This window comes from Artemia franciscana, chromosome 5 (genome assembly GCF_032884065.1).
Source record: "Artemia franciscana chromosome 5, ASM3288406v1, whole genome shotgun sequence".
NCBI lineage: Eukaryota > Metazoa > Arthropoda > Branchiopoda > Anostraca > Artemiidae > Artemia > Artemia franciscana.
In genome coordinates, this window is record NC_088867.1 from 16,658,957 (window position 1) to 16,802,467 (window position 143,511).

Sequence of the window (143,511 nt, forward strand, 5' to 3'; positions counted from 1 at the left end):
CATTTTAACACGTTAGGAAAATCAAACAGTTCGTGGCAACAAACTGTAGTAAGGAGCGACCCGGCTCAAAAGTAACCAAAACTCTAAAAAATGGAATTTTGATACCAATAGCTACATCAAAAGAATTGCATTTTAATGTTGATTTAAAATATATAAGTTTCATCAAGTTTAGTCTTTTCCATCAAAAGTTACGAGCCTGAGAGAATTTCCGCTTTTTAGAAAGTAGGGGGAAACACCCCATAAAAGTCATAGAATCACAACGAAAATCACACCATCAGATTCAACGTATCAGAGAACCATACTGTAGAAGTTTCAAGCTCCTATCTACAAAAATGTGGAATTTTGTATTTTTTGCCAGAAGGCAGATCACGGATGCGTGTTTATTTGTTTGTTTGTTTTTTTGTTTAGTTTTTTTTTCCAGGGGTGATCGTATCGACCCAGTTGTCCTAGAATGTTGCAAGAGGGCTCATTCTAATGGAAATGAAAAGTTCGAGTGCCATTTTTAAGTGACCAAAAAAATTGGAGGGCACCTAGGCCCCCTCCCACGCTAATTATTTTCCCAAAATCAACGGATCAAAATTCTGAGATAGCCATTTTATTCAACGTAGTCGAAAAACCTTATAACTAAGTCATTAGGGACGACTTACTCCCCCACAGTCCCCGTGGGAGGGGCAACAAGTTATAAACTTTGACCAGTGCTTACATATAGCAATGGCTATTGGGAAGTGTACAGGCGTTTCCAGGAGGATTTTTTTGGTTGGGAGGACAGGTTGAGAAGAGGGGGATATTCTGGGGGAACTTTCAATCGAGAATTTGTCATGGGGGAAGAAAATTTCCGTGAAGGGAGCACAGGATTTACTAGCATTATTTAAAAAAAAACAATGAAAAAATAAACATGAAAAAGTTTTTTTAAACTTGAAGTAAGGAGCAGCATTAAAACTTAAAACAAACAGAAATTATTACCCATATGAGGGTCTCACCTCCTCCTAATACCTCGCTCTTTACGCTAAAGCATTTTTAGAAATTTCAACTATTTATTCTACGGCTTTTGTGATTCAGGGATCATTCTTAATGAATTGGGACAAAATTTAAGCTTTAGTGTAAAGAGCGAGGTACTGACGAGGGGACGAACCACCTCACATATGTAATAAAAACATGAGAATATAAAAGTTCTTTACGTAAGCTAATTTATAAGTTACGTAAATCTTTTACTAACACAATGATTCGTAAAAAATTAAAAGTTCTAGTTGCCTTTTTAATTAACAAAAAATTGGTGGGCAACTAGGCCTCCTCCCCCGCTCTTTTTTTCTCAAAATCATTCGATCAAAATTATGAGAAAGCCATTTAGCCAAAAAAAATATGCAAATTTCGTGTTAATTATTTCTCTGTGGAGAGCCAAAATCAAAACATGCATTGATTCAAAAAAGTTCAGAAATTAAATAAAAAAAAACAAGTTTTAATAACTAAAAGTAAGGAGCGACATTAAAACTTAAAACGAACAGAAATTATTTCGTATATGAAAGGGGCTGCTTCCTCATCAACGCCCCCTTCTTTACGCTAAAGTCTTTTACTGTTTTAAAAAGAAGAATTGAGAGAAAGAGTCAAATCTTAGCGTAAAGAGCGGGGCGTTGATGAGGAAGCAGCCCCTTTCATATACAAAGTAATTTCTGTTCGTTTTAAGTGTTAATGTCGCTCCTTATTTAAGTTAAAAAGAAACTTGTTTTTTTTTAAATTTAATTACATAAAGAGCCTTTTATGTTGATTCCGAATGATTAATTTCAAACATGATATGTAGCATCATAAAGCAAAATTCCTATGTACGGAGAATCAGATTTTTTTTTTTGGTGCTTCCGTACAACCCAAAACACACCCGAGAAGTGAAGCGAGAAGCTAGAAGTGAGTATACCAAAATATGATGAAAATACAATACTTTAGTTTGTATAACAATATAATTTGGGCTTTATATTTGCAAATTAGGAGAGGGGAGGTAAAGTAACCTGATATAACATTACGCCTAGCGTCCCCCTAATGAACAAAAATATAGCCAATAATATACAAATCCAATACATTCTGTCATCATTTGACTTTATTTCGTCATTTGTCATCATTTGGTTATTTCAGATCTTACATTAAGCAAACTTCTCGAGAGTGTTCTGGATTGTACGGAGTCCCTTTTTTGTGGAGGCGTTGCCTATACTTAGCAAATGTGTCAACTTGGTCGCTTGTTGGTGCAGATGGCTTAAGGACCAGAAATTCAAAAGAAAATATCTGGCAATAATAAAGGCCATAAGGCTCCAGTGTTTTTTTTTTCAGAAACGCGTCGACAAAACCCCCTGTTTTGTCGGGTCAACACAACCCCCGGTTGTGTCGGATCAACTCAACCAACAGGGGACAGGCGTTATAAGTTATTCCTTGGGGGTATATTTGTTTTTTATGGAAGTGGTGCTACCATAAACTTTAGAGGTGGCTCATTGGAGTGGAAATTGAAAGTGCTAATTTTAGTTACCTTTTTAGGAGTCATCAACTCCTCTTTTTACCTCTTCCACCCACACCCTCTTTTCCCAAAATACATCCGATGAAAATTTTTAGATACCCATTTTGGGTAATTGTATGATCTACATCCTACCACTATAGTTGTTCATTCATTAACGCATTGCAGAATTGTTATTTACTTTTTCTTTCAGCTTAGCTTGAGACCAGACAAATAGAAGTGACAGAATGGATGCAAAATATATAATTTGGGCTATATATTTGCACATTAGGGGGGTTGGGGCAAAGTATTGGACAGTGAGAAATTAGAAAACCATTTTAACTATATAATATACAGAATAATTGTACCTAACACACTGCAGACTTGATTTACTTTACCCGCCCACCCCCTTAATGTCCAAATATATAGCCCAATGTTGTTTCTAAACTATTATATTTTCATCATATTTTAGGTATGTTTCACGAGGATTGAGCGTCAGAAAAAAAGGTCGTATAACTAGTCCCGACGCCTTTTTCCCCTAAATGCATTGGAGAAAAAAAAAATCTAAAAATAGTTCAAAGAACAGATGACAAAACTCCGGTGTCAACCCCCTCCACGCCCTTTTATCTCCGATCCCATCCAATAAGAATTTTGAGATAGCCATTTTGTTATAATAGTTAAACATGAGATAACAAAACCTACTTGGTTGACACCACCCCACAAAGTCCAGGGGGTAATGTCTTAAGTTATAACCCGGGCCATACAACGTTTTTATGTAAGGGGTGGTCGTATAAACTTCAGAGGTAGTTCATTTGATTGGAAATTGAAATTTCTAATTACTTTTTAAGAGTCAAAAGTGGTCAGAGGGCATCTATCCCCCCACACCATCTTTTCTTTAAACGGATCCAATTAGAGATAGGCATTTTCTTTAAATAGTCCAACGATCAGATAACAAAACTTCAGGGCCAACAAACCCCTTGAGACTCCAGGAAAAGGCTTGTAACATATACCCCGGGGCATATAAGCTTTTTAAGGAAAAGGTGGCCGTATGAACTTTAGAGGGGACTCAAATCATTAGAAAATCAAAGCTCTAGTTCTCTTTTTAAGAGTCTAAAGTGATCTGATGGAAACTAGCCCCCCTCCCACCAACCTTCCTTTTCTCAATTGCGTCCAATCGAATTTCTTATGTAGCTAGTTTGTTCAAAATACACTGGAATCATATAACAAAAACTCTAGGGATAACACAGCCCCCAAGAACCTGGGGACAAATATTGTAAATAATGCCCCGGGGGCATATAAGGTCTTTTATGGAAGCTATAGTCTTATAAACTTCGGAGGGGGCTCATTCGATTGTAAATCGGTATTTCTAGTGTCCTTTTTAAGAGTCAAAAGTCATCAAAGGGCAACTAACCCCCCTCCAAAGAACCTATTTCCGCAAATGCATCCGAGCAAACTTTTGGTATATCTATTTTTTTAATAATCCAACGATCAGATAACAAAACTTAGGGGTTAAACTTACCCCCCCCCCAAGTGCCCAGAAGAAAGGTTGTAATGTATGCCCAGGGGCGTATAAGGTTTATTAGAGAAGAAATAAACTTCCGAAGGGACTCAAATGACTAAAAATTAAGAGTTCTAGTTCCCCTTATGACAGTCAAAAGTGACCCGATGTCAACTAGATCCCCCCAAGTCTCTTTTTCCCCAATGTGTCTGGTAGAATTTTCGAGATTCTCATTTTGTCCAAAATAGACCAATAACCGTGCAATGCAGCCCCCCAGAGCCTTGAGCGAGTGTTATAAGTAATGCCCCGGGGCACATACGGTTTTTGTGTAAGAAATGGTGGTATAAACTTAAGTGGGGGCTCATTCTATTAAAAATTTAAATTTTTAGTTCCCTTTTTAAGAATAAAAGGGACAAGAGGAAAACTAGCCCCCTGCTCGGTTTACCCCAAATCCATCGATCGATTTTTTTAGATAGGCATTTTATTAAAATGAGTCAAAACATGAGATGACAAAACTCCAGGGTCAACAAAACCCTCCAAAGCATGGGGGAAATGTATTATGTTATGCCCTAAAGGCATATAAGGTGCTTATACGAGAGTTTTTAAAATAGCTCAAAGATTAGATAAAAAGATTAGACCCCCATCCCCACTCATATAATATTTTTGGCAATATTTTATTCTAAAACTTAAGAAAGTTGACCTCTGGCCCTTCCTGCATAGCCCAGCCCCTCCCCTATCCCCCCACAAAAATTATTAAAGATATTTTATTCCAAATCTTTTGGAAGCTGACCCTGATCTTCCATCGCCTGATACCCCCCAAAGAAAAAAACTATAAATAATAAATCTTGGGAGCTCACCCCTGGTCCTCCTTCCATGGCCAATCCCCCGGCCAAATAATACTTAGTAGCCATATTTTATTCCCAAAATCATGAGAATTCAGTTCGATTTTATTAGCTGTCTCCAAACTGTTCAAGACACCTGTGTTCTTCACTACAAAAAAGAGTTCGGCTACTGCCCGTTTCCTTAGCGGTAAAAATATAATTTCCCAAAAATCTTGCAAAAATGGAGCGACAAAGCACTTGGGCCCTGAGGCGTCAAAGCTTTAAATTCAACCCTGCACGGGGGTTTGGACAGAAGGTTTTGCCACCTTGAATGGAAATTTATTTTACATTTAGACAAGACTTTGAATGAACTTTGTCATTAAAAACACTCTAATCTAGGGAATAATTAGTAAATCTAGTTCAATTTAATACTTTAATTTCAATTTCAATGCTTCAATATTTTTACTGATGACGATCGCTGTATATGTTATCAAAATATCTAAACTTTTGTACCTGTTCTCACTGCCTAAATAAATGGATAGATCCCCATTTGGACTTTTATAAGCATAATACTAAGCGAATTAAAAGATTTGAAGGAAGGGAAGGTAAGCTGTGATTTAAAAGAGAAATCATTAGCAAGATTTAGACATTCATATTATCTAAACATAAAATAGAGGGTTCTTTCTCGTCAGGGGCATCACCAAAACATTTATGTACAAGCTTTTTATCCTGTAAAATAAAGATCCCTAGATATACTACCTGGTGATGGATATTTCGACTGCCGTGGTGGAATTTGGGTTGAGTTTAATTTGAAAAAGAATCTACGAATAAGTTCAAACTCTTTTGAAATTACTATCGTAAAAGCAAAAGTTTCGAAGGGTATGAGTCTGAAGACTCTCTTGTGTAAAATGTTTCATCTCGACAAATAATAAAACGTTGTCATTATCTAAAACAGTTCAGTACCTTCCTAAAAAGTTAGCTTCATACATTAATTTACTTTTAATCACTAATTGTGACAGAATTTTTTAATTATATAATTTGAAAACTTACTTCAAATTCGATATTATAACAACAGTATATTTTGAAATGCACAACAAATCAGTTCAATTAATGCACCACATTTTAAAAAAGCATTTCAAGAAAAAACTTAATATCTTAATTTTTAAATAAATTAACATAAACTACGTCAATTAACGATGCTTAAGAGAAAAGCTTTGAAATGACATACAAAGGAAATCCATACTTGAATTATAATGAAGATTTTCAATAAATGATATGGCGTGGTCATTTTTCCTTAGTAAGTGATTTCTATGTCATAAATTTACTTTCAGTCGTCTGTGTAATTGATATAAATCTGGTGTTTTTTTCTTCTTTTTTTGATGGTTGCTTGAAACTCAATATCTGCTATCCATGCGCTCGCTGAAAATGATACCTAAAACTTGAGGAGCTATGCCAAAGTTTTAGTATTACGAAACATTAAGTTTTTCTACAAAACGTGTTAACTACTGCAAGCTTTGCACTGTTGCCATCCGCCCTCAGATTGTGTCACCAACAGTTTAAGGAAAAACAAGACAAATTGTAATGTGGAAATGAATCTAAAAATACGGTAGCATTTCCGTGTAAATGGGTACATTCTAAATCAATTCACAACTTTCAGGGGATAAATCAGATTCACTCTCCCCTTGAATAATTTTAATTACTCTAGGGGAGTGGGCACATTTAAATGCTGATTCCAAATGGTGGTACATTTTTTTCGATAGCTCTAATCTTCAGAAAATACCTTCATTTCTCTAATAGATGTTAGTATCATAAATAGCGCATAGAGGCGATCTTAGGGGAGGGACAGAAGGGCAATTGCCCAGGGCGGCAAAATATTGATTGTATAAAATCACAAATAAAGAATCTAACTGTTATAATCATTTTATAATTCTATTTGATTAAAATATGAAAGAGGACACAGTTAATAAAGCAAACATAGTTAGTAAGTTAATAATTGATTAGTAAATAACTTTAAAAGTAAATAATTATAATTATAATAATTAGTAATAACTAAATCAATCGGTACATCTTGAAGAAGCGTAGTTGGGCTAATCGTAATAAAATATACCTAAATATGACGAAAATATAATGCCTAACTAACAATATTATGGAAACTACAAAAAAGAATTAGGGAAAGCAGGCCACCCAGAACTCATTAGATTAAATACCTAACCTAACCACCTCTTTATATTAAATGTCTAATTAAAATTTGCCTGCATCGTAGCTTTTTCTAACTGAGACTAAGCTAATTATAAGCGAATGCAAACAGGTAAATAAAACCAGTTTTACTCACATCTAACAGATCAAGGACGTAAGCGTTTTCGGAATATTTAACAAGTACGAGTTACTTAAAAAATAAATCCAAAATATTTAAAATTAAATTATTTTTTGCAAGTTTAATAGCAAAAAAAATTATAAATAAAGTTTTTGTCAAAATTTGGCCAGAAAATTCTGTAGGAGATAGGGGGTGCTCATCAAAGTTTTGCATTGGGCACAAGAAATGCCAGAACCACCACTGGTAGTGCAATAGCATTGCCCAAGCAATGTGTGATTGGGGTTATTTGCATCATGTATTATTTTACATTTTCACCAGGGCACTTCGCATGAGATGATTTGTTGTAGAATATTTCGAAGAGCTCATTCAATTGGAAATTGAAAGTTCTAGCATCTTTTTTAAGAGTAAAAAATGATCAATAGGCAACCATGTGCCTAAGTAGCTTATCTTTTAAGGTGGCGGCAAATTCTGTGATGAAGGGTGGGGGGTGAGCTGAAGTTATATTGGTAGCTCACAAAACCTTTATATTTACAGCGAACAAGTTATATCATACCTACGAAATCTTTATTAATAAATCACCAAATTTATTTGTCACCAAATTTATTATCACCAAATTTATTTTGCCGGTGGCAAAGCCGCCAAATTTTTATTTATTAATAAAATCACCAAAAATCATAAATCATCAATGAGCTTCGGCATTAATTTTCTTGGATTAGAGCCAAATCTTTCCAAGACACTATGGATAATTGCTTCTTGTTAGTCTTCTATTCTGTCATTCACCTTTTATCAACTTCATTTTTAGCCACCTCCCTTTTTAACTGTTTTTTTTTCACCATCTGCTTTTTCAGCCTTATCTAGCGTAAATTTGAAGTTAATAATAACGAAGACCACACTGCCTTTTAATAATACAACTACAGAAGAGAGAATAATGAGGACTTTTTTCCCAAGACAGTGAACCAACAAAAACTATTTGAATATTTCGGCCCTATATCTAAGGGCCGTCTTCAGCAAAGAAAATAATAAACAATGGAACACTTACAATAAAAGTTTTCGGTTAAAAATCCATTCTTTATTTTTAAATAGCCTTGGCATCATTACTTCTTAACGAAAAGTTCAGCGAAGACTGTGTGATAAAAGCTAACATTTTACAAGCTAAAAAGATTCATTCACTGAACTAACTGTATTTATTGAAATAGGAATAATTTCTTATTGCGATATTTGCCTTCTCTGCAGTTAATCTTGTAGTTCTTTTGGGATTGGGCTGGTTTTTATTCGTTCCTATTTTTGTTTTATTTTGAATTAGATTATTTTCTGTAATTAATTTTGTGTACATAGGATTGAGTGTGTATTCACCCAGAATTGTTTCATCAAATAGAACATAATGGTTTGGATTTCTAAAAATATGATTGCTTAAAGCTAAATCGAAAGATATGGAGTTACTTCTAGATTTTAATGCTAGAAATAACTCCATATCTTTCAATTCAGCTTTAAGAAATCATGTTTTTGAAAATCCAAACCATTATGTTCTATCTGTGTTAAAAAAAATTGTGTTAAATGAAACTGTGTTAAATGAAATGAATAAAATTGTGTTAAAAAAAAACACAATATAAAATAACTATCTAATGATATTTTGGGTATGAGTCAATCTGAAATATTTTTAAGAACTACCCCAGTTTAAGCCACTTTCATATTTTCATATTATAGAGCTGTGGTTATGAAAGTATTGTTTAGACCCAACAGACTAGTAACACTCACCTTGGAACTGTCAAAAGTCCTGCTCCGAGCATTTTGGGATAGTAATTTTCTTCTGTCATTGTTTCAAGGACCTGAAACTTACCAGGATTTAAACTATATTTTGCTTGGATCCAACCGTTCAAAAGGAGTTTCAGCCTTATGGCTTGGAATTCCAGATTGCTAGAAAATTGGATAATGAATCAATTACAAGCATAAGACTCTTCAGGGACTCAAAACTGTTGCTACATCAAACAGAAGAATTATTCTAACTGATTCTTCGATATCCAGAATCTATTTATATGAAAGCATATTTTATGCTTCTGGGGGATATAGAATTGATCACAAGCAACACTATACGATTGTAAAGGACTATGTACCTTCTTCCGTGACTGAAGTTCAACCTCCCATCCCAAAAAATACCCCACGGAAAATATATATAGGAAAAATACCTCCTCCCGTGGAAAGTTCACTCGTGGAAACTATCCCCATTGAAAATACAACTCCCCCCCCGAGCTAGTTGGTCTCTGTTCAGTCTTGACTTATAAAAAAGGAACTTGAACTCTCAAATTCTGATCTAATGAGCATCCTCCGAAGTTTCTACGACCATGAGGTGGAAGTGTGAATGAGGAAGGGGCAGTTCCTTCCTATACAAAATAAATTCCGCTCATTTTTAGGTTTAATGTAAAATCTGCTCATTTGACCGTGAAGACAAGAATTATTCCCAGAAGTTATAAGAAAGTATAAATCAATTTCAAATTTTTAATGCGTTTTTAAAAGTTTATTTCGCACATAAACCCCCTCCCAAAACCATCCCCATCCAACAAAATTCTGGTGCCCTGGGGACTATACATCAATTTATGCCTCCGCCCTCCCCTCGTCTCTCCCTTAGAACTATTTCTTTATTTATCTGATGGCTCAGTGAGGGGTGGGAAGTTGTGGCATTAACATGCACCCTTTAAGGCATTTTCCTCTCTCCCAAACTACAAACAATCAGAGAACCTCCATTGATGAAGTTTAAGTGCCTTTTTATGTTTTGAAATTTGTTCATTGCTTACATAAAGTATTTGATGGAAACACACGGAAATTTTTCTTGGTGGGGTTTTTTGCAGAGAGGGGAATTGTCAGGGGGATATTTTATAGTGGGGAGTAAGTTTTTGGGAATAACTTCCTTTCGGCGCGGATTAATTTTCTAAGACGGGCATTTTCTGGGGGGATATTTTCCGTGGGGTATTTCCAGAGGGGTGTATATTTGTCACGGGGTATTATCTGGATGGAGGGTAAATGCCTAGAACCATTTCTTTCTTCCTTCTTTCATTCTGGCCACTCCGTATGGAAGGAATGGTTACAATAATTTCAAAAGGGTTTCGTAAAATGGGAAATTGAATTTTCTAGTTCTCTTTTTATTTAATAATAATAACAGGGAGTATTCATGAAAACAAACAACAACAACAAAAAAGAAACACAAAGAAAACACTCAAAAAAATGCAATAGAACAATTAACTCTCTTTAAACTTTGGTTTGCCTGGAGTAGTCCCACAAACAGAGGAGTAATATTTAAGAAAGTGAGAAGAATAATCTGCATTTTCTCAGCTCCTAGTCGCAAAAACCCTTCCAAACAACAACAATTTTGCCTTTTCGTTCAACCTACCAATACACCCATAAAAAACTATGTTTCCATCCTACAAAAATTACACATTTTATTTTCATTATTTATGTTATTTATGTCTCATTTTATTTATTTTCATTATTTGTAATATAAAATGTGATTGGAGAACAGCAAGATATTCTCTCCATACAATTTTTTCAACCCCACCTCATGTAAACTCATTGGAGATATCCATTTTGTCTGAAATAGATGGGAAACCCAATAAATATGCGTCAGGAATGATAGCAGCTTTCCTGATCAGTTTTAAAGTTGCAGCTACAAGTACTAGGGGCAAGAGGAGTCTATTTTGCAAAAAAAAAAAAAAAATATAGGATGGCGTGGACCCACCGCAAAAATGAGATTTGAAAAAGAGCAAAAACATTTTTTAACTGGATTGAAACTTTTATCCTCAAGTGCTTTTACCAATAAGATCGTAACACAGGAGAAAAAAAAAAAAAAAAAAAACACTTAGTTTCCAAAATAGGTTCTAACAAATGGCCACAGACAGGCGTAATTTTTTTTCTGTTTGGAAATTTGTTTTGTACAACAACAACTCATTGAGCCACGTAGACTCAAATGTCCTTTTTTCATAAAAAAAAAACTCAGTTGAATCAATTTGACACCTGAAACTGGGCAAAAAATTTGTTTTCCCAACTCGCTAGAACCTACGGGACATTTAGATAGGGATGCAGACACCTCAATAAAGATAACCTTAATTGAAAACATGCCAACTTTCTGGTTAACGATGCCCAAAATAGGCCTTACTTTGTTTTGTCTCTAATAAGCTAGTGATGAAACGGATATCCAGAAATTTTTTGAGGTTGGGGGAGTTGCAAAAACCATTAAAAACTCATCAACAATTTGGTTATATGCATCATTGTGAAAAAAATTTCGCGGTGGGGGGAGGTTAACCTCCTGGATACAGCCTTGCTTGTAACTCACACACTCAACATGATCAACAAACAAATCTTTCAAACTTGTTGCCTCTCCTATCGACTTGAAACCCTTTGTGGTAACTAAACTGAACCAAGAAGATCTTAAGGTACATGTTGACTCCGAAACAAGTGATGGGCTTGTCTTTTAAACGGAACACACTCAAGAATTACGCTATATAATATTTGCGAGAAACCGGTTTGCCTCTCTGGGCTCGGTTATAATTTGGTTATTTTGAATGAGAAAAATTATGATGTATGTATATTCCTATTAAATCTTTAATATATAGAGGCCTTTAGGGGTTAGTATACGTTCTTTGCGGCCTGCTTTCCATAATTCTTTGTCGTAAGTTCTATAATTTTGTTTCTAAAGGATTGTTTTATCATTATATTCTTTTATGTTTCATTAGAATTAACCTAATATACTTCTTGTGTGTGTTCCGTTTAACAGACAAGCAGCCGAATAATTTTGCGACAATCTTGCAACTGTAACTTACACCAAATTGACAGGACCCTCACATCATTGGATTTATTAGTCAAAACTATTCATTCACTGAGCCAGAGGTATAAAACTACAAAAACTATTCATTAGAGAAGGATTCAAGTTTGGTTAAAGAACAGAAAATTGTCATTTTTCATCAATTTCCAGCAAATAATCAAAATATTTTTCAATATTGAAAATATTTCAAAATTTATCTACGAAAACCACTCACACGGAATTCAAGAAAGTAGATAGATATAGTTTAATTTAGATATGGAATGATAGCTAAATTTTCGTCTTCCATTCACATATTAAAATATAGGATAGCAGCAAGATAAGAAGCAAAGAGAAGATAATGTTAATGAAGAGAAACAAATTTTTGAAGAAATTTGTCAATTTAGAAACAAATAGAATTAAACTGAAAAGGTTTTCCCAAGAGAATTAGAGCAGAGAGAAATTATAAACCAAAAACAAGCGAGAATTGCTGTGAATGAAACCAGTGAAATAAATTCAAAATGCGCAATTAAATAAATCACAATGATAAAAATAATGCAATGGATAAGTAGATGAAGTAAAAAAACAAACCATGACTAAAACAAATAATAAAAAGAGAGGTCATGCTCGAGGGAAGAGGCAATTTATGCCCTTTTTTTCCCATCAAACACCAATTTTTGCACAAAAACGGTCATGATACAAATTTTTATAATCTATATCCCTAGAGGCAGTTTGAGCCCCTATATTGCCAAACTAGAGCAAAGATGGTTTTCCTACCATTGTTTACCATAAAACATTAATTGCTGCTCAAAGAAGAACAACATATCAGAAAATAGAGATTCTAAAATAGATAATCAATTTATATGGCTTAAAATGCTGAACAGATGGTTTAGAGAGCCTCTCATCGCCAAACCCCCTCTATCTTTACAAGCCTCAGCAAAGCGACATTTCTCTCATTTTTGCAAAACACCAAATACAGGAGAATACAAATTTTACCAGATTCAACTGACTCTTCCATGGCCTAAAGCCATAAATTAGGAGATTTTAGCCTCATTCGTTATTGAAAAAAAGAAAAGAATATGCACTGTTTCTCACTGTAAACTGTTACCACCAATTTGAGATTAGATACCCTCTAATGGTCTAACGCCTTTAGATGGCTGGAGTTTAAAAAAAAATGAGTAGTCTTGCTTTAGATAGAAGTAGATGAAGTAGGACTACCAATGAGACTGACAAGCAGCTTTGGCAATTAATCGTAAAGGAAAAAAAATATTTTGCTATAATTGTTGGAATTATAATAATAATTGTTTGTCATGCTTGTTTTTGGTTTTGTTCATTACGAGGGTTATTTGAAATAGCCTACTGTAAGATCTCGGAGAAATATTTGATGGCTTAATTAAATTATTCGGTTTCATTTCTCCTTCCTAAAATGGCATGCTGCCAAATGACACTTTTTGGTGGCAGTCCTGGAGTTGAAAGGCTGTTAAGCATAATTAAGATAGTATTGTAATCTCCATGGTCAAACATCGTCAACCAGAGGCTTAAAATTCTTTCTTTTGTAAGCTCCCCCCCCCCTTTGCACTACAAAATAAAAACAAATGTATTAAAGAAGAACTACATTTTGAATAAAATCTCATTTATGTGTTTCCCATTTTATGTGATTGTATTTTTTAATGTACAAATACTTCACGATAACATTGATAGCATACCCCCCAAACTCACAGCAAACCCACATTTAGTGGCTTTAAAAATAGTTGTTTTCATGTTTTATAAAATGTTGTTGGTGTAAGAAATGTTTAGTTGGTACATTGCCTAAGTGAAGTATTATATTTTCATCATACTTAATCTTATTTCATTAGCATCGACCGAACCCTATTTCTCAACAGAACTTGAGTATAGTGGCTATTAGACACAAGTACCAACAAAAAACAATTACTGATCGATTACGTAAGATATATCTACAAAACTAACTCAAATATGCTGAATCGAGATGTTCTCTGATATTTAGAATTCCAAAAATTAGCACTTCACTTTTGACTAAGCCTGCTTGAGTATATTTTATTTCCTTAGACACAACTACCATTTTATAAGACACAACTACCAACAAATAACTATTACCTCATCGATTACGTAATTAACGATTACAAAATTAACTCGAATATGCTGACTTGAGATGTTCTCCAATATCTAGAATTCTAAAAGCTAGCACTTCACTTTTAACTAAGCCTGCTTGAGTTTATTAGAGCTGTATAATTACATACAAATATTTCTCCATATAATAGTCACCGAAAGAATATTGAGTCTTTTAAATTATTCTTTTTTATAGTGGCTATTCATAAAATCTTCTTCTCCTATTAAAGTATAGTTTTTTTTCCGGAGGGGAGGGGGAGATTATTTATTTTCAGTTATAATTTTGAAATTCTACAGATATTCCAAAATGTCACGAGTTAGTTTATTTTTTCAACTTTTATATACATACCTTCCAAAATTGATGGAAGAATATTATCTATTCGCCTCAAGCTTCAACTTTGGTCTTTAACAAGATTAAACAAAAAAAACTAAAATTTACTGCAAGTTAGGAGCGACATTACAACTTAAAACGAAAAGAAATTATTTCGTATATGAAAGGGGTTGTCCCCTCCTAGACGTATCGGTCTTTACGGTAAAGTTTGACTCTTTCTCACAATTGCTTAAAAAACAAAATAGCGCAAAGAGCGAGGCGTTGAGGAGGGGACAACCCTTTTCATATACGGAATAATTTCTGTTCGTTTTAAGTTTTAATGTCGCTCCTTTCTTGCAGTTAAAAAAAAAAACTTTTTTTATTTAATTTCTGAACGTTTTTTATTTTGGCTAACTGCACATGAATAATTAAAACGAACTTGCACATTAATTTTTTTTGCTAAATGGCTTTCTCATAGTTTTGCTTGGACAATTTTGATAAAAATGGGGTTGTGGAACAGGCCTAGCTGCCCTCCACTTTTTAGTTACTTAAAAGTGCAACTAGATTTATTTTTTTTTTATGAACGTTTTTGTTAGTAATAAATATATACACCTTACGAATTACCTGACATAACGAACTTCTATATTTGTGTATTTTATTATGTATATGAGGGGTTTCGCCCCCTCGTTAATACCTCGCTCTTTACATTAAAGCTTGAATTTTGTCCCAAATCCTTAAGAATAATCCCTGAATCACAAAGGCCGTAGAATAAATACTTGAAATTACTAAAAATGCTTTAGCGTAAAGAGCAAGGTATTGTGGAGGAGACGGAGCCTCTTATATACGTAATATTTTATGCTTGTTTTATGTTTTAAGGCTGCTCATTACTTCCAGTTGAAAAACCAATTAGTTATTTTCTCATTGTTTTTTGTTTTGTTTTTAATAATGCTAGGAAATCCTGCGCCCCCTTCATGGAAATTCTTTTCCCTCATGATAAATTCCTCCATGGAAAGATCCTCCCACATAGCCCCCTCCCCCCGACCCACTCCCACCCCAAAGCAAAAAGTCCCCCTAAAACGTCTGTACTCTTCATAATAACCATTACTATACGTAAACAATGGTCAAAGTGTTGTAACTTGCAGCCCTCCCCTGGGGACTCTGGGGGATTAAGTCGTCCCCAAAGAAATAGTCAGTAGGTTTTTGACTATGCTAAACAGAATGGATATCTCAAATTTTGATCCGGTGACTTTGGGAAAAAATGAGCGTGGGAGGGGGCCAAGGTGCCCTCCCATTTTTTTGGTCACTTAAAAAGGGCACTAGTACTTTCAATTTCTTTTAGAATGAGCTCTTTCACGACATTCTAGGGCCACTGGGTCGATACGATCACCCCTGGAAAAAAAAACAAATAAACAAATAAACACGCATCCATAATCTGTCTTCTGCCAAAAAGAAAAAAAAATAAAAATCCGCATTTTTGTAGATAGGAGCTTGAAACTTCCACAGTACTGTTCTCTGATACGTTGAATTTGATGGTGTGATTTTCATTAAGATTTTATTACTTTTAGTGGGTATTACCCCCTATTTTCTAAAATAAGGCAAATTTTCTCAGACTCCTAACTTTTGATGGGCAAGACTAAACTTGATGAAACTAATATATTTAAAATCAACATGCGATTCTTTGGATGTAACTATTGATATCAGAGTTCTGTTTACTATTGAGCCGGGTCGCTCCTTACTACAGTTCGTTACCACGAACTTTTTGAAAAGCTTAGCATTTCAGAATTGATTCAGTAATGCGCTAGTTTATATGAGTCCAGTTAATAGAACCAGTTTGTAAGATATAAGTTGTATATACTTCCCATGAACTGGGAAGCAACAATTTTCATTTGTCTATGTTTCTACTGAACTCACTGCTTTCATTAAAAAAAAAAAACATCTTTTTTTTAATTTCCCATAATTTGAAGCAAACAAAAGAACGAATTGAAATTCATGAGCACCTGATTAATAGATAATTTATACGTATTACTAAATAATGAGTAATAACAAAGGTAATAAATTGTTATATATATATATATATATATATATATATATATATATATATATATATATATATATATATATATATATATATATATATATATATATATATATATATATATATATACTAGCTGTTGGTGGGGGCGCCTACACCAACACCTAGTTGGTGGGACATTGTCTTCGAATGGGACATCTTCGATGTCCCATTGTCTGTGCATATAAATAGATTGTCAGGTTTACCGACTCTTGAGCATGCAACATAAAATTGTCCATGGGAAAAACATTCCGTATTCAGATCTATACCTCACTGTTCTAATGATTGCCCTTGAGCTTTGTTGATGGTAATTGCTAATCAAACATTCCCTGTGTCCCCAACGTCATTTATATATCCCCCCTGTGCCCCCCCGGCGTCCCCGTTGTAGTTGTGTCCCAGTCGTCATTTATAGTCGACAAACATGACGTCAGTCGACACAAACGTCCCAGTTGTCATTTGTGTCCCGGTGTCCCAGTCTGTAATTTCTCTTTGAGTGTCCCCGGTCGTCATTTATATTCCCTGTGTCCCGGTCTGTATATACATTCGTTATTTAATTGGTATTTGATGGAACAAATTTTTAATTTTTTTTATTTTTTCTTTTTTTTACCTTTTTTAGTTTTTTTATTTTTGTTTTTGTTTAGTTTTCTTTTTCTCCTTTATTTTTCATTTTTTTCTTTTTTTTAGTTTTTTTTTCTTTTTCAGTTTTTAGTTTTTTTAGTTTTTTTTATTAGTTTTTAGTTTTTCTTTCTTTTTAGTTTTGTAGTTTTTACATTTTTTTTAGTTTTTTTTCTTTTTTAGTTTTTTAACTTTTTTTAGTTTTTTAGCTTTTTTAGTATTTTCTTTTCAGTTTTTTGTAGTTTTTACCTTTTTTAGTTTTTTTTTTCTTCGTTTGTATTCAAGGTTCGAAGCTGGAACCTCTCGGACCTACAACCTGAAACATAACGCTACAAACATGACGTCAGTCGACAAACACGTCCCAGTCGTCATTTGTGTCCCAGTATGTAATTTCTTTTTGAGTGTCCCCGGTTGTCATTTATATTCCCTGTGCCCCGGTCTGTATATACATTCGTTTTTGAATTGGTATATGATGAAACAAATTTTCTATATTTTTCTTTTTTTTTCTTTTTAGTTTTATTTTTGGTTTTTACCTTTTTTTAGCTTTCTTAGTTTTTTTCTTTTTTCTTTTTAGTTTTTTTATTTTTGTTTTTATTCTTTTAGTTTTCTTTTTCTCCTTTATTTTTCAATTTTTTTTTCCTTTTTTTAGTTTTTTTTCTATTTCAGTTTTTAGTTTTTTTATTAGTTTTTAGTTTTTCTTTCTTTTTAGTTTTTTTGTAGTTTTTACCTTTTTTTTAGTTTTTTTCAGCTTTTAGTTTTGTAGTTTTTACCTTTTTTTTAGTTTTTTTTCTTTTTTAGTTTTTTACCTTTTTTTTAGTTTTTTTTTTAGTTTTTTAGCTTTTTTAGTTTTTTTAGTATTTTCTTTTTAGTTTTTTTGTAGTTTTTACCTTTTTTAGTTTTTTTTTCTTCTTTTGTATTCAAGGTTCGAACCTGGAACCTCTCGGACCTACAACCTGAAACATAACGCTCTACCAAATCAGCTACTTCGGCTTGAATACATTCGTTTTTGAATTGGTATATGATGAAATGAATTCAGCCGTCATATGCGGACTTATAATGACGTCTCTCGACAGACAGACAGAAAACTTATCTATCTATCTTCTACTAGCTGTTGGGGTAGCCCAACACCTAGTTGGTGGGGGCGCGTAGCGCCCCCCAAGCCACCCCACGCGCGTAAGTCGTTACGCGCCATATTAGTTACGCGCCATTGTAGTTGTGTCCCTGTGTACCACCTATGAATATAGATAGATTTATATATATGTTTTGAACTACGTAAAACTTGCGAATATACAACATTCTTGGCTTTCCCATTGTCTGTACATATACAAAGCCTTATGTACTTATAATGGCGTCATATGCAAACGCTCTTTTTACAAACAAACAAACATGCATACGCACAACTCGTTTTTATATAGATAGATAGATACAATACAAATTAACTGCGTAAAACTTGCGAATATACAACATTCTTCGCTGTCCAATTGTCGCTGCATATAAATAGATTGTCAGGTTTACCGACCCTCGAACATGCAACGTACAATTGTCCATGGGAAAAACAATCAGTATTAAGATCTATACCACATTTTTCTAATGATTGACCTTGAGCTTTATTGATGGTGATCGCAAATGCTAATCGAATTGGGAATTGCAATCTTTTAAATTGAAAAGGCAGTTCCGTTGGAATTACGGGAATGCGAGGAATGAGAACAGCCTCACCCTCAAAAGGCCCTAGCAAGATTGTGGCCTCTATTACGTTTTCCATTGTTTTTTTTTTTTTACGGCAAGTCGTGTGCCATTGCAAAGCTTTGGTTGGTTGATATTTATTAACAGTATTATTGGTACGCCTATTTTTAGTTGTAGCACGTGTGGTGGAAACCCTGAAAGATCCACGGAATTTAAAAATTCAGATGGATAATTAACCACCTCATTTGGTTCCAAAACTGTGTCGACTGACTTGTAAAGGACTACCTGGTGTCGAATCTGGGTCAAAACAATATTGTTGATTTCGTGGACGTCTATATTTTTGGGTGCAAGAATCGCTCTTTCACTTAGCCATTTATTATTTTCTATAATTGTTTAGAATATTCGGAAATAATTTTTCAATCAATTCAATTTGGACGTCACTAAATTACAGAATTCAGCAGGTAGTTGTATACGTCTTGAAATTGAGTCTACTGGGAGCTTTCCGTTTCCAATTGCCAGCAATTCATCTGAAAATGTTTGACCAGAGTCATCGTTTTGCAATCGGACACGCATATTTGTAGTTAATTTTAATGTTTTTACGTGTGCCCATAAATTAGAATTTTTCAGGCAAGCATTCATTTCGTCTGCAGGGGTTGATCTAGGTATTATAGGTAATGTTTGCCTGAAATCTCCCGCAAGCAATATTAATGTGCTGCCAAAGCAAATATTTCAACATTGATCCAGAGCCTCGAGCGATTTTTTGTGTGCCATTGTGCACTCGTCCCAAATAATAAGTTTGCATTGCTGCAATACTTTACCCATCCCAGATGATTTGGAAATATTGCACGTGGGAATTTCTGTAGAATGCAAATTCAGAGGCAATTTCAAAGCGGAATGAGCAGTTCTTCCACCAGGCAGCAACGTTGCGGCTATTCCGGACGACGCAATTGCCAACACTATATCATTTTTAGATCGAATTGATGCCAGAATCAGTTTTATCACAAACGTATTACCAGTACCTCCTGGCGCCTCCAAAAAGAAAATTTCTCCAACGTTGTTATCGACACAATGCATTATCGTATCATAAATGTCTTTTTTTTCCGACGTTAACTTGGAAATGTTATTTTGTACATACGACAATAGATCACTCGTACTGTAACTTAGTTCACGATCCAATTCTACACATGTCGAAACAGCAGCGGTACGATTAGATGAAGGCATTCCCAAATCCTGAAGAGGTTTGTTTGCCATACATACACACAAATCTTCTATAATAACTAAAGTGTAGTTATAAATTTCTGATGTAAAATAAAAAGTCATATCTGACGTCTCTAGCCGTTTTCAATGGAGTATATCTTCGGACATTTTTGATTTATATTTTTCCCATAGCTCTGTAGGAGCTGATGGAGAGCAAGTTGTTAGTATGATGCCAAACAATGCACGAATTTGACTTGGAGTTGACGTTTCGCACGCGTCATTGATGCAGTTATCCAAGTGTTGGTCATTCTCCAATAAATTCAGAGCTTGGCATGCACTACGGTAAGTGTCATGTATAGTACCGTTTACAGTTCTCAAATACTCAAAGGACGTCGGACCGGGTACTTTCACCAAAAGCAGGTGTAGAAAGAAGCATTCATGTTGATTGGGGTGAACGGTGTAGAGTCTTCCTATCGTGGTATATTTGAAGATGGTAGGTTGGCCGTCGACTGACTTGCCCTGTTTTCGACGCTAAAATACTTTATTTTTAGTATTCCACGTGTAATACGAAGGCACTTCAGTATACAGCAGTTTTTTTGCAAAAGAATCATTTTTGCATAGCGAAAAGAAAGCAGTTAATTTTGTATCCGGTGGATTCAGGGCTCTTTGTTGCACGTTGGATTCCGAAAAATAAACACGTTGACCATTCTGTAAATGTACCGCTAAGTGAACCACAGCTGGACTACGTTCATGTATCGGAAATGAAAGAATTCGCCAAACAGCTTCATTACTGCTTATGTATCTTCCAGCCTGATATTGTACGATTTCGTCGATATCTTTGATTTCGGACTGCAAGCCGAAAACTGCCATTTCACTGCCTTTGTTGACGTATTTACATATGTACTTGATTGCCTTTACGAAGTTACAGTATTCAACGTTTATGTGTTCATTAAATGTTTTTGATAATAATGGGGAATATGGAACAACCCACTGGTTATCTACTTCGATGGTGGTACCGTTACGCTTCTTTATTATTGCTGTTTTACCGATATCTTCAGTAGATCTTCTTCTATATTGTGGGTAACCATCATTGCCAGGAATTGTGTTGGATACTAAAAGTCGAGGATATTGCTTTGTGCACCTTCCTTTGGCCATGCATGGTGAATTTTCGTTCAGTGCACCGCAAGGTCCATGTATCATATTTTTTACAACAATATCAAACCCCTTATCGAAATTTTCATCAGGTATTTCAGCGGAAATCACATCATAAATTTCGTTAGAAGTAATTTTATAATGTAGCCAGATTAGTATATGTGCGTGTGGCAAACCTCGTTTTTGCCATTCCACTGAGTACATCCAGCATCGCACTGACCCAAACACTTCAAGTTTTACTATGTAGTTTATCAGTGATTTCAACTTTTGCCGGAAGACACGGGCCGTAATGTCATGTCTATGAACCGCCGATTGTCCTTGAAGTAAAAGCTGCTGTATCTCGTCCCAAGATTGATTACATGTAAATGTGATAAATAAATCTGGAAGACCATAGAGACAAACATACGCAATAGCATCTAGAGCATATTCATGCATATGACGGGGACTGCCAGCATATGACGAAGGTAAAATCGTTACTCTTCCAACGTTTGTGGAATTACCGTCAATTACAACTGCATCTCGCAAATGAATGTATTGTTCGGAGCGGAGCTTGGTCTGATTCAGACGGATAAATAGCAAAAGTTCTGATTCAATTTTTGCATACATATCAACGACGTATTGGTGAAACATTTGACGGCATTTTAAAATATAATTGTCATCATCCTGCCGAATCATTAGTCTATAGGAATAATAATGCATTGCACTGTATTTCTTATTCATTTCTTTGTTAGTGGCTGGATTCATCAAAGAGTCTATGCCAAAAACTTGCGGCTGATAGAGAAAGTAAGAAAAGAAAGCCTGCTGAGGAATCACAAGAGCAACGCGAAACCAGACTTGCTGCTAAAAGAGAAAGTGAAAAAAGAAGGCGTGCCGAGGAATCACAAGAACAGCAAGAAAGCAGGCTTGCGGCTGATAGAGAAAGTAGGAACAGAAAGCGTGCCGAGGAGTCACAAGAGCAACACGAAACCAGACTTGATGCTAAAAGAGAAAGTGAAAAAAGAAGGCGTGCCGGGGAATCACAAAAACAGCAAGAAAACAGGCTTGCGACTGATAGAGAAAGTAAGAAAAGAAAGTGTGCCGAGGAATCACAAGAGCAACCTGAAAATTATCGCCTGGCATTCAGGTACAGCCCAGTTGATGATTATAGCTTGAGTAGATGTGTTCAAATCGGGACTATGTCTAAAATTTGTCCCCATTGCAAGGTCTTGAAATTCAATGGTGAAACAATGGGAATGTGTTGCGCCTCAGGAAAAGTTAAACTTCCTCTATTGGCTGCACCACCAGAGCCATTGAAGACTTTGCTTACTGGAACTACGTCAGAATCTAAGCGTTTTTTATCACAGATCAGAAAATATAAATCATGTTTCCAAATGAAGTCGTTTGGTGCCCAAATCGAAAATCCAAATCAATTTATGCCTACTTTCAAAGTAAAAGGGCAAATTTATCATAGAGCAGGGTCCCTTCTACCATTCTCAGGCGAGAATCATAAATTTTTACAATTGTACTTCATCAGTGATAGAAATTCTGAATTGAATGCACGTTGCGAAATTTCTCCCGACGTTGAAAGGACAATCGTTTCCCAATTGCAACATCTTTTCCACGAAAATAATAATTTAGTGCGTTTGTTCAAAACAGCCATCGATTTGATGCCTACTGATACGAATAAAATTGTTATTTCCGCTGACAAAACGCCTCCTGGCCAACATGTGCGTAGATACAATGCTCCAACTATCGACGAAGTGGCAATCGTTATGGTCGGTGATCAGTTTTTACCTCGAGATATTATTCTTCATAAGCGAAACGCTCAGTTGGTAAGAATTGTTGAAACTCATCGATGCTACGATGCCCTACAATATCCTATAATTTTTTGGGATGGAGCCGACGGCTATCACTTTAATGTTAAATTGATGAATCCAGCCACTAACAAAGAAATGAATAAGAAATGCAGTGCAATGCATTATTATTCCTATAGATTAATGATTCAGCAGGATGAAGACAATTATATTTTAAAATGCCGCCAATTGTTTCACCAATACGTCGTTTATTTCTATGCAAAAATTGAATCAGAACGTTTGCTATTTATCCGTCTGAATCAGACCAAGATCCGCTCTGAACAATACATTGATTTGCGAGATGCAGTTGTAAATGACGGTAATACCACAAACGTTGGAAGATTAACGATTTTATCTTCGTCATATGCTGGCAGTCCCCGTCATATGCACGAATATGTTCAAGATGCTATTGCGTATGTTGGTCTCTATGGTCGTCCAGATTTATTTATTACATTTACATGTAATCAATCTTGGGACGAGATACAGCAGCTTTTACTTCACGGACAATCGGCGGTTCATAGACATGACATTACGGCCCGTGTCTTCCGGCAAAAGTTGAAATCACTGATAAACTACATAGTAAAACTTGAAGTGTTTGGGTCAGTGCGATGCTGGATGTACTCAGTAGAATGGCAAAAACGAGGTTTGCCACACGCACATATACTAATCTGGCTACATTATAAAATTACTTCTAACGAAATTGATGATGTGATTTCCGCTGAAATACCTGATGAAAATGTCGATAAGGGGTTATATGATATTGTTGTAAAAAATCTGATACATGGATCTTGCGGTGCACTGAACGAAAATTTACTATGCATGGCCAAAGGAAGGTGCACAAAGCAATATCCTCGACTTTTATTATCCAACACAATTACTGGCAATGATGGTTACCCACAATATAGAAGAAGATCCACTGAAGATGGCGGTAAAATAGCAATAATAAAGAAGCGTAACGGTACCACCATCGAAGTAGATAACCAGTGGGTTGTTCCATATTACCCATTATTATCAAAAACATTTAATGCACACATAAATGTTGAATACTGTAACTCCGTAAAGGCAATCAAATACATATGAAAATACGTCAATAAAGGCAGTGACATGGCAGTTTTTGGCTTGCAGTCCGAAATCAAAGATATCGACTAAATCGTACAATATCAGGCTGGAAGATACATAAGCAGTAATGAAGCTGTTTGGTGAATTCTTTCATTTCCGATACATGAACGTAGTCCAGCTGTTGTTCACTTAGCGGTACATTTACAGAATGGTCAACGTGTTTATTTTTCGGAATCCAACGTGCAACAAAGAGCCCAGAATCCACCGGATACAAAGTTAACTGCTTTCTTTTCGCTGTGCAAAAATGATTCTTTTGCAAAAAAAACTGCTGTATACTGAAGTGCCTTCGTATTACACGTGGAATACTAAAAATAAAGTATTTGAGCGTCGAAAACAGGGTAAGTCAGTCGACGGCCAACCTACCATCTTCAAAGATACCACGATAGGAAGACTCTACAACATTCTCCCCAATCAACATGAATGCTTCTTTCTACGCCTGCTTTTGGTGAATGTACCCGGTCCGACGTCCTTTGAGTATTTTAGAACTGTAAACGGTACTATACATGACACTTACCGTAGTGCATGCCAAGCTCTGAATTTATTGGAGAATGACCAAGACTGGGATAACTGCATCAATGACGCGTGCGAAACGTCAACTCCAAGTCAAATTCGTGCATTGTTTGGCATCATACTAACAACTTGCTCTCCATCAGCTCCTATAGAGCTATGGGAAAAATATAAATCAAAAATGTCCGAATATATACTCCATCGAAAACGGTTAGAGACGTCAGATATGACTTTTGATTTTACATCAGAAATTTATAACTACACTTTAGTTATTATAGAAGATTTGTGCGTATGTATGGCAAACAAACCTCTTCAGGATTTGGGAATGCCTTCACCTAATCGTACCGCTGCTGTTTCGACATGTGTAGAATTGGATCGTGAATAAAGTTACAGTACGAGTGATCTATTGTCGTATGTACAAAATAACATTTCCAAGTTAACGTCGGAACAAAAAGACATTTATGATACGATAATGCATTGTGTCGATAACAACGTTGGAGAAATTTTCTTTTTGGATGCACCAGGAGGTACTGGTAAAACGTTTGTGATAAAACTGATTCTGGCATCAATTCGATCATGATATAGCGTTGGCTTTTGACGGTGAGGCTGTTCTTATTCCTCGCATTCCCATGATTCCAAAGAATCTGCCTTTTCAATTTAAAAGATTGCAATTCCCAATTCGATTAGCATTTGCATATCACCATCAACAAAGCTCAAGGTCAATCATTAGAAAAATGTGCTATAGATCTTAATACTGATTGTTTTTCCCATGGACAATTGTACGTTGCATGTTCGAGGGTCGGTAAACCTGACAATCTATTTATATGCAGCGACAATTGGACAGCGAAAAATGTTGTATATTCCCAAGTTTTACGCAGTTAATTTGTATTGTATCTATCGATCTATCTATCTTTATAAAAACGAGTTGTTTGTATGCATTTTTGTTTGTTTGTAAAAAGAGCGTTTGCATATGACGTCATTATAAGTACATAAGGCTTTGTATATGCACAGACAATGGGAAAGCCAAGAATGTTGTATATTCGCAAGTTTTCCGTAGTCCAAAACACATATATAAATCTATCTATATTCATAGGTGGTACACAGGGACACAACTACAATGGTGCGTAACTAATATGGCGCGTAACTACTTACGCGCGCGGGGAGGGGCGAAGCGCCCCCACCAACCAGTTGTTGGGGTGGCGCGAAGCGCCACCCCAACAGCTATTATACTATATATATACTATACTAGCTGTTGGGGTGGCGCTTCGCGCCACCCCAACACCTAGTTGATGGGGGCGCGCCCCCCCCAAGCCCCCCCGCGCGCGTAAGTCGTTACGCGCCATATTAGTTACGCGCCATTGTAGTTGTGTCCCTGTGTCCCACCTGTGAATATATATATATATATATATATATATATATATATATATATATATATATATATATATATATATATATATATATATATGTATTTTTTTAACTACGTAAAACTTGCGAATATACAACATTCTTTGCTGTCCCATCGTCTGTGCATATAAATAGATTGTCAGGTTTACCGACTCTTGAACATGCAACGCATAATGGTCCATGGGAAAACAATCCGTATTCAGATCTGTACCTAATGATTCTATTGATTGCCCTTGAGCTTTGTTGATGGTGATTGCTAATCGACCATTTCCTTTGTTGCCGTCGTCATTTATATATCCCCCTGTGCCCCCCGGCGTCCCCGTTGTAGTTGTGTCCCTGTGTCCGGGTCGTCATTTATATTCCCTGTGTCCCCGTCGTCATTTGTGTCGCGGTGTCCCAGTCTGTGATTTCTATTTGAGTGTCCCGGGCGTCATTTATATTCGTCAGGATATTGTAGGGCATCGTAGAATCGATGAGTTTAAGCAATTCTTGTCAACTGATTGTTTCGCCTATAAAGAATATTATCTCGAGGTAAGAACTGATCACCGACCACAACGATTGCCACTTTGTTGATAGTTGCGTATCAGGAGGCATCAATTCGATTGCTGTTTTTAAGCAGAAGCACTAAATTATTATTTTTGTGGAAAAGATGATATATATAAATATATATATATATATATTTTCTTTTTAGTTTTTTTGTAGTTCTTACCTTTTTTAGTTTTTTTCTTCTTTTGTATTAATGCTAAAGCCAAGGTTCAAACCTGGAGCCTCTCGGACCTAGAACCTGAAACATAACGCTTTACCAACTCAGCTACTTCGGCGTGAATACATTCGTTTTGAGCAGCTTCCTCGGGTGTTGCCATTGTAGGTTCTTCAGTCATTTTACAATTAGAAATTTCTCTTTCAACGGTCTTCTTACAATTAAAAATTTGTCTTTGAACGATATTCTTAAACACCTGTGTCCTGGTCGTCATTTATATTGCCTGTGTCCCGGTCGTCATTTGTGTCCCGGTATCCCAGTCTGTAATTTCTCCTTGAGTGTCCCGGTCGTTATTTATATTCCCTCTGTCCCGGTCGTCATTTGTGTCCCGGTCTGTAATTTCTCTTTGAGTGTTTTTTAGTTTTAGTATTTTTTAGTTTTTTACATTTTTTCTTTTTTCAGTTTTCTTTTTCTTCTTTATTTTTCAGCTTCACTATGAAATACATATCGCCGAACCTTTGTTTTTTTTACTAAAATCTGGTAGGCATTGATGACCTTATCCAAGTCAAGATCCCAAACCCAATCATCATCGCTATCATTTTCAGTTTTGATATGTTTTGACTCTCGCTGTCCAGGTGGATCTTCATCTAACTGCGCGGTTTAGCGTTCTTTAGCCTCAAGCCTGTTTCCTTGCTGTTCTTTTGATTCCTCGGCACGCTTTCTTTTCTAACTTTCTCTATCAGCAGCAAGTTTTTTTGGCATAGACTCTTTGAGCATCTTCATTGGATATATATATATATATATATATATATATATATATATATATATATATATATATATATATATATATATATATATATATATATATATATATGTTTTTAACTACGTAAAACTTGCGAATATACAACATTCTTTGCTGTCCCATCGTCTGTGCATATAAATAGATTGTCAGGTTTACCGACTCTTACAATCCGTATTCAGATCTATACCTCATGATTCTATTGATTGCCCTTGAGCTTTGTTGATGGTGATTGCTAATCGACCATTTCCTTTGTTGCCGTCGTCATTTATATATCCCCCTGTACCCCCCGGCGTCCCCGTTGTAGTTGTGTCCCTATGTCCGGGTCGTCATTTATATTCCCTGTGTCCCCGTCGTCATTTGTGTCCCGGTGTCCCAGTCTGTGATTTCTATTTTGAGTGTCCCGGGCGTCATTTATATTCGTCAGGATATTGTAGGGCATCGTAGCATCGATGAGTTTAAGCAATTCTTGTCAACTGATTGTTTCGCCTATAAAGAATATTATCTCGAGGTAAGAACTGAACACCGACCATAACGATTGCCACTTTGTTGATAGTTGCGTATCAGGAGGCATCAATTCGATTGCTGTTTTTAAGCAGAAGCACTAAATTATTATTTTTGTGGAAAAGATGATATATATAAATATATATATATATTTTCTTTTTAGTTTTTTTGTAGTTTTTACCTTTTTTAGTTTTTTTCTTCTTTTGTATTAATGCTAAAGCCAAGGTTCAAACCTGGAGCCTCTCGGACCAAGAACCTGAAACATAACGCTTTACCAACTCAGCTACTTCGGCGTGAATACATTCGTTTTGAGCAGCTTCCTCGGGTGTTGCCATTGTAGGTTCTTCAGTCATTTTACAATTAGAAATTTCTCTTTCAACGGTCTTCTTACAATTAAAAATTTGTCTTTGAACGATATTCTTAAATACCTGTGTCCTGGTCGTCATTTATATTGCATGTGTCCCGGTCATCATTTGTGTCCCGGTATCCCAGTCTGTAATTTCTCCTTGAGTGTCCCGGTCGTTATTTATATTCCCTCTGTCCCGGTCGTCATTTGTGTCCCGGTCTGTAATTTCTCTTTGAGTGTTTTTTCTTTTTAGTATTTTTTAGTTTTTTACATTTTTTCTTTTTTCAGTTTTCTTTTTCTTCTTTATTTTTCAGCTTCACTATGAAATACATATCGCCGAACCTTTGTTTTTTAAACTAAAATCTGGTAGGCATTGATGACCTTATCCAAGTCAAGATCCCAAACCCAATCATCATCGCTATCATTTTCAGTTTTGATATGTTTTGACTCTCGCTGTCCAGGTGGATCTTTATCTAACTGCGCGGTTTTGCGTTCTTTAGCCTCAAGCCTGTTTCCTTGCTGTTCTTTTGATTCCTCGGCACGCTTTCTTTTCTGACTTTCTCTATCAGCAGAAGTTTTTTGGCATAGACTCTTTGAGCATCTTCATCGGCTTTTGCCATTGTAAGTTCATCAGTCATTTTAAACTTAAACATTAATAGATTTCTACGTGAACATATACGTCTTAAATATCTTTAATGACGTCACCGTCATAGCAAAAATGACGACAACTAACTTCATGACGCCAGTCGACACAGAAACATGACGTCACCTGATCCACAGACAGACAACTTATTTTTATATATATAGATAGATATAATTCTAAAATTGTCAGGTAATTTTCTATTTTGAAATAAAAACTAAAAATTATTGCTCAGGCAACATAAATATTTTTGATATTTACATAATAGCTTTAGTGGTTCTGGACTGAAAACTAAATATGCTAATCAAATTCGGAATTGCAATCTTTTAGGTTGAAAAGGCAGATCCATTGGAATCATGAGAATGCGTGGAATAAGAAAAGCCTCACCCTCAAAAGGCCCTGTCAAGATTGTTGCCTCTATTACGTTATAACAGACATAACACGTCATTTGTGTCCCGGTGTCCCGGTCTGTAGTTTCGTTAGTCGACAAACATGACGTCAGACGACAAACAACTTCATGACGACATACAGCTCAATCCTTATAATGACGTCAGTCGACAAACATGATGTCAGTCGACACACAAACATGACGTCAGTCGACAGACAGACAAACAACTTATTTTTATATACAGACCGGGACACCGGGACACAAATGACGACCGGGACACCGGGACACAGGGCATATAAATGACGACCGGGACAAAGGGAATATAAATGACGACCGGGACACAGGGACACAACTACAACGGGGACGCCGGGGGGCACAGGGGGATATATAAATGACGACGGCGACACAGGGAATCTTCGATTAGCAATCACCATCAACAAAGCTCAAGGGCAATCATTAGAATTACGAGGTATAGATCTGAATACGAATTGTTTTTCCCATGGACAATTATATGTTGCATGTTCAAGAGTTGGTAAACCTGACAATCTAATTATATGCACAGACAATGGGACAGCGAAGAATGTTGTATATTCGCAAGTTTTACGTAGTTAAAAACGTAGTTATATATATATATATATATATATATATATATATATATATATATATATATATATATATATATATATATATATATATATATATATATATATATATATATATATATATATATATATATATATATATATATATATATATATTACAGGTGGGACACAGGGACACAACTACAAAGGCGCGTAACTAATATGGCGCGTAACAACTTACGTGCGGGGGGGGGGGGCTTGGGGGGCTACACCAACTACCACAACACCAACTAGGTGTTGGGGTAGCGCGACGCTCCACCCCAACAGCTAGTTTTTATATATATAGATATATATATATACATATATATATATATATATATATATATATATATATATATATATATATATATATATATATATATGTATATATATATATATATATATATATATATATATATATATATATATATATATATATTATATATATATATATATATATGTATATATATATATATATATATATGTATATATATATATATATATATATATATATATATATATATATGTATATATATATATATATATATATATATATATATATATATATATATATATATATATATATATATATATATATATATATATATATATATATATATATATATATATATGTGCCTATTCAACTGTTTATTAGTTTTTTGGTACTTGTACAATATATCCCCTACCACTCAAGAAGTAAAGTTAGGTTAATCTTAATAAACATGTATCTAAGTTTGATAAAAAAAAAACACAATACTTTAAAAACGAATTTGGGCTATATATTTGCAAATAAGGGTAGGAGGGTTTTTAAGTACAGCAGGTCTGCGTGCAAAATGTGTTAGCTACAATTATTTTGATATTATGGAGTAGTAATAGTTTTCTGACTTCAAACTGTCCAAATTCTTTACCCTGCATTCTCCTAATGTGCAAATATATACCCAAGTTATATATTTCCCATTTATTTGGTCACTTCTCTTTATCTTTTCTCACGCTAAGTTGCAAGAAACTAGCGAAAGAAACTGGTTTGCAGTACGTCAATGCATTAACAACTTGAGCGGTAGGGGGTGTATCATACAAGTGCCATTTTTCATCAATTAATTTGCTCGCAAGAAAAAGCATGTGAATATTACTGAATACACTTTTCGATGATTTGTCCAAATAAACCAATTATTGTATTCTGATAATCAACTAAAGTAGATTATTCCCCTTACCTTCATTGAGAAAAAAACCCTCCTTTGTATTAAACGTAGCAGAATTTAATTCAAAAGCAATACAACTCCCCCCCCCCCCCAGGGTTGCCACTCCTAGTGATTTATCAGTGAGTTTTATTCTGCCAAAGCTGAACTAAAAAATCACTAAGTTTGCACATAAATCTCTAGATTATAGAAGAAAATTACTGAATCCACAAAAAAAAATCATTAAAATCTAATGAATTTTCGTCACCGGTTGGCAACCTTGGTTTCCACAATGCAAATTCAACATAAAATGCATCAATTGTAAATAACATTAGGATCTAAGATTCTAAAGCACTACTAGTGAAACTAGTAAAAATATTGAACAAATTTTCGTGCCCACAGGGGAGGGTTATGTTCCCTTCTCAGAGGTAATCTTAATGCAGGATTATCCTCGACAGTTATTGAAACCCAACATATCAGTATAGTATAGTTGCTGTCAGATGCGTTGCTAGGATTTTCAACGCCTGGAGATAGTTATGGCCCCCCTCTCGTATTCAAAATGTAAGTAAGATCAAAACGTGATTAAAACGTTAGTTTCGAAACCCTGTCCGTCTCCCCAGCTACGCCACTGGTTACTTTAGAATGCGAACGTTCGCCAATTTTCCTTCGTTTAAATATTCCTCCTGATTTATTAAGTGTAGATACAAGCAGAATTTTTCGGTTATTACTTACACAACTTAAAATTAAACAGCCATTAAACTCCGATGCGTAAACTAAAAATATAATTACTGAACTAGAAAGAAAAAAGTCACGGCAAATAACAAAGGTAACCACTGCAGCGTAGCAGGTAATAAATTCAGGAAACCCGCATCATTATTGCGAAACTCAATAACACTCACGTGATTCATTACTCAGGAAAAGGTAGAATCGCCGTGACGGTTATCGAAGTCATAACTAGCCAGAATTTCTAACTCAGCACAATCAAACTGGTTTGGGTACAATTAAGAGACTGTGACACAATACAGTGAAGTGGGAAATTTTATGGCAGGTCTGCCATTAGCCTATCTGTTATGAACTTTTTCAAAACTCCAATCGAGTAGCAGTAAAAATTATAAAAAAAAACTTTACACGCCAAGAGATTTCCCTTTAAAATTGCCCCTGTCCATTTTTTTTTTTTTTTGCAAACGGTTCACACATTTGTTATTTAATTAAGCTTTGATAGTAGGTAACTAGATAACAGTGGTTCCAGATGGTTTACAGGATTGATAGATGGCGATTAAGCAGCATATAGTCTGTCTTGAGTAACCCCTTGCCTAAAATGACGCTTGTTTCACCTACTTCTCTACCCCCCCCCACAACAGACTGGTTTTGTTTGAGCCTTTTTAACTTTTAAAAATGATTGTGTTTCATCCTTGAAAATTTTCCAAAAATTTCTTCTTATCACTTCTTTGCAAGATATTAATAAAAAAACCGAAAAATTGGTTGAACTCAAGCAGACACTGTTTCAATTCAAAATGACTATTTCCTTTAAAACAGACAAATACTTCAAAGGATGTGCCTTCAGGAGGCAATCATCAAAACAGCCGCAAAGGTAACGGACCAAAACTGTGCAAATGAAACATTCAAGCAAAAATGGTCAAGGACTCTTATCCTCGGTTGCGTGGTGCAGCTTAATTAAACGAGAAGTATTTAATTTTATAATAAAATGGTTGTGCATAATTTTCGTTCTCTATTTTAATGAAAAAATAGCAGAATGGGTCAAATAACTCTCTTAAATCTTGCCCCCTCCCCTCCAATTACAACCTTTAGCAGAAAACACAGCTATATCCAGCCTTGCTTATGTCAAAAGCGTGCTATTTATTTTGCTTGAGGCACATAATGGATCGGTTACCCCTTCAGTATAACCTGCCCATCTTACTACCTGTTTTTTTTTTTTTTTATAAAGTCTTGACCATGTTATACTTTGTTTGAAGTGCAGCCATACGAGAATGAGCATGATTAACGGCACAAAAGCGTGTGTCCAGAAGTTTTAGGGGTAATTTTGTGTGCCTGGCACAATGGCTATTGCTTGAGGCACAAAATGGCTCTGTGCACCCTCCATCAACTCCCTTTCATCCTCCCGCCTCCTTTTTTTAAAGAGCACTGGGCGTGTTATTTTTTGTTTGAAGGACAAAAATACAAGAAAATACAGTGAGCATGACTAGAGGCACAAAAGCTTTCCTTAAGAATGACCAGGCGACATTTTATGTGCCTAGCTAGAATAGCCATGAGCCGTTTTATGGGCCTAGCAAAAGGAGCCAGGGGCCAAGAGGCAAAACCAAAATGGCCTAGAAGCTTACACCATAACCAATCTGATTTTTAAAACAAAGATGTAACAATCGTATTTCAGCTGAGTATATAACAATCATCCAAAATTAATATCTTCAGTCAAAATGATTAGAATTCAAAAGGATACCTCAGACCTCTCTTAAATCTCCGCCTCCGTCTAGCACAAACCTTAGTAGAAAGACGGCCATGTCTAATTTCTCGTATATTGAAAACCCAGTGATTTTCAATATGTATTGCTTGAGTAATGACAAGGATCTGTGGCTAACCCTGCACCCTCTTTTCCGCTTCCCATCTGCTTTCTTAGAAAGTCCTGGGCATGTTTTTCCTTGCATGGAAGATAAATATACAAGCGTTTGTAGTGAGCATGACCAGAGTCACCAAAGTAAGCCCCAGGAATGATTATTGTTCATTCTTGGTGCCTAGCTAGAAGTTCCAGGGGCATTACCAAAGAAGCCCAGAAGAACCAAAGCTTTTTAAAAGCTTTTGTTTTAAAAGCTTTTTAAAACAAAGACGGGCGTCTTCTAACTAATTTATACCAGAAACATGTATTAATTATTGTAAAACCCATACAAAATTATCGGTCCCAATCTTTGTTACTACAGTGAAAAAGCATGCCTCAGATCTCCCTGTTCGTCGATCAGCTTAAAATTTGAGAAATAAACAATATGAGGATAAAAGATTATAATCCTGACTTTCATCATCCTGTTTCTGACCTTTCCACGAAAGTAGTTAGAAGTAGTGAAGGTCCTATACCTTTAAGCGCAGCCATATGGGATATAGGGTTGAAGCTACAAAACCTCAAGATACTATTACGCATACCTGGGTCTTAGGTAATACTACAGTGCACCTGTTGTTACGTAATAGGGATTCCTGGACACACATATCCCACAATTCCACGATACATATATCCTACCATTCCACGACACATATATACCTTGATTCCAACGATAGCCAGCAGGTATTATTAATTATGCGCACCTATGTCACGTAATACTCTACCAAACCTGTATGTTATGTAATATGACATTGTTTACCTATGTCAAGGATGATACATCCTCGCGTGACTTGTTAGAGGTCAGGACCCACAAGTCAAGTGGAGAACCCCTGGCTGTAACTGGGAACGTCACACACGTGAGTGTGACGTAACCTGACGTTGTACAAGCGGGGTGTTACGCCATGACGGCGCACATGTGAGATGTTACATAACACTTTAAGAAATATTTTTCCTTCAAGATTTAATTTTTCTTTATGATTTTTCGTTCTTTCTTTTTTCTTTCAAGGCGTTTTTTTTCTCAGGGAGCCTTTATACTCCAACAATTTTTGTCCGGTTTAGAATTCGAAAGAGATTTCCCCCAATATATATATGCACTAGACAGATGGACCAAGAGAGTCTTCCTAATATTTTGATTCGGGAATGTTTTCAAATGGAAACGTTTCGAGAAATCTAATCGTCGCTTGTGGATCGCGTTTTTCCTTTATCTGGACGAATTGACAGGCGGGAGAGAAAAATCGGTGACTGGAAATTGGTTACATTTGACGTGCACCTGCTTGTTACAATGTTATTAATTTTCTGACGTGACCTAGACAGGTTAAGTTAGTTATTGAATCAGTGAGATATTACACACCATTGTTCAAGTTCAAAGTTCAAGTTCCTTTCATTATCAATATCCATCCATTTATAAACAAAAATATCCCAAAGGGCACAATGGCCCGTTATTTGGGAAAAAACAACAACAAAACAAAATATAAATAACTATTAAATACATTCAAACTTAAAATATATTTAGAGTCTACTCACCAATCCTCACCCGAGTACAACCGGTCTCCACACCACCTACTTAATAAATTAAAAAAATATATATATACATCGAGGATCCAACACTCACACCACCCAAATCTAAACAATTAAATTCAATCCAAGTAATTAATAAAATAAATTAAATCTAAATAAATAAATAATATAAATAGCTGATCAATATTACAATTTAATTTATGTTTTTTTAATTAAAAACTTCTTCAGCCGTTTCTTGAAGGAGCCTATGGTACAGGACCGTCGAATCCCAACAGGAATGGAATTTCAGGCACGTCCAACAGCAACTATCAGACCAAAGTCCAACTGCACTGTAGGGATGGATGGCACTAGCACATCATCCTGGCTCCTAGTCAAAAAGTTCCTGGTAACGAACTTTAGTAAGGAGCGACCCGGCTCAATAGTAACCAAAACTCTAAAAAATGGAATTTTGATACCAATAGCTACATCAAAAGAATCGCATTTTAATGCTGATTTTAAATATATAAGTTTCATCAAGTTTAGTCTTACCCATCAAAAGTTACGAGCCTGAGAATATTTGCGTTATTTTAGAAGATAGGGGAAAACGCCCCCTAGAAGTAATAGAATCTTGACAAAAATCACACCATCAGATTCAGCGTATCAGAGAACTCTACCGTAGAAGTTTCAAGCTCCTATCTACAAAAATGTGGAATTTTGTATCTCATCCGATCACTCATCATCCGATCACGGATGCGTGCTTATTTGTTTTTTTGTTTTTTTTTTTCCAGGGGTGATTGTATCGACCCAGTTATCCTAGAATGTTGCAAGAAGGCTCAGTCTAACGGAAATAAAAAGTTCTAGTGCCCTTTTTAAGTGACCAAAAAATTGGAGGGCACCTAGGCCCCCTCCCACGCTAATTATTTTACCAAAGTCAACGGATCAAAATTCTGAGATAGCCATTTTATTCAGCGTAGTCGAAAAACCTTATAACTATGTCTTTGGGGACGACTTACTCCCCCACAGTCCCCGTGGGAGGGGTAACAAGTTACAAACTTTGACCAGTGTTTGCATATAGCAATGGTTATTGGGAAGTGTACAGGCGTTTTCAGGAGGATTTTTTTTGTTGGGGGGAGGGGTTGAGAAGAGAGGGATAAACTGGGGGAACTTCCCGTCGATAATTTGTCATGGGGGAAGAAAATTTCCATGAAGGGAGTGCAGGATTTACTAGCATTATTTAAAAAAAAAAAACAATGAAAAAATAAATATGAAAAAGTTCTTTCAGCTGGAAGTAAGGAACAGCATTAAAACTTAAAACAAACAGAAATTATTACCCATAAGAGGGGCTCACCTCCTCCTAATACCTCGCTCTTTACGCTAAAGTATTTTTTGTAATTTCAACTATTTATTCTACGGCTTTTGTAATTCAGGGGTCATTCTTAATGAATTGGGACAAAATTTAAGCTTTAGTATAAAGAGCGAGGTACTGACGAGGGGGCGAACCCCCTCATATATGTAATAAAAATATGAGAATACAAAAGTTCTTTACGTAAGCTAATTTATAAGTTACGTAAATCTTTTACTAATAAAAAGATTCGTAAAAAATTATAAGTTCTAGTTGCCTTTTTAATTAGCCAAAAAATCGGAGGGCAACTAGGCATCCTCCCCCGCTATTTTTTTCTCGAAATCATTCGATCAAAATTATGAGAAAGCCATTTAGCCAAAAAAAAAAAAAAAAATGCAAATTTCGTTTTAATAATTCCTCTGCGGAGAGCCAAAATCGAAACATGCATTGATTCAAAAACGTTCAGAAATTAAATAAAAAAAACAAATTTTTCTAACTGAAAGTAAGAAGCGACATTAAAACTTAAAAGGAACAGAAATTACTTCGTATATGAAAGAGGCTGCTTCCTCATCAACGCCCCACTCTTTACGCAAAAGTTTTTTACTGTTTTAAAAAGAAGAATTGAGAGAAAGAGTCAAACTTTAGCGTAAAGAGCGGGGCGTTGATGAGGAAGCAGCCTCTTTCATATGCGAAGTAATTTCTGTTCGTTTCAAGTTTTAATGTCGCTCCTTACTTTCAGTTAAAAAAACTTGTTTTTTTTTATTTAATTTCAAAAAGAACTGACATTTCTAACAATCTCAAGAAGCCCGGAAAAACTTGATGGAAGATCTCCACGGAAATATTGAAATGCAATGAGAGAGAGGTGTAATGTATGAATATCTTTAATCTTCCAAAGTTCAACAGAAATATGGGTGGTAGACTGAATGACTTTTGCTGATTTCAGTTGGAGATTATGTAAAGGTGTAAGTAAAGATGGAAATGTAGACATCCACACTGACAAGCAGTAACATAAATAAGGGTAAATAAGAGAGAAGTATAATAGACGAGGGATAGAGAAAGGAAAGACTCGCTTCAGCTTCCGAATAATTCCAAAGCCTCGAGAAACCTTTAATCTCATTGACTCAATATGCCGCTTGAAAGATAGATTTTCATCCAGAAGTACCCCAAGGAATCGAACAAACCGGTCAGCTGGGCAGGATATGGATCCCTTAGATGTTTAAAGCTCTGTCGCTGTAGGGCAGCTTTTGCCTATGCGGGAGAATATAAGAAGAAACGATTTTTTTTACATTCAAAGCTAATAAATTTGCATCAAACCAATGAAATATGTTTTCTGTCATCAATTGCAGCTTGAGGATAAGGGATGATTGACCAGGTGCTGCATCCCCCAGGGTGCTGTCGTCGGCGAATGCAAAGAGTTCTTTATGTTGACCAGCCGTATCCAAAGCTCCAACCACAGCATCTCCTTTCTGGCACAAATGACAACAGAAATCAGATCGTGGGTTGCTAAATAGTCGATAGAGGTCGTTGACATATATGAGGAAAAGGGACGGCCCAAGAACTGAGCCTTGTGGCACTCCATATTCAACTGGAACATGCTTATCAGAAGCTTCAACTGCAATGGATCGGCCAGTTAGGAATGAAGAGAACCAGGACAGAGCTTCTCCACGAACACCTTGATGCGACAACTTACCAATAAGTATCTCGTGTGTAAGGCTGTCAAAAGCATTTCCTTATCGCAGGGATAAGGCCGAAGTCTAAAGACTGTCGTACAAAAGGAAGAAGCATATTACATGCGTGTTCTCTTGAGCATTTCTCTCGAAAACCAAACTGGTGCCGATGAAAAAACTTCTTCGCGTCCAGGAAACAAATTGTTTTCCTGGACGAAAAATGACGAAATTTGTTTATTTAAAATTGATTTAAATATTTCACTCCTTAAAGGATTACGTATTGAATATTCATCCTGGAACAGGGAATCTAAAAGACACAGAGTTTTGAGAGGGGGAGGATTGTTGTTAGAGGTAAATTTCAGCCATATAAGAGATATTTTTGAGAGGTTTTAATGAAAATTCCTCGTTCCTATTGCTCTTTCAGACACATCTGCATGCTCTATTGTATTAATTTAAATCTTGGTATTAGCAAAATCATATTTTGAATGACTCTTAAGTATTATGCTTTATGGAGTAGAAGCCTCGTTACTTGCAATAGTAATAATAAGAAAAAAGTTAACTTTACAGTAAGTCTTATCGCTAGTAAATGAAACACGTAAACGAAAAAAATAGACACTTTATTGCATTCGGTTTTTCCGAGAGGTCTCAAGAGAAGTGCGACGTTAAAATGTTAACGTTGTCCCAAGCCTTTAAGAACGTCTTATGAAACACAGGGCTCGGTTAATTAGAACAATAATGAGCTATCTTAAAATTACTAAAACACTTCTTCGTAAAGAGCGATGTGTTGAGGAGGGTGCAATCTCCTTCATGTATGCAATCATTTTTATTGGTTTTAACTTTTAATGTTGCTCCTTACTCTCAGTTGAAAAAACTTGTTTTTTACATCTAATATTGTAAGCAAGAACAGTAAAGCACGTTTATTTTCAGCGGTTAAGAATTGCACAGATTAGCCAATTTATCTACCCTTTATTTCGTTTATGCTCCGTAAATTCAATTTAGTGCATTTATGCCGATCACTCAAAGAAAGAAAAGAATCAGCTTTTTTTCCTTTTTACATCGGTTACTTCAGCAACAAATTGTAAAAAGTATTCTTTGATTTAAATTAGCATAGTTTTATCTTGCACATGTGGCATTACTGGAAATCACAACAAAGATTGTGTAAGGTTTCATGCTTTCATGCTTTGGGGAAAAGTAATCAGGCTTTAGTATAAAACATGGAGCGTCCTAGAAGTAGCAGCATCGACCTAGTGTCGGCAAACGAATACGTCATTAGTTTTTAGCAGCCAAAGGCTTCTCGAAGATATTTTTGAGCCATAGAGTAAAACCTTTTTATTAAGTTTTGGACAGCAACCGAGGAAGTACAAAAACAAACAAACGAAAAGCAATAAAACGCTAAAGAGATTGACAGTAGTGAGGTAGTTATATTGTATCCAATCAGACAACGTCAAGGTGTAGTGGCCCCTGAGCAAATCTGGTAACATAAAACATGCAAAAGCTGAATTCTTAGTCCATTTCCTTCAAAATTCTGATTGAAGGATGGAAAAAGAATATTCTCACGGCATATAATGATGATAACTGAATACCAGCCAAAATTCTACAAGATGATTGCATAACTTTTGGTCTCAAATTTAACACTGAAAAGTGTAAATTTTCTGTTTTCAACTGGCTTGAAAGCAGGCCTGTCTCATTTTTGGCTCTTGGCTCCTCCGTGGTTCTGCCAGCGTAAAATATCAAAAATTTTGACCTCCAAATTGACTTCTCATCTCTCACATCCAACAACTTCTAATAAGCCGTAATTCTGGTTTAATTGCCACTTCTTATACATCCATAATTTTTGCGATGTTACACTTTAGCCACTACATTCTTGCATCTGTTTTTGTTGAATTTGCCATGCTCTGTATTTTGTTCTCTTTTGAATGATTTTTTTGGCAAAGCTGAAAAAAGAATAATTTGTTCCAGTATCTTCAGGTTCGTAAAATACTTGCTGAAATTCCATCCACGGTTATACTATTCTTGGATAGTTCAGAGGTTCAGAGCAGCTGGTCACAAAGAAGCTGTATCTTAAAGGAACAAAAAAAATAATGCAAAGGTAGCTAGACCTCCTTGGTTCCAGCTACTAATCTCACATTTGTAGTTGAGAGTTCTATGTTTGACTATATGGTATTTATGATTTAGTCATTATTCATTTCTTATGTTAGTTCAGTGTATAGGTATTTGATGGTTTTGGTATTGGCTACTAGTGCGTCATTTGTAGTTGAGAGCCAACATTTGTATGTATAACATACATTACTTCTGCGTGTCTATTAAAATATGTCGATCCATAAATCTCAAAATGTGCTATTGAACAGTCCCAAAATCCTTAATACCTTAGAAAAACTTCATATTGAGTGTTATTTCAATCACAGATCAACACTTGGCATTAAATTTCAAAGGAAAAAAAGAGAACACACCTTAAAGAAAAGAAAGCTGATTCTTCTGATATATGAGAGGATTTCCAATAAATTTGAAAATAGGTAAAGTTTCATAAGTAATTTTTATTTGCTACAATCTCGGGAACCTTTGTACACGATTATAATGCAAAGCCAACCTACAGAGATCAAAAAGTCTGGTTGCTCAGCAAAAAGACTGGTATCAGAGAAACAAATGTGCTTGTAGTTCTGCAGCTTCGTAAAAATCTTGGCTAATACAGTATAAACAATAAAACGATGGAGTAGAAGTTGTATTTGAAATGCTGTAGTTCGGTAGTCAGAAAATCTCACTTCAGATTCTTCACCTAGCTACTGGAGGTATGGGGAAAAGACAAGGTCTTTAAAAAATATAATAAAAGTGTCTAAAAAACCGTATGACTTCGATGGCATCTTGGTAGGTGGGTGAGTGTCCCTTCAGCTTCCTCCAATCACTTTTGACTGTTAAAAAGGGCACTAGTGCTTTCAATTTCCAATCAAATAACCCATTTTTGGAGTTTCTATGACAACTCGTTCTATCTGAAATACCATTGTCAAAAAAATAAATAATACTTTATTGAATTGAATTATTTTCGCCTTTGGATTCACATCATCCCAGCCAATATTGAGGGTAATAACCTATTATATTTTGACCAGGCAAATGCCCGGTTCTTGGTTCCAAAGTACAGGGCTGTGATAACAAGTCTGAAAAATAAATCTGAAGAAAGATATAATGGTGCAAACAATGCTATTCTTGATTCCAGATCTCCTTGATTTTATTGAATACATCTGCAAAACCAGGTCGGAGTAAAAGTTTCAAGAAAAAGAACACGCCATTAGCTACTTTACCCTTTATTTCAGATCTCCATGATCACACTGAATAGGCTATCTGTGAAAGCAATTCCAAAGAAAACGTTTGAAGAAATGCACACAGCACAAACCTTGATTTCAGGTCTCCATATTTTCACTGAATACGTCTTTGAAACCAAGTCTGAGTAAAAAGTTTCAAGAATAGGAGCAAACACAAATAATTTTATTCTTGATTTTATATTTTCTTAATTCCACTAAATGTGTTTGAAAACAAAATTTGAACAAAGAGTTTGAAGAAAAAACACCATGCGAAAATATTATCCACGATTTCAGATTATTACGATTCTACAGAATACATCTGCGAAACCAAGTCTGAGTCACTCAATCGTAAGTTAAAAATTCCACATTTTTCTAATTTTTTTTCTCCCTTCAGCCCCCCACCCAGATGGTCGAATCGGGAAAAACGATTATATCGAGTCAACTTCTGCAGGTCCCTGACACGCCTACCAATTTTCATCGTCCAAACACGTCCAGAAGCACCGAACACGCCAAAGCACTTGACCCCCCTACCTAGCTCCCCCAAAGAGAGTGGATCCAGTCCAGCTATGTGAATCACGTATCTACGACGTTTTCTTATTCTACCCACCAAGTTTCATCCCGATCTCTCCACTCTATGCGTTTCCCAAGATTTCCGATTCCCCCCAACTCCCCCAATGACACAAGGACCAGTCGGGATTTAAACTAAGAGATCTGAGTTACGAGGTCCTTCTAAATATGAAATTTCATTAAGATCTGATCACTCCTTTGTAAGTTAAAAATACCTAATTTTTTCTAATTTTTCAGAAGTAACCCTCCCCCAACTCCGCCAAAGAGAGCGAATCCATTTCGATTATGTAAATAACGCATCTAGGACCTGTGCTCTTTCCCCCACCAATTTTCATCCTGATCCCTCCACTCTAAGCGTTTTCCAAGATTTTAGGATCCCCCTCCAACTCCCCCCAAGGTTACCAGATCTAGTCGGCATTTAAAATAAGAGCTCTGAGACACAATATCCTTCCATATTTCAAATTTCGTTAAGATCTGATCACCCGTTCGTAAGTTAAAAATACCTCAATTTTTCAAATTTTTCCTAACTAACACCCCTCCAACTCCCCCAAAGAGGGCGAATTCAGTTTGGTTATGTCAATCACGTATCTAGGACTTGATACCCACCTACAGACCTCAGGGCAAGGGTTTTAAGTTATACCCTGGGGGCATATAAGGTTTATATAGGAAGGGTGATAGTATAAACATCTAATCCGAATTGCTAATCCGGAGTTTTAGTGCCCTTTATGAGAATCAGAGGGATGGAAGGGTGGATACATCCCCACACCTCGTATTTTCCCGACATGTATCTGATAGAAATTTTGAGATGGCCATTTGTTGACGTAGAAACTTTAAAGAAGGCTCATTCGATTGGATAGAAGTTAATCTTCAAGTGAAAACGCTTTGAAGGGGCTAGTGCCCTTTTTAATAGTCAAGTGATTGGAGGGCAACTAACCCCCCTCCCACGCCGACCATTTTCGCAAATATACTAATCAAAATTTTGACATAGCCATTTTGTTCAACGAAAATGAAAGGTAACCCCGACTAACCCCTCTCCCACGCCCACCATTTTCCCAAATACATCCAATCAAAATTTTGACATTGCCATTTTGTTCAACGTAAGTGAAAGGTCTGGAAATTACGTCTTTGAAGATGACCCCACCCCCTCCCCACAGCTCTCAGGACCAGGGTTGTAAATTATGCCCGAGGGGCATAAAAGGTATATATATATATATATATATATATACTAACTGTTGGGGTGGCGCTTCGCGCCACCCCAACACCAAGTTGGTGAGGCGCTTCGAGCCCCCCCCCCCAAGCCCCCCGCGCGCGTAAGTCGTTACGCGCCATATTAGTTACGCGCCATTGTAGTTGTGTCCCTGTGTCCCACCTGTGAATAGAGATAGATATATATATATATATATATATATATATATATGTATATATATATATATATATATATATATATATATATATATATATATATATATATATATATATATATATATATATATATATATATATATATATATATATATATATATATATATATATATATATATATATATATATATATATATATATATATATATATATATATGCTTTTAACTACGTAAAACATGCGAATATACAACATTCTTCGCTGTCCCATTGTCTGTGCATATAAATAGATTGTCAGGTTTGCTGACTCTTGAACATGCAACATATAATTGTCCATGGGAAAAACAATCCGTAATCAGATCTATACCTCATTATTCTAATGATGTGTCCCTGTGTCCCGGCGTCATTTATATTCCCTGTGTCCCGGTCGTCATTTGTGTCCCGGTATCCCAGTTTGTAATTTCTCTTTGAGTGTCCCGGTCGTCATTTATATTCCCTGTGTCCCGGTGTCCCGGTCGTCATTTGTGTCCCGGTCTGTAATTTCTATTCGAGCAATCTCTGTGTCCCGGTCGTCATTTATATATCCCGCCTGTGCCCCCGGCGTCCCCGTTGTAGTTGTGTCCCTATGTCCCGGTCGTCATTTATATTCCCTGTGTCCCGGTCGTGATTTGTGTCCGGGTGTCCCAGTCTGTAATTTCTCTTTGAGGTTCCCGGTCGTCATTTATATTCCCTGTGTCCCGGTCGTCATTTGTGTCCCGGTGTCCCGGTATGTAATTTCATCAGTTGCTAAACATGCCGTCAGTCGACAAACAACTTCATGACGCATACAGCTCAATCCTTATAATGACGTCAGTCGACAAACATGACGTCACTCGACACACACACACACACAATTTATTTATATATACTAGCTGTTGGGGTGGCGCTTCGCGCCACCCCAACACCTAGTTGGTGGGGCGCTTCGCGCCCCCCAAGCCCCCCCGCGCGCGTAAGTCGTTACGCGCCATATTAGTTATGCGCCATTGTAATTGTGTCCCTGTGTCCCACCTGTGAATATAGATAGATTTATATATGTGTTTCAAACTACGTAAAAATTGCGAATAAACAACATTCTTGGCTTTCCCATTGTCTGTGCATATACAAAGCCGTATGTACTAATAATGACGTCATATGCAAACGCTCTTTTTACAAACAAACAAACATGCATCCACACAACTCGTTTTTATATAGATAGATAGATAAAATACAAATTAACTGCGTAAAACTTGCAAATATACAACATTCTTCGCTGTCCAATTGTCGCTGCATATAAATACATCGTCAGGTTTACCGACCCTCGAACATGCAACGTACAATTGTCCATGGGAAAAACAATCAGTATTAAGATCTATACCACATTTTTCTAATGATTGACCTTGAGCTTTGTTAATGGTGATTGCAAATACTAATCGAATTGGGAATTGCAATCTTTTAAATTGAAAAAGCAGATCCGTTGGAATCATGGGAATGCGAGGAATAAGAACAGCCTCACCCTCATAAGACCCTGTCAAGATTGTGGCCTCTATTAGGTTTTCCATTGTTTTTTTTACGGCAAGTCGCGTGCCATTGCAAAGCTTTGGTGGGTTGATATTTCTTAAAAGTATTATTGGTACGCCTATTTTTAGTTGTAGCACGTGTGGTGGAAACCCTGAAGGATCTATGGAATTTAAAAATTCAGATGGATAATTAACCGCTTCATTTGGTTCCAAAACTGTGTCGACTGACTTGTAAAGGACTGCCTGGTCTCGAATCTTGGTCAAAACAATATTGTTGATTTCGTGGACGTCTATATTTTTGGGTGCGAGAATCGCTCTTTCACCTAGCCATTTATTATTTTTATAATTTTTTAGAATTTTCGGAAATACTTTTTCAATCAATTCATTTTTGGACGTCACTAAATTACAGAAATCAGCAGGTAGTTGTATACGTCCTGAAATTGAGTCTACTGTTTGACCAGAGTCATCGTTTTGCAATCGGACACGCATATTTGTAGTTAATTTTAATATTTTTACGTGTGCCCATAAATTAGAATTTTTTAGGCAAGCATTCATTTCGTCTGCAGGAGTTAAACTACGTAAAAATTGCGAATATACAACATTCTTGGCTTTCCCATTGTCTCTGCATATACAAAGCCGTATGTACTAATAATGACATCATATGCAAACGCTCTTTTTACAAACAAACAAACATGCATACACACAACTCGTTTTTATATAGATAGATAGATAGATAGATACAATACAAATTAACTGCGTAAAACTTGCGAATATACAACATTCTTCGCTGTCCAATTGTCGCTGCATATAAATAGATTGTCAGGTTTACCGACCCTCGAACATGCAACGTACAATTGTCCATGGGAAAAACAATCAGTATTAAGATCTATACCACATTTTTCTAATGATTGACCTTGAGCTTTGTTAATGGTGATTGCAAATGCTATTCGAATTGGGAATTGCAATCTTTTAAATTGAAAAGGCAGATCCGTTGGAATCATGGGAATGCGAGGAATAAGAACAGCCTCACCCTCATAAGACCCTGTCAAGATTGTGGCCTCTATTAGGTTTTCCATTGTTTTTTTTACGGCAAGTCGCGTGCCATTGCAAAGCTTTGGTGGGTTGATATTTCTTAAAAGTATTATTGGTACGCCTATTTTTAGTTGTAGCACGTGTGGTGGAAACCCTGAAGGATCTATGGAATTTAAAAATTCAGATGGATAATTAACCGCTTCATTTGGTTCCAAAACTGTGTCGACTGACTTGTAAAGGACTGCCTGGTCTCGAATCTTGGTCAAAACAATATTGTTGATTTCGTGGACGTCTATATTTTTGGGTGCGAGAATCGCTCTTTCACTTAGCCATTTATTATTTTTATAATTTTTTAGAATATTCGGAAATACTTTTTCAATCAATTCATTTTTGGACGTCACTAAATTACAGAAATCAGCAGGTAGTTGTATACGTCCTGAAATTGAGTCTACTGGGAGCTTTCCGTTTCCAATTGTCAGCAATTGATCTGAAAATGTTTGACCAGAGTCATCGTTTTGCAATCGGACACGCATATTTGTAGTTAATTTTAATATTTTTACGTGTGCCCATAAATTAGAATTTTTCAGGCAAGCATTCATTCGTCTTCAATGGCTCTGGTGGTGCAGCCAATAGAGGAAGTTTAACTTTTCCTGAGGCGCAACACATTCCCATTGTTTCACCATTGAATTTCAAGGCCTTGCAATAGGGACAAATTTTAGACATTGTCCCGATTTGAACACATCTACTCAAGCTATAATCATCGACTGGGTTGTACCTGAATGCAAGGCGATAACTTTCAGGTTGCTCTGATTCCTCGGCACGCTTTCTTTTCTTACTTTCTCTATCAGCAGCAAGCCTGATTTCTTGCTGTTCTTGTGATTCCTCGGCACGCTTTCTTTTCTTACTTTCTCTATCAGCAGCAAGCCTGATTTCTTGCTGTTCTTGTAATTCCTCGGCACGCCTTCTTTTTTCACTTTCTCTTTTAGCAGAAAGTCTGCTTCCGCGTTGCTCTGGTAGTTCCTCGGCACGCTTTCTGTTCTTTTTTTCTCTATCAGCCTCAAGCCTGTTTCCTTGCTATTCTTTTGATTCCTCGGCACGCTTTCTGTTCTTTCTTTCTCTATCAGCCTCAAGCCTGTTTCCTTGCTGTTCTTTTGATTCCTCGGCACGCTTTCTGTTCTTTCTTTCTCTATCAGCCTCAAGCCTGTTTCCTTGCTGTTCTTTTGATTCCTCGGCACGCTTTCTTTTCTGACTTTCTCTATCAGCAGCAAGTTTTTTGGCATAGACTCTTTGAGCATCTTCATCGGCTTTTGCCATGGTAAGTTCATCAGTCATTGTAAACTTAAACATTAATAGATTTCTACGTGAACATATGTCTTAAATATCTTGAATGACGTCACCGTCAAAGCAAAAATGACGACAACTAATTTCATGACGTCAGTCAACACAGAAAAATGACGTCACCTGATCCACAGACAGACACACAGACAGACAACTTATTTTTATATATATAGATATATATATATATATATATATATATATATATATATATATATATATATATATATATATATAAATATATATATATATATATATATATATATATATACTAGATGCTGGGGTGGCGCTTCGCGCCACCCCAACACCTAGTTGGTGGGGGCGCTTCGCACAACCCCCAAGCCCCCCCGCGCGCGTAAGTCGTTACGCGCCATATTAGTTACGCGCCATTGTAGTTGTGTCCCTGTGTCCCACCTGTGAATATAGATAAAAGAGAAAAGATTTCTCTTTTCGTTATAGATATATATATATGTTTTTAACTACGTAAAACTTGCGAATATACAACATTCTTCGATGTCCCATTGTCTGTGCATATAAATGGATTGTCAGGTTTTACCGACTCTTGAACATGCAACATAAAATTGTCCATGGGAAAAACAATCCGTATTCAGATCTATGCCTCATTATTCTAATGATTGCCCTTGAGCTTTGTTGATGGTGATTGCTAATCGAACATTCCCTATGTCCCGGTCGTCATTTATATTCCCAGTATCCCGGTCGTCATTTGTGTCCCAGTGTCCCAGTCTGTAATTTCTCTTTGAGCGTCCCGTTCTTCATTTATATTCCCTGTGTCCCGGTCGTCATTTGTGTCCCGGTCTGTAATTTATCTTTGAGTGTCCCGGTCGTCATTTATATCTTCCGGTCGTTATTTGTGTCCTAGTCTGTAATTTCTCTTCGAGTGTCCTGGTCGTCATTTATATTCCCTGTGTCCCGGCTTTTAGTTTTCTTTTTCTCCTTTATTTTTCAGTTTTTTTCCTTTTTTCAGTTTTTTTTTCTTTTTCAGTTTCTAGTTTTTTTTATTAGTTTTAAGTTTTTTTTTCTTTCTAGTTTTTTTGTAGTTTTTACCTTTTTTTAGTTTTTTTAGTTTTTTTAGTTTTTTTTAGTTTTTTTTCTTTTTTAGTTTTCAGTTTTTTACCTTTATTTTTTTTTTAGTTTTTTAGCTTTTTTAGTTTTTTTAGTATTTTCTTTTTAGTTTTTTTTTGTAGTTTTTTCCCTTTTTAGTTTTTTTCTTATTTTTATTAATGCTAAACCCAAGGTTCAGACCTGGAGCCTCTTGGACCTAGAACCTGAAACATAAAACACTTTACCAACTCAGCTACTTCGGCTTGAATACATTCGTTTAGAGCAGCTTCCTCGGGTGTTGCCATTGTAGGTTCTTCAGTCATTTTACAATTAGAAATTTCTCTTTCAACGATCTTCTTACAATTAAAAATTTGTCTTTTAACGATATTCTTAAATACCTGTGTCCTGGTCATCATTTATATTCCCTGTGTCCCGGTCGTTATCTGTGTCCCGGTATCCCAGTCTGTAATTTCTCTTGGAGTGTCCCGGTCGTCATTTATATTCCCTCTGTCCCGGTCGTCATTTGTGTCCCGGTCTGTAATTTCTCTTCGAGTGTTTTTTCTTTTTAGTTTTTTTTTTAGTTTTTTACCTTTTTTCTTTTTTCAGTTTTCTTTTTCTTCTTTATTTTTCAGCGTCACTATGAAATACATATCGCCGAACCTTTGTTTTTTTTAACTAAAATCTGGTAGGCATTGATGACCTTATCCAAGTCAAAATCCCAAACCCAATCATCATCGCTATCATTTTCAGTTTTGATATGTTTTGACTCTCGCTGTCCAGGCGGATTTCATCTAACTGCGCGGTTTTGCGTTCTTTAGCCGTAAGCCTGTTTTCTTGCTGTTCTTGTGATTCCTCGTCACGCTTTCTTTTCTTACTTTCTCTATCAGCCACAAGTTTTTTGGCATAGACTCTTTGAGCAGCTTCCTCGGCTGTTGCCATTGTAGGTTCTTCAGTCATTTTACAATTAAACATTTTTCCGTCCACGATCTTCTTACAATTAAAAATTTGTCTTTGAACGATTTTCGTAAATACCTTTAATGACGTCATCGTCATAACAAACATGACGACAACTATCTTCATGACGACACGATGACATGATGTCACTCGACAGACTCACAGACAAACAACTTATTTTTATAAATATAGATAGAAGATATACAGAAAAGAAGATCATTTAAACTTCGGAGGGGGCTCATTGGATTGGTAATCAGAAGGTCTAGCGCCCCTATTAAGATTCAGAGTGATTGAAGGGTGGACCCCCCCCCCCTACATCTCGCATTTTTCCAAAATACGTCTGATAGAAATTTTGAGATGGCCATTTGTTGTCGAAGAAACTTTGAAAAGAGATCCTTCGCTAGGAAAGTGAAAGGCATAGAGCCCTTTTTAATAGTCGAAAGTGATTGGAGGGCCTCCAACGCCCAGAATTTCCCCAAACACATCCAATTATAATCTTGAGGTAGACATTTTGTTCAATGTAATTGAAAGGTCTAGAAATTCTATCTTTGAGGATGACAGCCTCCCTCCCCATATTCCTCAGGGCAAAGGTTGTAATTTATGCCCCTGGAGCATATAAGGTTTATGTAGGAAGGGTGATAGTACAAACTATGGAGGGCTCATTGGATTGATAATCAGAAGTTATAATGTTCTTTTTAACATTAAAAGTGATCGAGGGCTGGATACCATCCCCCAATGCATGTTTTGTTGAGACGCATCTGATAGATTTTTTGAGATAGCCATTTGTTGTCGTAGAAACTAAAAAGAAAGCTCATTCGATAGGAAATTGAAAGGACTAGTGTCCTTTTTATTGTTCATCAACAATTAAAGGCAACAAGCCCCCTCCCCACGCCCATAAATTTTAAAAACAAAACAAATCAAAATTTTGAGATAGCCATTTTGTTCAGCGTAGTAGAAATGTCTGGAAATTATGTCTTTGACAACCCCCATACCTTCTAAAGACAAGAACATAATTTGCACTTTACTGAAAAAAAAATGGCTGTGGATTGTCAGTTTAGCATACATATACTGATTTTTATTCCTTAAAGTTTAAATATTTTTTATTTATTAAAGTTAAAAAAGTTAAAAACAACAATTATTACACAATGGTTGGCGTTATTGCGATAGGCATATCAATGTGTCGTCATTCACATCAAAAGGGTTTTTTTTTTTTAATAAGGCTCTAAAGTACAGCCAGCCAAAGGGTGGGTGCAAGTCTAGCCCATGAACTACCAAACTGCTGCCGTGCTTCATCGATGGGGCCTGCACCCCACATTGGGGATTACACGTCTAATAGGTCAAGAATTTCTCCTCTATTATGTAGAGCAATTGATAAGCAAGAAAAACGCAGCATGTTCATATTCAAGGGTGAAGCATTGCATTGATGTGCTATTTGATCTACTTTGTAGTTCTTTCATAATCGGAAAATTTACTTAAGTGTTTACACGTCAATCACTTGGTGAAAAATAGAATCATTTGTTTTCTGAACGTCAGTTACTTCGGACACAAGTATTAATAGTCAGTGATTTAAATTAGCACAGCATTATCTTGCACATGTTGCATTTCTTGAAATAACAACAAAAGTTGAGTTTGGTTTTAGGTTTTGGGGCAAAGTAATCGAGCTTTGATTTATAAATAAATGCTCTTAGAATCAAGAGCATCAATCTAATGTCGGAAAATGAATGTATCATCACTTTTTAGCAGTCAAAGGATTCTCCAAGATATCTTTCACTATATAGCTAAACTTTTTTCTTAAGGGCTGGACACCTGCCGTGCAGTTACAAAAAAAAAACTAATAACAATGACATTAAAAAACTTAATAAACTAAAAAACAAACTAAAAGATAAAAAATAAACTAACAAAACTAAAAAAAAAAAAGTTAAAAGCTAAGGAGATTGACAGTAGTGAGGTAGTTATATTGTATCCAATGAGACAGTCTGATGGCACCAGAGCAAATCCAGGAATACAAACCACATGAGGTCTGTGTTTTTCAGCATTCAGTCCAAGATTCAGATTTAGGGGCGGACAGGCAACAAAATACTTTAGCCAATAGCCATGGAAAACAAGACGCCTTTTTGTAAGAAAAAGTGAGATAATCTCAGTGCTATCAGTATATATATACTGATATCCGTATAGTGCTATCAGTAATAGTGCTATCAGTGCTATCAAGAGTGAGATAATCCAAGTACTATCAGTATATATATACTGATATCAGTATAAAAGTGCAAGCATATATATACAATACTAGCTGTTGGGGTGGCGCTTCGCGCCACCCCAACACCTAGTTGGTGGGGCGCTTCGCGCCCCCCCAAGCCCCCCCGCGCGCGTAAGTCGTTACGTGCCATATTAGTTATGCGCCATTGTAGTTGTGTCCCTGTGTCCCACCTGTGAATATAGATAGATTTATATATGTGTTTCAAACTACGTAAAAATTGCGAATAAACAACATTCTTGGCTTTCCCATTGTCTGTGCATATACAAAGCCGTATGTACTAATAATGACGTCATATGCAAACGCTCTTTTTACAAACAAACAAACATGCATCCACACAACTCGTTTTTATATAGATAGATAGATAGATAGATACAATACAAATTAACTGCGTAAAACTTGCGAATATACAACATTCTTCGCTGTCCAATTGTCGCTGCATATAAATACATTGTCAGGTTTACCGACCCTCGAACATGCAACGTACAATTGTCCATGGGAAAAACAATCAGTATTAAGACCTATACCACATTTTTCTAATGATTGACCTTGAGCTTTGTTAATGGTGATTGCAAATGCTAATCGAATTGGGAATTGCAATCTTTTAAATTGAAAAGGCAGATCCGTTGGAATCATGGGAATGCGAGGAATAAGAACAGCCTCACCCTCAAAAGGCCCTGTCAAGATTGTGGCCTCTATTAGGTTTTCCATTGTTTTTTTTTACGGCAAGTCGAGTGCCATTGCAAAGCTTTGGTGGGTTTATATTTCTTAAAAGTATTATTGGTACGCCTATTTTTAGTTGTAGCACGTGTGGTGGAAACCCTGAAGGATCTATGGAATTTAAAAATTCAGATGGATAATTAACCGCTTCATTTGGTTCCAAAACTGTGTCGACTGACTTGTAAAGGACTGCCTGGTCTCGAATCTTGGTCAAAACAATATTGTTGATTTCGTGGACGTCTATACTTTTGGGTGCGAGAATCGCTCTTTCACTTAGCCATTTATTATTTTTATAATTTTTTAGAATATTCGGAAATACTTTTTCAATCAATTCATTTTTGGACGTCACTAAATTACAGAAATCAGCAGGTAGTTGTATACGTCCTGAAATTGAGTCTACTGTTTGACCAGAGTCATCGTTTTGCAATCGGACACGCATATTTGTAGTTAATTTTAATATTTTTACGTGTGCCCATAAATTAGAATTTTTTAGGCAAGCATTCATTTCGTCTGCAGGAGTTAAACTACGTAAAAATTGCGAATATACAACATTCTTGGCTCTCCCATTGTCTCTGCATATACAAAGCCGTATGTACTAATAATGACATCATATGCAAACGCTCTTTTTACAAACAAACAAACATGCATACACACAACTCGTTTTTATATAGATAGATAGATAGATAGATACAATACAAAATTAACTGCGTAAAACTTGCGAATATACAACATTCTTCGCTGTCCAATTGTCGCTGCATATAAATAGATTGTCAGGTTTACCGACCCTCGAACATGCAACGTACAATTGTCCATGGGAAAAACAATCAGTATTAAGATCTATACCACATTTCTCTAATGATTGACCTTGAGCATTGTTAATGGTGATTGCAAATGCTAATCGAATTGGGAATTGCAATCTTTTAAATTGAAAAGGCAGATCCGTTGGAATCATGGGAATGCGAGGAATAAGAACAGCCTCACCCTCAAAAGGCCCTGTCAAGATTGTGGCCTCTACTAGGTTTTCCATTGTTTTTTTTTACGGCAAGTCGAGTGCCATTGCAAAGCTTTGGTGGGTTTATATTTCTTAAAAGTATTATTGGTACGCCTATTTTTAGTTGTAGCACGTGTGGTGGAAACCCTGAAAGATCTATGGAATTTAAAAATTCAGATGGATAAATAACCGCTTCATTTGGTTCCAAAACTGTGTCGACTGACTTGTAAAGGACTGCCTGGTCTCGAATCTTGGTCAAAACAATATTGTTGATTTCGTGGACGTCTATATTTTTGGGTGCGAGAATCGCTCTTTCACTTAGCCATTTATTATTTTTATAATTTTTTAGAATATTCGGAAATACTTTTTCAATCAATTCATTTTTGGATGTCACTAAATTACAGAAATCAGCAGGTAGTTGTATACGTCCTGAAATTGAGTCTACTGGGAGCTTTCCGTTTCCAATTGTCAGCAATTGATCTGAAAATGTTTGACCAGAGTCATTGTTTTGCAATCGGACACGCATATTTGTAGTTAATTTTAATATTTTTACGTGTGCCCATAAATTAGAATTTTTCAGGCAAGCATTCATTCGTCTTCAATGGCTCTGGTGGTGCAGCCAATAGAGGAAGTTTAACTTTTCCTGAGGCGCAACACATTCCCATTGTTTCACCATTGAATTTCAAGGCCTTGCAATAGGGACAAATTTTAGACATTGTCCCGATTTGAACACATCTACTCAAGCTATAATCATCGACTGGGTTGTACCTGAATGCCAGGCGATAACTTTCAGGTTGCTCTGATTCCTCGGCCCGCTTTCTTTTCTTACTTTCTCTATCAGCAGCAAGCCTGATTTCTTGCTGTTCTTGTGATTCCTCGGCACGCTTTCTTTTCTTACTTTCTCTATCAGCAGCAAGCCTGATTTCTTGCTGTTCTTGTAATTCCTCGGCACGCCTTCTTTTTTCACTTTCTCTTTTAGCAGCAAGTCTGCTTCCGCGTTGCTCTGGTAGTTCCTCGGCACGCTTTCTGTTCTTTTTTTCTCTATCAGCCTCAAGCCTGTTTCCTTGCTGTTCTTTTGATTCCTCGGCACGCTTTCTGTTCTTTCTTTCTCTATCAGCCTCAAGCCTGTTTCCTTGCTGTTCTTTTGATTCCTCGGCACGCTTTCTGTTCTTTCTTTCTCTATCAGCCTCAAGCCTGTTTCCTTGCTGTTCTTTTGATTCCTCGGCACGCTTTCTTTTCTGACTTTCTCTATCAGCAGCAAGTTTTTTGGCATAGACTCTTTGAGCATCTTCATCGGCTTTTGCCATGGTAAGTTCATCAGTCATTGTAAACTTAAACATTAATAGATTTCTACGTGAACATATGTCTTAAATATCTTGAATGACGTCACCGTCAAAGCAAAAATGACGACAACTAATTTCATGACGTCAGTCAACACAGAAACATGACGTCACCTGATCCACAGACAGACACACAGACAGACAACTTATTTTTATATATATAGATAGATTGAGGTGACGTGATGCCAGTGCAATTTTTTTTCGGAAAACGAAATGCAACATTTAGTTAAAAACTGTTCGGTTTCGTTACCAAGGGGAGTTGTTGCCACGTTAACATGGATGTTACCCCTGGTATCCCAGTGCTGCTGTGAGTTTTTAGCGGCAATAGTATTAGCATCCCATTATTTTGTCCCAGGGTTTCCTTCAAACAAGGTAATTTTAATCTTTTTGGAAAAGGTTCAAACAGCTAATTAGGTTATTATGGCGCTCGGTATTTACCAAGTGACATATAGCGATCGCAATTTCTATCGGTCAGTCTGTCCCGGTTTTGCTAGTTTGGGCACTTCCAGATAAGCTAGGACGATGAAATTTGGCAGGCGTATCAGGGACCAGACCAGATTAAATTAAAAAAGTCATTTCTCCGATTCGACCATCTGGGGGGAGTGGGGGTACGGTCAATTCGGAAAGATTAGAAAAAATGAAGTATTTTAGCTTACGAAAGGGTAACCAGATCTTAATGAAATTTTATATTTAGAAGGATACCGTGTTTCAGAACTATTATTTTAAATCCTGGCCGTATCCAGTGATATTGGGGGAAGTTGGAGGGGGATACGGGAAAAATGAGGTATTTTTAACTTACGAACGTTTGATCAGATCTTAATGAAATTTCATATTTAGAAGGACTTCGTAACCCAGACCTTTTATTTTAACTTCCAACCGGATCCAATGCCATTGGGGAGGAGTTGGGGGGGGGGCGGAAATCTTGGAAAACGCTTAGAGTGGAGATATCGGGATGAAACTTGGTGGGAAGGATAAGCACAAGTCCTAGATACAGATTGACATAATCGGACCAGATTCGCTCTATTTGGGGGAATTTGGGGGGGGACCTAATTCGGAAATTCGGAAAAATTAGAAAAAATAAGGTATTTTCAACTTACTGAACAGGTGATTGAATCCTAATGAACTTTGATGTTTAGAAGGACCTCGTATCTTAGAGCTCTTATTTTAAATCCTGACTAGATCCAGTGACATTGGGGGGAGTTGGAGAAGGAAACTGGAAATCTTGGAAAACGCTTTTAGTAGAGATCGTGATGATACTTGGTGGGAAGAATAAGCACAAGTCCTAGATACGTGATTGACAAAACCAGACCGGATTGGCTCTCTTCGGGGAGTTGAGAGGGGGGGCTTGATTCGGAAAAATTAGAAAAAACGAGGTATTTTTAATTTACGAACGGGTGATCAGATCTTAATGAAATTAGATATTTAGAAGGACCTCGTGTTTCAGAGCTCTTATTTTAAATCTTGACTGGATATCGTGACATTGGGGGGGGGGAGGGGGAAACAGGAAATCTTGGAAAACGCCTAGAGTGTAGAGATCGGGATGAAACTTGATGGGAAGAATAAGTAAATGTCCTAGATACGTTATTGACATAACTAGACCGGATCCGATCTTTTTGGGGGAGCTGGGAGTTTTGCTAGTTTGGGTCCTTCCAGATAAGCTCAAACGATGAAAGTTGGCAGGCGTATCAGGGACCAGGCTAGATTAAATCAGAAATAGTCTTTGCCCCGATTCGACCATCGGGGGGGGGGGGGTTGAGCGAACAAGATAGGTGAGATGAATTTTATTTGCCGACAAATCAAATGATTGTTCTTCTTAGGTATGGCTTGTGGTCTAGGGGTATGATTCCCACTTAGGGTGCGAGTGATTTCAGGTTTGAATCCCCGATCACCCCAATTTTTACAAAAGGAAGATCCGAAACTAGATATATGATCAATATATCGATCACTGAAAGTTAGTAGGCGTATCAGGGACCCGAACAGATTATATTAGAAATAGTCGCTTCCCCGATTTGACCATCTGGTGATATCGGTTAATTCAGAAAAATTTGAAAAAATGAAGTATTTTTCAACTTACGAACGGGTTATCAGATCTTAAGGAAATTTTATATTTAGAAGGATCTCGTGTCTCAGAGCTCTTATTTTAAATCCCGACCGGATCTGGTGACGCTGGGGGGAGTTGGAGGGGGAAACAGGAAATCTTGGAAAACTCTTAGAGTGAAAAGATCGTAATGAAATTTGGTGGGAAGAAGCCCTTGGCTCTTCCGACCTCGTCACAAGTGCCATATGAGTTCTTGGCTATTGTTATTTTGGGTCATTCCTTTACCGTAAGCGGCCTTAGGGATGGAATAAAAGGAATTGGGTTGTAACTTATACAACTTAGGTCAGTGTTTCCAGCCTTTTTGTGCCGGCACCCATCTTAAAAAAAAATTAGTGTGCCCCCTTTAAAAAAACAAATTTTTGCGTCCCGTTAATTTATCTAAAAATCAATTTCATAAATACTCAACCGATATTATAATTTATTTAATGGGCTACAAAAATAATATACAATATTACGTACGAATATAATATATTTATTATAAGAAATATAATAACAAAACAAAAAAGAATATTTAATTAATACTACTACAGCATACAAATTTAATGCGACGGTTGAGCTTGTTTTTCCCCACAAATTTTCTCAAACCGTAGTATCAATGAAGAAATAGTGGTTCTCAGTTCCTTTTCAATCATTAAGCGAGATCGATACTTTGTTTTTAAGACAGCTACTGTAGAAAAAACAGTTTCACATAGGTAGGATGTTACAAATGGCAATAAAATTTCTAAAGCTTTGTTTGTCATAGTAGGTAAAATTGTCCTTTACTCGTATCCAAAACGTGTGGATTACGTATACTGCTGATTCATTTTAGACACCTATTCGACTTTTTTGGTTTGTATTCGAAAATAATATTTTGGAAACAGCTGCATGCCCCCCTTGCCACAGTCTCGCGCCCCCCCGGGGGGTGCACCCCAAAGGTTGGAAACCACTGACTTGGGTGTTATCTCCATGTTTTTGGTCGTTTTCTTCTTTTTTAAAACTATTCCTTATTTTTCCAAAGTCAACAAGTTAAAACAAATAGCTAACACAGTTTTATTTCAAAGATTTTCATAAATCAACTTTGGGTTTTTTAATGGTAACAAAACAAGCACCATTCCTAGATGGTTCACCACGTCTTGATCCACCAAAAATAACAACCAACATCCCCCTTTCCGCCATGTATTTATAGACCTTCGCTATACTTTTGTCTACCAATTCCAAAAACGAGGGAAAACTTGCCTCGTCATCTCTGTCCAAGGACTCGGCTTTCAAAATATGAGTCAGCGTGAGAAAATAGTTAAGCGATTCCTGCTTTGTTAATCTCAAAGATGTCTGAATGTCGTCGGATTCTATAAACGTATTGGCACTTTTAGTTTGGTTTTTCAATAGGTAGGCTTTGGCAGAAACTTTGTCGGTGATGAGACAGCCTGAAAAAAAACGAAATCAGATTGGAAGCATATAGCACGACACAAAGAGAGGGGATTAACTTATAAGAGTGGAAACTAGCGCTAGTGTCAACAAAAACCATCAACGCCATCTAAAATTTGGCGTCTTGGTATTTCTCAAGCCTTTTATTTGTTTTTCTGTCACAAACTGAGATTAAACACTTATTATTAAACAATTTTTCACACTATTATACAGAAAAAAATGCCAAAAAAAGCCAAACACTAGATGGGGCTGATGTTTTTTTTTTGTCCACACTGGCGCCTGTTCCCGCTCTTATACGTTACCCATTGACAATTATTATCCAGTTTGTCACAAATCAGATGGGAACAATTCAATAAAGACCTTTGATGATAATATCTAATGTTATCTTATGCCATCTACCTTTATGGTCTACTATAAATATAATTAATTTATAATCAAGCAATAATATTTTTTAAGCTTCGTATTGTTTAATTTATTAACATTAGAGCGAGAGTCTTCGTAGATTTGCCATATCCACGTTTATAGCATGTTAAGTAGTATTAAGTAGTAAGTAAGACGGCACTAGGCGTCTTACTTAGACGGCACTAGATGTTTAAGGTTCTAACCGGCAGTGCTGATCACCGTTTCAAGGCCCTTCAGCCAGGAAGTGCAATAGGGGGTAGGGGGCAAGCCATGCTGTGATTTCGCACACCCTTCCTGTTCACCTTCCCCAGACTTCTCCAGATACCCATCTACAGCTGGGTCGATTCTAGCTGAGATTACAGTCACGCCACTGTCCCCCGTCTCAAACCAAACAACTGGCTACGTCTGGGATCAAACCCTGCCCCTTGGACAAGGAATTCTTGTCAAAGAATTCTAATTGCAAATCATTTTTTGACAATTTGGATGGTAATTTTGGGTCAATACTACCCTTCTACCCTTCAACGGCACTATCCTTCTACGGTAACAATTAAAATTCCAATTACAATGAAAATAACGAGTTATTAACAGCGAACAGTATTTATAAAAAACTAATTGTAAATGTAAGAATAATTATAAGGCATTGTTCATAACTACTAAAACTAATCAATAAGAAGTCTAAATTCAAATATCGATAAATCCCGATGATAATAAGATTATATTATAATTAGATGATACTTTTTATAGTAATCTTGCGCCAAGACAATTCTTCAAAAGCAGGTACAATAACAACAAAATATTACTTCATTTCCCGGCCATGGAGTCTTATGGGGGAGATTGCCTTGAAGTAGTTTTTTGTTTATAAAATTTATTGTTAAATAAAGAACTCAGAACTATTTTATAAATGAGACTAAATAAGGAAAACAAGTTTTTTCTTTAATTGCGAGTAAGAAGAAACAGTAGAACCCAAAACGAAAAGAAACTAGACCTGCGTTGCCTGAGCAACGTGAAGTGTTGCGGCAACCTTTCTCCGGCTTCGCCGAATAAAGTGTTGCGAGAGCAACACTTTGGTTTTGTTTCTTTGCTATCGGTTAAATGCTGAAGTTGTCAGCCTATCGATGCTTTTAAAACGTTATGTTCAGATAAGAACGTGATCAGTAATCACATGATCAAAGGCTATTCCTCAGCGTTGAAAAAACAACAATAACAAAAGAATATCGAAAGAAGGGACTAAATTGACTTTGCAGCCAGTTGAACTTTATCCTTTTCAATCGTAGACATCGTGACGGATGAAAACTTGGAACAATATCTTATATTATTTAGTTGGTATTATGAAGCTATCCGTAACTTTTCAGGATTACTAATTATTACGAAACTTCCTCATTGTTTTACGTTATCGTTTGTACCCGTTGCGTAAACACTTAATTCTAGGTTACAGTGAGTAAGGGTTACACTAACTAGCAAAAGCTACAAACCCCTCTTCACTGAAGATGATTGTAGCCTAAAAGACGATTATTACTTACAAGTCCCCTGCATGTCTTACCACTGGAACCAAATTGGTCTTACCATCAAATACACCAGAAACAAATAATAAGTACACCAGCTAGCCAAAGTTGCAAACCCCTTATTGCCGAAGATGATTATGGTCTAACAGCCGACTGTTGCTTACAAGTCCTCTACTTGTCTCATAATTGGTATCGGCCAAAATAAATTCTATCTGTCTTAGTTCAAAAGTTGATTTTTTTTTTGCCGTAGGCCAACTTTTTAGCGTCACCACTTAAAATGGAGCAAAGGATAAGCTCCAATTTCTTTAGCAATGACAGAACTTTTAAAGTTTAAGAGGTACATCTGATAACATTTCTCTACCTCAATCCCAAGTCCGAAAAAACAAATGATAAACCCAGCCGAAATCACGGCAGCACTTTCGGACCCGTGGGAAAATGCCGCTTTTTTGCTTCTGTAAATTTTTCTATTTATCACTCAAAGCACATATATTGGCTGTGGAGCCGGGTAACTGCCGTATATATTTAATTAAATTAAAAAAAACAAGTTTTTTGAAATGAAAGTAAGGAGCGACATTAAAAATTAAAACGGACAGAAATTACTCCGTATATGAAATGGGTCGTCCCCTCTGCAATCCCTCGCTCTTTACGCTAAAGTTTGACTCTTTGCCACAATTCTACTTTTCAAAATAATTAAAAGCTTTAGCGTAAAGTGCGAGGGATTGCGGAGGGGACAACCCATTTCATATACGGAGTAATTTCTGTTCGTTTTAAGTTTTAATGTCGCTCCTTACTTTCATTTCAAAAAACTTGTTTTTTTTATTTAATTTCTGAAAGTTTTTGAATTAATGCATGTCTGATTTTGGCTCTCCGTACATAAATTATTAAAATGAAATTTGCATATTAATTCTTTTTTTGGCTAAATGGCTTTCTCTTAGTTTTGATCAGACGATTTTGAGAAATAAGGGGTGGGGAAGGAGGCCTAGTTGCTCTCCAATTTTTTGGTTACTTAAAAAGGCAACTAGAACTTTTAATTTGTAACGAACGTTTTTATTAGTAAAGAATATACGTAACTTAAGAATTAATTTAAGTAACAAACTTTTATATTCTTATATTTTTGATTATATATATGAGGGGGTTTGTCCCCTCGTTAATACCTCGCTCTTCACACTAAATCTTAAGTTTTGTCCCAATTCTTTAAGAATGACCCCTGAATCAGAAGGGCCGTAGAATAAATAGTTGAAATTACTAAAAATAATTTAGCATAAAGAGCGAAGTATTCATCTCCTCCTAAATACCTCGCTCTTTATGCTAAAGTATTTTTAGAACCCCTCATATGAGTAATAATCTCTGTTAGTTTTAAGTTTTAATGCTTCGCCTTACTTTCAATTGAAAAACCTTTTTCATGTTTATATTTTCATTGTTTTTTTTTGTTTTTTTAATAGTAATGCTAGAAAATCCTGCGCCCTTTTTATTGAATTTTTCTTCCCTCATGAAATGTTCCTCCAAGGAAAGATCCTTGCAAATAGCCCCCTCCCCTGAACCCCACACCCAAACCAAAAAAGAATCCCCCTGAAAACGTCGGTGCACCCGTGATTGGTCTTCCGGCAAAAAATACGAAATCCCACATTTTTGTAGACTGGACCTTAAAATTTTTTCTATAAGGTTGTCTGATCCGCTGAATGCGATGGTGTGATTTTCGTTAAGATCCTATGACTTTTAGGGGGTGTTTCCCCCTATTTTCCAAAATAAGGCAAATTTTCTCAGGCTCGTAAATTTTGATGACAACGACTAAATTTGATGAAACTTATATATTCAATCTCAGCATAAAAATCCGATTCTTTTGATATATATTTTAGCATCGAAATTCCGTTTTTTAGAGTTTCGTTTACTATTGAGCCGGGTTGCTCCTTACTACAGTTCGTTACCACGAATTGTTTGACATATATAGATTTTAGTCCATCTTCAATTTGAAAGTGGTGCCTGCCTCCTTGCCTGCAAGAAAGGAGCTTTCCACTCGAAAGCAGAAACATGGTTTGATGAAACGAGAGCTTGGCTGCACAACTTCAGATACTCCTCTCTGACAAAGGCTATATAACTCCACTTCACTTCGCACACCATAGGCTCTGGCTCGTGGACAAGCAAAATCTATCCTTTTTGGCCCCAAGCAAGAGTTCTGTGGAGCTTTCCAAAATGTAATGTCATATTCATCAATCCGACCCGAGGTCCACACTTTCCGTAAAAACCGCACAGGTTAGACCCTTACCAGTTTCCAGGAATAAGCCGAGATCGGCGGCATAGGAAAAAAAAAAAAAAAACCGGACAAAATCAAAGTGTTGCTCTCGCAACACAATTATTCCACATATGAGGGGGACTACTCCTTCCTCAATCCCCGCCTTTACGCAAAAGTCATCAAGTAATTTAAAAACACTTCTAGTCAAAGTCGACAGGCTTAGTGTTTGAGCAGTCTTTCTTAAAGGATTGTGACAAAAAGCCAAACACAAGTTGAACCTTCAACCCCCAGATACCCAAGATATAAAATCATGTGATAAAATAAACCGTTAGAAGTTATGCTAGCTATGCCTCACAAGTTTCTTCAACCTATCTTTACGTGTTCTTTGTATTTACGCTTTCTAATCATTTTCTACTGCATTACTCAGCAAAACATTTTTGTTAAAACTCAAATGCCTAATCCAAGACAGTGAGTCATTAATTCCGTACCACCATGGGTATTTATATGTAGTTCAAAATGGCTCCCTCAATTTATAGAGGTCAAATACTAGCGGTTTGTACAAGCCTCTCTAATACCATCTTTTTATTAGGAGTGAAGGTAGTCTTTTACTGTGGGGATAAAAAAAGAAGTAAAGTCGTAATTCCTAAGGGTGGCATAGAAAACGGGAGTTTTGTAAAAGAAAAACAGACTCTATAGAATAGAACGAATTGCAACATGGGTATTTTATACAGTTATTGCGAGCTGTAACGTTTGAACATAAGTCGGGTCTTCATTGTGGCTTTTTAGGCGAAGTGGCCCGCGCTTTTTGACTTATCTGGCAGCTTCTGTCCCCATTGGTGTTTTTAAAATGAGGTACGTTTAGGTACTTTTTTGTTGTTGTTGTTTTTTTTTTTTCAGAGAAGACAATTGCTTGAAAAAAAGGCTATTTCCACTTTGAAGGTAGGGTTATGCACGCTCAGGGGCAGTGTCTCTGAACATAAAAGGTATTCAGACAAAGCCCATTCCACTATTTTATATTTTAAAATATATATATATATATATATGTATATATATATATATATATATATATATATATATATATATATATATATATATATATATATATATATATATATATATATATATATATATATATATATATATATTTATACTGTTACAAAGCAAATTTCTTTTCAAAAAATACATTTTTTACAATACTTTAAAAAGAGTATCATTTCTCAGTTAAGTTACATTAGTTAAATCTAATCAATTTAAATTCGATTAATTTAGTGACAGTTCAATTTTTTATAACATAGACTTCTTAGATTCTTGTCACGCAACTAGAGACTACACAGAAGAGAATATCGTCTGCCCAAAACAACAACTGATTTTTCTTAAACGATTGTTTTTGTTACTTTTTTTAATTAAGTGATTTAATTATCATAAATAATCACTAAAAATCACTGCTAACTAGTCATTAGTCACCGACAGCTGGTTAACTGATCACATTAATCAGAAATAGTAAATAAAAAACCACTAATAATAATCTACATAATTAATAATAAATCTTCGGGGATGGTGTCTGAGGCTGGGAGTACTCAACTAGGGTGTTTTTATGTTTTTGACCCCCTCTCCATTCCACAAATAAATCTAATGACAACAGGAAAATTCCTATAATCTTATATATGGGCCTACAGGCAATTTCTTCGAGGATAGTGCCTGAGGCTAAGAGTACTCAACTAGGATGTTTTTATGTTTTTGACCCCCTCTCTATTCCACAAATAAATCTAATGACAACAGGAAAATTCCTATAATTTTATATATGGACCTAAAGGCAATTTCTTCGAGGATAGTGTTTGAGGCTCGGAGTGCTCTACGCGGATCTCTATTTCCACGTTTTACAGGACCACAGTTCGTCTGCTGAAAGCAGTTTTACCGAATATAAAAGTTTTTGTCGAAACTGAGCTACAAACGCTATGGTGTAAAAAGAAATTCTCTTTCGAATGATATAATTAAAATTGCTGTAAGACGTCAGCGCTCTAGCTACAGCCGATTCTGAAATATAAATGTTAAAATCTTCAAACTCATTTTTCTCAGAATTTTGGAAAAACAGATTCGGCAAAACCGCTCTCAGCAGACGAGTTGTGGAATTCTCTCCTAGAGGTCATAAGGGTAGCAGATAATGTTAACCAGTTCAAGAGTAGGTTGAAAGGTTACCCTCTGGGAATTCCTGAAATATTTAGAATAGAATTTGTTTATTTTAATTATTTTTTTCCTTTTTTTCTTTCTTTTTGTAATTTGTTTTTATCGTTTTGTGATTTTTAATTTATAGGTGAATTATGAATATATAGGTTATATGGATGGAAACAACCACCATATAGAACAGCCATCATATACAGCCCATATCCGGGTTTCTCTGATGACTGTTAAAAGATCATGGAAGCGTTGTTTTTACTAATAAATTCATCTTTATCGCTTGACATAAATTTAACGAGCTTGTTTAACGTTTAAAATTAACTATTTTTTTAAATACGAGTTAAAAAGAGAGAAAGACGCTTTTCAACTGCAAATTTCGTAAAAGGTCAAAAATATGCCACGTTATTCTTCTAAGCACAGCAGTCGGCAACCTGCGGCTGGTGAGCCACGTGCAACTTTTTGGTCCTCAAAGTGCTGCTCTTGAGAAACTCTTCGCCAATCTCATTATGTCTCTTCAATACTAGAGCGAGGCAAAAAAAAAAAGTTAAAACCTCTCTTACGAACCCATCATCATGAATCATTGGAAATCGTAGGTCACACAGTTCATATCCGAATTTTCACCCCGACGTATTTATGTTTTGTTATTGGCTTATTTCCAGGAGAATTTGGTATACAGCACGTGGACAATACAGCAGCTCCATTCTCCCACGCATCACACCCCGTCGTGTTATCAAAGTACTTATGAAAGAATATGTGCTTGTAGTTAGGCACCGGCTAACTACAGAAGACAACAACGGCTTAACTAACAAAAAGACATTTCATTTACCATTAATCGATCTCTATCGGATCTAACTGGTTGGTGCGAGGTTGAAAATACACAGATTTGCGTTTAACACTTGGGTTTTTTTTTACAAAAGGCTGTGAGCTGTTGAACACAGGAGTCGGTACCCCCCCCCCCCCCCCTCGAAAAATTGCCTCCTAGGAAATTCTCACTCCCCAGATAAAATTCCCCCGCAAACCAAATTGAGCAGCCATAGAAAGTTAAAAATAAGGGCCTCAAAATGTCGATCAGATGTCCTAAGGGGTAACGAAATGACCAGATATCACAAAAAGTTCTAGGACAGGGGCTGGTTGGTCTCCTATTACTTTGACTTAGAAAAAAAAGACTCAAATATCGATTATACGAGCATCCTCCGAAGTTTCTACGATTACGAGAGAGAGGTAGGCCTCTCTTTACGGAATAAATTCTGCTGTCTTTGGCATTAATTGTTACTCTTTATTTTCATAACACAAGCATGGACCGGGAATGTTCCCGGAAATTCAGAGAGATTAAGTATCAATTTCTTCTCCCCCATCCTCTTCCTTCGAACAAGTTTTGTACTTATCTGAAGACTCAATGAGAGATAACATGGTTTGGCATTGATATTTGGCAACGAGAGTTAAAATACACCCTTTGAGGCATCTGCCCCCCCCCCCACAACTACATAACGATTAGAGAACCTTACTGTGAAGGTTTTAAGCTCTCACATCAACAAAAAATTTGAATGTTTTATTTTTTTACAAACCTCCCACCACCACCACCCCCCCGAAAAAATCACCGATACATTTTTGTAGGTTCTCCCCCCCCCCAAGATCATTAGAGCTCGGAGGTGGAGATACTTTGGCTATGTTCTCCGAAAGCAGGACACTCAGATCTCAAAAGCCACTTTACATTGGCACCCAAATGGAAGTCGAAGGTGGGGAAAACCTCGGAACACTTCGCGTCGAACATACCAATCTGATCTGCACAGTATCGCAGCTTCTCTTCGACCCGATTGGGAAGACATATACGCAGCTGCCCAATGCAGAAAAGATTGGCGAAGTCGCATGGATGCCCTCAGGCGGCACATGCCGGGTCTAAGGTAAGGTTTTTCACCCAGGGATGATCGCATTGAAGCAAGAATCGTACAAGATCGGCAGAGGGCTTGTTCGAACAAAATTTAACATCTTAATGCCCTTTTAAGTGAACAAATATATTGGAGTGCAACTAGCCCCCTTCCCATGCCCATTTTCCCCCATAGAAATCAGACTGAAATTTCGATATAGACATTTCGTTCAGCATTGTTGGAAGGTCAGGTTCTATAAATATGCCTTTGAGGATGACTTAACCCTCCACAGTTCCTAGGGAAAGGCTATAAGTTTTGCAATTTATCCATTGTTTACATCTAGTATTTTTTGTTGAGATACGGACATTTTTTACAGGGGAATTTCCATGGGGATAATTCTCAATGGGGACGGAATTTTCTGGGAGGACTATCCTTGAATTCATAAACAGAATTCTTAGTATTTGTCTTTCTTTCTCTTTAGTTGCAAAATTTTACATATGGAGAGAATGCTAATGATCTTCATACATTTTTCTCGGCAGGTCTCAATCCGAATAGGCTGAAAAAATTAAGCCTTAGACAGATTATCTATATGATTAAATATTTGAAAAACTATCTTACATTTGACTAGACATTTTTAGCTGGAAGTTTGGGTTACAAAGTCGACAATAGGTACAGTTTTATGGATAATATTTTACACCCTTATAGCGGCTTTTTATTGTATATTTTCTGGCGTTAAAAGGTTATTTGGTTCAGAAGGTTTTTTCCTGATATACTGATTTTTTATCATCTTTTTTTTTTATCAGTTAAGTTGTATTTTTTTCTATATTTCTATAGTACTTTCCCTTTTCCTTTTGATTATGTGTGTCCAATTGGTATGACTGATATCAAATCGGTCACTCTCAAGCATTTTTTTGGATTTAGTGCGACTGTTACATTGATTTTGTACGACTATTTGTTAGATTGAGTTTTGTTAATAAAATTGCTTGAATTGAGTTGAATTTAACTAAAAATGTATAAGCCATCTAGTTCCACTACCAGTTTATGGAGTTGCTTCAAGTAGATAAATATGAAAAACATACTGATAAAAGAAATAAAAAAAATAAACTGTCCATAATCAGAAGGCATGGGGGGGGGGGGGGTATTTTCAAAATCAAGTATCTTGGCATTTTTATTCAAAATTTTCAAAAAAAAGTTCCCCTCCCCTAGATTTTAAAAAATACAACTTTTTGTATCTGACTTTTTTTTTAATTCTTCATCCATTTTCAAGAATTGGCGCCCTCGCAGTTGAAGTTCAAAAACTCCAACAACTGTTGCAGGGTACGGATCTCTTAGAATTAAAAAGTTAAAATCAAATTTTTAGAATATCTGGGTAGGAGAATTCGAGGAAATGTAGACACGATACAGAACAATTCTTGCATTATTACCTATGCTTTAGTGCGTTAAAACTTGTGATTTCTGAGATAGGTAATTTTGTATATTTAGGTTCTTAATTCAACTTTTGGTTCAAACTAATATTAATTATTCAAAATTAAGGAACTTACAAGATTTATCACAGCTTTCATAAAATGATAAAAGCTTCGAGTAAAGACAGGTTAAATTCAGTGAATCGTCGGGCAGAGGCGGCCTAGAGACGTTGTCCTGCCCGGCCTGTTGTAACGGAATAGGGAGCTCTCTCCTTTGAAACACCGGTTCACGATCCCTGTAAGTTTTTGGTACATATCCACCAAGAACCACATCACCATAGCTATAATCTAAAATTAAAAAAGAGTTTAATTTCATACATCGTAACACAGAAAAAAGCAAAGAAAAGAAAGCCTGAAATAAAAAAAAAAGGCAAAGAAATCCTGAAATCCACAAAAAGGCAAAGAAATCATGAAATCCACAAAAAGGCAAAGAAATCATGAAATCCAAAAAAAAAACAAAGAAAAGAAATTCTGAGATCCACAAAAAGGTCAAGAAAATCCTGAAACCAAAAATAAGGCAAAGAAATCGTGAAAACCAAAAAAAAAGCAAAGAATAGAAATATTCAAATTCAAAAATAGCAAAAAAATCCTGAAATGAATTCCTGAAAATCCAATAAAAATCAAAGAAAAGAAATCCTTAAATGCAAATAAAGCCAAAGAAAAGAAATCATGAAATCCACAAGAATGACAAGGAAATCATGAAATCTAAAATAAGGCAAAGAAATCCTGAAAACCAAAAACAGGCACAGAAAAGAAATCCTTAAATCCAAAAAAAGCAAAGAAATCCTGAAAAGCAAAAAAAAAGCAAAGAAAAGAAATCCCAAAAAAAGGCAAAGAAAAAAAAATCCTGAAATCCCAGAAAGCGAAGAACTGAAATTCGAAAAAGGGCAAAGAAACCTGAAATCCAAAAATGGACTGAAATATCTTGTTTCTTGGATAGATGAATAATATATATCAAAACAAATTTTTGAGTTAATATATGCCAACCAAATAACTATTTTCTAAAATTTGCTTAGCGTCATCATTTGCCCTGTATCTAAGAATTCCAAATATTGTCCTATCCTCTTTTTTCTTGATTTAAATAAACGAACACGCTTTTCAAATGAGAGTAAAGAGTGACATTAAAAATCAAAAAGAAAAGAATTATCCTGTCCCTGAAGGGAGCTTCACCACCTTTACCCCCCCCCCCCCCCAACATCCCATCCCTCTTTGTACACCAAAGGTTTACTTGAGCTTGACTGAAAAAATTCAATGGGAAAAAAACAGCTGGCGATCGGAAGTCTTTATTAAGGATTGCCTTTCGAAATGTTTCAACTGAATTTTTTTTTATTATATGCCAATACATAAATCTTCCTTTCTCAAGGTATTAAGAAAAAAAATCTTTTAATCATTATTGCTTTTGAGTTTTTATTTGAGCATTCTTTCTCAAAATATTTCAAACTTAAGCCATGGGAATTTCAACAGAATGGCAGCCAAGGGCACAACTGGGAAGGGGGTGGTAGGGGGTTTGTCCAACTTGTAAAAACATAACAAAATGCACATAAACAAATTTTTGAAGTGTTTTTAATTTTATTTTGTACCCCCCCCTCCCAAACAAAATCTTGGATACGGCCCTGATGGCAGCCTCTTCTCTCATATACAGAGTAACTTTAGACCGTATTGTGCTGCATTGTCGCTCTTTATTTTACAATAGATTTTCCTTCAGTTTCTTCAACTCGACAGTAAATTTTCAAAGAATAAGCTACTTCTCCTTTTCTGAACATGTCCAAATCTCTTGTTCCGTCAAAATATTTTAACTTTTCTTGAAATGCTCCCAATTTCTATGTCAAAATCTTCATCCTCCTTCCAAATCTCAGCCAGTCAACAATTGGGCATAATTTTCTCATTTTTGATAGCTAAAGAGTATGAAGCCAAATTCTTAATTGACGCTAGATACGCTGAGTTTACCAGCCACCTTAGTGGTAACTTTCGACAAAACATCACCATATTTACTAACCAGGCACATTTCAAAGCAAATAGTCTTAAATCTCTCTTAATTGGTAAGCTATAAAACAGTACACTAACCCAAAAAAGTTTCTTAAGGTGCCCCAACATTAACTGCTCCCATTTCTCAGTCTATTCCGATCGCTATAACTCTGAAATATTAGAACTACCTTAATTCTTTTCTATGGATTTTAACATATTGCATAACACCTCATGTAGCTTCTCATAATCAAATTGCTGCAAACCTGACATCAAGTAACAATCTTCAATATGCTTACTAAAAAGTTTACGTTTTGCCTTAAGTTTACAACCTATATAATTCCATTCATCTTAATCTGGATTATTAACCTAAAATTTACAAAACTTTTTCCTTGTGAGTTTCCCAAAGTTGTCCCCTCGTAAAAGTTGTTCAAACCGTTGTCCCAAAGTTGTCCACGGTCCGATTTACTTCCTTTCTTGAAAAGCAGTATAACTATCCGAAGACATATTTCAATGACTAGGCTACCTGGCAAATCGAATCAAACATGGATACTATAACTGGCAAGAAATCAGTACGTCCCCATTTCCATACAGGAGTGGGTGTACCACCAAGGCCTAGGGCTGATCTGCCTATCATTCTGTATATGCAACTCCAAACCTCTTACGAGCTTACAGTTTGCAGAAGATCATGTCTACTTTACTAATTGGATACGAAGCCTCAATTTGGATCATTAAGGGAGGCTTTTTAAGTTCTTTTTCGCTCGTCCATCTCTTACCTGTGGTGTATCTAACCATATCTTTGCAAAGAAATATCTTCGGTTTGAATTTTCAGCAAAATTTATCTGGGGTCATTTGCGACTCACTAATATATGCTATGATTTTGCAAACAGAGGGCCGGAGGCAAGAGAAAAGTCAGTGCCACGGGATAGAACTGCCTCTCGAGGAAAGTGAGGGCTATCCAAAAGCCAACTATGCGGGCGCTTTGCTCGACAAAGAACCCGTAATTGTCTATTGGTTTAATGTATACATCAAACAGGGAAAAACATTTAGTTTTTTCTTATTAGATCTAATAAAAAACGAACTACAGTAATTCAGGCAGTAGAGTCATTCAAATATGACATCATACCCCAGAGAAGCAACTGTTCAAAAGATAAACATGTTTTATATTATCTTGTCAAAAGATAAGTGTGCTACATCATCTTATATAAGCAGACTGTGTAAAGTTATATTTTATTTTCATATTATGTTTTGTTACTTATAAAAGGCACTATTTACTTTCAAATAATACCTTTAGCATAAACGTAATTTTCTTTACGATTTAAACAAAAGTTTTTCTCATTTAATTTCTGTTTGTTTTTAATATAATATTCAGGTTAGTTCAAGGACGTCTTATATAAGCAGACTGTGTAAAGTTATATTTTATTTTCATATTATGTTTTGTTACTTATAAAAGGCACTAGATATGGGAATTTACTTTCAAATAATACCTTTAGCATAAATGTAATTTTCTTTACGATTTAAACAAAAGTTTTTGTCATTTAATTTCTGTTTGTTTTTAATATAATATTCAGGTTAGTTCAAGGAAGTTAGCTCCAGGAACAAACAGCTTTTGTAAATTCCAATCTTTCTCATTGGGAACACCATTTAGACACTGAATTCTATGTTCTGCTTCATCGCAATGGCACCCTAGGCCAAAAAAGGTAAGGACGGGTCCTTTTTACCCTCCAAATGACCTCTAACTCACAAAAAAGGCACTGCAGCTCGCAGTTCTATTCATAGTTTTAGGTGGGATGAGAAGGGCCTATACTTCGTCGGGCATGCAGAACTACGTCTGCTATCAATGTTCAATTCAAAATGTTACAACATATCTTTCCTCTAAAGTTTATAAATTAGTCTTTATACCCTAGAATATGACACTGCATACTGTACTGCACTAGAACGGCACTGCATGAATAGAACAAGGAAGGTTTTTAAAACCCTAAATTTTTTCTAAATAAAATTTCCATGCTATTCAAATTCAAAAAAATTATGGCATTTTCCGCTTTTTAATGCAATCCAGTGAGAAATGTTGATTTGAAATCAGTCTTTCTGCAGAAGCCGGGGTCGTTTCTCCGAAATATCTTTCGAAAAACCAAAAATACTCTTAACCAAGATATTCTTACTTAACTGCATACTCCTAATTATTTTTCCCACTTTACATTTATTGCTAGCCTTTCAAGTTGGGAAGGAGACAAACGGGAGACAGACAGCCTTTCTTTAGTTCTGGGCTAGCCTTGGTTTCGTTGCAGATAATCACTTATCTAATACACATAACTAAAAGCTATTTTATCTTCAAAACGTTAGGATACATATTATTTTCCTTGTGCAATGATTTTCGTGTTTTTATGGTTTTTTCGTCTTTTTTATGAAATTTTTTCATATGTTACACTTTTTGAACTGTTTGACAGCCAATTAAGTCAGTAAAAAGGAGAAAGAATACCATATTCCCAAGATTGAATATCACTTACTCATTTGAAGCTTAAGCAAAACAAGCTTCATCGCTGCAATACTGTCCTCAATTGGATCGTGGCCAGAAGTGTGACATTGAATTTTTTCACCAAGAAAAATCTGTGACATGAGAGAAAGCTTAGATTTCCTTTGTCGTTGTCCAGTCAGGTTGAAAATTACGCTCGTGTCAATTACATAAGGATGCATCAACTAGAAAAAAGTTGGCTACGATTCACACGTTCAAAGACTAGAAGCATATATATTTATAGACAAGGAATGGTTGGAGTATTGAGTGACAGATTTGCTTCCTTCCCCCCCCCCCTCTCCAATTGTTTGAGTGCTTCCACGATGTCTTCAATTCCTATATTGCAGCCATCACATCCACAGCTTGGAGGTAAAAAATATAAAGTTTTCAGGAGAGGGAACAATTTAATCTTAGGACCGTTCAAAGAATTATGAATATATACACAGAAAAATATACAATTTATTTTTATAAATACTTCAATTTAAAGGCTAATAGAAAAAAGTAGAAGTTTTACAAGGTATTTCACGCAGCATTTATTAAATAGTCCTAGGAAGTGAACAAAAACTATTTATCCCATTTGGTGATAGATTTTTATGAAAAGATCTTCTTGGGTTATACCATTCGATCAAACAGTTCATGGTAACGAACTGTAGTAAGGAGCGACCCGGCTCAATAGTAACCAAAACTCTAAAAAATGGAATTTTGATACCAATAACTACATAAAAAAAATCGCATTTTAATGCCGATTTCAAATATATAATATCAAAAATATATAATCTTTCATCAAGATTAGTCTGACCTATCAAAAGTTACGAGCCTGAGAAAATTTGCCTCATTTTAGAAAATAGGGGAAAACACCCCCTAAAAGTCATACAATCTTAACGAAAATCACACCATCAGATTCAGCGTATCAGAGAACCTTATTGTAGAAGTTTCAAGCTCCTATCTTCAAAAATGTGGAATTTCGCATTTTTTGCCAGAAGACAAATCACGGATGCGTGTTTATTTGTTTTTTTTTTGTTTTTTTTTTCCCAAGGGGTGATCGTATCGACCCAGTCGTCCTAGAATGTCGCGGGAGGGCTCACTCTAACGGAAATTAAAATTTCTAGTGCCCTTTTTAAGTGACCAAAAAATTGGAGGGCACCTAGGTCCCCTCCCACGCTCATTTTTTCCCAAAAGTTACCGGATCAAAATTCTGAGATAGCCATCTTATTCACCATATTCGAAAAACCTAATAACTATGTCTTTGGGGACGACTTACTACCCCGCAGTCTCCCTGGGAGGGGTTGCAAGTTACAAACTTTGACCTGTGTTTACATATAGTAATGGTTACTGGGAAGTGTACGGACATTTCAGGGAGATTTTTTTTGGTTTGGGAGAGAGAGTTGAGGTGGGGGGGGGGTACGCGGGAGGATCTTTTCATGGAAAAACTTCTCATGGGGGAAAAGACTTTCAATGAAGGGGGCACAGGATTTTTTGCATTATTTAAAAAAACAAGGAAAAACTAAATATGAAAAGTTTTTTCTACTAAAAGTGAGGAGCAGCATTAAAACTTAAAACGAGGAGAAATTATTGTGCATATGAGGGGTTTACCTCCTCGTAATACCTCGCTCTTTACGCGAAAGTATTTTTAGTAATTTCAACTATTTATTCTACGACCTTTGTGATTCAAGGGTCATTCTTAAGGAATTGGGACAGAATTTAAGCTTTAGTGTAAAGAGCGAGGTATCGACGAGGGGTGAACTCCCTCATATACGCAATAAAAATATACGAATATAAAAGTTCGTTACGTAAGTTAATTCGTAAATTACGTATATTTTTTACTAATGAAAATGTTCGTAAAACAATTAAAAATTCTAGTTGCCTTTTTAAGTAATAAAAAAATTAGAGGGCAGCTAGGCTTTCTCCCTCTCTCCTTTTTTCTCAAAATCTTCCGATTAAAACTATGAGAAAGCCATTTAGCCAAAAAGAAAATTAATATGCAAATTTCGTTTTAATTATTTATGTGCGGAGAGCCAAGATCAAAACATGCATGAATTAAAAAACGTCCAGAAATTAAATAAAAAAAACAAATTTTTTTTAAATGAAAGTAAGGAGCTACCTTAAAACTTAAAACGAGCAGAAATTACTCCGTATATGAAAGGGGCTTTTCTTCCTCAACGCCCCGCTCTTTACGCTAAAGTTTTTTCCTTTTTTAAAAAGTAGAGCTAAGAGAAAGAGTCAAACTTTAGCGTACAGAGGGAGGCGTTGAGGAGGAAAAGCCCCTTTCATATACGGAGTAATTTCTGTTCGTTTTAAGTTTTAATGTCGCTCCTTACTTTCATTTAAAAAAAAAACTTGTTTTTTTATTTAATACAGACTAAAGACACACTTGGAAAGACCAAAAACTAAATTTCCCCAAAATTTGACACGATGATCTTTCAAAAAGAAGGACATGCAGTACGACCGAATTAAATTTTACTCATTTTCCCGTCCCCCTCAGAAGTAACCCTAAAAAACGTGTTATTGTGTTTAGGTGTCATGCTTGAAACCTAAAAGTCGAAAAAGAGGAATAAGTACAAACATAGCCTACATCCAAAGGCTATGTTCGCTTCATCGGGAGAAAAATTCCCTTGCATCAGCCACCTTTTAGAACACAATCTCAGTTGGACGCGCTATTTTCAGAGCATTTCTATTAGTCCAGCAGAGGTCACTATAATGATATCCCTTTACCAAGACATTACCCTTTGCTACAGATTTGTTGCCCAGTTAGGCTTGCCTAACAAATAGGCACTGCACAAAAAAAAGAAAAAAAAAGAAAAAAGGAAGAAATGAGGTGCAAGATAGATAAAAGAACAAGCAAAAAAATCATTTGTCTTGCTTTACAAATTGAGCAATTTATAAATGCAATTGATGAGATTCCTGGGAAATAAACGGAGAATCTGTTAAAAATAGTAAGCCTAACAAATAGGTGAAAAACAGTTACCTAACAAATAGGCACTGCACAAAAAAAAAGGAAGAAACGAGGTGCAAGATAGATAAAAAAAAACAAGCAAAAAAATCATTTGTCTTGCTTTACAAATTGAGCAATTTATAAATGCAATTGATGAGATTCCTGGGAAGTAAACGGAGAACCTATTAAAAATAGTAACTCCAATAAGAAGCTGCGTAAAAAAAAACGAAAAAGAAAAAAAGGGAAAATATCTATTTACCTGTGCCCTCTTTTGACTTGCTGTTTAGCATATAATTCAATTAGAGAATGTTAAAAAGAAATTTTTATTCAAAAATCATAATAATAATAACAACGAAAAAAAAATTATGCAAGGACTAGACTTTTTACGTAAAAATATCTGTAAAAATATACATTTTTACGCAAAATGTAAAAATTTCGTAGAATTTTCTTTGGAAGACCCATAGGAATTTTTGCATGAATCTATGGGTCCACTCCAAACAAAAATTGTGAAACATAAGATGATGGAACGCAAACCAAATAAAAGAATGAGGTAATATTAACATTAATAAAAGACATAATTCTTTTTAAGGCCAACCCTTACACTCAAAAATAGTTTGAAAATTAAATTGTACAAATACCAAAACTGCCAATAAAAACAAAGAGTCTATTTAAACCCAGAACCCTACCGCCAAACATGCCATTCAAAGTCAGAATTGGTTCAAATGGTTCAATTAGGTTAATTGGTGTATTGAAAGAATTTGACACAATCAAATCCACAGAAAAAGCAGGATCCCCATAACAAATTTAGAATCGAAAGGATATATATATATATACATATATATATATATATATATATATATATATATATATATATATATATATATATATATATATATATATATATATACTATACTAAAAGATATAGCTAAAAGTTCCTATTGAAACATAGTAAAAGATTGGATTTTGAAAAGTAGTGATAAGAAGTATGACGTTGCATTATGTGTATTTCCTATAAGTAATTAGAAATTGAAATATATTATAAATATATCTTTTTATTAAGATTGTTTTTGCCTTCAATATATGATTACTTATAATTCAGCAGAAACACGAACTGATGAAACTATTTAAGCATATATACTACTACTACTACCATTACTAACAATTCACTGAAGCACCAAGGCGCCTGAGGCCAACACAGGTACGCACGCTCCTCCTCCATCCCAATCTATTCAACCCCTCCCTCTTTACACCTTCTCAAGGAGTTCCAAGATGTTTCATGTATAAGGATATATGAAACATATTATATGTTTTATGAAAACATATTGTGAAAGAATTGCTAGTTTCGATAGCTGAAGAATAAAAATTAATGTTAGTTGGGCTTATCTATGCATTTGTTTTACGAATCCATACTTTAATCGAACTAAAACTAAATGAACAATGTTAAAACAGAGATATTATACAAAATTTCTTTGAAAATAAAACATAATTTAGTGCACAAATTAGCCCAAACACAAGTGTTGAAATTTTTTCAATAGCCGTATCAGTACTTCGATGTCTAAACAAGTCCGAATGGAGACATAATGAGAAAATTTTAATTTACCTTCATTGCCGCAAGATCACCACCTAGAGATTGTCCAATGAGAATGGCGTCTGGAGGTAAAATATTTATTAATTCTTCTTGCACTTCAGCCGCTGTCTTTTTTACATCTTGTAGCAACGCCTAGAACAGAATTTTTACTAACAGACTTAAATTGCAAGCAGTACAAAAAACGCGGTTGAATCCCGCTTTCTAGAGCTATAATGAAAAAAGGTTGAGATGGCTAGGGCACGCTCTGCAGATGAAGGATGACATATTGCCGAAGATTGTCCTGTTCGGCAAGCTGTCTAGGGCTAAACATAAAGCAGGTTGTCCTCGTCTGGGGTGGGAGGATGTCATAAAGAATGATTTAAAGGAAATGGGAACGTTCTGGGAGGGTGTACAAAGGGTGTTTTCAATAGATTGGGATGGAGGAAGAGCGTGAGTAGCTGTGTTGGCCTCAGGCGGTTCGGTGCTGTGGTGAGTGTAGCAGTAATTTGTAAGCTTGGAGTGGCTATGACATACTTTATGACTTTTAATAAAGATTTTATGTGTTACGACTGCTTCATGGCTTCATTTTAAATATCAAAAGTTTAAATTTTTCTGGATTAACATTTCCGTTTCTCCGAGTGGGAGGAATTTATCTTATTTTTAAGCAATTCTTATTTTAAAAAACTAATAGATGTTATTGTCTTTTTCTTTCAACTTCTTCATGATCAGGGATATCTCTAGTACAGGCAACTAAATATAAAAAGGCTTGTCTTCAAATCTGCAAAAAGTGAACAAAAGGTTATTTCACTGTTACCTAGAAAAATTTAAGTTTTGCAAGAGTAAAAAGAATATATAAATAAATAAATGAAAGCAATGATTGATGTCTTGTATTCATTTAGTACTGGTCGACTATTTTTGACTTTTGATATCTTTTCCTTCTTTATCCCGTGTATTTCGAATTTTTTATCACGGAAATAAAGTAACGAAATCAATAGCCAATGTTATATTTTTCCAACCTCCTCAAACTCAGGGATAGCTTTCCTTCAAACAGGTAAATACGAACTGATTATAAAGCAACGATGATCTTAGCGTCTATTTCATATTTCTTGCTATTTAAAAAAATACAATTTGTTTTTAATTATCTTCATAATTTTTGGAATTATGACATTCCTTTCTTCTGACGTCACACATTTCAACTAAAATATAAACCCATGGATTCATTTGGTGTTTTACAGACGAAATGGAAGCCATTTCGCTTCCGTTTCATATATTCATTAGTGAATACAATCTCAGTATCTGTATCAGAATGATCAGGGATACCTCTCCTCGGAAAATTACAACAAGCAATAAAGCAGTCCTACAGACGAAATCAAATGCAACTTCTAAACTCATTCTTGCTTATTTGGCCGGTAATTCTGGTTATATAATTACACAATGGAAGCCAAATTTTGATAAATTACAATTCTGCCTGTTTTTAATTGCTTTGCTTCTGTTTGGTATTGCTACGGTGTCAGCGGGGCTAGTAGTTTTAATGCCTATTAAACTTAAGTTAAACCGCCAGATTACTGTTTGATCAGCTCCCCATACTTTTTGTTCAAGCCTTGAAAGATTTCAGAATCCTCCTTGATTTTGAATCACCAAACAAAGGCGAATATCCAGCATTTTTATTGGGGGGGGAGGGGCATGAGGGGTTCACATACAGATAGTCAAGTGGCATGGTTGTACAATACTTTTTCCGAATTATTGGGGGAATAAACTGCCCCCCCCCCCAGACGACGTCCCTGACACCAAAGACCAATACTTTCCCTTTTCAGTCATTGTCATTTAGGCACCAAAAACAGACTCCTTTAGAAAAAAAAAATGCAAATTCTTGCGCAAATCAACACAGTATTTAAAGTGGTCGTAGGGGTAATTTTAAATAGAATCAAGTCATAGTTACATATGAGTTTTCTTGAACAAAGATGTCGTTTGAACCCTAAGAGGATTTTCTGAGGTAATATGTGGCAGTCGAAAGAAGGGAATAGAATAGCGATTTTTATGGATTATCATTTTATTTTATGATTGTTAAGGAACAAATTTGAAACTTATATAGGTTACTTTCAAAGGATGTATTTTTTCAAGAGAAGTATGAGGTAACTCGAAAAAGTGAAATGCCGTTTTGGAAGTAAGGACTTTTATGACTATTTAATAGTTTCTCAAAATTTATGCTAAAATTTAACTTCTGTAATCGATAATTCATCAAATAAAATATGCTTATAATAAATTGTGAGCTTGTTGTCGTTCCTTTGCTTTCCAAACTAAAATTTGGCTGTCTCATTTTACCCCGAGTCCGAGGGTGAGGTTCTTCTTTTGAAACGCAATTTGAAATTTCAGACAGTTCATGGTAACGATTTGTGAGTAACGACCGACTCGGTTCAATAGTAACCAAAACTTTAAAATAGAACTCCGATATCAATAGACATATCATAAGAATTGTATTTCTGTGCTGATTCCAAGTATAAAAGATTCATTAAGTTTAGTGTTACCCACTAAAGCTATGAGCCAGATAAAAAATCGTCTGATTTTCGAAAAGGGGGGAAACAACCACAAAAAGTCAAAGAATATTGATGAGAATTGAACCAACAGATTCAGCGTATCAGAAAACCGTACTATAGGGGTTTCAAGCTCCCATCAGCAAAAATGTGGAATTTTGTAAAGACTATTTTGCCAAAAGAAAGATCACGGATGCGTGTTTTTCCCACGGGTGATCGTACCGAACTAATGGTCCTAGAAGATCGGGAAAGAATACATTTGAATGCAACTTCAAAGTTGTAGTGTCCTTTTTAAGTGACAAAAAAGATTGGAGGGCAATTAGCCCCTACACCACGCAGTTTTTCCTCAAAGTCGTCCTATCAGTATTTTGAGATTCGCATTTTGTTCAGCACGCTTGAAAGATCCAATAACTATGCCTTTGAAGGAACATGGCCCCCCACGGCCCATGGAGAAAGGGCTGTAAGTTATGCAAATTACCCATTCTTTCCGTGTAGCATTTGTTCTAGTGAAGTATACAGACATTTCCATCCTCAAAGAGCGGGGTGTTTCGGAGGAGTAACTCCCTCACATACGTAATAATTTCTGTTTGTTTTAAGTTTCAATGTTGCCCCTTACTTTCAGTTGAAAAACTTCTCTTTTTATTTAATATTTATATTAAACTGATAATTCTCGATCATTTGTTTTTTTAGAAGTCTAAATTAATTTAAGAACTATTGAAAAACTATGCGCATATTGAGCCTCAAGTTTCAGAAGCAGCAATGCCGTAAGGTAGTGCATTCGTTTCTAAAGGTGCAGGGAGTTCTACAAAATAACGGTTAACATAGAGATTTATTATAGCCACAAAGACTGTCCCACAGCAAAACGATGTTTCCAGCCATTTTGTGGTGTAAAACAACCATTTTAGCCGAAAGAAGCCAAAAAGCTATTGTGTGAAAGTTCTGAAATAGTCAATTGATTTAGAACTATCGAAAAACTATACTCACTTTGAGCCTCGAGCTTCAGAGACAATAATGCCGTATGGTAGCGTATTCTGTTGTAAAGACGCAGGTAATGCTACAAAATATCGGTTAACATAGACATTTATCTTAGCCAAAAAAACTGCCCCAGAGCAAAGCGTTGTTTTCAGTCATTATGTGCTGTAAAGAAACAATTCTAGCAAAAAGAAGTCCAAAAACTTAATGTGTAAAAATTCTGAGGTAGTCAATTTGTTTTAGAATTATCGAAAAACCATATGCATATTGAGCCTCTACTTTCAGAGACAGTAATTCAGTACGGTAGCCTACTCGTTTTTAAAAGTGTATGTAGTCCTACAAAATAACGGTTAACATACACATTTATTTTAGCCAAAAAGACTATCCCACAGCACACACGCATCCGTGTTCTTTCTTCTAGTAGAAAAAGGGAAAATTCTTTATTTTTGCTTATAGGAGCTTTGTAAAACTTGAACTAAAGTCTAAATAAAACATTATCTCTAATAACAACCCTCTCTAGCCTCTCTAAAGCATTATGTAACAACCCTCTCTAAAGTATTATGTAACACCCATGTGTGGGTCCCCCTCAGTTACAACCGGGGCCCCCCACTTGGCTAGCAGACTCTAATAAGTCCTATTACATAACAACCCAAAGTAACCAAAAGCTATTACATAATAACCAGAGAAAAAAACACTATTATGTAACATATATTCACTATTATGTGGGCGTACTATACCGTTACAGGTGCACTATAGTATCGCGCAAGACCCATGTGCACGTAATAACGTCTTGAGGGACTATTAGCTCCAATTGTACATCCCCTATGGGCGATTTTAAAGTCATTATGCTGTAACTACTGCCTTGGTAGTACTCGCTACAAAAGCAGTAATTGTAGTGGTAGTAGTTTTAGTAGTTGTAGCAGTAGTATTACTGTGCAAATGGTATTGCCTTTTTGGTCAAACGGTCACCCCCCCCCCAGAATTTTTGAAAGTTCCAAATTAATCTACTCAGTCATTCTTGAGTTACGCCCTTTTGACAACCCATATGTACACGACATATTTTTTTTTAAGTTCAACGCCCCATCAATATTCTCTGAATGGTTCACCTGAATGCTCTTCGTCTTTTTGGACACTAACGGTCAAACAAACCGACTTTTCTCAATAGCATATACTATTTGTAAACATGGGGCAAAATGCATAGCTCATGGCCCTTGATCCGAGGGCCTTGGGGGGAGGAGAGGAGGACAGCCCAAAAGACATAGTTACTGGACTTCCCAACTATGCTAAACAAAATGACTATCTCAATACTTCGATTGGATGTGTTTGTAGAATTGGTCGGCTTGGGAGGGGAGGGTGGTTGCCCTCCAATGAACTTGACTCTTAAAAAGGGCACTTAAAAAAGGAACTAGAAATTTCAGTTTCCACTTGGATGAGTCCCGACCAAAGTTAATTCGACCAACCCCTCAGTAAAAACATAAAAGGGACTGGGGTGGGGGGGTTGATTTGTTAACCCTGAGGCATAGTTATTTGACTTTCGGAGTTTTTTTTACAAAAAGAATATCCAAAATTTTGTTCGGATGCGTTTGAAGAAAAATCGGCAGGAGGGGGAGGGGGGCTGGCCACCATATGATTACTTTTGACTCTTAAAATGGGTACTTGAATTTCAGGTGTGCAATCGAATGAGGTCCCTCTAGAATTTACACGACCATTCTTAAAATAAAAATCTTATATTTCAACAATGGAAAACTATCACAACTTGTAGTCCTCGCCCTAAGGGCGGGGGAGAGGGGAAACTATCAAACCTGAAACCGTAGTTATTAGACCTTTGGACTATTTTCAACAAAATGGCTATTTCAAAATTTTGATCGTAAGCATTTTGGGTAAAAGTTCGAAGAGGGGTGGCTGGTTGCCCCCAACCACTTTTGACTCTTAAAATGGGAACTAGACCTTTCAATTTTAAATCAAATGAGCATCCTCTAAATTTTATGTGACCATCCCTCCCATAAAAATCTTATATGTTAACAAAAGACAACTTACATAACTTACAGCCCTTGGCCAGGGGGCAGTGGGAGGGGGGAAACCCAGGAGGCATGATTACTTGACTTTTGGACTGTCTTGAACCAAAAAGCTATCTAAAAAAAATTATCAGATACATTTGGAGAAAATTGGGGTGAGAGGGCTATTTACCCTCCAATCGCTTTTGAATAACAAAAATGCCACTAGAAATCCTGATTTCCAATCGAATGAACCCCCTCCAAAGTTTATACAACCACCCATTCCATAAAAACCTTACATGCCACCGGGGCATAACTTAAAACCTTGCCCATGGACTCTGAGAGGGGGGGGGGTCAGCCCTAAAGAAATTGTTATATGATCTTTGGACTACTTTGAACAAAATGACTATTTTCAAATTTTGATCAGATTTATTTGAGGAAAGAAGGCTTGGGGGAGGGCTAGTTGCCATCTGGTCACTTCCAACTTTTAAAAGGTAACTAGAACTGTCAGTTTTCAATTCAAACAACCCTGTCCAAAGCTTATCAGATCACCCCCTCTATAAAAACATTACATGCCCTCGGGGCATAGCTTACAACCCCTGCCCCAAAGTTCTGGAGGGTGGTGTCAAACCCAGAGGCCTTGCTAGCCGATCTTTGGACTATTTTGAAAAAAATGTCCATCAAAATCTCAATCGTATAAATTAATCAGCAATCTGTATATTATGTTTTGACTTAGTTCAACTTTACCCTCTAAGTTTCCTCAGTTGTTCGGTTCAATGTCCTCAGCCTTGGTAGTACTCGCTACAGAAGCAATAGTTTTAGTGGTAGTAGTAGCGGTAGGAGTAGTAGTAATGCTAGCAGTAGTACTAGTGATAGTTGTAGTAGTAGTAGCAGCGTGCAAATATTGCTTTTTGGTCAATTGATCATCTCCCTTATCATGTCCTAAAAGTTCTAAATTAATATACACAGTCATTCCTCAATTACGTCCATTTGAAAACCAGCAAGTGCAAAACGCGTTTTGATTTAGTTTAACACTTCCCCAAACATTCTCTGAAAGGCTCACCTGACTGCTCTTAGTTTTTTTTGGAAAGTAAAGGTCAAACATGTTCACCCTTCTCAATGACATATACTACACTTAAACAATGGACACATTTCCCAAGCTACAGCCCTTGCCCTGAGGTATGTGAGGGGGGGGGGGTGAAATCTACAAAGAAGTAAACACTGGACCTTTCAACTATGCTGAGCAAAGTAGCTGTCTCAAAATTTTGATTAGATGCTTTTAGGAGGATGCTTTCGTGGAGGGACTGGTTGCCCTCCAATCACATTTACCCTTAAAAAGGGCCCATGAACTTTCAATTTTAATGAAAACCTTACATACGCCCGAGGTGTAACTTACAACCTTGCCCCCAGAGTATGGGGGTAGTGTCAGTCCTGGACACATTGTTAAATGTTCTTTTGACTGTTTTGAAAAGATAGCTATCTCACAACTACGATCAGATGCGCTTGGGGAAAAGAGGGCGTCAGGGGGACTAGTTGCCCTACTATCACTTTTGAGTTTTAAAAAGGGAGCTAGAAATTCCGATTTCCAATCAAATGAGCCGCATCCAAAATTTATACGACTACCCATTACATAAAAACTTGATACACCCCTGGGGCTCACAGTTCTTACCCCTGAGCTCTAAGAGGTTGTTTCAAGCCTGGAGGCATTTTTATACATTTTTTGGACTATTTTGAACAAAATTGCTATTTCATAGTTTCTCTCAGATACGTTTGGGGAAAAGAGGACACCAGAGAGGAGGGAGAGGGTAGGTGCTCTACTATAACTTATGACTCTCAAAAGGGAACTAATACTTTCAATTTTCAATCAAATGCGACTCACCTAAATTTACACGACCACCCCTTCCACAAAAATGTGACATGCCTCTGGGGCATAACTTAAAACCCTAGCCCCCTGATTCTGGGAGGCTGTTCAACTCCGAAGGCCTTGTTATATGGTCTTTGGATAATCTTGAACAAAATGGTAATCTCGAATTTCTATCGGATGCATTTGGAGAAAAGAGGACGTGGGGGGAAGGCTAGTTGCACTCTGATCACTTTTTACTCTTAAAAGGGACACCAGAACTTCTCATTTCCAGTCGAATCAGCCCCCTCCGAGGTTCATACGACCACCCCTTCCATATAAACTTTATATGTTAATAGTGGACAACTAGTATTACCCATTAGCTTATAGCCCTTCCCCTGAAGACTGCGGGCGGATGGTTGTCATCCCCAAAAACATTGTTACTGAGCCTTTCAACTATGCTGAAAAAAATGGTTGTCTCAAAATTTTGATTGGCTGTGTTTGGAAAAATGATATACCTGGAGGAGGGTGGTTGCCCTCCAATCACTTTTGTCTCTAAAAAAAACACTGGAACTTTCAATTTCCATCCAATGAGCTTCTTTCGAAGTTTTTACGACAACTCCTTCTATACAAAGTGCCTTGGTCAGAAAAACAAAATAATACATTGTGCCCACATCGCTCTTTACTTAGGTAGCACTTTTGCACTGCCTATGATGAATGCAACAAAAGATACAAATACCTAACATAAGTAGGCTATATTGGGGCCATTTTAGTGTTGATATAGGTTTTTCAAACCAATTTGTTACCATTTCAATTTTCTGATTCTGGAGAACAAATGTGACACAAAATCAAATAAAGACAAATGTCATTAATAAATTTTGGCTTTTATCAACCGTATCCAGACAATTTATGATAAAATAACCTGGTCAAGGTTTTCACCTGCCATACATTTTTCTGTTGTTACCAAAACTCTCACAGGACAGCATATCATCGGTTTTTTTTTTCCATCGGACTAGCTGTCATTATTTTTCCTTGTCATCGGACAAGCTACCATTGTCTTTTCTTGTCATCGGAAAAATTGTCATCGTTTTTATTGGGAATTGGAAAATAGTCATTGATTTTTGTCATCATCGGAAAACTGGCATGGTTTCTATTTGACAGCTGACAAAGTGTCAATACTTTTATCTGTCATGGGAAAAAATTTCATTTTTTTTCTGCCATTAGACAGATGGCCATTAGTAACGTTTTTGCATGCGTCTAATGGCAAATCCCCAGCGAAGGCTAAAGTTGTTCTTCAGGACTTTATCTGCAGGTCTTTAGACTGACTTGAATTGCTTACAAGGCGACTTTGCTTTGGGATTCAAAAGCCTAAATCGAAGGCCTCGGAGATTGAAAAATAAAACGAAACACCCTTTTAGGCCCAGCTCCCTCAAGCTAAGACCAAGGTCCGCAGCTAAACAAAAAAGCAACTATTTTTTAATCTTCCATTAAGAACTCCAATGGCTTAGAGACGAAATTCAGAAGGATCGGGCCATATCTCGGGGCCAGTCTGTACCCCTGAACAACGATGATCAAGTCAGTAACCTTGTTCACATGATCTGACATTTAAAATTGTTACCCCTCAAACGACCGATTCCTTCAAAACCGACGAGAAACTAGTGCTTTTCTCTAGAAGAAAACAGCCAATTGCTTCAAAAAAACTGCCTTTTAACGCCGAATCGTCGATTTTTGATGAATCTTTTTCATCTAAAACGATATAAGGCCTGAAAATTTTAAATTTAACAATGAGAAGTGTTTTTTTTTCCTTTGCATGTTTTTTCTTTCTTCAATGGTATGTGATTAAGACGGCTCCCGAACATACGGGGGGAAGGGATCTAATTACATATTACACTAATTTGGCCTTGCGATTGTATGGTCTCACACACAGCCGAAATATTTAAATTGCCCACTTTTGACTAATACCTTAAAAAAATACTTTGATAACATATATGTAGTACGTTAAACCAGTGCTATTTGCGTTGTCGCGAGTGTTGAAGTCGAGAAAAGCTAGAAATTTCACACAGCACGACCACTATACAGCATTTGCAATTCCTAAACAAACTTAACACAATTCCTTAACAGTGTGATTTTTCGTTTTCCAACCCGATAAGAATACTTTCAAATCGGTAAATTTTTCTATAAAACTGTCAAACAACTGTTAAAAATTTTTTCACTCTCACTAAGCCCTAGGACTTTTGCTTGTGAATCCTCAAGTGAAACGCCTTGTAAACAAGTTAAGTCGGTCTAAAAGATCAGCAGATGAAGCCATCAAGAACAGCTTTAGCTTCGACTTTGTGATTTGCTATTGGCGCTGGAGGCTGAGTAGAATATCTGTGAAAACACCTTAAAAGCCAGCATGTCACTCGCAAGGTGGGGAGGCGGAGAGGTTTAAAGGCATGGTAAAACTTTACTATTGACCATCAGTTCAGTGGCAGAAAACAATGACATTTTGTCTAATGGTTGATAAAATAATGACACTTTGTCATTATCTCTTTTTCGGATGATAACATAAAGAAATGACCGTTTGTCCAATTGCAAATAAGAACGATGACAAAAAAACAATGACAGTTTATTTGACAAGAAAAACAATGACAGTTTGTCCGATGACAAGAAAAAACAATGACGGTTTCTTTGATGGAAGAAAAAACCGGATGACACGTTGTCCTATGACAGTCTTGGTAATGACAAAAAAAAATCTATGGCGAAAAAAGCGATGACCAAATTATTTTAGGTCAAAATGTTGTAGAGCCTTTATCAATAGGTGTGACTATCCTGTGGCTTTGGCATAGTTCGATACCTGTCTTTCGCAGAGAACCTGCTTTGGTACTGAATGGCCAATCCATTCGACACAATCAGATTTAATGGATCTACGGTTCCGTTAAAACCAAAATCAAAATAAAAAAAAATATAAAATTCAAAAATTAAAAAATAAAATAATAAAAAGGTACATAACAGAAGAGGGTTTAAACTCACTTTGGTTATTCCCGAGTATCTTGTGTTGTAATTAACTATAGGAAGACTCGGCTTTACAAGTGAATGGTAGAAAACTTTTAATTCTTCGTCAACTACAGCAACACGTGCAAGCCCATTAACGTCTAAAATAATAAAAATAATAAGTACCACAAACATTTTCATTAGCAATCACAAAACCACAAAACACAAGATTATACTGCAAACTATTCTGAGAAAATAAATTGTTTCGGTCCTGAATACTTTATCGTGTTTTCAGAGACAGATTCGACTTTCTATTCTAAATAGGACTTCAAAATTCTTGATCCTAAAGCGCACAAGAATAAGCAAAAATAGTGATTTTTTTCAACCAGGTGATTAGTGTATTAAAATAAAAACTAACAAAGAACCCGCTTTCTAAAATATTTGTGAGGCTCGTTTAAGTGAATTAATCTTAGATTAGCCATCACCCAACCATGAATACGAGACTATAGTCATAAACCAAACAGAGAATATTTTTTTATTATTTTCTTTAGAGATCTATCTGATTGTCTATTCCACAATGGATTTAAACAATTCTCTATCCTTAAACATGCAACAAAAACAAAAAAAAAGAAAATCATTATAACTCAACACGGTAGTTGGTACATTAAAATAAAATCTATCAATGGCCCTTAATAGCTTTAAATTATTGTTTTAGATAATTAAACCTAGCATTGGAAATAAAAAAATCACAAAATACGACGCTATGATTAAAACTAATGTATGGAAAAAATTTTTTTAGCTCTACACATTAAACAGTTATTTTTAGAGAAAATTTGACTGAAGCATATATGAAACTCTTAACCCTTAAGCCTTACCCTTTAACCCTTTCTTACCCTTTAAACGTTTAACCCTTATTCCTTTCTTCACGCTTAAGCACATACGAAAAAGCAATAAATAAATTTAGTTTTTTTCATTCAGGTAGTTGGTCCAATAAAACTAACAGTGAAAAGCCATCCTAAAAATTTTTGGATTCCTGCTAATCACGCTAAAATCGCAAAACCAGAAAATACAAGATTTTAACCAAAACCATTGTAAATAACACAAATTTTGGGGCCCCTCAACTAAATATTTTAAATATTAATTAAATATTTAATTTTTTAATGTTTTACATACTAGCCTATATATTAAATATTAATTTCTATATTAATAAATATTATTTTTGTGCCCTTTAAAATATTAAGATATCCTAAATATTTTTGGACCCTTTAAATTTTCCTATTAAAGTGTTTTTTAGACCATTCCGACTAATTATTTTTAAAAACACAAGACTATATAAAAAAATATGAAAAAAAAAACAAAACAAAAATCAATGAACTGCCTTTTTTTCTCCATATTTGTTAGGGGAATTGGCCCAGTTGACTGTCGAATAGTCCAATGGTGATTCTTTTTTTGTGAATTTATTCTATTCAGACATTAATGTAGAATTCTCAAGTAAAAGTGAATTCTCAAATAAACTTACTTCCGACACAAGTGACCCATTCACAATCCACACTGTACATAGGGGAATTAGATGTTACGGGAACATACAAGTCCTTTGTCATTTTATATTCAGCATATTTTTGAATCCCTGGCAACGGGTAACGCTCACCAACCAAAAGTTCCGTACTTAATAACAGTTTCAATCGACTAAATTTATCTTTTACTGGGGGCCTCTCAGGGACTTTTTCATGAGATATAGGGAATGAAGCCAAACTTTTTGTATCTACTCCATTTGTCACTTCTTCGGTTTGAACTACTTTTTCCTCAACGTTCACTACACATTCAATACCATCAACTTTTATATTCAGTTCTTCTTTTTCAGAGATGACACATGATGACACAGTTTTTTCGTTATTTGATTCTTCTTTTGAATCAGGCAATACTTGATAAATTACACCTTTCTTCAGTGCATTGGTAAACGACTTGTGACCTACAAAGAAAACATAGAAATGGAAAAAACAGAATAGAAAGAAATAGAAAGAAAATAGAAGAAAAAAAGAAAGAAAACAAAGAATGACCAAACAAAGAGATTTTTTCAACGAGAAAAGATAAAATTCTCTTTTTCTTAAAAAAAAAAGACAAAGAGAGAGCATTTTAGGTCTTATCAAAGTAATATACTATTCGACGACGTATTTATATTTATATGTCCTAAACTTTAGGCAAATCTAAAATTTCAGTAGATCTAAGACTTCGAGCTGCTGATAAAAAATTTTCACTCCGTAGGTAGAGCAATTTTAAAAGCGGCCACATTCACCAATGTAATATGATAACGTCAAATCATAATTATTTTAAGTTATTAAAATGTTCCCAATATGTCATTTCAATAAACTCTGCGCGTGTAAGCATATACACATGGTACATAATACATCATATCACAGTAAAATTCATCCCAGCTGTCTTAGCCAAGTAGTTAGTTCAATCAACTTACAATCCTATGTCCTAAGGCTGGGGTTCGAGTCCTGGTGTGGCCGATAATTAGGCTTGGAGAGGAGTCAGTGGCAAGACTCTATAAGCTCAGCCAAGGTCGAACCAGGAGAAATCTGAGAAAAGTAAACAAAATGAGCGTGCGAAAGCATAGGATGACTGGCTCCCAACCCCCCTATAAATACTTCCAGCCTTAAGAGCCACAAAAGGAAGTTCAGTACCGCCGGTAAGGACTACGAAGTCAAGTGACATTTCTTTTTTTTAATGTGACGATTAACCAGCTGCTAGTGACCAGCACGAAATATTCTAATTGGAATTTCTGAGGAATCATTAAAAGTAAACCAAAACCTAACATAAAACTTACCTAAGTATATAAAAAAGAGGTCTAGTAAAAATATGACTAGATTCTTTGACCACATATTTTTTTTTTCACTGTTTTTGGTTTGAGCCCATAATTTTAAGGATTATCGTGATAACAGTGCAAACTTAAAAGTCAATCAAGTGCTTTGACGCTAAAATCTATAACATAAAAAAAGTCAGGGATCCAAATTAAAAGAAGAGACTGCAATGCTTGTCGCGTAGCCAATACGACTTTTCTTCCGTGCAATTGGCGAAGGAATCCCAAGGTTTCTTTCTCTGTTGTGGTAAGTTGCTCCGAAAGAGTGTACCTGCTGCCCAGATGCAAGCTCGCCACCAACACAGTCGCTGTTTAACCGCTTGTTTATTGCAATTATTTTTCTATTATCTTTTATAAGTACTACATCTTTAACAAAAATAGACTTGGTAGATGGGCTTCTAAAAGGCTAAAATATCAGCCACGGTCGTAATATAAGTAATAAATTTAGCGTCGCCTTTTTTGTTACCACACTAAACCCGTACACAATATACTATTTTAAAGCCTCGTATATATGAAAGAGGAGATATATTCGGCAAAACCCTCTAAAACGATGTCTTTCTCATTGAAAAAATGGGAGCATCATTAAAATTAATGCCTATGGACCAACTAAAGAACATATTACTTACACACACACAAAAACATTATTGAAATATTTACATAAAACTTAATATAGAGTATAAATTATATGCTAAGTGTTAGTGCGGTTACAATAGGCCTAATTAGCGAAAATTGATTTTCAATAAATTATGAAAAAAACTGCCTTCTATTTGACATAACTGAATATTTTATTGACTCGGCCTGGGTCCAACTGATGTTGGACTGCAACAGTCCCAAGCCTGTGTAAAGGAAAATGGCTAAGCAGTGAGTTTGCACCCCACTCCCGGGACCTCAAGGAGAAACCTGACAGAGAAACTTAACCGCAACCGAAACATCCAAACAAAAGAACACAGGATCGATCCAAACGACAACGACAAATGCATGTCCCCGTTTAGATTCAAAATAAAACTAAAAATAGAATTTAGGAATGGGCGAACACTCGCACAACCTTCCAAGCCAGAACAATTAGAAAAAGAGACGAGGCGATACAATATCGACGTTCTTGCTTTGTCGGAGGTGTGATGGCCTGGAACTGGTAGACAGAGGTTACCTGGAGGATCCACGATAATGCACAGTGGGCCTGACAAGACACAAGAACACGGGGTAGCCATTATTCTTCCGGGAAAAATGTCCAAATAAATCGTTAATTGGAAAACTATCACCCCAAATTGATAATTATAAGCTAAATGCAGACCATGCAAAGATGACACTAATTACTTGTTATGCATCCACAGATGACGCAGGAGATGAAATAAAGGAAGAATTCTACAATGACTTGAATGCCACTATCAAGGAAGCACCATTACATGATATATGTTTGGCAGGTGATTTTAATGCCAAGTTTAGATACGACCGAGCTCAGTGCTCTGAAGTCATAGGAAATGAAGGCCTTGGCACCAAGAAATGAAAATGGAGACTGCCTGATAGACTGTGCACTATCAAATAACCTTAACATCGGCAGCACATTTTTCAAGCATAAGAACATCCACAAATATACATGGAAGTCCCAAGAAAGAGTGACAAAAAACCACATTGACCATATACTTACTTATAAGCAGAAAATGGCGAAAGAGTCTCCAAGATGTTCGCTCATGCAGAGGGGCAGATATCAGCTCTGATCATTCAGTTATGATGGCAACGATCAAAATCAATTTGAAAGTCCCGAAAGAGAAGATGCCTAAACCAGAATTTGACGCGCCTAAACCAGAATTTGACTCGGACAAACTGTCAGATAGGGATATAAAAAAAAATTCATCATGGAGCTGTCTAACAGATTTTTAGTCCTACAAACCCTTGAAAAAATAGATGAAGAATGTATGTGGGGAAAAATCGAGGAAAATTATAATGAAGCTACTAAACTAGTCCTTGGTTTCAAGAAAAGACCAAAAAACCAATAGCTGTCTGATGAAACGTGGGACTATATTGAAAACGCAAGCAGGCGAAGCTTCTTCTTCTTCCTAACTGCATTGCTGAGAATTGCGTGTTCAGCAGCCTGACACCAATATCATGACAAGAGGGTGAAAAAGAGTGCTAGGAAGGAAAAAGGTAACCACCTTAAGAAAAAAGCGGAAAAAGCCGCAAGGAGAGGGGACTTGAAAACTGTGTACCGTTTAATCAATGAAATCGTTGGGAAACGTCTGAGTATAGAAGGTCCTGTACGACATCCGAATGGACGTCTTGCAACAGATCCGGAAAATGTGAGCGAAGTCTGGGTAGACTATTTTCAGACGCTTCTAAACCGTCCTATACGTATAAAACCATCAATGATCCCTGATATACCGCTACTAAGCCTTCCAATCACCATAGACCCTCCGTACACCAAAGAGATTTGCATGGCAGCAAAACAGTTGAAAAATGGACGATCCCCAGGCGAAGTCAGAATCACAGCAGAAATGCTTAAGACGGCTGTCATTCCTTACATAACCTTGTGGATTAAATTCTTCAAGACAATGTGGGAGTTGGAAAAAGTGCCTAAAGATTGGACTAGAAGCACCCTGGTGAAAATTTTCAAAAAGGAGATGCGACGAAGCGTTAAAACAGGCGTGGTATCTGCCATCTTTAATCCCAGGAAAGTTGTTCGCTCTCATAATCCTCAACAGAATAAAACTACTTCTTGACAGACCTCTACGCGAGCAGCAACACGGCTTCCGTCTGAAGCGCTCTTGTACTAACCCCATTTCTGTGCTCAAAATTCAGCAGGAAGAAACCATTGAGGGGAGAAGGAAATTGTACCTTGTGTTGATTGATTTTGAGAAAGCGTTTGACACAGAAGACAGAGCAACACTAAAGAAAACACTCTCACATTACGGCATACCGGAATAAATCATAAAAGTTATCATCACTTTCTACAAAAATATAGAATGTTATGTACAAACTAGAGAAGAAATACCAAATATTTAAAAAATAACGTCAGGAGTAAAGCAGGGATGTGTCCTCTCCCTCCTATTGTTCATCCTTTTTGTTGACTACATCTTAAGTAAATGTGAGGGATTGATATTGGTGAGGCGGCCAGACTTGTAGATCTCAATTTTGCTGACGACATAAGCCTTCTTAAAACTTACAAATTGAGACTGCCGACCTTTATTCATACTGTTAAAGATGCAGCAGGAACAATTTGAACACAAAATCAACACAAATAAAACAAAAAGCATGGCTACCAGCCGATCTCCTTTTGATATTAGGTGTGGAGATTACCGAATAGAGCAGGTAGTGGAGTTCAGATACCTGGGCAGTACAGTTAGAAACACTGGACCAAATGCAAGAGAAGTCTAACTTAGGTTGCAACAAACACACGGGGCGTTTAACCGTCTCAGATAAGTTTAAAAATCTCAAAAATACTCTTTGAGGCTAAAGCTACGACTCTTCCAAAGCAATATTCTGTCATTACTGCTTTATGGATCTGAGACCTGGCACCTTAATCCGCAACAAGAGAAAAAAATACAATCTCTCAAAAACATTTGGCTCAGAAAAATTCTAAATAGGAACTGGACCCAGAGGATAAGGAACGCCACCATCAGGCAACAGGTCCGGCTATCTTTAATAACAGACGTTATCCGTCAACGTAGGTGGCATGACCTCGGGCATGTCACCAGGATGGGCAGAAACTACTTGCCAGACTTCATCCTCTTCTGGCAACCAGAAGAATCAAGAAGACGAGGCCGTCCTAGAAACACCCAAAGACGCTCACACAGAGACTTGCCAAATATATACGAGCCCCTAGAGCCCAAAGGCCGAGACATACTAGCTGCAGCACGCCTCCGATACGACTAGAGACTTTTCGTGGATATTCTGGATGCCTCTGGAGGCACAGGAGGAACGGAGGTCTAAGGTAAGGAGTATTTTATGAAGAGGTTCAGTGTTATTTGCAATGAAGCACTAGAATCTTATGTCCCATACCGAAATCACGAGGAACTAATGAAAAGGGAAACTCAAACTTGTCTCCGAGAGTATAAATTACATAAAAACAGCTCCATCTAACTACTGTCACAATAATAGATTAATCAAGCTTTTTCATTCTATTAATTTTTTGTTGAGCTGAAACCAGGGAGGGACTAGAAGCTCCCCTCATTTATACGTACTTGAGCCGTACTGATCGAAGATATTTTAGGTCAAAGATATTCTTTTAGACAAAGGATTTGAAAATATATTTACTTACGATGCTTTATCCTTTCCATATGGCCTTTCGTTAACGAAACATAACTCAGGTCTTCTGCAAGCGACAAGTCATCAGATGCAGAAGTGGCCATCTCAACACCGTGGGTAAAAATATCCTTTGAATTTTTAAAACACTCCAAATTATTTTCATAATCCTCCACAGTTAGTCCTTCAAAAACCAAACACACAACATGGCTAAGGTGGTTCCATTTTTGCAGCGTGCACCACCTAAGAGATTTTTCTGTTAATGCACTGAATCAAGAATCCCAGCATATTAATATTTTCCTTAATTTAAAGCAAGGAGGATCTGATAGGTTTTTTTTCCTTTTTTTGCAATTATTACAGTGAATTAGCGTTGCAGATGAGATGGATGTGAATTTCTTTTTTATTCAGAAAAATCTAAATTAGTAATTTATACAAAGTGAATTATTTATAAACTTATGAGTTTATAGGCTAATTTTCTATTTATTTATAAAATGTATAAACTAAATTAATTATTTAAAAGCTTGTAAACTAAATTAAGAACTAATAAGCTTATTAATAAACTTTGTAGAATAATTCTTAAACTAAATTTACAAGGCCTTATTTTCTTAGAATTTGATAATATGGAACCTTCAATTAGCACAAAGAAATACTTGAACAATTATAGCCTTGGAAAACTATTTTACAGCCCTTAGTGGAGGGGGTACAGAGAACCAAATAGGACAAATCGCGTATTGACCCCTCCGTTCTCGTGATGAAGATTGAATTCGATATTATACAGTAGAAGATGGTCCAATAATTCTTGGGAGTCGAGTTTAGCCAAAGAGCACGAACCTCGTCTACTCTGCAAGCAAGTAAATCCTTTCATAGATCTAATCCGACAGCAACGTTTGTTCTGAATTTAAATTCTCATGATATCATTTTCAATACCTCTAGTGGAACAGTTATTAAGAAGATTCATCAAAACGAATTAAATCTTACTGTAAGATCAAGCACATTGGTCAGGCCATCAAGTCACTGAATGGAATTATGCAGTAGGAGTAGGATAAACCCTATTGTAACACAGCAGACTGATGCTCTACTTTGCAATACGGGCCCGCGGGACGATCCCCGCCACAGCAAGGTAAGGCGACAGGCGTGCTACTTGTCCAGGTAAAAAAAAAAATACCCAGAAACTGAAATGTCAATTTGCCACCCTGTAAGCCAGGAATGACTCTGGATGGTCTTTACCCTACCCATAAAATACATAAAATTAAATTGCAAGCATACCCTGGGCCTGTGAGCATATATGATTGGCTAAATCGGTAGTTACTATCCTCTACCTGGGGAGACCTTCTTACACTTCTGAGTCCGCTTGAAGCGTATAAAATGATCCAGCACTCCTTTTAGTATAGGCTACTGGACTTGTGCTCACGTTATTCATATAAACCGTTATATATAATTATACAGAAATTCTTCTAAATCATTTCTAAAATCACCTGAAAATCCCTCCCCCTCCCCCTCACGAATAGCTCCAGCATTTTTTTCGTCCAGCTCAATTAAATTAAAGCAGAAATTAAAATTTGATTGTTTGTATAGACATACGAGTGAATTTTCGATTTTTATCATATTAATTCCATATTATTTTTAAAGAACGTAACATAAACGTATATTTGCCACGCAATCAAATGAATCGAACTCGACCATTTTTGCAATTTCGGATAGGAATATGTCTACTGCAGCGACTAAAAATAACCCACTTTTTGTTTTTCTTAAACTGTGGAGTAATTTACCTTTGTCATTGCGACTTTGACATCGCTATTTTTCATCATCAAAAGGTGCATAATTGGCAAAATGGGTATCCTGTCATGGGTATAATTTATAAGCTACATAAACATAAGGCTATATTCGCTATATAAGGTGCATTCTGGCCAAGAAGGAAAATATCAGCTACAATGGCGTTGATTGAAGAATATGGAATATGGCATATATATATATATATATATATATATATATATATATATATATATATATATATATATATATATATGCCGCTTTTGATAAGCTACTGGAAAGATACGTTCAGGGTTTTGAAATGCAAAATTTTGAAAGTGTTCAAACGCTTATGTTAAGTGCAAATAGACAAACTATTAATTATAAATAATTTTAATTAAATTATTAATAACTTATTAGCAATTTGTATAATCAATATTACATTATAAAACCATAATGTTTTATCAGTTCAAATAATATTAGTATATTATCAAAAACAACATTAAATATATATTAATTAATATTAATTGTTAATAATAAATAAAATTATTATTAATATTAATAAAAGTAATATCAATAACTATTAATTATCCATTAATGATTATTAATTATAAAGAAACTATTAATTATAAATAAAGTATTCCATCAGTAAACCAATCACCAAACAATATAGTAGAACTCTTGAAAAAAAGACGGTTCTTTTAATTAAAATCGCAACAAAATTAAGCATTCGATGCGCTAAGAACAGTTTTTTTTTAGAAAATCTATTAAAAAGACGAATATCTACAAAAGTATGAAATAAAAAAAAAAGTTCGGGGTTATAAAACACACAAGTTTTGAATTTCTCCAGAACGAAAAATTAATACTCATTGAATGAATACCATATGTAAATCTAATTTCCAATTTACCTTAATATCTATTAAACCAGAAGAGTCAGTAGAGGGTAAGGCAGATCAAACAATTAAAAGAAAGCTTTGGATAGGCAATATATACGAAAAAGGGTGTGGATGTTAACGTAGGCTAAAGCAGGAGCATTAGTCCCTTACAATTCATCCCATTCATTTTCTGTTATTTTCGATTTTTCTGAGACGACTTTTCTGTTTGAAACCCACCGTCTAGTACTTAAACACTTAATCATGGTAATACTTGGCCTAGATTTCGAGTGAACATCATATACTTTACCGATATGGCTGATACGTAGCTTTATCACCAGCAGCAGCATATAGAAGAAGCGTCTGGACGTCTGTGGCTATTATTGGCTGTCTTGATGAAGATGGATTTTCAAGACTAGCGGCGGTTCCAAGGCTACTAAATTTGAATAGAGGGATTGTCTGCAATAAAGATAGCAATAAACTGCAGAGAAAGGGTATAAAGCTAAGTTATGAAACAACATGGTAAATCTTGTCTAGGTGAAATGGCCCACATCTCTTTTTACATCCCAGTCGGCATGTCTGATCGAAAGCAGCATTTCCTAGAGACCTTTTAGAAAATGTTTCAAAAAAGAACTACAACTTTGAATATTTTTCAAAAAACAAATGTGAACATTGTATTTTTGCCAGTACACAAACTTAACTGAAAAATAAATTTACCCGCCAAAGAAGTGAATTTAGAATCTTATTCCGAAGCAGAAGCGAATCGATTATTCAACCATGCGAAGAGTTCTTTTTAGCGGGGGGGGGAATGAAATTCGACTTTCAGTGCAACATTTGACTATTATCAGTCAAAAAAAGACCACTTTGAATACGTATCTAAAAACTAGTATGAATAGAGCATTTTATCCAGTATAGAAAGCTTCCGCTTATCTGGAAAATAAATTTACCCGCCAAAGAAGCGAATTTAGAATTTTAATCCGAAACAAAAGTGATGGATTACTTGCCCACACAAGTAGTTTTTTCTGGGGAGGGGGGAGAGGACGTGAAATCCGACTTTCAACGTGACATTTGGCTATTATCAGAACCTAGTCTCAATGAGTTTAATTTCGAGACGCGCTACAGACAGATTTCTAAGAAACGAGCAATATTCATTCTAGGCGGTTAAAAAAAATTAAAAGCAAGATTTCCTTAAGTCTTTTTGGTAAATTTGTTATAAAAAAAAATGGACGACTACTTTGAATACCTATTTAAAAACGAATATGCTTTTGTTTAACTGAAAAATTAATTTACCTGCCAAAGAAGCGAATTTAGAAGCTTAATCCAAACCATAAGCGAATCGATTATTCGCACACATGAAGAGCTTTTTTTGGAGGGGGGGGGGTAAATCCGACTGTCAATGCAGGATTTGACTGCTATAAGAACTTAGCTTCAATAGGTTTCCAGCCGGTAAGTTTTATTGAAAGCAAGCTTCCTAAAGTCTTTTTGGTAAATTTGAAGAAAAAAAAAAGGAAGACTACCTCGAATTCCTATCTAAAAATGGAAATGAATGGTGCATTTTTACCAGTACATAAATAAAAAACGTTTGTTTATTTTGAATATAATTTTGCCGGCTGGAAAAACGAATTCCCAACTCTGATCCGGAACAGAAGCGAACCGATTATTCGTCCACACGAGCACATTTTTCTTTGGGTGACGTTAAATCAGGCTAGAAAAGCATCATTTGACTACCATCAAAATCTACCTTCAGTGAGTTTTTCAATCTACGTTACAAAGACGGATTTCCAAAAAAAACAACAGATAACATCTCTATATACAATCCAGCAGGTATATCAAATTAAATGTCTTCCTGGAAAATATGAAAAAAATATTCTTCCTCAAAAATTAAAAAAAAAGACCATTTTGAATACCAATCTGAAAATTAATACGAGTATTATATTTTTACCAGTACACAAACACAAAGATTTTGCAGATCTTGAAAACAATTTTATCAGCAGGAGAAGCGAATTTTCCTTATAGATTTTTTTTTCCTCGGACAATGTTAAATCTGGCGGTCAAAGCGGTATTTGGCTTTTTTTTATCCAAATTATCCAAATCTAGCTTCAACGAATTTGATTTAAAGCTATAGTTTTAGCAAAGATCCTCAAGAGGGGTAAAAACTGGAAACTTATGATATATCCTCATTCGGGCTGTAAAAAACCTAAAATCTCAAGCAATTTCATGATATTTAGTCAAAGCACTGACCTGAAACAATGTGGGATGGAGGAGTGTACAACACCCCACACACCTCGGCCATTTTCTGAATTATCTTTTTTTCAAAACAAAAAGTGCTAAATATTAAGCTAGTCCATGTCGTTGTATAGTAATTCATCCTAGTTCAGGTCAATTACATATACAACAACTTCTATGCATGTGTTTTTTTTGATAAGACTAACATTATTTAAGTATCTAAGATCAAGTCAATAAAAGTTAACGGAATGAATCATAAAAATGGAAGCACAACACGAAGTTCTTTCCTTAGCACATTTCGTTGCAAATTCTTTTGAATTCAAAACTTTCCGTTCTCAAAAATCTGACTTTACAATTACTCCAATTAAATGTAGAACTCGTTTACAAAAAAAAAGCAAGAAATACAAAATAGCGATTTGGCATAAAAGGTAACATTTTCTTGACAGACACATTAAATTTTCAAACCGCAAATACTGAAAGAAAATTCCTTTAGACAAGCTACCAAACACAATATTGAGATAGTAACTCTCAAACTTAATAAGTCAGTGTAAGAAACATTCAAAATAAACATTAATCTAGAAAGAATTCCCAGTTTGAAAGATGGCGTAAATATTGGTGGTATTGAATACTAAATAAAACAAAAGCAGTAATTCAATCACAAAAAGATCTAAGAAAGGGAAAAAAATTTACTCACTTTTTTAAGGAGGGGGAGAGGTAAATTTAGTCAGAAATAGGATTACATATCTATTAGAGCCGGATGAGAGTAAAATAATTTGCCAAATAGCAACACTTGCTACAGAGGATACTACAAAAAAAATATATAAGACACTATAAATAAATATATAAATTACAATGGGGCCCAGGTTGGGTGCCACCCCTCTCCCTCCCGGGATACATGCACCCTATAGGTATGGTTTGGCTATGGTGCCTTGCCATGCTACGATCCTACTAAATTCCTCCCCCCTAACCAAGTCCATCCTACAAAAGGAGGGGGAGGGGTAAATTTAGTCAGAAATAGGATTACATATCTATTAGAGCCGGATGAGAGTAAAATAATTTGCCAAATAGCAACACTTGCTACAGAGGATACTATAAAAAAAATATATAGGACACCATAAATAAATATATAAATTACAATGGGGCCCAGGTTGGGTGCAACCCCCTCTCCCTCCCGGGATATAGGCACCCTATAGGTATGGTTTAGCTATGGTGCCTTGCCATGCTACCATCCTACTAAATTCCCTCCCCCCTAACCAAGTCCATCCTACAAAAGGAAGACATAGGATGGTAATTTCCTGGAAGTCCAATTCCAAAGCAACTTACTGGCATGAGAATTTGGAAAACCTTACTTAGCGAAACAGGCCCAACCTTGCTTTTTCCCATAGATCCTCCTTTCTAAAATATCCCATTCCATATACTTGAGCCGATAATACAGGGGGTGGCATTTCTCCCTCCCCCTCAAGACTTTAAAACAACTGTATTTTTTTGTATTATCGATGTAAAATAGATTTTTTGTATTCGATGAGAAAAGAAATCCAAAAACAACAATTTGTCAATTAAGAAGCAAAGCACTTGTGACGACTGCATGGACTATTGATTCGACTATGCAAAAAAATTTCAAAGCCAAATTTTCTTACCGTAAGAATCTTTTTCCTAGCATGTAATTTCTTTTTTAATTCTTCAAATTCTTCCAAAGTAAGGCGCTCCTTTTTTGGTGGCGGACCCTCTTCTACTTCCTATGAATATAAAAACAGATTTTATTGTTCGTAGTTAACAGAACATGGAAGTAATTTAAAATTACATAAAAAACTTGTTTTTCAAATATATTCCTGAGGAAGCAGAGCGTGGTTGGAATTTTCAACACTCCCAAGCTGTTGACCGTAAGCGAACGAGCTGAGCAGGGGATTGTGACGAAAATCCAGCAAATTGAGCTTCCTGCTTTCCATGAGACCTACGAACTAATAGTTTTTATCATCTGGTATCACTCTTCTTGTCAATTGTGCGTGATATTTCGTTTCGAGTGCATTTATACGCGGACGACCCAAACAAACAGAAAGCCGCTGTGAAGATCAAATGCCTGTGCTACCAACCGTAAAAGTAGAGTAGCAAAGTCACTTCTCATTTACAAGAGCCAACGGTAGAAATAAATATCTACTACTTCATGCCACCGCCCTCTGTGCATAGCTAGGGGGCCTATACCTCAGTGATCTAACAGTAACTTGATATATACTCAAAACCGGCTTAATCTTTAAAGCCGTGTATCAAGACATCTTCTCTCATAGGGGATTTCTTAATAGGGGAATAATAGCACAGGAGAAGTAACCCTCATAAAACAAAAGATAGTATCGAAAGTTCCAAAATCTAAAACCTAGGCTATAGGATATAAATATTGGCATTTGTAAACGGAAAAAACTTAATATTATTCTTCTGAGAATACATAACTGAACTTACTACGTAAGGAGAAAAACATCTTCGCATATCTACAAGAGATGTCTACCCCATAGCGTTCCTGACCGATTGGGGACGTTGGTGGCCTTGCGCGAAACCACCCCGCCCACCCAATTAAAAAGTATCCACCTTTCTCATCCCACAATATCATACAGTCAAAATTCGATGGCTAGCCAGCCAGACGACACATCCCCTTATGTGGATTTTCAGACACTAGCTAATTAGTAAATCCTTGGAGACGAAAAGTATTCTTAGATGAAGAAGGAAAAATTAAGTTACAGGAAGCTGGAAAAAAGGACATTCGGCTAATAGTTAGAGCCAGGGGGTCATCAAACAACAAGAGAGGAAATAACAATAAACGACTGGGAGCAGTTGCATAGGATCAGGGACCCAACAGCATTTTAATTGACTTGACTTATTGACTTAAGACTCCTGCTGAAGATCATCCGAGAAAAAATAAAAATAGTATAATCCAAAAACTGTAAAAACACTATTTTGCAAATTTGTCATTCACCAAAGAATTTGGTGAAAAAAAATTTACATGAAATTAAAGCAGGAAAAACTTTGAATTTGCTAAATGCACTAGTTTATTTTGATTTTTGATAAAAAGGTACTTAGAAGTTAGGAACTTTCACTTAAAAAAAAAAAACATTGCTACATTGTCACGACTTGAACAGCTTCTTTTTATTAAACATTTGAAACCCCTGCAAACAAATGCTACAAAAAAGTAACCTTCATACCCAAAAATTTGTGGGGTCTTCCCTTTCAGATTGGATGTCTAGGATTGTTTCTGCATCCAGGCATACTAAATTGGTAGAGATATTGCAAAAGAGCTTTAAAAATCAGTTTTTCAACCCTTTTGAGGAGAGGAGGGGGGATGGACTGGCCACTTAGAGCTTGAGGTTCAAAATAGTTTTGTCCAACAAATGCATGGTAGTTTCGTATTATCATTCCTGGTCTTCCCAACCCTTTATGAACCAAATAGTCTGCCAATACAACCGGCTACGATTTGTGTCACATTTGAAAAAATATGTTTTATTCTTTCCCTTTGGACAGGATGATACTGAAACAAATACAATTTGCTTAATACCCAACCACAAGAGATTTTAGTCGTACAAATATTCAGTCGATCTAAAAAACTTCATCCATCCAGTCCATCTAACTTCTAAGAGCCATGAGATTTTTATATCCTATTTAAATTTTGAAACCCTTCAAAACCGCAATTTTTGTTGATAATACCATATTTCTACGAATATGTATTATTTGGCCTCAGCTAACATCAATCCAAGTGGAACTCAAGTTTCTACTAAATTTTATCCAGGATGCTAGTTGAACTATCGCAAAAGGGCTTGGATTCAATTGATTCCAGAAATTACCACCAATTGAATTTCAGTATTAGTAAACCCTAGCCGTAAACTGCCCTTTATCAAAGCTTTCATCAGGAAAAATAACATCCTCTATACCATTGATACTTCATTTTTATTATTTCCTTCAAATGTATTTTCACTACTGGTTGTGATGCAACCAAGCAGACTTTCCACTTTTTTCCTCTTTCTTTCTAATCTTTCGGCCTTTTTGGTAGGTACTGTTATTTCTGCTTGAATATTATCATTCTCAGGTTCCATCTTTAATGGGAGCATTGTTGCCTGAAAAGATGCAAAGAGTTAAAATAACAAAATAAATTAATGGAGAAGAATTCTTGTGTGGTATGACACTGAGTCTATTTATAAATTAGTGTATTTCAAAAGCCAGGGGCCATAAGGGACCTTAACTAAAAGAAAAATTCTTGTGTGGTATGGCACTGAGCCCATTTACACATCAGTGTGTTTCAAAATCCAGGAGCCAAATACAAAAAAAAAATACGTACTGCAAAACAAGAAAACCGCTAGCAAAATAAATTGCACAAAAACAAAAACTATGCGAAAAATGCTTAACATATAAAGAAAATGAATGAAGTAATATAGAAAACGAAACAAAGGGATATGATTTAATCTGACGTTACGAAGCACAGGCATTGTAATAAAAAGAAGAAAAATCAATTAAAAAATACGTTCCATATTTGATATCGATGTGCTGGTCTTATTTTCTATTGAAGAATATTCAGGCAATTAATCAGATCATAAATTTATTAAAATTAGATCAAGTTACGTTCATCAATTGGGGTTATGAGCTGTCCATTTATAATCAACGTAAAATAAGAACTTCCATTTGCTTGATCCAGGATTTGTTATTGAAATAATGGTATTCGCATCTGAAAGCTCCCTCAAACTATGCAATAGGATTATTGAATCAGTACGGCAGGCGATCTTTCAATACTTAATATGCTTTATCTGTCCATTATTTAGGTCGTGTAATATCAACGGTAAGAGTAAAACCCTAGTTAGATTAAGAATTAGCTTACACTAGATTTAGGGGTGTGGAGTCGGAGTTTTATTAAATTTTTACAAAGCGAAGTCGGATGTGGAGACAATATATTGGAAATGTCTGGAGTCGGTTATAACTTATAACCGGTTATAACTTATAGTCGGTTATAACTTATAACCGACTCCAAAGCGCAGACTAGATTACACCTCTGTTTACCTGAATTGAATACTTTGTACTACCCCTCCCTCCTAAATAAAATCCAATGAATTTCGTACAATTTTCGTTTTATTTTTTATTTACTGTATTAACGTTCTTTATTGCAAATCCTCATTATATTTAAGAATTCTACTAATCATTGTTTAAATTTCAGGTTCACCTGTACCAAACCGACTGAGTCACGAACAAGTAATACCTTCAGCGGCAAAACCGCTTCTTAGTAGAAAAATGGTGTAATCTTTATGTCCATCAGTTTTGGTTTCAAAACAATCAATTTTATGTCGCTATTGGCCAAGGTTCGTCCTTTATTATGCTGCAGCTACTGTTGCGACTATGATGTTACACCCAGAAGAAGGCCTTCGGCTTTTTTCTTAGCAGGAATAGTAAAGAACGAACTGCGCTATCATTGCTATCCAGGACAACCTTTAAAGTATTTTATGTCATTTGTGGCTGTTACCTACGATTATGGCATCATTCGTCATCTTGTATACGAAGATGCAGTTTTCTACATCTTCGGTATTACATATTACGGTATACAAGATGTATTCAGTATGCAAGGCTGCATTGTGATTAAACAATGATAGGCTCTATTTTGTGTGTCCAGTGAAGAACTTTTTGCAGCAGCATATAGCGAAAGATAAGGATTCAATTATTCAAATTGCTGCGAAGGTTTTTTGGAAAAGATGCAATTAAGCATGCGACGGAGACGTGCAAAAATGCTTTTCAAGCGAACATTTTTGAAAAGCGAAGAGGTTCGTACCCTGTTATGTCTTTCCTCTCATATTTTTATGAATTAATTAGCGGCTTAGTGTTAGTACCACGTGATGAACCTCAACCGCTTTTTGTCATCTTAGAACCCTCAGATATGCATCATTCCCAAATGATGCGCCTACAATTGTGGCCTCACGCTAAAATGAGTCCTAAATTTCTTAGTGGAACATCAAGAAACTTACTCATAGGTTCCAGTCAAAACTGTCTGGCCATCAGCGTCACCACGTCAGCCATCACCGTTCCTATCGTGCTAACGTACATTGCTGCAAATATTAACATGCATAGCCGGAAGAACCAGCACAAATTTGTGAAGAGGATTGGTTGCGCAGAAAAAGTAAAGCACATAGTTAGTCGAAAAAATGGACTGGTTATTCCTTTGACTGATGAAGAGTTGGCCACTGCAGCAGCTGCAGCCATCCCCTACATCGGAAATTCGTGCCACAGTTATTAAAACTGAACATGCCGGAATTATCAAGATGGATCCCGATTATGATGTCTCCCAGATTCCAGGGCTTGATAGCAGCGTTTTAAGTGCGAAAAGCGTTTATAATGTCTCACAGCTACAGCTCGAGGTCTTGACCAAAATATTTGCATACTTTTTCAGCTTTTTCACTGGCTGTTTACTGTCCTCTTTTTCTTCCATTTTTCGCGATTTTATGTTTTAGGGGGGGGGATTAGGGTCTTAAATCACAAGTATATCTATGCCTACACGATTCTAGGTGCAATATGTCCATATTAAATCAGATTGAAAAGGAACGCAAAATGTTGATAATCCATAAATCTTACCTCAGACTCCAAAACCTCAGGATACATAGATCCATTTAGCTTAAAACCATCTACTATAGATACAGGAACTGGCTGATTAGACTCTCCAGTTGGTTCTGATGTAAGAGCTGGTTTGTTATAATGTCTTTTTGGTCGATATCCAGGAAATGCAAACAATAGAGCCTTTGTTCCTCTAGGATACTTTTCAGGATTAATTTTTCCCTGAGACACCAAATACTTGACAAATTCTTGACAGGCATCAGCCTCAGCTTCCTTTTTGTTACTACCGTTTCCTAAAATGTGACAAAATGTACATAGTTTTGCTAAGATAGATATAAAAGTAATTTTTTTAGATTACAATAGGTTTGTTTCTAAATTTGCAGGTACATTTTCTAGTTCATAGAAAGTAGACAAAGAGCTTGTTGGGTAGCAGACATAACAAAGGAAAAAATAGCACATACTGCTTTATCAAGATGGGAGAAAGACTAGTAAGGTCTCCTCCCCCAAATTACAAATCCCCACCCTCTCCAAAGAAAGAAAACTTTTCATAGAGGTTCAAACTTAATCCCCATGATGTGAGACAAAACATGGCAAATGTACCATACTATGTATAACATTTGTCACCTTTTATGAAACCCAGATGCACAAACTTTATGGTTTAACTTCAGTATATTAAAAAAAGAAAACGCACTGCTTATTTTTTTGTGAGAATACAAGGATAATTGTCACCCATCTATAACAAAATTTGAAATTGCCTAGCCCCTTCCTCCACCCTGAAAAAACAACAATTGCCCCCCCCCCCCCTGTATATAGCTGAAGAGCCTGCGAGAGAACATGCACAAAAAAGCTAGGAAAGCCTATGTTGTTTAGTGGGAACTGCAAAACAGTTCGCCCCTTCCCTTAATAGCCTCCTAGTTCTAAGCCAAAGCTTCCTTAATCCCCCTAAAAACAAAAAAGAAACGCTGGTCCTGGAATTCCCAACTTGATCTCCAGGCTGTAAGATGGAGCGTAATTTCTGAACTATGCATAAACATTCTCACCATTAATCCAACCTATTGATGGCATGTAATTTCTACAATGACATTTAATCACTTGCCCTTAGACAAAATTAAAAATAAAATCCCTCTTGTGAGCATCCATAACCCAGCTGATTGATCTGCTTTCTACTTACTGAGGAAACTACCCACTATATAGCAGCCCATCACATTTTCAGATTGGCTATTGGCTGGCTGAATCTCATCAATGCTCTGTTTTATATAAAGTGAGATGTCTAGTCAAAATTTATTGAAAAACTTCCACCAGAGCTTAACTTTATAAAGCCATTCTGCAATATAGCTGAAACAGAGGAGAGCTGTAAAAGGTCCATAGATACGTTATATCTTGGCACCAAAAATTCAATTAACACCTGCATATGAATTATTCAAATTTCCAAAATTTTAATTAACTATTGGCACAAAGAAATATGTTTTCAATGAAAGCATAAGTAAACAATTTTATGGTAAAAAAGGACCAGCTCTAATCCAAATAATTCATAAATGAGCAAAATTTTGGATATTTTCTGATCAGAAAGCAGTTTTAAATAGCTTTTTCTCAAGAAATGGCCTGTGTTTCATTGTAGTTGTAGCAGTACCTGCAACAGGGCATACATTAGCTAACATAAGCAGAGAATAAACAGCAAGTTTTCCAAAACATTATGCACATTATTAGTCCTAGACATGCACTATTAGGACAGCAAAAATCCTCCTCCTAGGGTTAGCCAACAAGGAATTAGGTGACAATGTATTTAACCAGGTAGGATGGAAGGGGTACATAGGCAGGGGGTGGGGCTCATGATGAACAAAGAAGCTTCTAACTCTTGTTTAGGTTGAGAAGGTAACAATAATAGAATTCTAGTTGCTTGCTTTTCAACAAAAGAGCAAGGCATTAAACATTCAAGTAAAATTTGGCTAACAATTCAAGAGGTCACAGTCTAAAGCTTCACCTGCCTGGATGTCGGAGAAGGGAATGACGTGGCTTCTTTTCCATTCGGGTGGTCCCCCTCTGGAATAGCCTATCCGAGTCTACCATCCAAGCTGAGACTCCCCACTCCTTCAAGGCTGGAGTCAACAGGGACTGGGAAAGGGCTGAGTGGAGGCTAGACTGGGAAGCTAGGCCAACATAATTATATCACTCACCACCAGCAATAACTACAGGAGGATCTACCATCTTATCTCGCTGGCAAATGCGATTTAAGGTAATATGCCCCTATAAAGCCAACTAACAAAGACAGTAGTGACTCATACGAGTTTTACATACAGTTACATGAACAAATAGACAAGATCCCAAGACGAAATATGGTATTGTTACTAGGGGATTTTAATACCAAGATTGGTAAAAATAGGATGAGTTAGATGATAATGCCAAGTAAAGCCAATCTGAAAAATAAAAATCGTCTAAGCTTTGTTGACAGTCTAAGGCTATATCTGGTTCATATAGGTGGAGGAGGCTTAGGTGCATTTGTAAGGGTATGGTTTGCTATTTTCATATGCTAATTCTCTATTGATTTCTGCTATGGTTTTTAATAGCCTTAATAATAGCTGTGAAAAAAAGCTGTAAATAATGGCTGCAATAACTTAATTGAGATACCTGCAGCTAGCATAAGTCTGCAATGTTTTTATTTTTGAACCATTGTTGTGCTCCTGATAACATTCTAGTGGCTCTACAGAAGAAAACATCTTAATAAAATAAAAGTAGCATCATTAGATTCCTTACTTTATGGTCTTTCTAAATTTTCTTAATTTTCTGTTTTCTAAATTTACTTCTTATTTGAATTACTGCTCAGTTTTATATCTTAACGTATTTTGGAAGCATATGAAACCCTTACAGGCACTACAAAATAGGGCAATAAGAATACTTCGAAATTTCTTACATCAACCTTCAAAACTTGAAAATGTTTCGGAAACTAAAACATTATTCCTCTTCTTAAATTTGTTAGATTTAAATGATATATGAATATTAAATACTTCCATAGCCTATGGCGTTTTCAAATCCAAAATTCCAAAAATTATTTCTATGACAAATCTCTGTTAATTGTTATCTCTGTTATCTTTTCTAAGCTGTTATCTGCCCTGTCAAACAAGATACCAAAATCTGGGCAAATTCCAATAATTTAGAAACAGGAATTCATAACCACTCCAAAAAAGCCTGGTTTTGAAGGCGTTTGTATTATTACTCTTACTCCTATTTTCTCTAAGTTTTATGAAGGATTCCTTGCAGATTGGCTAAAGAAAAAATCCTATCTCTTCCTTACCTTAGGCAATTCAGGAGCCAAAAATCCACTTCTACTTCCAACTACCTTGTTTCTCTTATCAACTACATCAGGAAAATCCTTGAAAAGCCTAATTCATGGCTAAATTTAATTTTCATTGATCTCCAGAAAGCATTTGACCTTGTTAACCACAATATTTTAGTTGAGAAACTTGTCAGCAAGCTCAATGTTGATCCCTTACTGGTGAAATGGGTAGCCTCCTTCTTAACAAACATATTGCAGGTTGTCAAATATCAGTATCACCATTCAAATCCTCTCCCTGTCCACAAGCACGTGCCCCAAGGTACTCTCCTAAGTCCCCTCCTTTTTTATCCATGATTAACAGCCTCGCAAAGGAATTTCCTGACCAAGAGAAACTTTTTGATGATCTAATAGTTGTTGAAACTTCCTTCAGAAATTTAATAAGCAACAAAATTGGAGATGAGGCCTTGGACCTAGACATGGCAGTAAACCACTCTAAATCCATGGTAATGCTGATTTGATTCCTCAAATCTTCACCCTGTTTCCTTAATCCCATCTCTTCTGAAATTTCTGTGTCCTGCTTAAAATTACTTGGCATCACAGTTTCTCCAAATCTAAAGTGGGATGTCCATGTTAAAGACATCATCCATAGAGCTAATGTGTCTATCACCCTCTTTAACCTCCTAAATAAATTCAGTGTCACCCCTTCCCATTCTTTAAGGATTTAAATGTCTTTTTTCTATCCCATCTTGAATATGCTTGTCCAGTTTGGCATCCTGGTATCACTTACAAAGAATTGAAAAAAAATGAATCAATCCAAAACAGAGCCTTTCAAATAATTTTCAAAGAAGGCTAGGTGCCATGCTTTCTGCTCCCAAAAAAAGTTAGTTTGGAAACCCTTAAGCACAGGAGGGTTTTGATGTGCCTCCATTTTGGAAAAAACACAATAATAAACCCTTAGACCACAGGTATTTTTCCTAAACATCACTTCCCATCCAGATTACTGCTGCTTTGAACTGTTTCCAAGCCCATCTCTATTTTGCCTTCCATTCACTGCATTACTTCCAGATATGAAAAAACTTTTGTCCCCTTTGTCATAGAAAAAATAAATAAAATATCCCACTAGTTCCTCCCTTTTTTTCTATTGGTGGTTGGTGCTGCCCAGGTTCTTGCACTTATTTGCTTGTTTTGCCCCCTCCCCCCCCCACACTCTTTTTTCAGAGTCCCTTTTAATTTTTATCTACATTTATATTTGGTTCCCTTTTTTGAGTTTATTTTCTCATTTGTATCCCCTTCCTCCTTTTTTTTTTACCAGTTTTTATCTTTTTAATTGTTTATTGACTTTATGCAGTCAAATTATTGACACATTTTTAGTGTTCCTTTTAATTTACATATATATTTGTATCTTGTTCTTTTTTCGTATTTATTTGCTTTTTTGCCCTCCCCCCTTTTTAATGTCTCTTTTAATAAATCTTTTTTTCTGAATTGTATTTGTTTAAGTTTAGTTTGACCAGTTTTTACCTTTTTGACTTTACAGTTAAATTATTGACTTACAAATGGTTATTCATTATAATTTTTCGTCCAAATTTCTGCTCTTTGTGGACTTGTAATAGTAATTTTCTTGAAATATATATCTTCTCTTGGTCGTCAGATGGGTGTATCTGCAATATCCCAGGAAAGGTTGATGGAACTTGATCAAAACTTTTAGGGAATTTTTAAAGGGATGAAGAAATAAATCAAAAGACACTAATTAGAACTAACAACTACAATAAGGTATTTCAATTCTCAGTCCAGTGACATGGAAAAAAGGAAGGATTTTCATATATTAACCAATAGCAAAATTTTGGCAACAGAAATTAATAAAAAAAAAATAAACACTTTCCAAAAAAGAAGTTTTTCAAAGAAAAGTAATGAACCATAATGAATTTTAGACCAGCAGATAATAAGTTTCTATAATAATTAAAACTAAAACCACCAGGAATCAAACAGTTTGTGGTTACAAACGTTAGGTAAGGAGCAATGCAGCTCAATATCACCACATATATCAAAAGAAATGGCTTGTTATTTTGATTTGTGCATGATTTATTAAATTTGGTGTTATGCATCAAAAGCTACGTGCCTGAGAGAATTTGCTCGATTTTTGTAAAAGGGGGAGACAACCCCTAAAAGTCAATGAATATTAATGGTAATCACACCATCAGATTAAAAATGTGGAATTTTTTTTTTGCCAGATAAAAGGTCACAGGTATGTGTTTATGTATGTGTTATGTGTGTTTTCCTGGGGGTGATTGTATCAGACCAATAGTCCTAAAAAATCAAGAAAGGGCTCATTCAAACTAAAAATAAGTTTTGTGCCCTTTTTAAGAGACCAAATATACTGGAGGGCAACTGGCCCACCTTCCACCCGCCTGTTTTCCTAAAAGTCATCCAATCAAAATTCTGAGATATCCATTATGTTCAGCATAGTTGTAAGGCCTGGTAACTATGTCTCTTAGGATACCATAGCCCTCCAGAGCCCCCAGGGAAAAGTTTATAAGTCAGGAAGTGTGCCTACTGTTTACATATAGTATTTCATTTTGGGAACTATAAAGGCATTTTTTGGGAGGGGAGAGAATTTTCTGCTGAGGGAGATTTTCTATAGGGATAATTTTCCATGGGGAGAGAAGTTCCCAGGGTGAATTTTCTAAGCAAAATTTTAGAGAGAGATTTGCCAAGACTCCTATACTTTTGTTTTCTTTTTCTTCTTTTTTTTTCTCTTACTTTCTCTTTGCCTTCTTTTTTTCTCTTACTTTCTCTTTGCCAACTCAGTTTTACAGGTAATAATATTAAGGGACATTGTTTGGGGGTAAATGTCTATTGAGTTGGAATTGTCTGTAATATCTTTCCATTGATGGGGATTTTCTATGGGAGAAATCCACCATGGGGGAATTTTCCACAGCATAAGATTTTCAAAGGGAAATTTCTGCAGGAGCACTTTTCTACTAGGGGGCAAGGGTATTTGCGAGAAGAAATTTTTGACAGAGGGGGGATTTTCTGAATTCTATTAAAAACAATCAGAAATTAAAATCTTTCAAATGAAAGTGTGCTAAGAAAAAATTTTCAGCTGGAATTGTCTGCAGAAAATTTTCTGGGGTAATTTTCGTCAAGAATGGAATTGTCTGGGGGGGAATTTTCCTGTTGAGGAGGGGAGGGGTATTTTATGTGGGAATAACTTTACATGGAGGGATTTTCTGCAAGGGGAAGGAAGTCTCCAGGGAGAGGGGAACTGGATTTCTCAGCATAATTTAAAAATGACTAGAAATTAAATAAAAAACTCTTGAAACAAATTCTTTTATAGCAATTAAATTTAAAAAAACAAGTTTTTTTAATTGAAAGTAAGGAGCAACATTAAAACTTAAAGCAAACAGAAATTATTCTGTATATGAAAGGGGCTATCCTCTCCTCAACACCTTATTTTTTACACCAAAGTTTTTTGTTGCTTAAAAAAGTAGAGTTGCAAGAAAGAGTCAAACTGATCATGAAAATATGACAATTTATTAACCAAATTATGGAAACTAAAGAGGTACTTTACCCCCAACCCCTTATTGTGCAAATATATAGCTCAAAATTGTTTGTCAAAAAAAACATTGACAAAAAACCATTATACTTAGGTTCTACTTAGATGAAGAATATTGGGTAGGTGGTATTTCATACAAGTATCTGTTCAGTTACTTGATGACTCTCATAGCCATATTCTTTCTAAGCATGTTTTGTCTAAGCAAGTTGATCTAAGCAAGTTTTGAGTGGAGTTCTTCAGGAAAGTGTTTTGGGTGCTATACTTTTTAATATCTTCATCATTGACACTCCTTCCACATCAGCAATAAACTAATGTTCTATGCTGACAACCTGAAGGTCATAGGACCAGCCTTGTCCTGTGAAGATCTATAAACTAATCTTAGACTGCTTGATCAATGGGCAGAGGCTTGGCTTCTTAAATTTAGTGTTGTGAAGTGCCATGTCAATCATTTTGGCAAAATGAGCCCTTGTCACTCTTAATTTCCCTCAATTTCCTCTGAAGATACAGAGCAAGATCTTGGAATCACTATAGATAATGAATTAAAATTCAGCACTCTTGCTAAGAAGTCTGCTGTTGGTGCTAGTTCAACCATGGGCTTATTAAGAGTAATCTTTCCACTTGTTCCCCTAAAGTCATTAGTCTTCTTTATAAGAGACTTGTGGATCCTAAGCTTGGAGTTAGAATGTCTCTAGCCTCCCCTTATTTCAAAAAAGACATAAAAGTGTAGGAAGATACGCAGAGACATGCCAGCAAAGTGATAAACAGCATCTGGAAACTTTCATACCCTGCAAAACTAACAGAGCTGAAATTCCCAACTCTTCTATACAGAAGAAATAGAGGTGATGCCATTTTAACCTATAAGTTAATGAGGGATAATATACTCCCAGCATTATTTCCCAGTGCTGGTCTTAACTCAAGAACTAGAGGTCATCCATTGAAACTTGTTAAGCAGCCTACCCTATCTAGTATCTGTACTCAATTCTTTTCCTCCAGAACCCCCAACAGTCAGAATGAACTCACTGAAGAAACTATTACTGCTGAATCTTTGGATATGTACCAACAAAGATAGGATGCTGAGTAGTCCTATAGAGAGTGTAAACTCAACTGGGAAGCTATGGATCAGCATGGTGCACCTGGTCAGTAACACATCCTTAATAAACCTAAATTGTCAACTCTGTAGCTCTACAAGGAGATATCCTTAAATTGCTCTAAGCTGCATTTTAAGGTAAGTTAAGGTAATTAAAAAAAGTGGATAACAAGTGAAAAAAAGTTGAGACACCTAGAAAATGTGTTAACCAGGACTTTTCTGCACATTACAAAGCAAGAATTATTTTTTTCTTTAAAATGTTTCCTTCTGAGGAGGGCAGCCTCTTTATTAGTACCAAAGATGTGACAAAGGGCTATTGTATTTAGTAGGCTAGAAGCTAGTTAAAATGAAAGATGCAAGAAACAATAGATCTATAAGATGCCATAATCTAATGGTTAAGCTGTTCAATGCAAAGCTGCCTCCTGTGCTGAAGGAGGGGGTTTATATTTCTAGGTAAAATTCTAGTTTAGCTACTTTCTACTGTCTTGGAAAGGGATTGGGTTATGAAATCAAACTCTAAGTAATGAATACAGGCCAAAAACATACTTTGAGAAGGTATCATCAAGCTTCTATGTTAACCCTCTTCTGATTTCTAAATCTTAGATATTTGCTAACCTGACAAGTCTATAGCTTACCAATTAAAATTTTGACAAAGCAACATTTAATATTAGTTTTCAGCTACTAGTTTCTTTTTCTCTAGATTTAGTTCTGAAAATGCAATCAGGGGCAGATCAAAAGCAAAATCTTGGTGGAGGCCTAATTTGACAAAGGTGCCTGCAACGTTTGTAATTAATGCATTTATTTAACCCAAGCTCCTATAAAGAAAAGACAATATAAGCAAGCATAGCACACACAGCAAGAATAAACACAAGCACTAGCCAAGCAAAGCAATCATAATCACTACATCTCCCTTCTTTTCACTTTAAACTAATTGGTTCACAATACACCAGTACTGCACATCTCATTACTATCTGAGATATCACTAAATTTATTTACATCCCGAGAAGACACTAGGCTTGCTTCTCTATTGTGTATTCTAGGTACACATAAGGTTTGTTACACTAGTAAAATCTACTATCACACTTAACAATTCTTTTCTTTTTTTTAACGAGTACAAGAAGGCGCTAGGCTCACTTTTCTCATATGTACTCTTGGTATACACATTGCATACTTTTCACCTCATACAACTATTTACAGGTTCAATCTCTTTGGCAGGTTGATCACTCTTTTGCGGATTGTGTTCTTGCACCAGCTTGGTGAAGACGTGCTGCTCCACATGGCCGAATTTAGGCTTCAGTGAGGTGAGCTCTGTCTCCATTTGGTCTAGTGGTACTGAGGAGCGCAGCAGTGATCTGATTTCCGGGTGGTGACAGTGATTTTTGAGCTGGAGTTTCTTTGTTTGGAGTAGAGAATGGGGCTGAAGATATGACAGTTGGCCCACCAAGGTCTCTAGTCTCCAAGTCAATGCCAAGGTGGCTTGAGAGGTGAGCTCTATTCTGTCTTATGACAGACCCGTCGTCTGTCTCAACTACGTAGGATCGAGGGGCATCAGACTGGGCAATTACTCTTGCTGGGCTCCATTTGCCACCTGGAGTCTTCTGCACGTATACTGATTTCCCTACTTCTACTGACAGAAGAGGCCTAGACGTCGCATCATACTGACACTTCTGTTGTCTCTGGAGAGCTGTGCGTTTCTCCAAAAACTTGCAATTGCTGACCACTTTCTTTTTTAGGTGGTCAGTGGTACATGGCAGAAGTGTCCTCAATTGACAACACATCAGAAGCTGGGACGGCAAGGCTAGTCCATCCACGGGTGTTCCTGTATTCAAGCAGTCCCAAGTATGGGTCTTCACTGTTTTCTGATGCCTTTGTCATGAGGCTCTTTACTGTCTGGACAGTCTTTCCCACAAGGCTGTTGGACTGGGGGTAGATTGGACTTGATGTTCTGTAGTGAATCCCCATGTCCTGGCAAAATCTTGGAATTCAACCAAAGAGTACTGAGGGCCATTGTCAGATATTAGTATAGATGGGATGCCATATCTGGCGAAATGAGATTTGAGTTTGGAGATGACGGCCTTTGACGTAGTGGAGCTGAGTTTGTCTACTTTGAAAAAATGGCTATGATAGTCCAATATTTCTAGCACATGTTTGGCAACTACAAACATACTGCTCAATGTCTGCATTCAGGCCAGGCCAATAAACCAGCATTCTGGCTCTTTGCTTGGTCTTTTCTACTCTAAGATGAGCAGCGTGGAGTTGTCTCAGGATGTCTGGTTGTAATATCTTGGGTATGACCAATCTCTTGCCTCTGAAGATGATCCCTTTGTTTGTTGACAGTTCATGTTGGATATTCCAGAACGGACGTACCTCTGACTGGCATGTTTTTCTGCTTTTTGGCCAGCCTTCATGGATTGTTTTTGCCAGGATCCTGAGTTGGCTATCTTTGGAAGTTTCTTCCTGGATTTGTAGGATTTTCTCATCTCTTACAGGAAGATGTCTAGAGATCTGATGAACATACACATCTATTTCTGTTGCTAGTTTCTCATCAATATCCAGAAGGTGGAGACAAGAAAGAGCGTTGGCGATTGGTATTTCTGAATCTGGCCAGAATTGCAGACAAAGATTGTATGGTTGGAGTTGTAGCATTAGTCTCTGTACCCTTGGAGGGGCCTTGTGGATAGGATTTCTGACTATTGTCTCAAGTGGGCAGTGATCAGTGATTACGTTGACGCGTCTCCCATAGAGGTAGTGGTGAAAGTGCTTGCATCCATAGACAATAGCATACAGCTCCTTTTCAAGTTGGGAGTACTTTTGCTTGGTTTTGCTAAGTGCACAGGATGCATATGCTACTACCTCTCCATCACTACAGAGGTTTGCTCCCAAGCCATGGCTGGACACATTGACTTTCAGCTCCACATTCAAGCTCTTGTAGTTGAAGAAGGAGATGCCTGACATGATTGACTGCTTGAGCTCTTCCAGCATCTGGTCAATTTTGGGACTCCAAGAGAATGGCTTACATTTGAGTATGTCTTGAAGGCTTTTATTTCTAGTAGACAGGTCAGGAATGTATTTAGCGAGGTAGTTCAACATTCCAAGGAGGGTAAGCAGCTCTTTGTGACTCTGAGGTCTGGGCATCTCTTTGATGGCTCTCAGTTTTTCTGGGACTGGTTTCATGCCATCAGCTCCAATTACGTGCCCAAAATAGCATATGCTGCTTGCACTGAAGCTGCATTTATCCTTGTTAAATTTAACACCCTTTTCTAGTGCTCTTTCCATAATGGCTTAGAGTCTTTCATCATGCTTCTTGGTTTGCTCCATACACTAGAATATCATCAATAATGATGGCTACTCCTTCCAGCCCTTCAAATGCTTCTTCCATACAGTGCTGGAACTAATCTTGTGCTGAAAGTAAGCCAAAGGGCATTCTTAGGAATCGATAACGCCTGTATATAGTGCTGAATGTTGTCATCTCAGATGCAGTTGCAGAAAGGACTAATGACCAGTACCCTGACCAAGCATCCATTTTGCTGAGCACCTTTGCACCCTGCAGCTTGGCTGTAACATCTTCTAAGGTAGGTATGGGATAGTAAGGGCGCTTTATGCATTTGTTGAGGTCTACTGGGTCTATGCATAGCCTTACAGTTCTGTTCTTCTTTTCATCACCACTGAATTTACCCATTCTGTGGGCTCTATGACTTTTTCAATGATTCTGTCTCTTTCCATTCTGTTAAGTTCGTCCTGGAGTTTGTCTTTTAGTGCCTCTGGTACCCTTCTGGCTGGATAGATGGTTGGTATGGACCCATCTTTTAGATGGATGTTGCATTCCCTTTCAAGTCGGCCAATGCCTTCAAAGAGGCTTTTGTACTTCTTGTTCATGCTGGTTTGTTCTGCATTAACATTGAGTACCAGTTTGATGAGGTCTATGCTGGATTAATATTCAACTATTGGGGTCAATGCTGAGTCAACTACATAGAATCTGTGAGCACCCCTAGGATACAGTTTGTGGCTACAAGTAAGGTCACAAGTGCCAATGACAGGGATTCTAGCACCACAGTAGCACAGTTGTTTGTCTTATATGATTTGTATCTGTTCAGATTTATTGAAGTATATCTTTTGATACCAGCAGTTGAATTATACAAGAATATATATTCAGCTCTGTGCTCTGCGAGAAAGTATGGTCAGCAAGACTCTTGGCTGTTAGTGGAATTTTGTGGTGTTTGAAGCATTCTAACATTTTACATCACAGGGTATACTGTGCAGACATCAGCATATTACATTCAAATAGGCAATGATCTATTGTTTCATTCTTAAGATTACATGACCTTCATAGGGGGGACGAGGGAACTCCGCCACTTGAATTAGACATCTGATATGAAAATGCCTGAAAATTTAGCCCATTTGAACCTGACCAAATTCTATGATAAATCTTGGAAAGGTGCTTACTTGGGAAAGGTGATTGGGTAGGATTCTTATTGTTTAGCTGTACCTCTGTAAGTCTCCAGTGGTAAATATCTCTAATGGGGATTGGTCTTCCACTTGGCTGGTCAATATTTAAAGCATTTTTTGCTATTTCATCTGCCTTATGGTTACCTATTATACCCAAGTGGCTTGGAATATAGTGGATATGAGTTAAAATACCTTTTGAAGCAAAAATATCAATAATCCTAAGACAAAGAAATGTGTCAATATCCATCTTGTATTGAGAAGCTGAAGAAAGAAGCTCAAGGCTTGACAAAGAGTCAGAATGTATTATAATATTTTTAATATTAACATTCATATATTCATTAACCATGAGGAAATCTAATGCCATGATTATGGCATTTAGCTCGACAGACATTACAGATGAATTATCCTGTAATCTCTCTCCTAAAGCAATATTATGGGTTGGGAAAAATGCTCTGCTTGCCACTTTCTCATTCATTTTGGACCCATCTACAAAAATTTGGAAATGGTTTTTATAAGCAACATTATTTAGCTCAGCAAATTTTTTGTGAATAAAAGAAATGGGGGTAAGTTCTTTGGTTCACTTTGAGAAGTCAGTCTTTATTATGGGGATTGACCAATTCCAAGGGGGGTTGGGGGGAATGTGGGTGCAACAGATTTTACTGGCACTGGGAACTTCTTCTGGATATTTGCAAATTCATTTGCAACGCCTCTAAACATAGATGGATTTCTTAACCAGTTATGCAGGGTATGAGAATCATTGGCTTCAATTTTTGTAAGGTATTTAATTAGTAGTGATCTTCTTCTTTCATTTATTGGTGCTAGTCCACTCTTAGTAAGCAGAAACTTAGTGTTTCTTGGTTTCCTAAGACCAAACATAAGACAAATTATATCATTCTGTGTTGTTTTGATTTTTTGCATATGGGTCTTAGCACAAGTACCATAATGGGGTCGTATATATGATTTATAAAATTGGAGTAGTGTTTTCTCATTACAGCCCCAAGGTGTCATTGACTGCCTCTCTGAATGACTCAGTTTCTTCATCAATGATGTTTACGTTTTTGTTGCTGCGACAGGCCCTTGCAAAATGGTTTGGCTTCTTGCACTGTGTACATATTTTCCCCTTTGCTGGACATGCATGATTAGTTAAGTAAGATCCACCACAAAAATAGCATTCTCTACCCTTGGTGTGGTTGTTAACAGAAGCTTTCTGATTTTGGAAGCTATTCCAGCTTGGACCACATGTGATTGCACCAACTTCCTGCTTGATAGATATTGGTTTACTACCACTGAATGATTTTAGCTGAGCTTGGGTTGTTTTGTAGGTTCTACATCTTGACACTGCACTCTCAAGAGTTAATGAGTCACCTTCCACTAACAGTTTCTCTTGAACAGCTTGGTTTCAAATTCCATAGACAATTTGGTCATGAATCATTTCATCCTCTTCTGTGTACAGACATGGTTTGGCCAATGTTTTTAATTCTCTGATGTACCTTTCAATACTTTTGTTTTCTAACTGGTCCCTCTTCTGGAAGATGTATCTTGTAAACATAGTGTTTTTCTTTGGGCTTGAATAGTCTTTAAAGTATTTGATAAGGGGTTCAATTTTGTTGGCTTCACTCTTTTCCATTTTGAAAGTATTGAAGATCTCTCATCCCTTTTCTCCCATTCAGATAAGCAGGTAGGCACACTGAGATTTTTCTGTCTTTTCTGCCAGTGGTCCTATAAACATCAACTTGGCATGCTGTTCAAATCAATTCCATTCATCTGCCAAGGAGGTGGCATACCAGTTGATGGACAGCTGTTGGACTTCCATAGTGCTGTTAGATTTTAATGCCAAGATCCCACTTCTGACACCATGCAATGTTTGTAATTAATGCATTTATTTAACCCAAGCTCCTATAAAGAAAAAGCAATATAAGCAAGCATAGCACACACTGCAAGAATAAACACAAGCACTAGCAAAGCAAAGCAATCATAATCACTACAGTGTCAACAAGCAAAATCTTAGGGGGGTGGGGCAATGTGACAAAGTTGCCAATTATTGACCAGACCAACAAATTTAGGCAAAATTCTAGTTGATTGACTTTTGGCTATCTTAGAAAGGGGTTAGGAAAGGAAAATGAAACTTTCAGGGATGGGACTACAGGCTATAGAAATTTTAACAAAACATTTACCTTAATTTTCAGTTACCAGTTGCTTTTTCTCTGCCTTTAGTTCTTAAAATGCAATCCTGTTATTGAAGTAGAATTCTGAGCCATATCAATGTTTTTTTTTTCAAAATTTAGGAAATGTAGGCTATTTGCATATCTTTAAAACCTTATAAATTGGGATTGCAAAGTTGTGAAGCTGAAAACAATTTTGAAGTACCTCATACAAGCAGAAGATCTATTTTGCAAGGTTTGGCTTTTATAACACATATTTTTTTTAAAGGTCATCAAAGGTCAGGGCCCTCTAGAGGGAGAAGGAGTGGAGGTGGGTAGGCTACTTCAAAATACCTTCTTGGGATATACTTTAGCCTTTAGACCCATCTCTAAAAGTTTCATTTTCCTAAGCAAACCCCTTTCCATGATAGCCAAAAGTCAATCAACTAGAATTTTACCCAAATTGATATTAAAAAAGAGTAGGCCTTAAGAAACAGGGAATGACAGCACATGAGAAATCTTGAGTAGGGGGTTTAGAGTCCTCCCTGAATGCAATTCCTGTTATTAGAGAAGAATTTTAAGTAATGTCAATAGGTTTCTTCAAAATTTTGAAAAATTTATTTGCAGATCTTTGAAACCTTATAAATAAGGATTGAACAAAGTTATGAAGCTGCAATTTTTTTTTTTTTTAGTTTATTTAAGCAGAAGATCTATATTGCAAGTTTACACTTTCATAAGACAAAGATTTTTATTGGATGTCAAAAGTCATTCAAGAAATTTTTCTTTTCCTAACCTAGGCCCTTTCCAAGTTGGCAAAAAGTAGCTAAACTGAAATTTTATCATATTTCTGTAATTAGAGAAGGAAACACAAGCTTAGTTGTTGTAGATTCAAAACAGACTATGCCTACAGTAGACTGTGCAAGAAAAAGTAGCCTAGGCTTATAGCTAGCAGATGTTTTACAAACCAGTGGCTACATATGGAAAATCAGATGTCTTGAGTTCACAAAGAACACTCTTGGGTCCAGTGAGTTTAAATTCTATTTCTGGTTTTTCCCATTTCTGCTTTTGACATTGTTTAAAGAGAAATGCCTTAACTTCCCCCATTAAGAATATTATGCCCTGTTCTATTTCTTCTTAAGATGTTCCCCGTACAATATCTAGGGTCTATTTTTTTTTTAGCCAGTGTTCTGTTTTCATGTTTCAACCCATAGAAACAATTTTTATATCATCCTTTAGCTGAGATTATACTTTATCCATCCACTCGATAACACTTTAGAAATTATCGATAATTTTTTTTTGAAAATATGTGCAGATAATCAGACAACTAATCATCAAACACGACCTTTAGTGTATCAGTGTGCAAATCCAACGCTACTGCAGCGCGATCCAAGTTAGGAGTTAGTGAGGACGTAGGAATATTTATAAAATCAGTTATCTATCCAAAACACTGAAGAAGTCATTCAATATAGCATGAAAAAGTGTCTTTTGCTGAGACTTGTAATTCTGGCTCAGATGAAGACAATGCCATATCGTTGTCACTAATAAATAGCTATAATTCTTTAGTTTAAGTTGAGCCACTTTGGCGAAGCTAAAAAAATGCAATGCTAACGAATTTTGAATTTTATTTCGCGTTTACACGCAGAGGAAAACTTGACGGGAATCCTGTCTTGGAGACAGGATTTATGTTTACACACAGAGGGAAAAGTGGGAAAAGATTCTTGTCCTTTTGGCAGAAAATTTGAAAATTTTGTAAGCATGGATGAAACCAACAGGAATATTATGATTGCAGCCACAGCATCATTATTGATTTTTGGGATGATTTTGGATGATTAATAATTTTGGGATGATTCTTTACTGACATGTTATTTGTTTGTCGGCCAAAATCAACAAAACTGTAAATATTCTCGTTCTTCTTGCCTACACATCAAGCAGAATTGGTCAAAAACGGTCTCGGTGAAAGGAATCCTTGCTGGTCGCTAGACTTTTTTTCTACCCGGATTCACAAACGGAATCCTTTCAAGTGGACCAGAATTCCTTTGTCCGCAACGGGAATTCTCGTCTGTGTAAACGCGCTATTAACATAACTATTCTAAAAAATTCACCTGGATTTCGAAAGGAAGAGAGGGATACGATTAAACTTATATAAAAGATTCAACAAAATCCTTTCAATCAAAAATGAAAATACATTTAAAATCTTTTCACTTTTTCCTAAATAAAGAAATAAAGAAATTTTATAGTATATGTATATTAAACTGACCATCCCAGGTCATTTGTTTTGTTTTCTTCTACATTCAAGCGCAAATTATGTCCTGGTCTTAAAAAGGTATAGAGGTTGACAGCCTTACCTGTCTTAATTTTTCTCGTTTTGAGTTTCACTTGCTTATTTATTGTAATTTCTGTTTGTTTGAGTTTCATTTATTTATTGATGTTGATTTGTGGTAGGTTTATGCTTAGAAGGTTATCTTAATTTATTTCTGCTCATTTTTTGCTAACTGGAGCTCTTTGCAATTCTTTGAAAAACTTCTTTTGTGGCTTTTTTTAATTATTACCACATGTAAATAATGAAAGTATTGCCTAACTTAAAGCCTTTATGATGCCTGTAAGGACATCCTCAAATGCATTATTACCAAACTTTTCAACAATTTTGAAAAAAAGTGTCTCGAAACTTTTCAAAACTGTTTGGATGGTTGTTTTTGGAAATGATAGGTTTGAGGGAAGGGGACCGGCTGCTCTTAAATCATTCTTGGGTCTTAAAAATGGCACTCTGACTTCAGCCCTAGCCTCAGGGCTCTGGGGGGCTGTGTCAACATCGGTGGTATTTGTATATATTTTTCTACTATTTTGACTAAAATGGCTATGTCAAAACTTCCATCAAACGCGTTTGGTGAAAAGAGGGGTAGTTGGGGGAGGGAGTAGTTGCCATTCTTCACTTTTGATTCTTCAGTGGAAACTAGAAATTTCAATTTTAAACGAAATAATCCACCTCTAAAGTCTTACAGCCACCCCTTCCATAAAAAAATTAATGCCTTGGGGCATAATTTATAGCCCATGACTCTGATGGTTTGTATCAACCCCAAAAGCCTTGTTTTAGGATTTTTGGTGTATTTTGAATTAAATAAATATCTCAAAATTTATATTGGATGCATTTCGGGAAAAAACGTGTGGGGGAGAGGGGTAGTAGCTACCCTCTAATCACTTTGACTCTTAAAAAGGACATATCAGGTCTTAAAAGCCCCAGGGCATAACTTACAACTACTGCCCCGAAAACTGTAAAGGGTTGTCATCCTCAAATATTACGGGATGAATTTTGTTTGGGAGGCGGATTGTTGCGGGGGTTAAGTGAGTGGAGAATTAATGTAATGAAGGATCATAGATAACGTCCAACATATTAGATAAAAAGATCATATTTGAAATGGATAGGTCTTATTACGCTACCTTTATAACCTAGATTCCCTATAGAGAGCTCCTAGAGGTCAAAAGAATAATGCCTGGTATTTAAAGTAATAAACAAAGATGATATAACAAACCATAACTTTACTTCGGTACTTACATACAAACTATCTTACAAAGCACTTAATGAGTTTGTCTATTCAGACAAAAGCATAAACTGAGGTCCAATGCTAAATCTAGACTGACTTCAAAATCCTTTGAATGCTAAATCCTTTGAAAATCTTGACTGCTCTTGAAAGCTCTTGGCAAAAATAAAGGTAATTGATGGGGGGGGCTAGTTGCCCTCTATCACTTTTGACTCTTTATAAGAAACTATTACTTCCAATATTCAACCAAATGAGCTTCATCTAAACTTTATACAACTATCCCTTCCACAAAAACCTTAAAGCCTTCCTGGGCATAACCTATAACACTTACCTCTTAGCTCTGAGGGTTTGTTTCAACTCCGGAAGCTTACTACATGATCTATGGAGAAAAGTTGTTCGTTAGAGAAAAAAAGAGAATTTATTCGTTGGATAAAACAGACTATTTTAAAATACTCCAGTCACATTAATATTATATACAAGTATATTAAGGTATAGATTAAGGGACATTAAAAATAGTTTATGCAAAAGTTTGTAATTTGTTTTCTCTTAGGAAAAATCAAAACACTGATTGTTATAGTATTCTAACATTGAATTATTCTAATATTGCCCTAGTATTCCAGTATCCTTCTAAATATTAAAGAATATTGGAATTGTAAGTATTGAAGTAAGTATATTGGGGTAAGTATTGTTTTTCCTATTTTGTTGTTGGTAAACTGCTCAGTTAGATGTCTAGAAAATATTAGAAACCCATGTCAAAATTAGCTGTTTTATTCTAATTTGGTATTGAAATAAACTAATATGATTGCTATAGAAAATGGCCCAAGAATTTGAAAAGTTCAAAAAATTCTAATTTGCCACTGAAATTAACATTAATGTTCAAATGAAAGCTGATAGCGATTCACACTATCAAAATTGTTAAATTGTAGAAGAAGAAAAAAGACAAAACTTTGATAACAGTTATCTTTTCCGAAAATTCTAAAGAGTAACTAATTTATTTTAAAAATAGCTCATCTTAGTTTCCTTCAAGGTCTATTGCATTATTATATTTTATTTCTATTATTCTCATACTCTTTTTTTAAAAACTCTTTGGGGGTTCTCATCTTTACATTCTTCTTCCACCGCCAAAACACAACCTTTTTGAAATAAACTCTAACGAGACACGGGAAACTTCAAAAGGTTAGTGTTTTTATGCGTGTTTTTTTTTTGGCTTTTAACACTGAGAAAGGCTTGTTGGAGATCCTTCTCGAAATATCTGCTTTGACTTTTCGCTTTCCTTCTACTGGCCAAAGAAGACAGTTGAACTTTATTTTCCTTTCGCAAAAAAGTTGCTTCATCGGTCTCCGTGGCACAGGAATTCGCAAGTTACTACAAAATTGAAAGCGGCTAAGCCTGATGTGGCCATCGCTATACAGATTGCGAAGCACAATAAAACAAATTGATTTACTTGACTGGTCCCTTCTGTTCATTCAGTGATTTTATTTGTATTTTTTCTCTTTGTTTATTGACTCCCTTGTTCGTTTTCTGTGTTGATTCAGTTTTTGTAGTTATTTTCTTTTCTTCTTTTATCTTAAGTACTCCGTCTTGTTGCGCATTGACCTGTCGGATGTTTCGATAAATAAAAATAAGTGAATAAGTGATTATACTGCATTATTTCACTTTTTCGCTAGATCAGTAACATACATACTAAAGAATTTGTCGATATTCTTAGTAACTGAATGAAAAAACTAGTTTTCTCAACTAAAGGCAAGGAGCACCATTGAAACTTAAAACAAACAAAAACTATTCGGTAGATGAGAGAAACTTCACTTCCTCTACCCTCATTTCTTTAGGCTATTGAATAAAAAAGTTTTTAACTGAAAGTAAGGAGCAAAAACTTAAAACGAACGGAAATTATTCAATATATTAAGGGGGTTACCTCCTCCTCAACACCTTACTCTTTATGCTAAAGTTTTTTAACCCTTTTAAAAAAGCTTCTTATTGTTCTAATTCAGCAAATCTAGTCTCTAAGGAGTCGTTCTTGAAGAATTTTGACAAAACTCAAACTTTAGCGTATAGAGCAAGGTGTTGATGAGGAGTCAACATCTTCTCATATGTGTAATAATTTCTGTTTGTTTTAGGTTTGAATGTTACTTCTTACTTTCAGGTGAAAAAACCTGTTTTTTACTTAATTTCTTATCGTTTTGGAATAATCCCAGGAAATCTGGCCCCACCTCTAAGGAGAAACAACCTCCCCAGGGAAACATTCACTTGGTTTATTTTGAACTGCAAGATAATTAGTTTCTTTATTTAAGTTACTTGAAATATACTTTTTAACTATGAAATATCGTTTGAGATATAAAGGTACGTTTTTTCTCTCAAGTGAAACCTCAGCTTCTAAAGAAAATAATTAAATTGAGTATATTTTAAGGAATTTTACGACGACACTATGAGAGAGATGATGCTAGCCTAGACGTTTTTAACTGGTCCAAATGTGCTGAATTGGTTTATTTAGAACTGTGAGATATCTATTTTAACTCTTACTTGTGCCAAACCGGTTTATTTTGAAATATGAGATAACTAGTTTCCCGATTCATGTTCCTTGAAATACGTTTTTTTGCTATAAAATGTTGTTTGAGCTGCGAAGGTGCATTTTTCTCAAAATTGAAACCCGAGGTTCAAACAAATTGGTAAACTGGTTTTTTAACTATTGTTACGACCCCCTCCTCCACCCCCATGAAACTAATGATACAAGCCTAAGAGTTTTTAACTCGTTCAATTGTGCTTATTTTCTTATTTTGAATTGTGAAATTTTAACTGGTTCAATTGTACTTAACTAGGTTTATTTTAAAGTGTAAGGCAAATAGTTTCCTTATTTAAATTATTTCAAATATATTTTTTAACTATAGGATGTCGTTTCAGCTTTTTTTCCATATTGATACTGGTTGATTAGTCCATGTTGTCTTTTGTTAGTTTGAATTTTGTTTTTCTTCGCTGTTTATCGTATTTGTTTTTGTTTATTTATTTATTTATAATACTCCGTACTTTGTGTTTTTTATACTTTACGGGCAATAAAGTTCATTCATTCATTCATAGGAAGGTAATATTTTTTCTCAAGACTGAAGCCTAGACTTCCAACGATATTTATAAAATTGAATATATTTTAAGTGATGTTATGAGATAGCTGATACAAGCTAAAATAGTTTGACTGGTTCAAATGTGCCTAACTAGTTTTTTTTTTGAACTAAGACATAATTAGTTTCCTGATTCAAGTTACTTGAAACTTATTTTTTAACTGTTGGATGTCGTTTTAGATATGAAGGCACATTTTTTTCTCAAGACTGGAGCCTAAACTTCTTACAAAATTAATATGATCAAACATATTCTAAGGAATGTTACGAGAAACATTACAAGCCCAAATGTTTTTAACCGGGCCAGATGTAATGAACCGGTTTATTTGGAACTTTACGATAATTAGCTTCCTGGTTCAAGTTACTTGAAATATACTTTTTAATAGTTGCGTAATAACGAAAATTGTTATTCAGCAAAGCATAATAAATTGTTTTATGCTTATAACATTAATAGGAAATCCAAGATTGCTAATATTTCTTTATATAACTCTTGCAAAAAACTGAAAGAACTTGTACAAAAAATTGAAAGCAAAATATTTTGGGTTATTGAAAGCAAAATTTTTTGATTATTCCGATAAGATCCATGTGTTTGTCAATTATTTCTTCTGCCTTGAGGTCGTCTTGGTCCATAAAAACTCCTCTATTTTTGCAAGTCCAGTTTTCGACTTTGTTTTTCTTGAGTTTTACACCTAATTAATACTTTCTTTGAATTCTTAGCTAACAGTTTTGTTAGCATATAATTTTTTTCCACCTTTCTAGAAAAATTTGTTTGTTCATAATTGGCCGTCAGAAAATACCGCCAGCGTAAGCTGTCAAATCATGTGGAAAATTTTAGAAGGTTATCGGCACCGGTAAATTTTTGAGGCAGAACTTTTAAAAATTAAAATGATAACTCTGCATTTCAGAGTTGGAGACGAAAAGATTAAAACGGTGGGATGATAAATCTTTCTTTTAAGTTTATATTTTTTCTAGTTTTACTCAATCTTTGAAAAATTTTAAAAGCGAAAAACAGTAAGTTTTGAGAACTGGGCAAAATGGACAATATAGGGGGGCCATCAAGGCCAACCCCTCAACACCAACCCTTATTTTGGGTTCAGCAATCGCCTACTGGTGAATGGACTCTTGGCAGCCCAGAACATTACCAAACCCAGCCAATGCAAATATGGCATGATCACACAAATGGATCCAATCAGTTTCCATTTGCTGGCTCCCCTCAATCAGTGACATACCAAACAATCACAAGCCCAGGTCAGATTCAAGCCATAAGATACTATAATCAAACAGATACAAATCAATGGATAAACACAAACAAAGAGAATAAGACAGTAAAAGTGAAAAATAAAAGAGAAACAATCAAGGAACATATCCAGCTGTCAGTACAGAATAGATTTGAAGTCTTAAGTGATGAAGCAGCAAATGAGAGTGACAATGAAAAGCTATATGGGCGAAGCAGTTTCCTGCAGGGAGGCAGAAGGTATGCCGAGCATCAGTAATGATATTAACAATGAAAGAAGAAGCGAAGAAAATCCTAGAATTTTGACCCCAACAGTGACAAACACCCTTGCAATCCCTAAGGGACATGAAAAAGTTAACCTGGAAAACAAAGCAAAAAACAGAAAACCTTTCCCAATGACTGTAATTACCAATGCAAGCATAGAATATAACTGCAGTGTAAATATAATCCTCACAGAACACAACAAGCAGTTCCCTGACCACAGCACAATTATCAAAAACTTGAAGAATATATTAAAGGAAAACAAGTTTGAATATGACTTGGTAAAGAACAATGAACTATTAATAGTACATTCTCAAAATGAAAATTCCAAAGAATTATTGTTGAAGACTACAAAACTAGGTAGCTTAAGTGTAATGGTTGAACTAAGAAAAAAGTTAGTCCGTGGTGTCATTAAAGGTGTGAATTTAAAAATGACAGAAGCTGATATAAAGGAATGTTTGGACACAGAATTAAAAATTCACCAAATAAAAAGACTAAAACTTTTTAACAAAGAAACAAGAAAAACAGAAGACAGCAAACACGTGTTAATCACTTTTGTAAGTGACACCTTGCCTTCCCATATTTGGTTTGCAGGAAGACCTAAAGAAGTTGCTCAATATAACAGGCCAATCATTCAGTGCCACAATTGCCAAAAATTTGGCCGTATCAAAACAGTGTGCAGATCACCAAAACCATCTTGCCTTAGATGTGGAAAATCTCACCAATCTAAAGACTGTCCATTAAAAACTGAGCCAGTAGAAACAAGAAATACAAAATATCACTGTGTAAAATGCAATGGTAACCATACAACTACATCCGCTACTTGCCCACAAAGAAGACAAAACAAGATTATTACAAAAATTGCAGAAACCCAAAATATAGGCATAAAAAGAGCTGAATCAGCATACAAATCTTATGCGCAAGTTGCAAACAAACAACTTTCAAAAACTAGTCAATTTTATCTAAACAAAGAAGAATTTCCTCCAATATCAAGAGACCAAGAATTAGAAATTCAAAGTGATGTACAAACAGTGGTGAAAAAGATAATAAAAGAAATTGCAAGAAATCCAAGAATATTTGACACAAGCTCAATTCCAGTTGAAGAAAAAATCAATAGCTTATGCAAAGTTATTGAACAAATCACAAATATTAAAATAAGCCCAAGAGAAATCAATGAACCAGAATTAGACAGAGCATTCAAAGTTAGAAACGAAAGCACACTCAACCAACTGATATGTTAGTTGTCTCATGGAACTCTCAATCACTGACAGGCACGAAAACAGATATGTTAAAAAAATTTGCAGTCGATTATAAAGTAGATATAATATGCCTACAAGAAACATGGCTAGTCTCATATAAAAAATTTAAACTCACAGGATTTAATGTCACAAGAAAGGATAGAATACAAGGCAGTGGAGGAGGCACTCTAATAGTCATAAGTAAAAAGTACCATTTCAAGCCTTTAAATATAGAAATCTCGCAAGATAAAAATTACCAAATGATAGAAGCAGTAGGATGCACAGTATATCTGAAAAATCGTCAAAAACTCAACATCATAAATATTTACAACCCAAAAGGAGAAAATTGGTAAGTTTATTGAGGAAATAGTGAAAACAATCCCGTCCTGTGAAAAATATATAATCCTTGGAGACCTAAATGCACACAATAATATTTGGTGTGATTGTGGTATCTCAAATAGTGCTGGAAATTCAGTGGAAGTTTTTCTAGAAGACAACTTAGATGCATGTCTAATCACACCTAAAAATCTGAAAACGCGTCACTGCAAAAGAACAAACACATACACTACAATAGATCTATCAATTACACCAGCTAATATAGCTTCTAAATGGACAATTTGGTCAGCAAGTGAAATCACTTTGTTGAGTGACCACCTACCAGTAATGCATGAAATAAGAGATCAACCCACGAAGTGTGAAAATGATAGCTGCAGAAAACAAACAAACATCAAACAAGTGAATTGGGACAAATACCAAGAAATCTTAGAATTGCAAAATCTTGAAAATATCTTTGTAAGCTCAAACAATATTGAAGAAACAATTGAAACATTTCAAAACAGTTTGATACAAGCAGCAGATTCGACTATAACAAATAAAACAGAAACGCACACGACACACAAACACACCCCCTGGTGGAACAATATTTGCAAAGAGGCAAAGAAGCAAATGACAAAAGCAAAAAGACACTATGAAGCAATGTTCACGTTTGAGAATTATCTACACTTACAGAAAACCACAGCCATATTCAAAAAAACAGTAAAGGAAGAAAAATATAAAAGCTGGAAGCAATACCTGGAAAAACTTGATTTTAGACAACCCTCAACAAAGATCTTTAAGTTTATTAAGAAAATGAATGGCTTTTATAATGAACAACCCCAAGTAAACATGCCAATTCAATCAGATGGAAAAGAAATTATAGATAATCAGGAAATAGCCAATGAAGGGGCAAGATATCTCAAATCAGTTATAGACAAAGAAGAAATAAACCAGTCAGCTGTAAGAAAAACCCTCTGGAAAATAAAAAGAGCTAGAGACACATCTACTGACGCACCCTACAATCAACCTTTTACTATAAATGAGTTAGAAACTACAATTAAAAACCTACCACTAACAGCACCAGGCAATGACCAAATATATCCTCATTATTTTAAAAAACTTCCTTCAAAATGGATAAAAATGCTTCTTCAAATAATTAACATTTGCTGGGAATCAGGGGAATTCCCAAAAATATTGAAAAAGGGAGTTGCAATCATGTCACCCAAGCCCCATAAAGATCCAACGAAACTAGAAAATCACAGATTTATAACCTTATTACCTGTAATGGGGAAGCTTTATGAACGATTAATAAAGAATAGAATAAACTGGATTATGGAAACCAACCAATTTCTACCTCCATTCCAATGTGGATTTCGCAAAGGTTTAAGTACCACTGACAATCTTGCATTGCTCCAACGAGATGCCCTATATTCCCTGCAAAACCACAAGATCATGATAACCGTCTTCATGGACATTAAGTCAGCATTTGACGTTATATCCCACAGACAGATTTTGGATGGACTGATTAGCTTGGGAATAAAGGGTCCCCTAATATCAGTCTGCCATGAATATCTAAGAGAAAGAACTGTTCAAGTTAAATCAGGAAATTGCCTTTCCCATATTCATGTAAAATCACAAAGAGGAGTCCCACAGGGCTCAGCACTGGGTCCAGATTTCTATAATACAAGTCAATACAATAGCCCACTGAATGACGATGAAATAAAGGCCTCAGTATTTGCTGACGATATTTGCTTCTGGCTAATAGGGCAGAAAGAAACAGAAATAATAACAAAACTACAACAAATGATCAATCAGCTGACATTTTGGGCTGAGGATCTAGACTTAGAATTTTCAATCACAAAGACTAAAATGATGGTCTTCACAAATAGACATATAACTAATATCCCAGATTTGATGTTGAAAAATCGAACAATAAAAAGAGTCTCTAAACACTTATATCTGGGATGTTTGATAGATGAAAAGATGACCCTTCAACCAATGGTGGAACATATAAAACAGTCATGCTTAAGACGGCTTAACATCATGAAAATGCTTTCCAAGAAAACTTGGGGAGCGAATACAGTATTTACGCTTGAGTTCTACTGTAAATACATTAGAGCAAAGATTGATTATGCCTCACTTTTCTACAATATTGCTTCAAAAAGCACGCTAAACAAACTGGAAGTTGTCCAAAATAGCGCATTAAGAATAGCCTTTGGGGCAAGAAGTACAGCGCCCATCTCCTTCTTATTAATTGAAAGAGGAATAGTTGACCTGCAAACCAGAAGAGAACAACAGATGCTGAAGTACCTGAAAAAGATATGGCTAGCCCCATCATCCCACCCATGCAAAGCTCTAATTATTAAAAGAAGACTTACCCATACATTTAACAAAAAACGAAAGCGGAATAAAGAATGGATGATAGAAAAAGCAGAGAGTTTATTGAAAACACAGGATATAATCTTCAATTTTAGTGAGATGTTACACCTGCAAGACCTACCACTAATACCCCCATGGACAAGTAGAAGCATCAAATATCTAACAAACGAATTTGAAAAAGAAGATCCACTTAACTACATCAAATTCAACCATTTAATGGTTACAGAGTATAAAGAACACTTAAAAGTATACACGGACGGATCAAAAAATAATGAGGGTGTAGGAGCTGCTTTTGTCATACCAATATTGAATAAGACAGAGCTATTCAAGCTGGATCCATCACAGTCCATATTTGAGGCTGAACTTGTCGCTATTATGAAAGCAGGCAGTTACTCAATGTCAATTTCTTCAGAAAAAAACAAGATACTAATTTGTTCTGACTCAAAAAGTGCAATAGAAGCATTGCAATCACCAAAACAAACCTCAAGAGAGATAACAACTACTCAGTTAGTAATGGATGAACTGGCAAGATCCACAAACACATCAGTAACCATTATGTGGGTACCTGGACACAAAAACATAAGAGGGAATGAAGAAGCTGATATCGCTGCTAAAAAAGCGATAGTGGCAGGGTTACCAATAAATGGAACAACACCAAAAATAATTGGTACAATCGAAAATATGATCAAAAAAATTAAAATAGAAAGGCTAAGTGAATGGAGAGACAAAAATAGAACATGGTGGGCAAACAACAAAACAAATATTCAGTTTGAAAGAGGCCTATATGAAAAGCTTAACAGAGAAGAAAGAAGTATCATGTTTTGGCTAAGATCCACCCATGCTGGGACCCAAGCATATAAAGCCAAGTTCTTGGGTGAAAGTGAAAACTGTGTTAAGTGTGGCAAGATTGAAACTATCCATCACATATTAATTGAATGCCAAAATTACAGAACAGTAAGAAAAGAAATAATAGAATTTTTAAACAATATAAATAAACCACTCAGTGCAACTGTGTTACTAGGGGACATAGAAGATAACAAGCTGGCAGTCGAGGCAGTCAAGCTCATGACAAAATTTTTGAAGAAGATTGGAGGAGCAACAGCAGTATAAGTAAATCAACCCAAAGAAACACGTCCTAAGGTCATCAGACAAGAGAGGACGGTTAATCAATCATCATCATTTCAGAGTTTCACAAGATAATGACCATGTGTATTTATTTATACATGCTCCTTACGCGAACCTTAAAGAAGTAGAATACTTTTCAAATGAAAGTGATTTTAGGGTGAGTTCCAGCTGACGGTTTTTCAGTTACGGCTCGGTAACTGCCCATTTCTAACTGCAGTAGAGCCAGTGGGAACGGCACAGTAAGCTGACTAGCAGTAGCGTCATTTTCGAATTAAATGCACGTGTTTAAATTTAAGGACAGTTTAATGCTGATTAGTATAATTTTTTTTATTCCTTCTGTTTCAGAGCATTTAGAGAGGTTCTACGCCAACCATGGGCATTTGGCTGTCACAAATGATTTTGCTAAAATGAGCTGGTGAAAAATAAATAGATCATATACTTTTTCTCTTTTTTTATTATTTCAAGACTAGAATATCACAAAACTAAGCATTCAAATAGCTTGATTGTATCTTAAGCATATACAATCCCTGATGGAGTTTTGTTGATACCTGTCTTAAATTGATTTGTCTAAATAAAATGGGCCTATAGCATTTACAGGATAGTAGTGGGACACTATAGCAAGTTTTTTTTTCAATATTCTACTTTTTTTAAATAATTATTGTTATCTGGTCAAATTTGTGTTCCTTGCTAAGTGGTAGGCGCTCTGGGCTGGAATGCTTTGTCCAAGGGGTACAGGTTTAATTCCTGGCATTGTCAGTTTATTTTGTTTTGGATAGGGGTTGGTGTTATGACTAACCTCAGCTAGAATTGGCCTAACTTTTAATGAGTACAGATGGAAATCTAGGGACAGTAAGAAGGAAGGGCATGCAAGAGCATAGGCTGGCTGGTCCCTAGCTTCCTATTGCACTACCTGGCTAAAGGACCACCAGGTCCTTTACTGGCCTACTGACTTAGCCATAGAAACTTTCTTTCAAACCCATTAAATATGAGTAAAAATGAAGAATACCAGTATGATGGTCCTTCTATTTCCCTGAAATGTGGATGTATGGACAAGAGTGTGGGTCATGAGAGATAGCTTGTGAATGAAATTGGGGTGAATGTTCTGCAAGATTTAAAAAATTTATGACTGTTGCTCAGGTTGGCAACTGAACACAGAAGTATAATTTTGTTATTTGTTTTTCTTTGTGACTATCATGCTTATTTAATGTCCAGTATTTTAAAGTTAATCTTCTTTAATTTGTCTTTAATTGCCATGGCCCTAGGGCTTAAATACAATAAAACCTACTTATATCTATTGATTTTCTTTAAATAGATAGTAGCTCTATGTTTCCTAGCTCCAGTAAATTTAAATGTAATTGTGAGACCAGGGATTACAAAGTACGTGAAAACTTGCGAATGAACCTCTGGTATCAATAAAAATTTGTAAGAAATGGATATCAATTTAAAGATTAAAGAAACTGTTAGAAAACAAAGAAGACAAATGAATAAACAAAAGTACCCCTTTACAACCATTTAATGAATAGTCACAAATATAGGTCACCCTTAAGATTGAAATGAACAAAGCTTCAATTATGAATCCATTTTCCTTTAAACAGACTGAAGGGGCAAACCTTCAAGCTTTGACAAATTCAATCTCACTTTTGGGCATTCTCACCTTTCCTTTTCAAAGGAAACTTTCTTTGGATGTTTCCCATCCAACTAAAAACAACACGGACAGCATCAGGTACAAGTGACCTTCTACTTAGCCTACATACCAAAGGGAAAAGCATGCATCTCTATACTATAATTTACCTCCAACCTGCCTAATGTGCAAATATAAAGCCAAAATTATGTAGTTCCACTGTATTCTGTCACCTGTTACCTTTTCCCCCATTCTTGCTTTGTTACAGTTGCTTCAATTAACAGGGAGCTAAAGGTTGAGGGATAGATTGGCAGAATCAATGGGAAACATGTAACTTCAGCTATATATATTTTTGAAGGTCATCAAAGATCAGGGCCCTCTAGAGCAAGAATGAGTAGAGATGAATACTTTGAAATACCTTCCAAGGACATACTTTAGCCTGTAGACCCATCCCTGAAAGTTTCATTTTCCTAACCTAACCCCTTTCAGTGATAGCAAGAAGTCAATCAACTAGAATTTTACTGGATAAAATTACCATCCTTTGGAATAGACTCTGAATAGTCTACCCTAGCCTACTTCTTCAATAGGATTAAAGACAGTCTCAGAATAATGATTTGGCAGCCCATAAATCCTCAACTTATCTGTAATACTTCACCTAGGCCTGTTTACAGAGCCTAAAAGGAGTTAATGCTTAAAATGCTACCATGTGGCAATTTAATGGAGCCTCAATGTTACCTGGAAGAAGTCAATCCTTAGAATGATTAGAAGTGCTCAATTTGCTCCAAATGTTGAACTACAGATTAGCTCGAAATGCAACAAGAAGGTTAGCCTACCAATGGGCCAAAACTCTGAAGCTCAAATTCTCACCAAGTTGGGAGCTGAATGAAAGAGCAGAAGTCAACCGGATTAAATGATTTATGAAGCAAAAATGCCAGTTCATCCATTAGAAAACCTGAAAATACAAGTAGGGCTTGTGCTGCTGGTTTCAATGCCATTGTAATTGGTGCCTTCATTTGTAATCTTCGGGGATTGTATAGCAAGTTCTACTTTCCTCCTGGTAGGATTTAGAACTGCAACAAAACAGGAGTGCCCACAGTTGTTTGGGCTCCAAAGGTGATTGAAGGGGACTAAACAGGTGGCACAGGTCATGTTTGCAGAAAAGGGAAAATACCACAATGCTGTGCTTTGTGTCTGCAACTGGTCATACTGTTCCACCAGTGTTTGTTTTTCCAAGAGTTAAGGCTCCCAAGAGAATGTGTCAAGATGGACCACCAAGATGCATTGGCTTAGCCCATTGCAGTGGATGAATGACCTTGGGGAATTTCCTTTGTTCAATGCAGCACTTTCAGAAAAAAGTTAAACCCAGCAAAGAGGATAAACCCCTCTGACCCAGCAGAGCAGAATCACCCAGATTCTACTATGGATGATCCTCACCCTGGTTCAGTTCATGCTTCTGCTCCTGTCTTGGGTTATCAACCAAAGGCAACACCAAACCTGCCTAGAACTCCCAAAAACATAAGACTATATCTTAAAGCAAGAATGCAATCGGGATTTTGACAGATACTTGAGAAACAATTCCTTGAAGCAAAGGCTCAGGCAAAACTTGACAAGAAAACTAAAAATTGGGCCCCTAAGTGTAAAACAGTTAAGTCCCTAAGATCAAAGTCCTTGAACTTGGAGTCATTGAAGAGGTCTAAGGTTTTATCCATTGAAGAGGAGGCTGAAGATATCATTTAAGACAAAGATATGCAACTCAAAGATGATTCAGATGATGAGTCTTTACACATTGGAAGGGTAAATGAACTTGGGACTGATAAAGTGAGGTTTATCAAGGAGGCACACTCGTGCCTCTATAAAGAGGCGACTCACGACAATGTTAAGCGATCTTCGGTTCCAGTGGTCGCAGAAGGATGGGGAGGGATGCATTTCGTAGCCCGAGCTCCAACTAAGAAACCTGCAAAATTTCATCCCCCTCCAACTTTTTCTTCATGGGGAAAATCTGGCCGAAAGTTTCGACCTGTCAACCCAAGCCCCCCTTTAACGTTGTCCGATCGGGCTGAAATTCACAAGTTAAGGTACCCTAGGGCCCAGGAGCTTATCCACGAAATTTCAGCTTGATCCGATAACTCCTTCCCTGTTTTCCAGAAACCACGCATAGCCACTTAAAATTCATTTACTTTTTTTTCCTAGACGCCTACAGGTCACATCCGACATCGGATCTGGGTGTACGAAGACTCATTCGATGCAGAATTCTCCGAGTAAGTGCCCATGAAAGTTTCGTAGGAAAATCTTAACCCCCCGAAAGTTTCGACCCTCCAACCCCCCCCCCCCCCCTCACCCCTTTTAACGTTGTCCGATCGGGCTGAAATTCACAAGTTAAGGTCCCCTACAGCCCAGGAGCTTATCCGCGAAATTTCAGCTTGATCCGATAACTCCTTCCCTGTTTTCCAGAAACCACCAATTAGCTATTTAATTAACGGATTTCTCTCCATAAGAGCCCATGTTAATTTGAAAATTTTAAAAGCTATTGAGAAGTTATATTTACACACATGCAAGTTATTAGCTAAGTTGGTAGAGCGTGAGACTTTTAATCCTCGGGTCAAGGGTTCAAGTCCCTTACGGGCGGTTTTTTTTCACAACATCAAAAAAATTTTGATAACACCTGGACAGCTTATCATTTGAGAGATAACAGAATATTAGCTTCTTATGAGCAAAAGAAACATTTCGGTCATTCTATCTATTTTTTTTCTATTTTATACAATGATTTAAAAGCGGGGGGGGGGCGGCAGCCACCCAAGTTCCTCTCCTAATTCCCGTACGAGGAGTACAGGAATTATTAAATTACATCCACCATGGATTGTAGAAAAACGTACAGAAATAATATGAAAAAACTTCTTTTTCTTAAAGAGTTAAAGAGGCTGCGTCCCAAAGTCGAACCTTAAAACGTACAGGAATTAGAAGAGGCAGTTGGGGGGCTGCCGCCCCCCAAACCCCCAGCTTTTAAAGACTCTTTTGTACAGGTTTTTTTTGTGGGGGGCCTTCATTGTTACTAATTACTAGTTTCGGCGCAATGGTTCTCCTGTCCTCTTGTGTTTAACATTTTTCGAAGTTATTCCATTATTCATTCATTTCAATTTTTTGTTAATTAAAAGAGGGCCTTTCCGAAGCCAAGAGCGGGGGGTTAGCAAAAAAACAAAAAACCTGTACAAAAGAGTCTTTAAAAGCTGGGGGTTTGGGGGGCGGCAGCCCCCCAACTGCCTCTTCTAATTCCTGTACGTTTTAAGGTTCGACTTTGGGACGCAGCCTCTTTAACTCTTTAAGAAAACGAAGTTTTTTTCATATTATGGTGGGAAAGAGACCAAACTCTGCTGTTTACTAAGTTGGTTAGATTAACAGTGAGTGACAGATTAGCTAAAATAAACTATCTCCACAAATCTAGTGGAAAGTTCATCTTCCCAGCATATCCTGTTTGTGCAGAAAATGATTTTGATGATATAATTATGAAGCTGCCTACTCTTTTTGCTTTAGGAGGTACAAAGCAAGCAGTCAAAGGGCTTTTATTTGGGTGTGACTTGTCTTGCTATACCATAAAATAATGAAAATACCTTTAGAGTTCTTTTGATAATCCAGTTAACTCTGCTACTTTTATATTATCTGAATAAACTGTTTGAATCATAAGCTAATAGATGTCCAGAAATGCCCTGCATGTGTCTGGAGTTGTCCCATGGTAGGGGCACCTTTGGACACTTGAAGGGGTCATATGTTTTTGGGTCTCACTGAGAAATGACTTGATGGAAGTCATTGAAATAATTCCAAATGGCAATTTAAGGTAATAATAATGCCTGGATATGCCAGAAAACATGGAAATCTTGAAATTAAATAATACGTTTTTCATTGATTTAGCCTACTTGCTAATAGATAGCCTACTACTCAGGTAGACAACTTCGAAGACCACACTGCCTTTCCATGACGAAAGTAAAACAGTTCAAAATAGGGATGATACCTTTTTATTGACAGTGAAATATAAAATTATTTAACTGGATATTTCGAACACATAGGGTGTGTTCCAGGGACTTACTGTAGTAACCGAATGGTTACTATTTCCGTTCCTAGCGGGAAAATGGTTACTGCCCAACCCACTGGGAACGAGAATAGTTACTGCCGGCAGTAACCGCAGTAAGTGATTTTCTTACCGTGCTCAAAAGAATGGTTAGCGCAGTAAGTACATAATTCACCTTCCTCAACAAAAGTCTCATTCAACAAAAAATAAATATGGACAAGAATGAAGTAATGGAATATCAAGTTATTTGCTTGGAAGAAGGTGGGACAGTGATTTTGCAAAAGAAAGAGGGATCTGAGCCAGGTTAGTAAATCACCATATTTTGGGATCAACATTAAAGGACACCCTGAGTAGTAGGCTATCTATTAGCAAGTAGGTTAAATCAATGAAAAACATATTATCTAATTTAAAGATTTCCATGTTTTCTGGCATATCCAGGCATAATTATTACCTTAAATTGCCATTTGGAATCATTCTAAGGATTGACTTCTTCCAGGTAACGTTGAGGCTCCATTAAATTTCCACATGGTAGCATTTTAAGCATTAACTCCTTTTGGGCTCTGTAAACAGGCCTAGGTGAAATATTACAGATAAGTTGAGGATTTATGGGCTGCCAAATCATTATTCTGAGACTGTCTTTAATCCTATTGAAGAAGTAGACTAGGGTAGACTATTCAGAGTCTATTCCAAACGATGGTAATTTTATCCAGTAAAATTCTAGTTGATTGACTTCTTGCTATTACTGAAAGGGGTTAGGTTAGGAAAATGAAACTTTCAGGAATGGGTCTACAGGCTAAAGTATGTCCTGGGAAGGTATTTCAAAGTACACATCTCTACTCATTCCTGCTCTAGAGGGCCCTGATCTTTGATGACCTTCAAAAATATATATAGCTGAAGTTACATGTTTCCCATTGATTCTGCCAATCTATCCCTCAACCTTTAACTCCCTGTTAATTGAAGCAACTGTAACAAAGCAAGAATGGGGGAAAAGGTAACAGGTGACAGAATACATTGGAACTACATAATTTTGGCTATATATTTGCACATTAGGAAGGTTGGAGGTAAATTATAGTATAGAGATGCAAGCTTTTCCCTTTGGTATTTAGGCTAAGTAGAAGGTCACTTGTACCTGATGCTGTCTGTGTTGTTTTTAGTTGGATGGGAAACATCCAAAGAAAGTTTCCTTTAAAAAGGAAAGGTGAGAATGCCCAAAAGTGAGATTGAATTTGTCAAAGCTTGGAGGTTTGCCCCTTCAGTCTGTTTAAATGAAAATGGATTCATAATTGAAGCTTTGTTCATTTCAATATTAAGGGTGACCTATATTTGTGACAATTAATTAAATGGTTGATAAGGGGTACTCTTGTTTATTCATTTGTCTTATTTGTTTTCTAACAGTTTTTTTAATCTTGAAATTGATATCCATTTCTTACAAATTTTTAGTTATACCAGAGGTTCATTTGCAAGTTTTCACATACTTTGTAATCACTGGTCTCACAATTACATTTAAATTTACTGAAGCTAGGAAACATAGAGCTACTATCTATTTAAAGAAAATCAATAGATATGAGTAGGTTTTATTGTATTTAAGCCCTAGGGCCATGGTAATGAAAGACAAATTAAAGAAGATTAACTTTAAAATACTGGACATTAAATAAGCATGATAGTCACAAAGAAAAACAAATAACAAAATTATACTTCTGTGTTCAGTTGCCAACCTGAGTAACAGTCATAATTTTTTTAAATCTTGCAGAACATTCATCCCAATTACATTCACAAGCTATCTCTCATGACCCACACTCTTGTCCATACATCCACATTTCAGGGAAATAGAAGGACTATCATACTGGTATTCTTCATTTCTACTTATATTTAATGGGTTTGAAAGAAAGTTTCTATGGCTAAGTCAGTAGGCCAGTAAAGGACCTGGTGGTCCTTTAGCCAGGTAGTGCAATAGGAAGCTAGGGACCAGCCAGCCTATGCTCTTGCATGCTCTTCCTTCTTACTGTCCCTAGATTTCCATCTGTACTCATTTAAAGTTAGGCCAATTCTAGCTGAGGTTAGTCATATCACCAACCCCTATCCAAAACCAAATGTGACAATGCCAGGAATTAAACCTGTACCCCTTGGACAAAGCATTCCAACCCAGAGCGCCTACCACCTAGCAAGGAACACAAATTTGACCAGAGAACAATAATTGTTTGAAAAAAAGTAGAAAATTGAATAAAAAAACTTGTTATAGTTGTCCCACTATTATCCTGTAAATGCTATAGGCCCATTTTATTTAGACAAATCAATTTAAGACAGGAATCAACAAAACTCCATCAGGGATTGTATTTCTTTAAGATACAATCAAGCTATGTGAATGCTTAGTTTTGTGATATTCTGGTCTTGAAATACTAAAAAAAGATAAAATGTATATGTTCTGTTTAATTTTCACCAGCTCATTTGAGCAAAGACATTTGTGACAGCCAAATGCCCATGGTTGGCTTAGAACCTCTCTAAATGCTCTGAAACAGAAGGAATAAAAAAATTATACTAATCAGCATTAAACGGTCCGTAAAATTTAAACACGTGCATTTAATTCGAAAATGACGCTTCTGCTAGTCAGATTACTGTGCCGTTCCCACTGGCTCTACTGCAGTTAGAAATGGGCAGTTACCGCGCAGTAACTGCAGTTACTGAAAAACCATCAGCTGGAGCACACCCATATACAGTGTTCACCATCAGCAGTAAAACTAAATGACATGAATGAAAATAAACAGAATTTATACCTAATAAACCAATTACATATAGTTTATTGCTCTTATTTTTTTCAATGCAACAGCCGAGGCAAATCTCCTTGACCTTTTTGGTTCCGGTTCATTAGATTTAACTGACGTATTACGTGGACAGAGGTCATAGCTCTTAGGTGAAGTGATGTTTACTTTATTTGACCTCAGTAAATTATCATAAATTGAGTTCAATCCAAATTCACCTGTATCTCTGTTTATGGAATTATTCTTGAATAGAATTTTTTTAATTTCGATTGTTTCCCTGAAAGTTTGCTTTAAGCCTTGGTCCCTAGAAATCAAAGAAACATTTTCAAACAAAATAAAATGATTTGGAAAATTAAAGATATGCTCCGCGAGGGCCGACGTGAAATCTTCAGGTTTGGTATTTTGCTTTAAAGACGATGAAATGGAATTATGATGTTGTAGCAATCTCGTTCTTAAATTCTGGTTAGTACGTCCCACATAAGAGCTTCCACAAGTACATGGAATTTTATAAACCCCACTTTGTTGCTCTACAGAAGTCCGATCCTTTCCAGAATTTAAAAAAATTACCAAAGTATTACTACCTCTTAAAGCTACCTTTAAACCATTATTTTGTAAAATTCTTTTAAGTTTTTCACTCAAACCTGGAACATATGGTAGAGAACAAAAGATATCTTTCTTTTCTGTTGTTTCCAGAATATCGTCAGAACATTCTAGAAATTTTTTCCTTCTTTTCGAAAAAGTCTGGTCAACTAACCAACCCGGATAATGGTTACTTATTAAAATGTCTTTTAGCAATAATAATTCCTCCTCAATGAATTTTGGAGAACAAATTCTAAAAATGCGGTCAGTTAAAGATATGATTAAACCAATTTTTACTTGACGGGCATGACCGGAGAAAAATGACAAAAATCTGTTATTGTTAGTAGGTTTTCTGTAAATCTTAAAATCCAGACTATTTTCATTTTTTAAAAGAAGGACATCCAGAAAAGGAAGTTTATTATCCTCTTCTAATTCTATTGTAAATTTTCAATCCCCTCCCCAAAAATCCCCTCTACAATTCAAGACTTTAAATCATCTGATTAAAGATAAAAGGAGAAAAAGAGCTTTATTAGTGAAAGATAAACTTTTCCTGGAAAATATTATATCAAAAAAGGTGAGTGCAAGTGATTTTTGTTTTATTCAACAAACAGCAAGAAATCATTTCAATCATGACTTTCACCTTTCCAGAGAAAGATTACTTAAAAAGTTTTCAAAATTATATGAAAATAAAGCCGTAATACCTTCGTCAACTCTTGGACCAGGTGTAATTAATTTTTCATCAAGGACCTTAACGTTACAAGAAAAGTCCGCATTAGAAAAAGGTCCAAAATTTTGTTTTAAAACTAATAGAGTTCCAATAGAAGAAATTATCTCTTCAATAGAAACATCTTTACATAGAAACACCATCTTAATTAAAGATGTTAGACTAGTAAGAGCTTCTACTGTTAAAGCCCTGTCAGAGTTTGCTTTAAAACCAGAAATCCCTAACAATTCTATCAAAGACATAAAGATTCTTAATAATTTAAGAAGGGATGAATGTATTATTATTACAAAAGCAGACAAGGGTAACACTTTAGTGGTAATGGACACCAAGGACTACGATTCAAAATTAAACGCTTTACTGAAAGATGAAAAAACTTACAAACATTTTTCTTTTGACCCGACGGACTCATACACAAAGAAGTTTAAGAACGAGTTAAAGAGTTTGAAGGAAGAAGGGAAGATTACACCTCAACTTTTCTACAAATTCTTACCAAGAGGTTCTTTGTGCCCTAAATTATATGGACT

At 36.0% G+C, this 143,511-nt stretch overlaps 3 protein-coding genes across 4 annotated transcripts in view; 1 reads left to right on the forward strand and 2 right to left on the reverse strand.

Annotated features, from left to right (window-relative positions):
- The window catches only part of LOC136027032 (chloride channel protein 2-like), a 172,142-nt gene extending 140,196 nt beyond the window's left edge, over nucleotides 1-31,946 (reverse strand). The window contains exons 1-2 of the mRNA XM_065703946.1: nucleotides 31,811-31,946; nucleotides 8,859-9,017 (exon numbers count right to left, since the gene is read on the reverse strand). Of these exons, the coding sequence (XP_065560018.1) occupies nucleotides 8,859-8,917 (59 nt within the window). The 5' untranslated portion in view covers nucleotides 8,918-9,017; nucleotides 31,811-31,946. The remainder of the gene's footprint in view (nucleotides 1-8,858; nucleotides 9,018-31,810) is intronic.
- Nucleotides 31,947-57,738: 25,792 nt separating this feature from the next.
- On the reverse strand, nucleotides 57,739-121,197 carry LOC136027034 (uncharacterized). 2 transcript variants are annotated; one of them, XM_065703950.1, is made up of 12 exons: nucleotides 121,018-121,197; nucleotides 105,576-105,847; nucleotides 102,902-103,084; nucleotides 100,628-100,726; nucleotides 97,075-97,223; nucleotides 94,160-94,386; nucleotides 88,567-89,016; nucleotides 87,087-87,208; nucleotides 76,771-76,890; nucleotides 72,234-72,423; nucleotides 67,843-68,052; nucleotides 57,739-58,126 (listed from the first exon to the last, which is right to left on the reverse strand). In XM_065703950.1, the coding sequence occupies exons 1-12, from the start codon at nucleotides 121,154-121,156 to the stop codon at nucleotides 57,768-57,770; spliced, it is 2,520 nt and encodes an 839-aa protein (XP_065560022.1). In that variant the 5' UTR covers nucleotides 121,157-121,197; the 3' UTR covers nucleotides 57,739-57,767. The 2 variants fall into 2 exon arrangements, with proteins under 2 accessions (XP_065560022.1, XP_065560023.1); XM_065703951.1 differs by having other exon boundaries at nucleotides 102,902-103,696; nucleotides 103,800-105,847; nucleotides 121,018-121,184.
- A 7,127-nt stretch (nucleotides 121,198-128,324) lies between these two features.
- LOC136027688 (uncharacterized) lies at nucleotides 128,325-129,431 on the forward strand. The gene has a single exon (XM_065705136.1). The coding sequence runs from the start codon at nucleotides 128,325-128,327 to the stop codon at nucleotides 129,429-129,431; it is 1,107 nt and encodes a 368-aa protein (XP_065561208.1).
- Nucleotides 129,432-143,511: the final 14,080 nt, after the last annotated feature.

Bases quoted from the DNA above. Each gene is read 5' to 3' on its own strand.
- LOC136027688 (XM_065705136.1), top strand. From the start codon at position 128,325: ATGACTGTAATTACCAATGCAAGCATAGAATATAACTGCAGTGTAAAT.
- LOC136027034 (XM_065703950.1), bottom strand. From the start codon at position 121,156: ATGGGGGAAGTTAAGGCATTTCTCTTTAAACAATGTCAAAAGCAGAAA. The intron at 89,017-94,159 runs GTAAGTAAATAT...TTTTCTTTGTAG, and splicing joins TATGGAAAGGATAAAGCATC to GTCACAAGTCGTTTACCAAT. The intron at 76,891-87,086 runs GTGAGTTTAAAC...ATTCTGTTCTAG, and splicing joins GATACTCGGGAATAACCAAA to GCGTTGCTACAAGATGTAAA.